Source organism: Enoplosus armatus, chromosome 15, assembly GCF_043641665.1.
Source record: "Enoplosus armatus isolate fEnoArm2 chromosome 15, fEnoArm2.hap1, whole genome shotgun sequence".
Classification (NCBI taxonomy): domain Eukaryota; kingdom Metazoa; phylum Chordata; class Actinopteri; order Centrarchiformes; family Enoplosidae; genus Enoplosus; species Enoplosus armatus.
The window spans coordinates 11,051,954-11,169,888 of NC_092194.1; the positions used below are offsets into that span (position 1 = coordinate 11,051,954).

The following is a 117,935-nucleotide window of genomic DNA, read 5'->3' on the forward strand; positions in this document are numbered from 1 at the left end:
TTCAACAAAGGGTAATAATGATGAAATGTCATCATTCTCCTCTTAAATAATTCTGGAAAATACTAAATGTGAATAATGCTAATGACCACCTGAGGTTGTAAACACATGTTGACTCACATAATGACTGCCTGTTTATAAAAATAAGCACGTAATTCTCCAGTATTATCTCACTCTTCATCCCCAGAGACAGATTCTTAGCATTTGTCGTTGATTAAATTAGGTGAAAAACTATTTGCCTTGTGCTCTTTTCTTAAGAAGCACTCTTTACAAAACAGTTTCATTTTACTTGATGAAAACACAGCTTTAGAGAACCGACAGGATGGCACAATCTGCTCTTTTAACATATTTCTTCTTTTAACATCATTTTCCCCCAAAAAACAGTTTTGCAATTCATTGCAGTCTTGATGATAGTATTCAACTGGGAGTCGTCCTGTTACAGTTGCATCATTTATAGTCACTTTTTGGAGTTCAATCCATTTATCCAGATAATTGTGATCTAACAACGTCTGGAGCTTATTATCTGCATGGTACTTTTGAATTTTGAATAACTCAATGGTATCTCCTCTTTCCAGATTCAACACCACAGGGGATTTTTGTCTGTGTTATTAGCCCTGATGCTTTATGAGCAGACAGGAATGGGTAGACACAATGTTTTTTGTCTTTTCTGTTTTGTTTTGTTTTTGGTATTTGACCTAACACTTTAGAGGCCCAATTTAGACCCACACTTTTAAATCATCATCTGTGCTTTTACTTTTGATTATATCACAGAAACAAAGGAGAATGGATACATTTTTGATGCCATTTAATTGTTATATCTGTGAAAAGTGTGACGCCTTGAAACTCATTCAGAGTCAGTGAAACCATTATTCTTTTTCTGTTCATGGCTTCAGTTTTTCTTTCTCTTCTCAGTATTGCCTCCGTGGGAAAAAGTGCACCTTGAAGTCAAACATCTCACAATTGTTTGCATGGCTTGCCAATGGTCAGCTTGATGTCATGTTTTATCTCTAAATGTTGCTCCTTAACTGTGTCTCTCTTGCCTATTTTTATCCATCTCTCTTTCTCGCTGTACTGTTTATGTTGACAAGAATAAAAAAAAACTTTAAACAATATCTGACCGGCTTTGCCTTGACCCATGGTCGCCCTTGAAAGTGAAAGCTGCACAGCTGGCTGCTCATCTGTCTGTTATCCTGCCGGCAGAGTGACGCCCCTGAGGCACAGCTTTGATCCGCTGTCTCTCGCTCTCTGGTCGTGGATACATCATTACACTCTAACTACACCTGAGCAACAGACTTTAGACTCCTATCCAGCAACTTTACTACAAGGACACAGGAGATGGAAAACAATAAAACACAAGAGATCAAAGAAAAAAAGACCCAAAAATGAGGTCTGTCCTGACAGCCTGCCAGAGAAATTCTGAAAGGAGGCAGACAGAGGAAATGAAACGTTTTGCAGGGGAATAGAAAAATATACAAAAGCGAGTTTGCACCTCTGAGGAAAAGTCGGACTGAGTGATCCTTTTCACACAACAGACCAGCAAGACATCTGACTCCTGAGATATTCGAGTAAATAACTCCTTATTCCCCACCATGTTGGAGGCTCAGACCAATCAATTTACACCTTAACCCAGTCAACCTTTAACGTTTCGTTTGATCTAAAAAAAACAAAAGGGTGCACATTACCATTTATGCCATTTCATTTCATACCTAAATTCAACAAACATGATTAATCTGACTTAAATGACTTTAAATGTTGGAGGTGAGTTTGTCTAGAAATATATCAATGCATGAAGTATGAACCAGTCGACACTGGTTTAAATAGAATGGCTCAAGTGATGTGTGTGTGTGTGTCTGTGTGATTTATAGTGTGTGCTGTCTGCACTAATGAGATTCAAACTCTGCTGATTAAGTGCAGATCAGAACCGTCTTTTTTTAACATTCATAGACACACATGGGGACTGAGATGTGCAAAATAAACACAAATGATTAGTTTGAGAGGAGTCATTGAAGCTGCATGCACACACACACACACACACACACACACACACACACACACACACACACTGTTGAAGCTGTTTGAGAGTGACTGCTGTTCAATCAACAATCAAAGAAAAATCCCATTTTCATTGCAGTCATACCTCCACAGTCATTAACTAAAAGCCTCGCTGGTTTCAGTATGAATTAGTAATGTTCACTGAAGTGACGCCAAATCAGTTTATGTAAGTCTCTGTTTCAGTCAGCCAGTATCTTCAATAACACTAAAAGCTAAAGTCAAATAAAAACCGGGGCCTGAACTGAAATCTAAGGATGTAATTTCGTCTGGTTTTTGTTACTGAAGACAGGAAACAGGGCAGCAAACTGAAAAGGTATACAGCATAGACACAGAAATAGTGTGTGACAGGACTTTTTGTACTTGGCATTTTTTAAGTTCTTTCAAGATAACAAAAGCGTTATCGTTTTTTGGGGGAACTTAGGAGAGGCTTCCTAGTAATTGGTAGAAATGATGGCATGAGTCTCCGTCAAAGGAAGCACTTTCTCTTAAAGACTAATGGCATCTGCATTTTGGCTGTGCACCCCTCTGTGCCATTTTGAAAGATGCTACGTGGCATTTGGCAGAGCTGTTAGAGGAGGGGAGAAGGGAACAGTTAACAGAGTCTGAGACAGCGATGTTTCTACTGTACAGCATCAAGCTGCACAAAGTATATATATAGCTGGCTTCCTAAAGTGATTGCTTTTCGTTTATGTATTTTTTTCACTATGCAAAAAGTACTAACAGAAACAAGCACCGACTGCTGGGTGCTGAGTGATGTTCATCGTGAATTCTGCCATTTTTGTTTTTAGCCTTTCAGCCTTTCAAAAGGCTCAAATAAGTCACAAAAAGGAGCCACATGTTCTATTATTTCATAATAAAATGAAAATAATATTAAAAAATAAGTACTTGTTTTTGTACCACCAGAAAATAGTAGGGAGGTGGGACATTAGGAAAAGATTGTGGTTTTGGATTAATATTAATACAGTGAACATGGTGTGTCTCATGCTTCAAGTCACAGTCAACTATTTTCAATATTCACCCTCGACCACAATCTTTCCCTAACTTTAAACAAGTGCTTTAAGTGCCTAAACATAAGCACAAAAAAGTTAATCATGCTTTAGTTGCTACCAGCAGAAAGGTATGGCTCAAGTGAATATTTTGCAGATATGTTCAAAATAAAACTTTTTTTCGGACAGCATTACATTTCTCTTACTGTAAAACATATTTGCTGTTGCAAATTAGTAGTATATAAATGTAATTTCAAGGCCACATGAAATGCTGGTATGAGGGAACTGTCCCTCACTTGCTGCTCAACTGGGCTGCATGCTGGACACGATTCAGGACCGGGGAGGGGGGGGGGTCTGATATAATGCTGTGAGTTTTGGCAAAGCTCACCCTGGGTTTTCTCCCCTCACTGGGATTGACTGCAGTAAGAGCCACTTACACAGGTCCAGCTTCAGAGGCTGCTAAAGCCAAAGAGGGGACACACCAAGAGAGTCACTCCTCCTGTCTCTCTCTTTTATAAAAGAAAATCTGGTGTTGCTGAAGATATGTGAAATAAGATATTCATCCAAGTGAGCTCATCATAATTTCTGTGTCCACATGACATGCCTCTTCGGGGAGTAAACACTTACTCCATTCATACAACATTAAGCTTGGTCAGATCTGGTAAGCAGAAAGCACAAATAAACATTTTCTTTTGGTAGAAGAATAAATTACAGACTGGAGGGGGATTTCAAAGTGAACAGAAGCTGACATTGTTAAGAATTCTACCTTTTTAATGTGCTGATAACTGTTTACACATATGTTTTACCGTTACTAGCTTGAACATGAAAAAGTTAGCAAAATTACATCATGTTTCACTGATCATTTTTGAAGAGAAAGGCTATAGTTTATTCTATTATTTTGGTTTATATAAACACTTAAACTAACACTATACAATATTCCATAATTGCAAACCCACTAACTGTTAAGAGAGCAGTTGCAGAGCCCAATTCTTGCCAAGTCCTGTTTTCTTGCTGCAGTGTAAATGAATGTAAATCAAATTCCTCAAGAGGATACTGACTGAAGCCGTTTTTCAAAGTGGATGTGAAAACACCTTTGGATGGGTGCATGGAATTGAGAGAGAGAGAGAAAGAGTTACTGTATATTTACAGGCACTCAAAGAGATTAAATCAAACTGCAACATGCTAAATACTTGACTACATACTCAACTGATGGTCCTTCGTAACAGCAGGACAGAGCAGCTACTTCATTTGACAAATGCTTTTTTTCAACGTGAGAGGAAAGGCCAAAAAGTTTAAAAGAAAAACCCTCACATTTTCGCAAACGTTTTTTGGCTGAGGTGGAAAAGTTGGTGTGTTGATAAAAGCAAAGTGCAATGGAAACAGACTCATTTGAATTCACATGAATTTATCACAACGTAGCTACATGATGCAGTGACTTAAACATCCATTCCAGAGACGAAAAATGGCGGCAGACGAAAACATCAGTTCTGTGTGGAGCGATGACTGTACCTTAACTCAAATTGATAAATTAAATAAATGCCATAATGTACATCATGTTTTCCACATTTCTTCCACCATTTGAGGTTTGACTGGCGCTCTTTTTAATTTCGTCTTCTGGTTTCGCCCTCTTCTTCTGCAGTGATTTAAAGGCACATGACTGGAGAATTAGCGCCACCTACTGTTTATCTCGATTAACCAACTAGCATACTAATATTAGCTTGACCATGGAAACGGGCATAAATTCGCTTTTTCTGATGCCAATTTTGTGAAAATTCAGTTGAAATTTGCCCAAATGTTGGATGGAAACCTGTCTTTTTTATTGTAAATTGATTCATTCAATCGTTTAAGTAATAAAGGATTGAAGAGGGAAAAGTTTTAGTGTGGTTAAACATTTCCTCCTGCTTTAGCAAAACACTAATTGAGGTAAAAGTGAATTTCTGTACTTACTTATCAAAACGACGATGGACAGATAGGTGTTGTGTTTTTTTATATAATCCATGGCTCCCTTTTCCCCCAGCAGATCCACAGAGAGTTCGTGTAGTTTTCTTGGCACCTTTACGTCCTCATGAATACGTTCACAGACAGGCTCGTGAAGCACACAGTCAACGGACACACACGCGCGCTCCTCCGGACAGTTGTTTCTCCAAGTTGCGCACTGTTACTCATTCCGGTGATGCTGATGCTGCTGCAGCTCCCAGTGACGACAGCCCTCCTCTCTCACCCTTTACTCTCCTTGCTCTCTCTCTCACTGTGTGTTAGTCACCAGTCATAAAGGCTCCTGGTCCTAAAGACATTCATTTTCTCAGGTTGCTGTCAGGGTGTGTTTTTATCTCCAGTTTTTGGTCTCAAAAGCGTTTTCTCTCTGTGCTCCAGGTGGTGACACCAGCTTGTCCATGAAAAATTAACATAAAGTTTAAATAATTGCAACCAAGAGTAGAGACCAAACAGAATTATTATACAGTGGTGGAAGAGATATATTCAGATCCTTTACTCAATTAAGCTTTTATCAGTTTTATTAAGCTGTGTTGTTTTATTCTATTTTTGTGGTACTCTTTTAAAACAACTACAAGGAGTTTTTAACTGGTAGTGAAACAGTCTCAATTGAATATTGACTATTTCTATATAGTCATTCTTAATACCTTATTCCCTGCAAAATCAGACAAAACGATTTACTACATGCAGACTGGAAGAGCCTATGTTGACATTTTCCCAGGCAAAGTTTTGCAGTGCGTAGTTTATTAGACAAATAAAAGGAAGCCAGAGGAGATTTTTCACGTTATATTTTGATGCTGGAGCAGGATCATCAAATAGAAAAGGGAAATAATTGACTGAAGAACAAAAAAAAAAAAGCTACAATGGACAGTGATCATTGCGGGATGTGAAAGGATTCAAAACCGATCCTGAATTGGCCCTCTTCCTCATGTAGTATGTTTATTTTATTTCTGAAATACATTTGCAAGACATGGTTTTACATCAGTATATGAATTTATGTTGGTGGCTAGTGTAGCTAACATTAGCTGCGTTTGTCGAGCAAAGAAGGAACAGCAAAACTTTCTGTGATTGTGTGTAGCAGGTTTTGATTGCCAAGACTAGGCTTTAGGTAACATTAGCCTGGCTAGGTCCGGCTTTGGTTGGTAGGTTCTAGGTAATCACTATGGTCACATTGATTGCATATTGTGTTTTTTTGTTGGGTTGTGTTGCGTCGTTCTTTCACTCACTTCCAAAACAAATGCACACGCTAGCCAGATCAAGATCTTTAAATATGAGGCAGTGAAACACTACCGCTTTTGTCCACAGGGGGCGCCAAAATCAACACAAAATGAAAGTTCCATGTAGTTGCTTTAACATGTGGGCAGGGACAACCGATGACAATTAGCCTTCAATAAATCCTTGTAACGTTCCGTTTTCTCTGAAACTAGAGAGCTTTGATTCATCTGTATGATCATTTTGAAGGATGGAGTTTGTGGTGCTGTTGAACTGTAATTTACCACCTTTTTTCTCAGAGTAAATCCAGTTTTTCTTTCCTGTAAATTCACAATTTTAATCTCGGAAATTTTGAGCATTTTCTCGGATTATAACCCCTTTACCCAGCTCCGTAATTGGTTTTTTTACTTACAATGGCCCTAATATGCCATCATAGTATTGCATCATACAGAGAGATGTTTCTGTTATTTCATCCATCCTGTTTATATCAATGAGGGTAGGCTAAATAACAGATTGTAGAACTGTATTAGACTGTATTAGTTGTAGCTTGGTGTACGAAATAAACTGGCAGGAGTGTATTACATTCTGGAGTTATTGTTATTATTAATGCATTGTATGTGCAAGCAACATTTTAATGGTGACGTAGTTTTAAGGCCTTTGTAAATGGGTTGTTGGGTATTATATAATGTTTAATTATGTATAATTCCCCCCTGGGGATCAATAAAGTATTTCTGATTCTGATTCTGATTCTGATTGGCTTATGTTTGGTATATACAATCTACACAGTAATTATAGCAGTCAAATTAATGAAGTAAAGTCAAAAAGTACAATATTTCTCTCTGAAATGTAGCATAAAACAGCATGAAACGGAAATACAGAAAGTAAAGTTCTTGAGTAACTTTCCACCAGTGCCCTTTCGTATGAACATTTTTATTTACAGGACTAAAAACTTTCCCTATCAAACTATGAAAAAAAAGCTTTTTTATAAGGTTACAGTCAGTTGCTGGTGTTCTGTACTGCAAACACAAAAGAAGACCTCATCAGGTTTTTTCCCGTTAATGTGCTGCCATGTGTTTCTAATTAACTGCTTAGACGCACATAAACACACATTGCCTCTGTGTTGAAGATGTTTCAAAGCAGACTATTGCAATACTTCACTTATGACAACTGGTGTTTTGAATAAAAGCAGAAATAAAGACATTGCAGTGATATCATGTATATGAATCACTGGGGAATGTGCAAAACCATGTGGATTTCTCTGATCTATATTTAGGCTCAGTTTGCACAGATGCAGATGTTCATGTGTATTTTAGATGTTTGTACAAAGATATGTTTTCATATGTGTTCATCTTTTATTGTTTTTAGTGAAAGCAAATAATACATTCAGAACTGAAGCTTGACGTGAAAGCTCACAGCCAAAGTTGTCGTATAACACACAAAAAAAATATGAATTTGTCTCTTTGTCTCTTACTGTTTTAAAGTATAAAGGTGGAAAGGCTCACAAATTGTCAAGTATTCGTTTTTGTTTTTATCTTCTCTATCAGCTATACAGAGAGCAGTGTTTGGCTTCAGCTGTTCGAGAAAAAAAACTGACCAAAAACAAGTTGACAAATGTGTGAAAACAAGTGATAATTGTACCATAGCTCTCTAAACATTATAGTTGAATACATTCTCTTTATTTCTGTTTTACAATTCACGCTAATCCATCTTTCTCAAGTATTTTTCTTTAGCATTTTTCTCTTAATCCAATGATTGCTTTACACGGACGCACCTTTGTGTTCTTCAAATACTGGTGCTTCAGTCACACGAGGCTTGCTTCATCAGCCCACTGAAAAGGACTTTTATGTTCATCTGTGAACCTGTCAATCAATGGCAGTTTGAAGAAAATGGTTTTCACCCCTCAGAGCACTTCACACCACAGATCTGCAGAGCAACAACAAACGTGAGGCTGGCTGGGGAGTGGGAGGAAAATAGCTTCAGGACAGAGCAACGTAGAAGAATTGGAGGAGACTAATAACACCGGGAGATATTGCTGAATTTGAAGGGTCAACCTCTCAAAGTCTTCAAGAGCCAATCTCATGGATCAGGGGAGATTTAACCAGGATACTGAGTGAGACCACAGGTGCTATAGGTTCATTCAAATACGCCTCTTTATTCACTTCACACAGAAACGTACTGCTGAATTACTAATGAGAATGTGTCACAAATACACGATCCAGGTGGAATGATAAGTACAGGAAGTGCACAGAAGATACAGCACCCATAAGGTCGCCATGTGCCTATTAAAAGGCTTTTAGGACTTTTTATGTAAAGATAAAATGGATTGCCTGCAGTCCAAGCTGACATCAGATGGCTTCTTGGTGACTCAGTCAACTAATGTTTATACCGAGAAGCACAGAGTTTCAAACGGCAAGATCTTTGTTGTGTATTTTCCACACTCTCACCTGGTCTGTCTTTCTTCTTGGTAAATTGTCAGCAAAAAATGACTGAAACTGTCTTTTAATAATTCAGTATTTTTCTCCAGAATCAGGGCACCAGACTAGATGAGGAGCATCCACAGATTCTCCTTCTCATTAGTCTTTGAAAGACAAAATGTTGTTGACCCTTCTGGCCATCTTCACCTGTGTTCATATACCTCTACAGGATAATGTGGCTGGTGCTCGAAATTGTGAGACAGGTGTATGTTTGAATTTGAGAATAGATTGTTGACAATGAACAAGCGTCCAGGGTTTTTCCTGCGTAGAGGATCTTTTGGCGCCCCCTAAAGAGGTTTTAGCCAGCACCAAGGGAAAATCACCAGCGCCAAAATGATGCCAACCATTGGCTAAATTCCTAAATAAAGTAAATGAAAGATAAGTGCTTCAGTGATTCCTACAGGCTTAATCTTTTCATTTACTCAAGCATAATAGACATTTGTGTTGCAGATGCATAGATTTTTGTCAAATAAGGTAACACAGACTCATACTATACGAAGACCGATCATGCTCACTGTTGTAGTCCGTGAATCAGAATCAGAATCAGAATCAGAAATACTTTATTGATCCCCGGGGGGAAATTGTACATTGAAATTAACATGCCATATGTGACATTAATACAATTAACTCTCTCTACAATATTAAGGAAATAATAACTGATATATTATATGTTTTTTAAGCTTTTGTGCAGTGCTTTTTTCTTTGTGTATCTTTTTTAGATTGTGTATCTTTAGACAGTTTATAGATATTTTAGTATATATTTATTGCCAATTTCATATATAGTTTTTTTTTATTATAATATTTGATTGTTTTTAGTTTTGTGATTAAAAGTGTTCTGTGTGAGAGCTTGCCCTTACAGGGACGAATGAAGTTGAATTTAATTTAATTGAGTAATAATCTTCAAACAATATCAAAAAACACTTTCATGATGTTATTTAAAGCCTTTGTTTTTAGTAAGGGTCCACTATCTGCAATCAACTCAAGAGGTGCACAAGCTAGTTTACGAAAGAAAACTGACATCTGGCTGTTTTATATATATTGTATGGATTTTTGGTGAAATAAAGTAAACTGAATTGAATTTTAATGTATCTCTACAAAGAAAATATTTATTTGCACCCTCTCTGCCATCATAAATGTGCATTTAGATTATTTATAATACACTACAATCTATACAATACTATATTTATTGGTTATATAAATTGTTATTCTTCTGGGGCTTTTTTTTGATTAATTAATGGCTGAGGAAAATAAAATATACCCAATTACACAATCCATCTACTGGTTATGATGGAGGACTTAGAAGTTGAAACCTATCAGACCGCAGAGTCCCTCTGCTAGTGTTTCCCTCTTTACATCCCTTTGGCACTAAGCAGACCACCAAACATGAGGATGTAACACGTGGACAGCTTTGGTCTTCCCACTGGTGATGTTGTCACCAGAGTTCAAAGTCAATTTCAAGTCTTCTGAGGTTGGTAGCAGATTTGCCAAGACACTTCAGGAATTGCTGCAAGGCTCTTAGCTCAACTTTCCTCTTTCAGTTTTCAGTTAGCACACTCTCAAAGAAGGCCCTGATGCAGCATTTCCCTCATGTACTCTGTGGGATCCTCCTGCCATCATTATTTTGTCAGGGGGGGCAGAATGTAAAAAGGGTTTCCACAGGTTGATCTGGCCACACTGGTTTCTACAGAGCTCAAACCTCAAACAGTGCAAACCACTGATTGTGACTGTCTGTCTCAAATTCTCCAGAGAGGTCTCCAAAACCAAACCAGCTGTCAAAGCCTCAGTCAAATCTGACCAACGAATCAACTCAAATTGCCCTTCTGCTGTCATACTGGAGAATTCCCCATGTTCAAATTACAAAACAGTCACAGCATCCAGTGTCTCCACATCCTTTTTATTTTTACATTTCAATCCAAAATAAACACCACTGGACATGTTCGCATGCTGTTACAGCTACACATTATGAGTTTCTTACAGGAGTGTTTTCTAACAAGGCTGTGAAAGCTGTCCAAAGCTAACACGCAAATCTGAAGGATCACACACAGATTCTAAGACAAACAAAAGAAAATGGCATCTGATTTTTCAAAAAAGGTGGTTTCTGCAGCAGTCCAAGAAGACAGACGTCAGCTGCATCTGAAAAAAGACACTAGAAACTAAACACATGCAGCAAATCAAAATTATGTTTCAACCTGTGGTTTTCTTCCCTCCACTTATGCCAAAAAAATGATAATTTCAGAGCTATATTTGGGGAGGGGAACGGCATATTGCGTCAGTGAAGCTGCAACCCTGCTGGGTGGACCATGTAACCACAAGTTACAATTAGACAAGATGCAGATGTGAATAAAAACACAAGTCAACATTTTCAAGTAGAGGTAACCAAAGACAGAACAGATTTGAGACGTTATCGTGTTTTCTTCTTCAGTTCCTTAATTTGATGTATTTGATGTATCTGCACAATCACAATTTGTTATGGGTAACGTATCACATGAACACCAGAGAGGTCAGGACTGAGGTGATCCTGTTTCCTGGCATCTGCACATTATAGAATCACGATTTGACGCAGTTCAAAATGTACAACCTTCTTGTTAGGGTTAAAGGTTTGTCTTGTTTTTGTGGTAACCTGGGAAACAGAGAAAACAGATCACTGTACTTCAGCATAGCTTCAAGAGCATACGATGGAATTTGTTTCTACTATAAAACATGAACTGTATCCTGATTCTGAGGTTTCAGTTTCAGCATCACACAAAACCAGGTAGTTTTAGGCCAGAATGCAGTGCAGCTCCAACTTGCAGGTTATTGCAGTAGTTCTTTACATCTATATGTTCTTTATAAGCTTTTGGGAAACACTGGTCAGGAGTAGAGAGGCCAGGAGGGGGTGAAGTAGATTACAACACTTTATCATAAACAGCTGGAATGCAATGAACATCACAAGCAGATGATATTTAATTGTGTAAGATTTTACAAGGGTGGACTTATACTGGAAAGTGTCAACTCCACTGATGAAACTGTATGATGTAATGCTAATAGTACCATGATACACAAGTGACCTCAAGTCAAAAGCAGCACGGCTTCTACAGAAGTGCCAGACAACAGAGGCTCACAATGTTCAGCTTGGGCTCAAAAAGTTAAAGCAGCTATATGTGTCATCTGTTTTCAGCGATAAGAACCCATTGTAAACTACCTGTCTGGCACAAAACAGCAAATAGACAAAGTTAGCAACAAGCTGGTGAACAGAGTGGAACATTTAGCAACAAAACCCCCCCCACAAGTATTTCCTTCTGGGGCTGGTCAAGACCAAAACAGAGCTAAAAGGAGAGTGAATACTGGAATTACAACAACTCCAAATGAATGCTAATGTTTGTGTTTCTAAACCAGAGCCTTATGGAGTGTCTTGACATTTTTATGTATGATAGAGTGCTTTGTAGGGTCTTCCTCCAGCATCGACTAGTGGACTTTTTTTTACACTGTGAGACACATCTGGGGTCTTCTGCTCAGGTCAGTGGAATTAGTTATTTCATGGCTCCATTGTGGGCATGTCATGGTGCTCCTCAAACATGTATTGACTGTACATAGTGGCCGCAGTCGTCCAGTTTAAGAGTACCTAGCTGTCGTCTCTCTCTCACCACGTTCCCCTGACCTTTGGTTGACTACGTATACCATCTCTCAGGATGATCTCAAATCTAATCATGTAATTCAATTAGAAGAACCTCATTACTTTGAATCGCCTGCAGAAGTAAGGCTTTGTCTCAGGTCTCATTACGTGACATTTCTTCTTCCGTGAACGGAGTCTGGTTTGTTGGCAGCAGGATGGCTGATGGAGAGAGAAGGCGGGGGGGGGGGCAAGCCCCACAATTCTTTCACCTTATTAGAGGAGTATGAACCATCAGACAGCTGCCAGGCATTTCATAACTTAAAATACAGAATTTGTAAAGGCTTCTTTTTGAATAATCTCTTTGAAGTGTTGAATGTTGAATTTCTGCTGAGACAGTGTCAGTGAAGGGTTGATTCAATTCTTTTTGACAATGCATTAAAATATGAAGTGTTGCTGTCTGTGTGTGTGTGTGTGTTCTTCTTTTGAGACAAAAGTTCCGTTACACCGGCTGAACATGTGGTTTCAAACTTTTTCTGAGTCTCATCTGATTAGCCTGAAGAACAATGATGAGACATGCTTTTCTTTTTATCCCTCTTAGCATTGTTTGGACGACATTTCTGGAAACATAACTTGAGACTGTTTGGGCATTTGAAGGAATGTTTCACCTGCCAAAAAAGAAACACACTGATTGAAACAGTCTTTTTTTTGTCTGCTTTCGTTTTGGCGTTGCTAATCCACATAATACAAAACTCATCATGAATATCATTCTTGACAGTTTATTTTTTGGCACATGTAATCTTATTTTTTATGCACACTGGAGGGAGGTCAGAATTCTGGGTCAATTGCACCTTTTGTGGAGCTGCTGGGGGTTTGATGTCTTGCTCGAGGACACTTTAGACATGGTTTTCTGAAGATGCAGCTCCTTGAACCTCTTGATGCTTTGATTGTGAATTTCCTACATTAAATCTGACTTGAGCGGTTCAGAAATGTGTTCCTGGGGTGTCGCAGTAGCTCACCTGGTAGAGTGAGTTGCCCTTTGCTGCATGTAATCCTTTATCTCTCTGCAGTTGTCACTATCCAATAATGGCAAAATGCCCGAAACAATGATCTAAAAAGAAAAAGAGATATTTTGTGCTGCTGATCATGTAGATTGCTTACACTATCTAACATCTAATATTTATGAAGTTATTTACATACTCAACAACATTCATGCAGTGAACACAGTTGCTCCAGAAAAGCTATGAACATAGGGAGTGTCCTAAATGCTCAAAATGTCAATGATAAATGTACTCCCTGTGTGCATATTTAGATCCAGATACTGCATTTGAACTTCTGTTCTGCTGTATATCTAAAGATGTACTAAAATGTAATGGAAGGTAAAATGCAGGGGCTGAAACTAATAGGCATGACCTTAAAATGTGCAGTTCTTTTTATTCGTTCTATTTATTTCTGCATGTGTTTCCTATTCTCTTACCACAATAATCCTTTTACAAGTTTAAGCCTAAGTTTAAGTCAAAGCATCTCTGAGTCCATCACTTTATAACTTTATTAGCTAACAGACAGATGTATTGACAGATGTTGTCATGCAGCGGTGAGCATGTTGTTTACCCTCACAGTCGGCAGGAAACGACTTGCTCTTGATGTCTAATCTAATAAATGTGAAATACGAAGCTGTCTGGGTCTGTCAGGACGTGTTTCCTCTATCTTTAGTGTGTTTGTCTGTGTGGAGAAGACAGTCTTATACGGGCCCATCAGGAAGTGTCTCCCCATTTATTGTGTCCCAGTTACTGTAAACAAGAGTTGTTTAAACTATTCCTCTGCAGAGGTTTGACATGAAAGTTTATGGACCAAAATGCAACTCTACAGTGGACAAATTAGATCTGATCTTTTCTTTCCTCCTCTTGCTCTCTGTCTCTCTTGCTGTCTCATTTGTCCAAACTGTTGGACGTGTTGACAGAACAGTTAATACCAAGCAGATCAGATTCCTTCTCTGTGCAGGTTTGCGCGGGAACCACATCTTAGGCAATAAATATCACATTTCCCAGTTGATTATGTGCACTTTAGCTCAAGGCCAGTTGATTTAAACTCTTGTGGGGACATGAAAGCAGGTTTATGAGTGTGCAAGAGAGAAGAAGAAGAAGAAGAGGAAGAGAGATTTTGTAAAGGCACGTCTTTTCTTTGCAATTTTCAGTAAAAAATTCTAAATTAGTGGTTCGTTTTGTTGATCTTGGCATGAGAGTAAAATCTCCGACTGCATTTAATTTCCTTCCTTCTGGCAGGAAATCAAAGCCTGAGGCAAATGTTTAAACTGTTGGATGCACAATGAGGTGATGCTCCCACAAACAGAAATTTCCTGAACAGTGCAAAAACTGGGGAAGAGCAGAGGAGAGAAGAGTAGAGGAAATTATGAAGAAATGAGTGACAGTAAGAAGAATTAGAAAAAAACAAAAAATATTGTCCTATATAAAAGAAGGCATTACAAATTGAAACATACAGGAGGGGTTATATTGTAATAAGCTCAATAACATTAGCTGAAATTGACATAAAGAAGAGCAGAGGGGGAAATCCAAAGAAAACTGAACTGAGACACAGAGAAAGAAGTGACATGTGGTAGCAAATCAAGAGATGATGTGAGAGTACAGAGGAAAAAAGGTAGATTTTGTCTGGAGTCTGGAGACAATTTCATAGAGAGCTGTGAGCCAGGAAGAGTGAAGGAGGAGCATCAGTGACAGAAAGGCTCTTTCTTCTCCACAGTCTGCGCAGCCTAAAGCAGTAGTTTGACAGATTGGGGCAATTTTTTGCACGTTTAAATGAGGTACAACACACACATTATTGAGCTTTAGAGGTGCTGGTAGACAGATTTTGTTACCTTTTGACAGAACTTGTCTTCAGTCTTTATGCTAAGCTCATCTCCTGGTTATAGCTTCAGAAGTCATTTTGGGAAATACGCCAATCTGCTTTAACCTGCTAAAACCTGGCATCCACATGCGTGGACATCACATTTTGGGTTGTCTATACCATAATACTTAATTCTGCTTATCTGGAAATTCAGTGTGTCCCCGTATGTGGACATCATTTTTCTCAAAAACTACATCATGTCAAAAGATGATGCTTAGGTTTTATACTTATCAGGTCCCAATAAGCCCAAATAGCAAAGAGAAATTAAAAATGCATACCAAACAAGAGCTTGGGTCTTAGGCGGTTAATGCTGAGAGTTAGATGAGAGGATTGATACCGCTCTCATTTCTCAGTTAAACTACAGCCAGGAGATGGTTAGCTTAGCTTAGCTTCGCCTACCAGCACCTCTAAAGGGTAGTGACAGAAAAACAAAGAAAGCAAATGAACATATTTCCTGAATGTTGAACTATTTCTTTGAAAGACACTTCTTGAAGTGTTTTTCACACGAACCACAACCGTCTGAGAAAGGTGAACAAGACCTTTGAGTTCAGCAGGGAATATTTTCTCAAGTCCTCCCAGCAGGTTGAATGTCAAAATACAAAACTGAGGAAAATATCATTTCCATAGAAGGAAGCCTCAATGTTACATCAGTCAGAAACACATTGATAGGCTTCTTTTTTGGGATCAGTTAAAAGACACATACTGTGTATTTGCAGAGACAGATGCAGTACTAGAGTTCAAAGGCATTTTCCTGTCCGCCGTCCTGCCAAAGGTTAATCTCAGCTCATCTCCATTTCTATTAGATATTACAGGAGGAGGTCTTGGCATGGAGCTGCGTAAAGTAATCCATCACTAAGCATGAAGGAGTGCAGTATACAGCATTAGAGTGTGTGTGTGTGTGTGTGTGTGTGTGTGTTTGTTATTACCTGTACTTAGACCACAGTTCTCAGCAGACCACATTGTCTTTCCCAGCATCCAATACAGACGTTCACATAATAACAGACACATGTAGGCACTGACTCTTGTGTTCACTGATAGCAGCATCTCTTCTCTTTCCATCAGATACCGTATGTCCACATACCATTTAAAATATTTATTGTGTCTTTTCATTTTCCAGTAATAACATTCCAGATACAGCAGTGCTGCCTCTGTCTGCAGAAATCTTTCTCTAATAATATTAAACATTTCCATCAGTTATTGTGTCATCAGGGGACTTGGTTGGCTGTCAGACTAACAGTATAGTAATAGTAACCACAGACACATGTTGATGCTGAATGTTCAAAACAAAAATAATCTTTTAGAACACACACACAAATATGCACATAATATCATGTACTTTACTCTGTTTTCAATGATTCTGGAAACACAGATTATACAGTATCACATGATCAAGCATCATCTGTATAAGGTTTGTGTGTCACTAATTGTTTAGGACCAAATGTGTCACTTTGTGAATTTTGAAAGTAATTTATTGACAATTACAACCTATAAAAAAGTTTGCATACACTGTCATAACAAGTAACACACACACACACACACACACACACACACACTGCAGGTACAGGTACGGGTCCCTGAGGTGCAGAAGGGCTCACTTTGGCTAAAGCCTGGTACCTGCAGCCATAGCAGCCTTGAACAAGGTGACTCGCTGAGGGAACTACAAGTTTTCTTTGGGGTTGTTTTGCCTGTCAATGTTGTGTGCTGTTTCGTATCAAGTGTTATGTTGATTTTCCCTGTGATGTACAGTGCTGTGAAAAATAATGTCCCCCCGTGGACAATAAAGTCTCACTAACTAACTAACTTTTATAAATTTGCTGCTCTCTAATTGTAAAATGTATTATTGACCCTTAAAGTATTAGTTGTTGTGCACGCTGATACTCTTTCTTTCTGAGAGTTAGATGAGAAGATTGATATACATCTCATATCTGAGCATTAAGTAAGCTAGAGCTGGAAGGCTATTAGCTTAGCTTAGCATAACAACTGGAAGCAGGGGCAAACAACTAGCCTGGCTCTGATCAAAGTTAAAAAATCCACCTACCAGAAGCTCTCAGTATTTAATGTTTTACATCTCATTAGTTTCATCCGCAGACAAACAGAAATGTAAAAACAACAATGTGTGGATTTATGGAGTTACAAGGTGTAACCAGGGGTTAAGATGGAATTTTCCCACAGGATTCTCCCTCTAGGAGGGTCCAGGGGCATGCTCCCCAGGAAGAAAGTATTGTACATTTTAAAGTTAAATGCACCAATCTGGTGCACTAGGAAAAACTCTGTGCTCTTGTAAAAAAGTGTGCGCTCTTGTAAACAATTTAATCATAAACACATTGTTTGCATAGATATAAATAGTATAGCACTGAAAAAAAAACTGTTGTGTGGGCCTCACCTCGGTCTCACCTTGTGTATAAATTGGAGACCGGACAATTCTTCAGTTATTTAAGGAACCAGTGAGGTCTACAGCTTAGATGGCTGCGCCTGTACTGGAGTTACAGTATGTAACTAACAATCTATATCATATAGGCTTTGCCAACTAAGGCTATCGCTAGTGGGATAAGGGACAGGATATCGTCTATGCCTCACTGGGTCCGCCCGGTAACACAAACACATTTACATTTCTAGCCAGGCAAGCTGTTTCAGACCTCTTTATTAAGCTTGGCCAATCACCTCAGGGCCCCAGCTCTGTACTCAAAACAGACATGGGCAGGGGCGTAGCACTAAATTCTGGACCCTGTACATAGTCATTCCCTATGGGCCCCTCCCCACATCCACAGCTATTCATTCTAGTATCTATGTTGGCCCTCCTCACATGAGGGCCTCGTACACTCTTACGCCCCTGGACATGAGAGGGGTGTTGATTTTCTCCTGTGACTCTTGGAAAGAAAATGAATTAACAGAATTCCAGACGTGTTAAACGATTCCTTTAAGCAGCAAACTGTGAAGCAAATTCTTTCTGTCAGATCCCTCCCACATCTGTTGGCCCTTCCAAAACCCAGTGACTCCTTTAACCAAGGACGCTGGTTCCAAATAGCCCTGTTTAATCTGAATGGATTTCATTTTTACGGTGCAGCTGAAACATTCCCCATTTTCAGACATTTTATTGACAAAACAATGGATCAATAAAGAAAATAATCAACAGATTAAACGACAATGAAAATAATTGCTAGCAGCCCTATTTTCCATTATCTCATTGATGATAATTCAGTCCATCTCTGTTTTTCACGCTCTGGCAAAACTCCAGGCTTTAACTCTGTTGCATTTGAAGTCAAGGATGCTCTGATCATTTATAGTCTCATGAGGGCAGAGCAGAGTGGAAAAACTGTATTTTGGCTCTTGCATGTTGAAAAAATGTTAGACCTCTGCTACATGTTGTATTTTGTGATGACAAGGCTTCCCTTGTTCAATTTTACTTTTCACTTCATGGTGACAAGTAAACCCGTCCTAATGAAGCCAAATGTTTCTGTTTCTGCACAGTAAATGCAACCCTTCAGTGTGCTCTGTGAACCTTATGATTGTAACAACACCCCCATGTGTAAAAGCCCTGAAGAGGAGAGTATTTGCATGAAAGATCACGCACACAAACTTTCCTCAGATCATGTGTGTAATGACTGCATTATCGAGATAACCACATACAATGAATACAAATGCCAAAGTGTCACAACATGTCTCTCAGTACACGCCGGGCTCAGCCTCTTCTACTGAGATCGGAAGCACAAAAGTGATATCATGGCCACTTCCATTGATGGAAATATATCTCAAGACTTATGACACTGCATTCTTAATCCTATATCTGTTGATTGTTACCATCCTGCCCCTGTGGAGCAAGTGGTCCGCTGCCTGTTTACGGTCATTGCCTTAAGCTGAGATGCCAAGAGGGATCGTTACTCTCCTCGACTCGAGAAGCCAGCACACCTTGTATTCCACAACGTGGGGAGCTTCTGGAGGTTTACCAACTTTCTCTGCACTCATTTTTTTATTGTGCTGGGATATTCATCTTAATCCTGGGTCTGGAGGTTGTCAGCAAATGTGAGATGACGGCGTCCAAAGCAATCCTGTTGCACATGGATCCACTGTTTCGAAAGACATGAATTACATTCCTTCCCTCGTGGAACGTGGAGCAGAAGGCAATTACATGATACACTCTGCAATTAATTTGGACGCAACACGTAGACTATTAACAAGTGGCCAGTATTGACTGCAAATACGCCTCACATCAATACACACTATAACAATAAAACAACAGAGAACTACAATGTTTAAGACTGCAAATCCTGCCTAGTACTCTGGGACACGCAAGTAAAAGGGGAGTTTTGGTGGAATCTTGAATATAAATAGACTGAACAACTTGAGCAATTGTTAAAATTCTCTCATTTTGATTACTCCAACTATGATTTATGTTAAGGAAGGCATTCAGTGTAAATAAACTGAACTCCCTAGAGATATGTTGGAGTGTGTCGAAGTTACTATCACACTTTCTCCTGAAATGTCCTTTGTTGTATTTGTACTGTACAGACCACCAACTGCAAGGGATGTTTTCTTTGATCATGTGTCTACATCAGGTGTGATGCTAAAGAAGTGCTCTTAATGGGCGATTTCAATCTTACTTGGTTAGACTCGACACATCAAGACGTCACTAATAGGTTTCAATTGACTCAAATGATAAAAGGTGCAATAAGAATCACAAAATCCTCTCAAACTTTGCTTTACCTAATTTCCACAAATAAAGCAGACTGTATATCAAAGACACTGACATAGCACTGCAAGAGGTTGATGTGGCCTGCTCATGGTTCGAATTACGGGGGGTCTGACCCCCAAAAGAGGTAAAAACAACAGGTCTAGGCATTTATATATAATACGATTTCAGACACCTCTAAAGTGGGCCGTAACATTTCTTAACCTTGACGTTAGTTGCCTGCCTCACTCCCATCATTGCAGTGACTCGCGTCCCCGATGAAGTCTATGCTTGCGTGCGTTGCGCAAGCCAATGGAGACGCTGTAGGTTAATGTAAGTAGCTAGCTATCCTGCTAGTTTAACACACTGTACTACTGAATTAGATTGTGTCAAATGTCTACCCTAACCCTCTACTTTGTTGGTTGACGATTGTCTTAATCGCTGTCACGCAATTAACTTCATTACTTCACAATACACGAACATACCATGTTACAGATAGTTTCTTGAGCACATATGTACATTCACCTAACACACTTGTAAACATCAACTGTTTTTATGGAGGGACTCGAACCTGAAAATTTGCATGAAAGATGCACGCACACAAACTTCCCTCAGATCTGACTGGAGGGAGGAAGCGAGGTGTCCCTGAACGTAGCTCAACAGCTCCACACTCCCCCTGCTGGGGCTCTCTGGTAGCTACTCCTTCGCTTACTACTGCTAACATAAGAAAATACAAAATACTGTACTTCAACTGCTGCAGTTGACAGAAACCTTATAACCATAAAATATGATATAACATGAAAATACTCAAATATCAGACGATGAAAATTACTAAATATGAGGACATTAAATGTCACTCTACTACTCGATCTGGGCACAATCCCCAGCTGGAGGGTTTCTAGCGTGAAACTAAAAGACTCAACACCTTGCACAGAGCCAGAGCCAGGTGTAAAATGGCCTTACACTCTTCCGATTCAGGTGTCATAAAAGAGAGAAAGTGACCTTTCCATTCCTGACACTCAGCAACAGCAGGAGAAGGAAAACAGGGCTCAGAGTTACTGTGTCTAACTGATTAGTGGGGCCTGGGTAGGGGCACGTATAGACTGCAGCCACAGTCCAAATCAGCAGCTTTACTGATCTCACACCAGGCTTCACTTCAGGCTCCAGGTGGCCCACTTTAACACAGCCTCAGATAAAGTAGACAGCAGGCTGACAGAGGACAATGTCCAAGAGATAATGAAGGAGCCGAAGAATAATGAGAGACAGACACAGAGGTGATGCAGACAGACTGGTGAGTGCTGTGTAACTCGAGTGTTTTGTTAATACTCTCCAAAGGGCCCATGTGCGATTCTCTTCAGTAATGTAAGAGCAGCTTCTGTCATCGGTGATGAATCTCCCAGTATAAACCAGTGGATAGCGATTCAGCCACAGCTGTATGTCCAAAGTGGTATTAAAATAGTGAGTTTTGACTCCCCACTGCCACATTAGTGATAGCAATAAACAATTAAAGAGGTGGCCCTGTAAAATACATCAAAAAAGGAAAAAATAGCAGTGTGAGACACAGTGATTTACTGCTGTGTAAAACTGCTGTGCTTACAGTGTAACTGAGTCACACAAAAAAAATCCACCACAAAGCATTGAATATTTATGATTTGCAGGTTAAGTCTAGACTCACTAAATTTGGTAGAAAAGTGTTTTAGAGTTGTCTAGGTTTTATGGTTATATTTTATCCTGCTTCACCTCAGTTCAAAAAATGTTCAACTGTAAACCACTTTATAAATGCTCGGTCAAAGAGACCAAAAGGCCATCTTTAACCTGATGGCGTACAGCTTCTGTACAATTATGAAAAAGCTTTTCATGGCAGGTTTAGTTTGGCATTTCCTGCTGATAAAGACAAATTAAGACAACAAGATGATTAAATACCGCTGAAACAATGGTTATATGTGAACTTGATCTTGGTCTAAACAAATCAGTTTAACCTTGACATCTTCTGACCTGCAAATCAAAACAATGAATGCTGACTGCAGTTTGTGTGAGGGTTTTATGTCTGGACACACTGTGTGCTCTGAAGTTGCATTTCACAAACAATATAATATATCATGAGATTTTTTGAAAAACATCAGGGAGAAGAGGTGCAGTGACATAATTACATCTGATGTGTTATTTATGATAGGATTCTATGGCATTTTATTACAATTAACAAATGACAAGGTAAATAAACACTTGTTATTGTTGAGGTTTTCTTTAGCTCCTGCTTTAGCCTCTCTGCAGACCTGAAACCAGTATTCCCAATTCACCAGACTCACAAACTGACAACGTGCTTCATGGTCAATAGGTAACCCACTGCTGTTCACAGCCAGCCTTTGAGATAATTGCCATAATTAAAAACAGGTCAAATAAGCTCACTGACCTGTTAGAGCGTCTGCAATTTGCAACAAACAGCTCCATTAAAACATCAATGGGAAGCCATGCAGGCGCTTCACTGTTTCATTAAGGCTATTCTAACCACACCAGTGTGGCTCTGGTTGTGCAAGACAAGCCACAATACCTTTCACAGAGAAAAGAAATATAATGTGTGAAAAACTCATATATAGTAATAAATAATTAAGGATCAGTGTTGTAAAGCCAGGATTGGAGGCATGTAAACATTTGAAATGAGCCAAATGTTAGCATGCTAACACACTAAACTAAAATGGTGAACATGGTAAATTATTGTGAGCATGTTAGCATAATGACATTAGCATTTAGCTCAAAGTACAGCCTCACAGAGCTGCTAGAGTGGCTGTAGACTCTTTTCTGTGAGTAATGATGAAAATTAATAATAACAATGATAATAATGAAAATATTTCAGTAGCAACTATTCAAATTCAACAAGCCAAAAAGGGAGAAATTAAAAGTGTGATTTTGTTTCAGAATAAGCCATTTCTGCAAAGAGATCACATGAAGGCGTCTCTTTTTAGAGAATGTAAAATGTCAGAGACAAGCTGCTGGTGGTGTGATGCAAAACAGACTCAAAATGAAAACCTTCAATAGAAAATGTGTCCACCATCAGTATCCCAACCGCTGCATTATAACAACATCAGAAACACAACTCTAGAGCTGCAATGTGAGTCTAATGTTTCCTCACAGGGGACGCAGATGATTTATCAGAAATCCTAAAACTGTAGTCACCCAATGAGTTTTAATGACTGAAAACAACCAGCTGAAAAGGAAAATATGTTAATAATTAGGCTACCGTTGTTAAAACTAACACAGAGTTCATAAACATATAAAGAGAGCATCAGAGTGTGACTGTGAAGAACATAGTGTTTGGATACTATTGGCCCTGAACAAAAATATATACCGCCAACAGCCGATTAGCTTAGCTTAGCACAAGACTAATGGTAGCCTAATAAAAAACACCTATCAGCAACGTTAAAGCTCATTAATTAACATATTATATCTTGTGGTTTCATGGGGGGTTAAGCTAAGCTGCTGGTGGTAGCTTCATATTTACCGTACAGACATGATAGTGGTATCAGTCTTCTCATATAACTCTCGACAAGAAAGCAAATAAGCAAATTGCCCAAAATGTCAAACTATGCATCACTTTTTTTTTTTTCCCCATAATTGCTCTCTTGGTAAAAATACATGTATATTATCTGAGAAAGCAGAATGACAGTATCCTACTTTCAGCAACAGGAGGGCCAGAAGAGTGCTGTGTAACTACTTCAGAAATGCTGCCTGTTTTCTATCCATTAAAGGAAGCGATGAGGTAATGGGAATGATAATGGTGGCTCTGAATGCAGGCGGAAAGAGTGACCTGTTTGCCCTTCACCTCGCCGACCTCTCACTCTTCTCCAGGATTTGGCTTTTGAACAGAGCAGAAGCAGCAAAAAATCTGATTTAAGTGATCAAACACGCTGCTGCTGATTCTCCTGAGTCAACGGTGTGTGTGTGTGTGTGTGTGTGTGTGTGTGTGAGAGAGAGGCCTGCTGGGCAAGTACTAATTCATGCTTCAAATCTGTGTTCAGCACAGCATATGGTTCGATCCTGTTGTATGTATTTAATACAAACATAGAGTGTTGTATTTGATCCCATGGATTTACTCTCCCTCTGTTCATACTGGCTCAATTAATCCCTCCAAATCAGCTGCATGGTAATCGTTTGTTTTGTTTTGAGCGGTTAGCTAAAGTTTTGTATTTGATGTGGTCTGTTTATGGCATTACCAAAGAGCAGATGCTGGGAATCTGAGGTCAAACTCATATGAATATTGTTTTTCACATTTGCAATCTGTCGTTGCATTTTTGTGTTATAATGAGCTTAAGGTCGAGCTTACAGGGACTTGAGGATAAAAAAAACTCAATGTTGTATCTATCATACTATACTTCGCTAACAAGCATCTTATTTGAATGATTATGTACAAATTGTATGGCTTTTTGCTCCAATGCAAATGTTGCTCCTCCATTGTTGCTTCTCAGGCTACCCCCTCTCTTATTTTCCATCATTTTAATCTGGTTTGCATTAATACCCACATGTGTTTGAACTCCAAATCAATATTTACTCATAAACAGCAAGCGGCAAGGATTAACAATTGCATACTTCAACTGTGTGTTACACAACTAACAAAGAACCTTTGATTGGAAATGAAGAAAACTGAAGCAGTAACAGAGAAGATTAAATTGTTCATCAGAGGCATTTGTGGCTCTGAGGAGGAATACATTGGAACAATTAGTTCCTAGTCGTTTTTGTGTTCCTCCATAGCCCTCTAAAGAGCTCAAATAATACACAAGCAATGTGCATCTGGACAACTTCAAATTAGCTGGGATACTCATCAATGTTTTCACATAAAGTACCTGTGGTTGGGAAATAACTGCCATGGAAGACAGGAAACATACTTGATTGGTAATACCACAATATACGACACACTCCAATCACTCATCCCGTCATATTTCAGTTTGCATTCCAGTTTTCATGGCTACATTAAAAACCTCCTGGGCTCAAGAGGAAATGCCACAACACTCTCTGAGCTGGAGCCAAGAAAGGCGACTAGAAACTGTTAAACTCAGGGCTTTCTCCGTATGTGCTGTACACATACAGCAAATTTTAGGGATAACCAACCTGAATTCAATCCCTCACAGGTTTCACCTCCCATGGATGCCACATTTACAGTATTTGCATCTCCATACAGAGGAGAGGAAATAAATCCCAGGAAATGTATACTGTGTCTACTGTAATCTGACAGGATGAGCTACAGTATATATACATCCAGCGTAGAGCATAGAGAAGCCTCACAGTGTCAGCTTCGTGTCAGGAGGTAGGGGGGAGGAAAAAGAGGATTTCAGTCCAAGAGGAAACAAAGACTCTCACCCAGCTCCTCTGAACCTGCGCTCAGAGGGATTTATTAAAATAATATATTTGGCTGTTCTTTTACATGGCCCTGGCAGTAATGCTTCAGCTGGTGTTATTAATGACTGTGCAACTCTCTAACGTGCATTTAACTGTGTATTGGAGGATGATGGATGAGTATGGTGATAAGTAAGCACGGTTATAGATACGTAGACATTCCTGTTGAAAAGAAAACAAGCCAAACTTTTTTGGACATGTGTCAGTTTGAACAATGTCAGCCAAATCTGTCACCCAATCAGTAGCTCTTCTTGACCTCAGATGACCTGGTATTTTAATATGCTTTAAGTCAAATTTAGTTCTATACATATCAAGTCTCTATGGACTTTTAAGGCCCACAACGAGGAGCCCGAGCTCTTTAAAAAGACAATGTAGGACAAAGGATTCAAAATATTCTGATATCAAACAAGAGTTAGCTAAATGCTAACCTCAGCTTGCTAACATGTCACAGCTAATATGCTGATGTTTAGCAGCTATAATGTTTACCATGATCATAAACACAAAGAGCTGAGGCTGATGGGAATGTCCTTCATGTTTTGCAGGTTTTTGGTCATAAACCAAAGTACTGGACACATTTAAGTGTTGACCTGATGCTGACGCTAGATGAAAAGTTAGGGGATCATCAAAGTTATTACAATTTATCCTGAGAAGAAAACAAATGTCTGTACCAAGGTTCATGGCAATCCAATATTTGTTGAGACATTTCACTCAAAAACAAAACGTGAACCTCATGTTGGCGCTAGAGGAGAAGTCAGGGGGTGACCCAAGTCATGATCCTCTGGGGACCATGAATGTCTAAATGTGTGTGGCAATCCGTGTAGTGGTTATTGAGATATTTCAGTGTGAACCAAAGTGGTGGACAGTGGTTAGAAAAGACGAGCAGTACTCTTAATGAAACAACTTAGGCGACATACTTTTGTGTTACCACCACAATCTCATAGACATGAACTGCCAGAAAGCACATCTTATGGCCGACAACATGGACGTCTGCACATATGGAATGTCAACACAGCAGCACACACAGGCACACACACACACACAAGTCACCAGAACTAATGTGGCTCGACCTGCCAGCTGGATGTGAGCGTGTAATGGAGAGAAAGCCAAAGCAGCAGGGGAGGAAGACCGCCAACTGCTGTGTACCCTGTCCAAGGCACATGTGTGTAATTCTGCATACTGTATCAATCTGAGCCTGAATAGTTTGAGATCTTCCAAATTGACACCAAATTAAATCAATCACATCAAACCACGTGAGAGGTAAATAGCAGGATCAGTGAGGAAGGAAGTTCAATTCCAGATTTCCCCGCTGTTGCAACAGCGTGAGCTGCCTGCAGCCTGCAGCAGCTGAGCTCGAGAGCAAAGCGTACGTAATCTGCAGTTGTTTAAGCAAACAGGGACATTATGCCTGTTTGTGCTGTCATACCTCCATACATATGCAATCCAAATGTGATAGATGAAGAAACGCAGGAGGTTTTGGCTGGTTATATATATTAAAGGGGCCAATTTAAGATTTGTTTAAGGGTCAAGGTTCAAATAAGGATTATTTTAGGGTATGAGTTAAAGCAGCCATAATAAATATCTTTATGTTAACAATAAATCACGACTACTTGTGTGTGAAAGGGACCACTCTTAGCAATGAACCTACAGAGGATTAACACCAGACTGCAGTTCCCCTTATAACTTCTTGTAGCAACTTTTAGGTTTTCTAACGCACAACTTTACTGTTCTGATTCAGTCTCACCGCTCTAAAAAGCTCTAAAACCCCACTGTGCACTATCTGCTTAGCACCAAACAGCACACAGACAAAGTTAGCAGCTAGCTGTTGAACATAGTGGAGCATTTAGCAGTTTAAGATCCAGATATCTGTGTCTGTGTTGTGTTTAGCTTGTTTAAGGTCAGCATGAGGGAGTTCAAGTCAGCACAGACGGTCTTAACAAGTACAGTGACTCTTGTGTCTTTAAAGGAGCATTCCACCAATTTTACGTATGAAGTTCAGTTTACTTGTCACGAGGAGAACTACTCAGCCTGTGAAAACAGCTGTATAATCTTCTGTGGTTTTCCAAAGTTTCAAAAAATAACCATAATGATGTCATCAGGATAACAGAAAAGCTGCGTTACAAACAGGACATGTGGAGTTTGAAAGAAGAGGCCATTTAGGAGGCAGATCGGGTCTACTTTTTTAGCTTGCATTAAGGATATTGTATGATGAGCGTTTTTGGCGCTTAACACATACTATGAAAATCCAGATATCGCGGCTTCTGCTGCAGGAAACACACAGATGCAACTAAGTTTCTCATGAGTTACACCTGGGTATGGCAGCTGTGAGAAAAACTCATCCAACTTGCGGTTGTGCTGATGTTGCGCTCCACATCTTTCTTGTGTTTGGGACCCACAACTCTGGATAGTCCACAGAAAAAAAAACAAGCCTCTGTCAACTGTGTCTTTTGGACACACACCGCCCAGGGCTTGACTGGGTCATGAACTGGGTCGACTAAATCCTAAAGTATGATCATCCTGCACACACTCACGATCAATATCTCTCTGTGTTTGAAAGTGTGTGTGTGTGTGCATCACATCACAGCAAGGGTGTTTAAGAGATAATGATTACAACAAAGCTCTTGTTCAAAGTGATCACTTCAGTATTGATGGTTTTAATGGGCTTATAAGTACACCCATACACCTACCACCCTTCACACACACACACACACACACACACACACACACACAGACACATACAGTGCTCTTAGGTCTAATTAATTTGTGTGTACTGACTCATTCACTCTGACCTGTTTTATCACAGCATTGCTGCTCTTATTGTAGGTTAATGGCTGTAATGGAAAAGCTTCATTTACATTTCCGCCTTTTCCATTGATGTGGATGTTAATGTGTTTTTAACACCCTTGTGGATCATGTAATTGGATGGCAATCATCAGCATTTGTCAGCTACAATAGATGTTTTACAATGAGCAATTTGATCATTACATTGTTTTCTATTTTAAGCACAACAGTCAAACAGACAAAAATGAAATGATAGACATCATACAACATAAAATAACCCTCCTTAATAGCAGTGTTTGCAGTACCAGATCCCATAATTAAGTTCCTACTGTCTTTTGTCTGCACCGTGTATTTTTGGAAAAGCAACAAGTCATTTGTCAAAAGTCTGAGAATCAAATCCTTTTCTATTTCTGTTTGAACATTCATTTGGTTTCACCTAAAACACCACAGAGGAAGAAGCTACAGCAGCTGTAACAACTCATTGTGGACATTTTGTTTATCTTGTTCGATAGTGTGAAAGGCTTCAATTTAGGTAAAGCAGTTTATTTACTCGCTTAGACGACACACGAGTGACGTTATCCACCTCCAATTAGCCACAGATATCAAATATGTTTTTTTTTTTTAAATTATGAGAACGACTGGCATATCACACACTATATTATTTCATCTGCCGACTGTCAACACCAACTAACCCAGACTGGAAAAGTATCGGTCCAACTTGGTCCCATCAGTGGTCACGCACCAAATCATATTTATACTCAACAGTCCTAATGTGTAGTCTTTTTTACTGGAGTTTATTATGTCTTAGTGGCTCATAAGAATTCAAAAGCTTATCTTGATTAAATTGATATATGAGCATTGGAAAGACGAAGCCTCTGCTCAGCTACGGGTCACTTGATTTTAACAATGAAGTATAAGTTGACGAATCATTGAGCACATGTGCACATTAAGATCATCCATGGGTGACAGTGTGAAATGAGTCTTACATTGTCCTCCTGTAGCTTTTAAAGGCTTGATGAAGCTTCATGTACGTGTGTGTACTGAATCCAAAGACAACTCTGTCAAGCCACCCTCATGAGCCCTGACAAGTAATGAATGAAAATCACGCAGAAATCACGCATCCACAATCTGCTTGGATTCCACCCAGTCCAACATGAGTATCATCAAAGAGAAAATAAAGGCATTTGTTGATGGAAGATTCAGCTCATCAACCTCATTCATGGCAGCGGCAGGCAGCTGTGTTCCCGTAGGCTACCTGTCCAGCACCAAGACCAGACAAAGTTAGCAACTAGCTGGTGAACAAGGAGCATGTAGCAGCTAAAGAGAAAGAAATTCCCCCTCAGGAGTTGGAGGAGACCAAAACAGAGCTAAAAGGAGAGAGAATATTGGACTGAAACACAACTCCAAATGAATGCTAATGTTGCTCCATGTATTCTGAAAGGAAATGTTTTGCTAAGATGGTCGCCATAACGACCTCATACACTGATAATATGTCAATGTTGCAGGTTGTTCCACTGGGCCAAAAAAACAACAGCCCAACAATAATTTATATTACTTTAAAAGTCAGACGTGGGAGGAAGATTTGGGTTATACAGGTTCTGAACAAACCCCCAAGTTAGCCAAACTTAAAGGTGAGAAGAAGACTGAAATTACACCCAAACTGTCTGTTTGTGCAGTTGTGAGTACACGGTTTTCCTTTGGAACAAGGAATTTTACCAACTTTTGGATTTACCTCCAAATAAAATAGTTCAGATATTCAGTTTGATTAAACTTGTTTACAAACAGTCTGACTGCTCAGGTTTAGCACTCTGTTATAGATGTGGGTGTTGTTTTTTGTTTTGTTTTGAGATCTCAGCAATTACTTGAACATGCATTTACATATCTTATGTAACAAGCTGTAAACACAACATTGACATATTAACATCTTATAAAGTTGTATTGGTTATTAAACGCTCCGTGGAGCTGAGTGGAACAGTAGAGTCGGGTAATAATTCCCTGTGGGTTTGTCACTATGAGCGACACCCTTCACACTACACAAAGTTATTTGAATATAAAAATCTGTTCCCCACAATAAACAATAGAAAATATGTTAAATATGTCATCCGTTATTTTCATTTATTTCCATTTGTTGAGGAAAACAAATGTTTTCCCAGGTGGCTTCGAGCCAAACAAAGAAAAGTAAAACTATATAATCACATAACTACAACATAAAAATAATAACAATAATTATAATAAACTTTATCTATATGTATATATATACAGCACCTTGCAAAACACAGTTACAATAAAAACAGAACAGTTTAAAAACACAAAGCGAGACAAACTAAAAGCCATGATAAATAATAAGAAGCTTTAAAAACTAGAGCTAGTACAGCCGTCCAGATTAGCCCTTAGTGCTTTAATGTGCTGATGGCTGGATGTTTTAAGATGGCTCTTGTGTCTGTCAGTTATCATTCAGGTTTATAGTCTACACCTGACAGGCAAATAAGGAACACCGAAGTTACACAACCCCGGACTTAAATCCAAATTGCTCCAGTAAAGTGGAATTTTTTTCTCTCTCAGCTTCTCCATCTGTTAGTGTTTTCACCGTCTTTCTCTTCTGCTCCCACACACACACCTACCCAAACACACACAGACATCACAGACAGCGGAAGTGAAGGAATCCCAGGTGGCTTCAAGCCAAAAAACTCATCTCTTTTAAAATGAGCTTCTCATCACTCGACGGGGCCTTTGAAAGAGTAATCTGGTGAATCCCACTTGCTGCCTTTCATGCCGGGACGCGCAGCCCCTTCAGCTTCACACGTCTCAGCCCGGCTCAAGAGGCACGGCCCTCATTAGCTGGGTGTTAAATATTTAATGCTCACTAAACTACAGAGAAAGCGAGAGACAGTGGACAAGAAAGAGACAGAAGACAAACCTGACACAAACACACAGTGGCAGAGAGTCTGTGTTGTGCTTTGATTGTCCCCAGCAGATGACGTAGTTCGAAGGTGTTGCTGCACACTATGTCAGCTTTACTGGGAAAATAAATCATTATAGATGTAAATAGACATTGATGAATATTTTCTGTCCTATTTCTTCCTGGTTTGTTTTATACTTTTTAATGAATGGCCCGGGGAGAACAGGCTATTGGCATTTTAGAAGTTTGTAACACACACACACACACACACACAGACACACACACACACACACTGATGAACACACTAGCTCCTCAACATTAACATTAATGTATTCAGTGTGTTCTATTTTTCTTTTTCAAACACTGAACTCAGTGAGGCTTGGTGGAAGGCACAAATCTGTATTCATTGATAAAGCGTTTGTGAGATGTGTTGTAATAAATGCAGTTAATCGACATACTACACACACAAATCAACTTGCATTAACAGAGTAAAATGCTTGCATGCTGAGCTTTTTATGAACTGCGTACACCACACATACCTCTTTAAAAAAAAGTTCCACACCAGCTGCTTTGTAAAGTCAGATTTGCATTTCTTGCCTCTTTGCTCTGTCTCTCTCTTCTTGTTTTTCAATCTGCCTGAAGAGTAGCTGTGGCCTGAAGGCAGGCTTTGTTAGCTGGGACATCGTGAGAGCATCACGTCCCCCCTCTAATATAATCAATTTCAGTGAATTACAACAGCGCCTAATGGCATTAGGACCTGGTGACACTCATTTAGTCCACTTATGTCCCTGCATGACTGAGACTTTGGGAAGTGGAGAGTGACAGCTGTCTAAACAGCATCTCTCCCTGGTGAGACAGGAGAACTACAATGAGGATTTTTCACACTGAAGGACTCCGGAGAACAAAAATCGTACTCCAAAGCTGCCAGATTCTTCAAAGAGGATCTCTCATCTTGACTTGAGGCACCATCTGAATCTTTAGCTACAATAATCTGTCTGAAGGGGGGTTTTAAGGAGTTTAAATGAGTTGAGCTCCATTTTGTCAAAATTTTACATATTTGTCCAAAATGCAAATCAAATCACAAACATCCAAGACAGAGGAATGCTCGTCCTTTGCCTCCATACTTGGATTATTAAAATTATTATTTTCACTATAAATCAGTCTGAGAGTTGACATATTCAGATAACTTTTTGTGTATGACCAACAGTCCAAAACCCAAATATATGTTTCACTAAAATGTCAGACAAGGAAACGCTGCAAATTGACCTTAAAGTAGCTGGAACCATCAAATGTTGGCATTTCAACTTGAACAAGACAAAGAATCAAATGAAGAGATACCTTCATGTAACCCACCTGTCGATTTCATGACATGGCAACTCACCACTACTACTTTTCATTTCCCTTTTTGGGTTGCTGTATTTGAATAATTACTACAGAAACATTGTTATCATAGCGGTTGTTTTTTTAGCCGCGCCAGCAGAATATCACCAGAGTAACTGCTAACTGTATTGCTGGCTGACTCTGCTTGGACTGGGAGCTCACAGCACCGAGGTGAGTGTTTGGAGTGGTCCAAACAGGAGCTTTGGACCACCAGGATGAGGAGGTTTTCAGGCCCGTGGTGGAGAGTGTCGCCAGAATGGACACCTCAACTAGAACACAGCCTCCAAGACTGATGGAGGCCAGTTTGACAATAGGGAATACGATAGGTGATTTTCAGCGGCTTCGACCAGGCCTTCGAGGACGCGGCGGAGGTGTGAAGAGGGAGAGGGGTCGACGGGGTCAGCCCCAGGGTGCCAAGAGCCAAACCCGGCAAGAAAACCATCTCAGTGTTGTTGGACTGAGGGCAGACTGGACGCTCCAGTGACTCACGATCACATCTTGAGGTAAATAGTGGTATTACGAGATGGGCCAGGGCTAGCTGGTTAGCATTCTAACTTTAGTAGATATCTCTGCCACACAATACACAGACGTCTTTGACATAACGTCAGAACTGTTATTTCTTCACATTCTGTTGATAGTATTAGTATTGTATTAAATATTAGACCGCTGTTGGTTGTGACCACAGCATGAGTGGGCACACCCTTATGGGGCTTTTTCCTATCTTTATTTAATTTGAGGCATGACTTATTGATTTCACGTTCAGATTTTGTAATGCTGTCCTTTTATTCCAAAAGTTGTAAAGAAAGCAATGGAAGTACGTTTAATAAAGCCGTGGAGGGTGGGAGTTGATGAACCTGGTTAAATAGTAACTACCCATACGGGACGCTCTAAGAAGTAAAACAAACGCATTGGTGCACTACACCTGGCATTGGTTTGGGATTTTTTTACAAAATGATTGCACAAAAGATCAGAGAGCAGAGCAGACACTTCATGAGCTCACATAAGCAGCCGGAGTGCGAGGAGAGGGTCCAAAGCTGGAGTGTAGGAAATCTGTGCTAGCAACAATATATGTGCAAGCATACAGTTTGAGCAGATGCAGAGCAAATCTACACGCAAGGAGCCCCTGCTTGCGTGTAGATTTGCTATTTGAGTGTGAGAGCAGGGATTTGAGGTAAAGTATTACAAAATCTGGACGTGAAATCAATAAGTCATGCTCTCAAATTGAAAAACCATGCTCAGAAGCAACTGTACCCAAAACTACAGTTAAATCAGGTTCCACAACCATGGATTACCAGAACCATCGGGAAAGCCATAAACACACGCATTGCAGCTGGCAACATGGACAATTATAAAGCAGCAGCCTACAGGAGCTGATAGTGGACTTTGGGAAGAAGCAGGGAAGGAACTGCACCCCCCTTAATATCAACGGGTCCTCGGTTGAGAGGGTGGACAGCTTCAAGTACATTGGTGTCCACACCACCAAGGGCCTAACATGGGCGCTGCATACTGACTCAATAGTGAGAAAAGCAAGGCAGAGACTGTTTGACCTCAGATGCTTGAGGAAAGTCCAGGTATCCCCTAAAATACTGAGGAATCATCTCTCCTTTCTGAAGCATCTGCAGACTGGACCGGACCAACCCACTAACTGTTCCTATGGATCACTAAACAATTTATTTGAACCAAGAAATAAAGGGAGCCAAAAAGATCACCATCATCATAATTATTGGCAAGCAGAAGCCAAATCAACTAATTTCATCATTTATTCATACCTGAGTTGGGTCTCTGTCACAGTCTGATACAGAGCGCTTGATCTTAGTATGTTAAACAAAGCGTGCGTGGCCGTCACACCTTTGAAGATGCTCTGCTCGTGACTCTGTAACTAATGAGATTGAGCTTCACATTAGAAGAGTTGTTATTCATCTTCAGAACTCACTTCTTTTGACGTCAAAAGCGAAATGAATACAGTGAATGATGATGATACTGATTTCAAGGGTGTCATAATTTATAGACATACACGCATAGATGTATTATTGTTATACTTACGCAGCTGAGTCATTTAGTAAGCAACACATTGGTCATTAATAATAGACACACTCTTTGTCCGACGTATTTATTGTTAATCACGAGAACAGCTCAAATACATGTTTTTTATTACCACAGAGACCTCGTTAGCCACTTTCTTGAACATTGGACGTCAAACTGTTTTTAATCACACCGATATATTTGATGAAGCAGTGGACAGTTTTCTTTGAATCAGCATGTTCGTGGACGAGCTCCTCTGGAAGCAGCCCTGGTGTATAAAATGATTGGACTTCTCTCATGCTGACTTTACATCTCTCATTAAAGGAATTCATTAAAGGACAGCAGCAGACTGGGGCGATAAATGACAAATCTGTGATGAATAGTTTTCTATTCTATTATTTTGTACCTTTTGTTCTGAAAATATAATTATTGTATCATGTTTGTATTAATTTCATATTTATACTTAATATTGTCAGATATCCACCAATGTGGTAACAAAAGTCTGTTTACACAATGGTGTGTTCATGGACTTTAGGTGTGCATTTGTTAATAGACCATTTCATATACTGACAGCGAGGGAAGCGCGCTATATGTGTACAAAGTTCATACAGTGATGTAGGTTGAAATCAATATCACATTACTGATATCAATTCTGTATATATCACAATATGGCAATGTGCAGTGGTGGAAGAAGTACTCATATATTTTACATAAATAAAAGTAGCAATACCACAGTGTAGAAATACTTTGTTACTATACTAGTACAAAAGCATTACCACCAAAAGTAATGAGTAAAAACTCATTATGCAGAATGGACTATTTACATTATATTATTTGATTATAATTATTCATCACTTTAATGTTGCAGCTGGTAAAATTAGCCCTAATTTTAATTATTTTATACACTGCTAGCTTGTGACTTTCCCCCTTCATCTTATCTTAACTTGTAATAACACCTATTTTATTTGTTGATTACATTTTGTATTATTTATTTGAATCTGCACAGTAACTAAAGTTATCAAATAAATATAGTGGAATAAAAAGTACAATGCTTCCTTGTAATTGTAGTGTAATTTCTAGGAGTAGAAATATGAAGTAGCAGATGGAAATACTCATTTACCGCTTGAGTAATTGTACTTAGTTACATTCCACCACTGGCAATGTAAAATAATACAGTCAAACTGATGTTCAACACAGTTTACTGTGTTTTACTGTTCAGCATCCCAAGGGACCAAAGTCCTCACACAGTATGACTAAAACAAAAACACAATAACAACAATAACATGATGTCATCACAATATGACTTTGAAAGTCAGTAAATAAAAAAGCTTCACACTGATGATGAAATATGTAACTGCCATGTACATAAAACAAGTCCAGACCAGCCCACACATTTAAATGGGCATTATTAGCCTCACCTAATTAGAATAAGATGAATTTTAACGGCCCATTTAACAGCCCACATCCTGGTTTTCAGGCCCACAGAGTAGACGGCAGCTAGAGAACCATAACAGTTTTGAGCTTCTCCTTCACTGTAGAGACCAGAAGACCAGAAGGGAGTGAGGGCTCGATGAGTGAGAGAATAAGTACAGTGGAAATCTGTCTTTTGGTCCATAGTTACCTCTTCCATCTTGTCTGTATAGCACGGTCTATAGCTTCAGGCATGTATGGTGGCTCAATCCATCATTGTTCCTCAAGAGTTTTCCACCAACTATCCACTATGTCATTCCTGAATTGTCCATTGTCAGTTCTGAGCTCTACAGGGATTCCCACATTACAGCAGTGCAGGACTGATCCCAGAGTAACAACACACTGCTGGCGGTGGCCGCCATACTGGCTTGACTATCATGTACCGCAGACAGGCAGTGAATGCACCACCACCACCAGATAGGGCTCTCCTGTCTTACCTGTCACCTCCATGGGTCACATCCATGCAAATAGACAGTAAACGCGTCAGGGCAGTTCTCAACTTCTCCACCCCTTTACGTTTTGACAACATACCTACGTGAAAACCTGCCTCTGCAAGGACCACACTCTTTGAGAATCAGAATCAGGTTTATTGTCAAGTAGGTTTACGCATACAAGTAAAGTAAGTAGAAATTATAAAGAAAGATAAAGAAAGTACCATAAGTCAAGTAGCATAAATAGAAAACAGAAAATTGACAATAAGATATGAAAATGTGTTATATAAAATATGTACAGTATGATTTTGCATTGATCATCCACTGAATTTCCTCGGCAGTGTGGTGCACCACCTGGATTCAATCTACAGAGCTGACCATGTCTGTAGGTGTTGCCTGGATTATCCAAAATGAGGGGGTAAACTGTTTCAAATTAGATTTTACGATCTCTTTATTGGCTCTGATTTTCATGCCTGAGAAGCATTTTAAAGCTTTTATTAGAGGTTTAAATAGCCAGGATATTGAAATTTCTCTCAAAGCAGAAATAAAAACTAAGCCTCCACTAATCATTCTCTTTATTTAAGGGTTTAATCTCAGAGGTATTTATTGAATTTCCTCTTAACTTCCTGTGTTAAAGAGGCTAAGGAAAACAGGGTGAACCAGAGGAGATTAGTTTTCAGCAGTGGGATGTTTAAGTGTTGAAATACTATTCTCCAGTGTTCAATATTCAATCCAAAAAATCCCAAAAAGCTTTATTGGCTGGCAGGAGATTAAAACATCAGTGAGACTCCTCAGATTGGAGACAAACAGGCACTGTAGGGTTTTGCATTGCTGGCTACAGGAGGCGTACTTGAGCTTTTGTGGGAAAGATATGCAGGCTGAAAGATCCTCGAGGGTAAAGATGGAGGTGGAAAGGAAGAAAGGCACATAGAAAGGAACTTAAGACTGCAAGAAGAAACTGAAAGAGTTGATAAGGAGGACAGACGAGGACAGAGAGAAGTGGGGGGAGGAGATGAACAGTTAAGTGTTATTATGTCAGTAATACGTTTGTGTATCTTAATACACATAAGGAGGCAGATTAATTAAACTATATAAATGGTTCAACATTTTGGGAAATATGCTAATTCGATACTACTCTCGTCTTTAAATATAATATGAAGCTTCTTAGCTGGTTAGCTTAGCTTAGCATAAAGACTGGAAACAGCTAGCCTCGCTCTGTCCAAAAGTATCACAACTTGTCATTCTTACATTTTGTTATCTTCAGACAGAGCTAGGCTAGTGGTTTCCCCCTGTTTCCAGTCTTAGTGCTAAGTTAAGTTAACTGGCTCCATATTCACAGAACAGCAAGAAAATGAATGAGCCTATATCCCAAAATGTCGAACTATTCCTTTAATGCTTAAGTTTACAGTTACAAGAATTAACTTTTGATTTTGCAATCCAACACACCAAACACTTAATCTCCTCTACTGCTTCTATAGAAAATAATGTGCCCCAAGGCATGTTATCTTTCAACAATTATAGATTATATACTTGTATATTATATAAGATCCCGCTGGGCTGGATTGTTATGGCAGCAACTGTATGTCCATGAAAACATGATGTTTTTTCTACAGTGGAAAAGCTCAAAAGAGGCTTGAACCAGAACAAATAAGAATTATTGTCCCCAAAACCTTTATCAAACCTTTTTACTGCTGGTATATGTAATCATATTGGAAACATTTATGTTTATCATTAAATATTTAATATCTAAAATATTTTTTTTGGTCTTACGGTAAAACACAAGTAGTTGCAGTGTAGTTTCCTTGTAGATAATTTACTTTTGATTCACATTCGCAGTCAATTTTATGATTATGTTAAGTATGGCTGTTTCCAGATTCCTAACAATTCTGCACATTTCTCCATGAATGAGACCAAATACAGACCAGATGTGGAGCGAACCATGTGACCAGTGTTAGTACCCACAGGAGGTGTCATTGTTTTTCACCAGATAATTACATACCAAGGAATTTCACTGGGAAACAAGAATCTAGAGCAGCTGATAAGTCAATAGACCTTTTGTTAAAGAGGAAGAGAGAGAGAGAAAAACAAAGGAATGATTAAACAACATGACATGAAGCCGTCTGGTGCCAGCCCATGTTCTGATATCACATGTGAGAACATGATGAAACTGAAAAAATGAAAACACATCAGTTTAATCAGAAGCAGAAATTCACCTCGACAACCATATTATTGCTTAATGGATGTATGAGAATGTTTCATAAGGAGTTAATGTTTGCGGTTGTGAGGATGAGGTGGGGCCTTTAAAGTATCACATTACTATTATTTTATACGTAGTGCAAGAAGGAATTTTATAGCTTCCTGGAGTATGAAGGAGTTTGGTGTTTAACTAAAAAACATCCTGCTCACTTTGACAAAGATGGACTACACCTGTTTCAGGAATCAAAACACCAGGTAAATGACTGTATGAACACAATCTGAAGATGCATGATAAATAGTCTGTTATGAGTCTGATCTCAATCAAAAACATCTCTCAATTTGAAGCAGTCAAGGTTCAACATGTTAACAAGTGAAAGTTATTGCCCAGAAACTGTTTTCTGAGTATTTTCCGAGTTATTATCATTATTATCTTTAGAAGCAGCGACATAACATTTAATGGGTGAAACACTCCACATAATTGTTCTTGGAGAGCGCTTCCTCTAGCCCAGCAGCAACACGCTTTGGTTCAATTTGTACCAACTGTGGAGTTTTTTTTTTACTTTGGATTCAGTCCCTGTTGGGGAATTAGACAAAGCTGTGTATTTCAGGCAGATATGCTGCCCTGTTGCAGAAAGGGTCATTATCAAAGGAACAAGAAAAAAAAGCACATTTTCAAGTGTATGTGGTCCCTCTGAGGCTGTATACTGCCAGTCACCATGAGCATGAGAAGCACAGACGGTTAAAAGACGGTTAGATGGATGGATTTACTGAAAATCAAAGGTTTGTGTGACGTGTGTTGGAATTTTTAGGTTTATAAATGATTCAAATCACCAAAACCTGACATACAAAGTTTTTTTGGTAAACGTTTCTATGTTAACGCTTTCGGAATATTTACAATGTGCAAAAGTAGTACGCAAGTTATATCTTGAAAAAAAAAAAGCCAAATCTATCTAAATATTAACCAGAAAGACGTTTAACTACATCAGTATGTGATAAGTTGTTAATGTTATGCAGTGGGACTCGATCCAGTCCCACAACTTGTTATCTAACTGAGCACATACAAGCACATGCACAGAAAGCACACCGGCCCCCTTATGGGCATTTTCCAAATCTGATTAAACACTGGAAAGAGTTAGAGAGCTTCAATGGAAATTAAATAGGGTCTTTGTCTGTGAAGGACTTCAGAGTGAGTGTTATTGATCAGTGACACTGAGGGAACAATGCACTCTGCATATGTCAATAGTCCCCAAGAGACAAACTCTGGACGGGTTTTTAACCTCATTTAAATTTGTTAAAACCCGCTGAAAACAACATGCTTGCTGCACTGTTTTGATCAAATTGTGTGCGTTTGCATCCGTGCTGTGGTTGTCAATAAAAAACAGGCTGTACAAACTCAGCTAAGTGCTGAGACACAGTGATTAAAGAATAACAACATTAAGGTTACACATAATTGAAATCATGTTTTATTCACAAAAAAAGACCATTTAAGGCACTTGTAAAGTAGGACATTTGTCTTTACTCTGAGATGCCAAGAATCGTTCTGGTCTGTTTTCCAAACTCATCAGACACACAATAACTGGCAAAGTGCTGGTGTCGCAAGGAAAAACATTGGATTCCTCCTGTCTGCTTAAAGGAAAGTTTGTGGGACCTTTGCCCCACTGCATCTGCACTTAATTTGTAGCATTTGTATTTATCCTTTGGGTTGAGTTTACTGGTTGTGTTTCAGTTCAGACAGGTTCAAGTAAAAAAAATTAGATTAAACAGAGTTTCAGATAGTTTCCACTGACGCCTGGAAAATATTGTCTTACACTGAAAACAACCTTTATTATGCTCAAAGCATGTTCAAATAAGTGTTAAATATTATTTATAAATGCATTGAGTGGTTGGCCAAATCTACCTCAGGCTGGGTTCTTGTGTTCTTGTAACCATGTTGGCTCTTGTTGTCTCGATGAGACACCTTTAGTATTGAAATGAATATCTCACTTTGTCTCCCACCGCCAGCCTTTCCTCCTCAGCATCTTCTACTCGTGCTCTAGTCTCTACTTTGATTTGCTCTCAGTCCCATTCTGTCCCTCCTCGGTATCTTGTGTTTTTGGCGCACTAGTTTTTTTTTTACAAATGTTTCCACTCCTGGCTGACTTCAGTCTCCTTTGTCATTGCTGCTGTCCTGCAGTTTCAGGACACTTTCCAAACGTTTCGCCCTAATGGGAGGCAACTGATCAAACACATCGAAGCCCAACTCTGAGTGCTGTTGTGGCAGACGGAAGAGCAGCAAGTGGTTCCTCAACACCTGGAAAAAAGACAAAGAGAGTGAGAAGGAGGTGAGAAGAGCAGCAGAGGTGGTGTAAACCAGTGATTCTAGACCAAGGGTACTTCTGCGGCTGCCAGGGGGTTTGTGGAAACATTGTGGAGTAGCTCAACTCCGGTATAAAGAAATATTTGATTGACATAATGAGTCAGCTATAACATCAGAGCACCATGTGTTGCAATTGAAAGTGCATGAAAATTAGTTAGCAAGCAAGACGAGAGGTCTAAACCAAGCCCTCAGGAAGTGCGCCGGGCTTTGAAGCCAATTTGACATAGTGGCCAAACTGTGTAATTACAACTTCCGGGTCCGTCACGTGATGTATGCTGGCCCCAAAAGACTTTTTCCCATTGGCTTACATTATGAGAGAGACATCTGTAAATCAGCAGATAATTTTTTTGGTGTACATCAACTTCCCAGTACAAATACTTAAATAGCCCTTATGTAAATCATTATGTCCTAAAACTTGTAAAAGTTATTTTCCTCCTCCATTCATGTGAGCACCCAAGACCGAGAGGTTTGGAGGCGGGGTTAAAGGAAAAGCTAGCGCGCTTTCTCTATGGGCCGCACAATATGGATGCTATGCAGAAGATCCAGCAATCTTATACTTGGAAGTGGAACTTTTTTGGCTTCATGCGCCACTGAGCAACTTTCATAACAATGAACGGGACCCCACCTCCGACACTGTATCCAATTCTCTTTATACATCCATGGTCTAAACAGTTAGCTAAAAGTAAAAGAAAAGGGACTGAAATAGAGAGCTACAAGTAATGGATAAACAATTTAGATAGTTAAAAGTATTGAGTAAATAGTTAATATAGATACAGTAAAGTAATGGATTATCAGTTGAATTAGTTAAAAAGCTTAAAAGGTAATGGATAAATTGTTGAACTAGCTAAAGTAATATATACATGCTAATAACTAATAAATGATACAAGGATATTTCTGAAATTACAGAAAATCTAAGACAACAAGGTGTTAAAAGACATTATAGAGACAGACTGGTTTGTCAGACGAATGTGGAAAGATTGTGGAGAAAAGATTATCAGTTAGTTCTGTGAGAAGTGAGGTGAAGAGTTGGTACGATCAATAAACACCTTGCAGCGCATAAAAGATCAGAGAGAGAGAGAGAGAGAGAGAGAGAGGGAGTGCAAGTACCTCATCAGTCAGGTAGTAGATTTTCCTCAGCATACTGTGTCGAGCTGCTTCAACCTCCTGGAAAAGAACGAGGGGATTACAGATCAAAGGCCCCATTGATGTACTGAACTGATGCACTTAACCTCTTGGTGTTCACTACAAAACTCACCACCTGCATGCGTGAATGTTTTCAGCGCCACAACTCTGAGGTTGGATGTTAACCACCAAACCAGTTAAAAGTTAAAGTCACATACCATGACTTTTATCAATATTTATGGACAGGAAGGAGCTAAGTTGGATGTGTGAGAGGCTTTTCCTTTCACAGTTAATCAATAACATGAGGACTGGTTTTGTTGACTCATAAAATCTTCCAAGATTTTGCATCCAATGAGCTCATATCTGGCGCAGGAAAATGAGCATAAATCCCTGTAAACTCACTGAGTACTTCTCACAAATCCAGCCATCTATTCAGTGCAGCTGCAGCACCTTCTGGATTTGCTAAATCATTACATATGTGGCAGCTTGCCTTAGGTTTCACTGTGGCTGATTAAAAAAGCCACAAAGCTCAATTTTAACATGAATACATAATCAGAAAACTCAGTGAAAGCTGAATCTGTTTTTAAGCCTTTGGGGAGCTGTTTTCATAAATCAGGAAAAGACTTCTAGTGGTGACAGATATCACATATTCTCCATCACTCTCCTTTACAGACCTGCAGAGACTGTATGTGTGTGTGTGTGTGTGTGTGTGTGTGTGCCATGAAGTGCTGTACCTGTGCTGCAGCGTCCTGAGAGAAGATGAAGGAGTTGACGTGAGACAAGGCAACCACATATAAGATGGGACACCAGCGGGGCTTAAGGGTCCCCGTTACCAAAGAGCGGAAGTAGAGACAGAGGAGAGGGAGGGAGTCTTCAGGCGGGGAGGTGAACCGTTCGATAGGGATGGAAAGCTTCAAATGAAGAGACAGAGAGATAATAAGGGAATCCAAATCATGTGTTATATGATCATAGCATATTTGTGTTATAAAAGAGACAGAAAATCAATTGTAAAATCAGGCACATTTACACATGAAAACTACAAATGGAGCCCCTTGGTAGACTTCACATCTGACAGGAGAGCACATGAGGCTGGGGAGGCTGGGGAGACTGGCCCGACCCCTCCCACCCCGGACACAAACTATTTCAGACACTCCCCCTTCGGCAGGAGGCTGAGGTCCATCAGGACCAAAACCTCGCGGCACAAGAGGTTTCTTCCCATCTGCAGGTGGCCTCATCAAAAAGGCCACCACTGACACTCACGCTATACCCCCGCTCGCCCCTACACATTACATTAACGCAAAGAGTACACACCTGATTTGGATAAACGCACATCTGGATTACAATCTTGCACATTGCAAATAATCTTATACTTCATACGTTTGCACACTCCCATGTCAATATGTTGCAGATCCCTGCGCAAACTGTACAGCTCTTTCATTTAAATATATATATAAATAAATATATATTTCATATATTATATTATTATATATATAATATTTTTTCACATTTTATTGTCAATTTTATATTTATGCTTCTTGACTTGCAGTACTTTCTTTATATTTTCTACTTACTATGTTTACCTACTACTGCAATAAACTTGATTCCGATTGGTTACGTCATCAGTTCAACTTTTGCTGCATGTCAAGTCCCTCTCTCTACCCCCATTTCCTGTCTGCCTCTTCTGTCTCACTGTCCACTAAAGGTGAAAATGCAACAAATGACAATAAAAAGCAGTAACATCCTCATCATCACCTGTTCCAGAGTGACTCCCAGTGACCTCAGCATCCCCACATGTTCTCCAAACACCGCCAGCTTCATGGTGGCACTGTACCTCCTCTGCAGGGGTAAGAGGACCCAGCAGCCGAACAGCCGGTCTCCAAAGGACACTGCTTCGTACTGGGTCAAAAGAGCAGAGTACAAGTCCTGGAAAGAGGCTAGACCTGGAGGGGGGGCGTTCAGGTCTAAAGAGTCCAGCTTGGATCGGCTGTAAATGAAAGAGATTCGGTTTAACTGCAGCACAGCCACCTTTCTCTGTGCTTAATTTAGATTTTTGCACTGTGAGACCAAAGATATTTAACATTTTCAGACCTGGTCAGTAGTCTGCACAGACCCCAGGTCAGTTTCTGAACAGGTCTCTCCAGGAACAAGTCACTGGAACACAGGAACACACAGGACAGGCGGGCGAGCTTGGCAACAGGAAGGATCACCTACAACACAACAAAATGTTCAGGTTAGTTACAACAACAAATATAATGAAAGGTGCCTGACAGAGACGCACTAGAAGAGGATCAATATTAATGACTAGATTATAATATTAGTTAAAATAGAGAGTGTTTTGTTGTTTTTGGTGAGGGCTCGTCAGGCTTTGGGTGGGGGAGTTTTTTCTTATCCAAATCGAGGGTCTGAGGATAGAAGGTGTTGTATGCTGTACAGACTGTAAAGCCCTTTGATGCACCTCTGTGCTATACAAATAAAATTGACCTGACTTGTTCAAGTACCTTTAGCGCTTCCTCCCTCCAGACCTCCAGCAGCAGCAGCCACTGCAGACAGTGGGTCACCGCCTGCAGAGCCCCCTGTGGGAGCTCCTCCACCGCCAACCCCCCACCGTCACACACCCCTGTTCGCTCATACAGGCTGACGAGTGGGAGGAAAGACCAATCAGATGGCACGGTGGGACCAGTGAGCTCTGGGAGGAGATGGGAGTTGATCCAGGGGTTGCGGCCGAGCAGAGAGTCTCGTGACGTCAGCACAGACGGCTCCAGGTGGGCCAGGTGGGTGAGGAAACAGCCTCGTATGGATGGCAGCTGGATGCAGGCTTCTCTGAGGAGAGCTCCGACAGTCTGGAGGGAGGGAGAGGTATGGTGTTGGAGTTTCAGCTCTCCCAGCTCCACAGCCTCAGGTCCTCCACTGTGGCCCTCTCTGGAAAGCAAACAAATAAACATAAACTGATACTGTAACAAAGAGGAAGCAAAGAATGTAGAACATCACTTGTGGTGGAAATGGGTCATCAGCTAATTTTATCCAATTCCAAAGAAATGTTGAATCAAATATAATTTGAGAAATTAGATTAAAATCATCTGCCCCGTTTCTTAAAAGCACTAATCTAAACGATTATTTAGAAGAATTATTTAGATTATTTAGGTCGTTCATTCCTACAGCTATAAGACTGTTTAACTGCACATAAATCTGCACAATTTGTACATACTTTATATTTTTCCGTGTATATATTTATTTTTGTCCCCCATATTTTTTATATCTGTATTTATTATTTGTATATTGTTTTTTCTTTTTAAAAAATACTTCTAATTCTTATTGACACAGTGCTGTCTGCTGTGTGTTTCTGCACCTTTCTGTCTTTGCTGCTGTGACGTGTAAATTTCCCCGCTGTGGGATTAATAAAAGTCTAAGTCTAAAGTCTGAAAGAATGTAATATATGCAAGCAACAAAACAAAAGTCAAATAAACATTTCAGCATCTTTAGGTTGATTGTGTTGCCAATCAATCCTAAAGTAAATGAATTAAAGTTCATGTAAACCTACGATATAAAGTCCTTGCTGAAGATGATGGTGGACAGCAGTTCATGTGCCAGGTATTCACTGCCTGGTAACAACCATGGCAGAAGAACCAGCGCCACCTGGTGGTACAGTGAAGCATGCTTGGCCACTTGTGGCTCAATGGGAACCTGGAGGGGAAAACATTGGTTAGGTGGTGATGATGATGATGACACGTTTAGCAGCCAAGAAGACACATGAGGATGAAGAAATAAATCAGTTTATCTCTGATGAAAACCTGAATTTACACACTCTCCAAAGATCATACTGGAAGGAAATCACACTGACAATGCACCTACTGATTCTCTCTTTTATGAAAGTCTATGAATGATCTGGTTTTAAAAATACAATAAACTACATAACAGGATGTGTTGTCAGGCATTTCTATCAGTTGGGAGCAGAAGATAACGTTGTTGAATGAAACAAAGCCTAAACGGCACGTTTCAGCCCAACAGAATATTGTTTATGGGGGTTTGATTGAAGTGGGAGCCTACCAGTCTGTGTGCCAGCCGGAGCAGCAGGTAGAGGAGGTGGTGTTCGTGACAGAGAAGCCAGGCTCTGGTGTGAGACAGGGTGGGCGTAGACTGACTGCAACTTCGCAGGTAACCAATCACAGGTTCTGACAGGAGGAGACCAGTGAACTAGAGAGTTGGAAAGAAAGTCAAACACAGGAAAGGGAAAAACTGAGATAAAACATACAGGGTTTTGTTTATGTCATCAAAAGACGGCAGCAAAATATATCTTCCTCTGTGACAAACCAACATCTTTGGCTGAAGGTGTGCTTAAATATAATCTAATGAAAAACCCTGCAGACACTGTGTTCCCGTCTGTCTTCGTCCTCGCATGATATAAAATACTCCCTAAAAGTATTTTAACTCTTCAGTAAGACCTACCTTGCAACTGAGACCTTTGTGGATGCCTGTGATTGTTTCCAGGAGGAGCCCCAGGCCTGTGAGAAGAGGGAAAGGGGAGCTGGGAACAACAAGACCCGGACGGTCCCTCCATCCTGGGCAGGCCAAACCAGGGAGGCTGGGGGTGATCTCTGGGCCCAGGTGACTAGACTGGACATTACACACTACTGAGGAAGGCCTGGTGTAAAGAAAAATTAATAATAGAAAAAGTTGTCAACAAATTAATTGTTTTTAGACTGTGCTGTTAAAAATGAAATTGATAAAAAGGTTAAGGCAACTGCCATCAGTTTTCATTATTTAGACATTCATTTTATAATCTGACAATATGACTAGGAATAACAACAAGAACTACAATGACTAAATTGGTCTCATTGTAATTTAGACTTACTTGAGGTTCTTTATCAGGCCTTGAACCACATGATGGGACAGCAGAGGGAGGAGAACCTCAGACGTCAGCAGCTCCAGCTCCTGAAGCGTCTCTACTGGCTTGAAACAATTCTGAGGAAGAGATTCACATTGTAGTAACTTTAAGCTCAACAATTTGTTATGTAGGTTGTGGATTTATAGCTTGGTAAAGCACAGACATTTAAGAGATAACAATGGATTTGTTATAAATGGTATAACTTGATTTGTACTAACTGCTAATGTTTGCAAGTTCCAAAAAAATGACACAGGTAAGAAGCACACGACAGGAAGCAGTACCTGTCTGGAGAGCTGGTGGTAGTAAGCTCCCAGGTAGGCCAGGTAAGCTGGTATCACGGCCAGGCTGCACTCTTTCTGAACTGGATTATCAAGGCTCTTCACAAAGCCCTTCAAATGTCCCAGCAGGGAAGCCTGCAACCCTGTGACATGACCCCAAGACACTGGAGGAGGAGGAGGGCACTCTTCTCCCTGAGAGCTATAGTAAAAACAGAGAAGATTACATGTAGATTTTAAAAAAAAAGGATTTAAGTGCGTTAATGTGCATGCATGGTCTCATAAAACCACATTAATCCTCATCTGTACCTGACCATGCCAGCCTGTAGCTCCTGATGGCAGCCGGCAGTGTATGTAACCTGTGTGAGCAGAGAAAGCAGAGCCAGGACCCGCTGGAGCTGCAGAGGCAACAGAGGATCTGAGGCGTCCAGGACTCTGTGAACTGACTGTAAGGTCTTCGCTAAGCCTGGATACAGGTCTCTGTGGGAATATGATGACAGTATGGCAATAAAAGACATGCAAGACAAGTGATAGAAGAGCAGAGGCGAGGATTAGACTGCATTTTTTTGCGCGCTTGCTCAGGAATCTTTCTGCTGCTGGTGGTCAGCTTGAATGTGTTAACTTACATGTATAATTTGCAGGCCTGACCGTAGCCGGCTGCTACAGCGCACAGCCTGTAGGCCTCAGTGGTGATCCAGAGGGCCTTGGTCGGTTCCAGCAGCAGCTCACTGGGCTCAGCACTCAGCAGACAAGACAGACGCTCCCTCACTCCAAGAGAGTTTAACTGGGGAGAGCAGAGAGAAAGATGCACTACTGATGCTTATACATGTGGAAAGAATTCAGATGAAACATTGGAATGAGTAGCCGCAGACATTGGATCTCAGACCTACTATGCACAACAAAGGACTTAAACATCAATAAAGAAAGGTGTCACACACCACTGGATACTTTCATGTATGCTAAGCAGCATCAGTATAGACACAGTTCTTCCCCAACAGATTCCACAGCAGCACCTACCAGTCTGGCACAGGCATGTCTGCCAGAGGTAGACAATACTCTCAACAGCTTCATGGCGCTGGCCAGTGGGAGTCCATACACAGACTGAGGAAGGGGTGAAGATGACGCTGTCCAGGAAGTGGGAAGGAACTCTGACAACACCGTCTCCATCAAGCGAGGACAGTCAAGCACCTGAGAGTGAAATATATAAAGACAATAATAATAAATTGTACTGCATCATGGCAGAAAAACAGAATCAAGGAGATACTGTGTCTGGATATAGTTCAGTGATTAAGTGAGTTGTAGCTGTTATTGTTGCTACCTGGGTGGCAGATGACGAGGAGTGCCTAGCGATACGAGTCAGGATCTCCAGGACGTCCTGGACCACTCGAGGAGAAGGTCGGACCACCTCAAGGATGTAACGTAGCCTGGGGAGCAGTTTCATCTTCAACAGACCCTGAAACACAAAGAGAGAGCCAACAATAATCTTTAACCTTCATCTAGAGTTTCTTAATTACTGTAAATTTAAAATGTATCTTTGGAACAAACAGAAAAATGAATTCTGCTTATTTACCTTGACAACATCCTGTCTGGCTACGTCATGATCAGTCTTCCTCTCTTCCTTCTCTTTAGCTGTCTCCCTCATATTTTCGGGCAGCCCCTCGTCCTCCTCATCCTCCTCCTGCTGAGCAGATGGCAGCAGAGGGAAGGAGGCCAGGCCGCGGAACCAGGAGAAGGTGCAGTCCAAACACTCCTGAGAGGGCAAACAAATTGGATATGAAGCAGAGGGACTAGACATCGGATTGAGATACCACCAGAATCACGTCATAACCAAACTTGAATGGGTCTTTAAAGATGAAATGACACCATTTCCACATATTTCTTTGTAATTAAAAAAGACTGAAGGTTTTAATGACACACTAATGCGTCAAGCTGTCTTACTTCATCCTCCGCACACACAAGGAGAGCTTTAAGTGCCTGCACAGCTGCAGACATCACTCCCTCCACGCCGTCGTCCAACGCAAAGCGGAGCAGGAAGAGCAGGCCGGCGTCGAGCAGAGTGGAAACCACGCTGCCTTTCAGAACAGACAGGTACTCTCCAGCACGAGCCTACAGGGAGAGAGATGCAGCCACGTGAGTGACTACAGACATGTGCCTCTGCAGACCTGCGTGACATACAGTATGTGTTTGTTTGTGTACCTTTGAGAGGATGTTGGCCAGAGTGCTGAGGGCCAGACTCCTCTGCTGGATGATCTGACTCCGAGACAGCAGGAAGAGTTCCTGCAGGGAGTAACCTGCCCGCTGGAGAGAAATCCTCAATGTCAAGAATAAAATCAGAACTAACAAAATGAGCCACTGTAATGACTTTAAAAAAACTATAGGTAACATGTGAAGCTGTCTTGCTAACATCAGAATCTAACTTTGTAGTTGGCTGGTACTGTCATTATCATAAACTTGATTTGTTAGTATATATATTATATTATTATATATATTTATCAAAGCCTTAAACCACATTACAGACACAAAGGGAAACATTCAATAATATTAATAAGAGGAGACTTTTTGACTTATTGCCTGCTGACCTCTGGCTCCTCTCCGTGGTGGTGCAGGCCTAAGTGGGTGGGAAGATCCTCAGTAGGTGGAATCAAGGTCCCCGCAAAGTCAAACCGAGCCTGCATGGCCTATCAGGACACAGAACCACAGAATGAGTTGGCTCACACATTGTTTCAACTCTCACTAAGGCTTGAATGCAGAAGAAAAAAAGTACTAAAATGCAAGATTTTAGTTGAAGTGAATGAAAATGGCATGCTTCTTTTTGTTCTACTGGTATTGTAAAAAATATCTTCCTACCGTCTTGGTTCCTTTCCTTCTAGGTGCAGGCAAGTCTCTCATCCACTCCAGCTTCTCTGGCTCCAGCTTATTCATGTGGACCCACTCCTTCTGAGGCTTCACCGGCAGGTCCTCCTCTGAATTCACACACACAGGAGGGCAAAAGTACAATTAGTAACGAGGTATGACTTCTTGTGCTAATGCTGACAAACTGCTGACAAAATAATCCACAATTGCAGTGATTGATCCTCCGGAGCCCTTTGATGAAGCCACAGTACCATGTTTTTAGTAGGAGTGTGGATTCTTCTATTTTCCAGTTTAAAAATTAAAAATCGCTTGAACAAAGACACATTATTAGAATATTACAAAAACTTACTGCTACACATATCAGCGACAAAGCTCAGTGTGGGGTCCTTACAGATCAATACAGACAAAATACTATAGGACACTATACAAAAGATTGCACAAACCATCTGGAAAGCATGTGCTTCTGCTTATATGACAGAAAATATGACACCCTAGTCACCTGGAGGCAAGGTGTTGCACCCTCTGCACCTACTTCCCACTGCTATGGTTCAAGATGCTCTGTTAGAAGCTGAATATTTATTCTAAACCCAAAACAAGTATGTGTTGTTTTCTCTAAAAGGGAAGGTAGAGGAGGCAATAAATCATCTTTGGCCAGAGGAGACAGAATGACAGAAACAGCTCTGTTCATTGCGTTTCTTGGGAAAGCAGAATGGTATAAATAACGTGCATGATCCATCGTCACATGATCCATTAGCAACACTTTCATCAGGGCCGGGAGTATTCTTTGAATGATCTGCAGCAACTTAATTGCAGAGAGTGGCTACTTCTGGCTCAGCCTGGCCTCACTGCTAATCACACAAAGTGAAGCCGACGATCAGCTTAATGTCTGGATTTTAGCCATGCAGCAGAAGCATCCCACATTAGTTATACAATTAGAGAGTGGACGCTTAGGAGAGTGAGGAGAGGGAGAGCAGAGAGAGTAAAGAGGAGAGCAGAGAGGAAAATGTTCAGGTGATGGAGATAAAGGCAGAGAAAGCTGGTAGTGGACGAACTCTGCCTCATTTACATTTAGAGATTCTCCCCCAACATGTACCACTGATCGAATATTTGACAGTCTCAGCAACAAGGCTACAATTTTAGCAGGCCTAAGGACGCAAGAAGTAATGTCAGATGATATAGTACAGTCATCCACATAACTTAAATGCTGCTGATTTATTCGTATCTCCAGCAGCAGCAGCAGCAGCAGCAGCAGAAGAGACCAGGAACAACTGACAACACAGAAGTGATAAACAGGGTTTATTTTAAACCCATCATACCCGTCACAGTATGCGGCAGTTGCTCCTCCTCCTCTCCTTCCATCTCTACTTCTTGGGGTTTCTGAAACAGCACAGCAGCACTAGAGGAGCCTGGCTCTCTGCTCACATTTTCAAGAGGAAAGTTTTCCTTGCTGCCTTTGCCCTGGGGGTGTTTGGATGGGGAGGCAGAGGACGGGACGCTCTGGGCTTTGTGAGATCTAACGAACTCCACCAGTCTAGGATCTGGGAAGCAGAAATAATCGTATTATATGCAGTGGTACAAACAAAACAGAAAAAAAAAAAGGTTTTGACGTACTTTACTAGCGAGGATACAAACTCAACACATATCATGTCTTCATATGAACATATATCATATACTAATTAACTATCATGTGGGAAACGTCATTGCCTACCAAGCTGAGATAAGAGTTTCTGCTGCTCCCGTAGCATCTCAGACTTAGACATTCCCTGGAGCTTAGCCTGGTTCTCCCTGTGGATCCTTAAGGCCTCTCCTGAGCTACCTGGACCCTCAATCCCCTGACCGGACACCAGCCTGGGACCTGAGACTGCAGCTGGCTCTGGTGAGAGGAGAGGAGCGAGCAGACAAAGAGAAAGGGAAAGAAAAAATAAATCATTCTTTACGAATTCTGACATGTGTGTTACATTTAGAATAATATAGCTCCAGCCTACTTACGATCATCTGCAGCATCACACTGATCTGTATCCATACTGGTCTCAGGAGGCAGGTTCTGCTCAGTGCGTTCAGGTGTCTGAGCAGCCTCAGGTGCGCAGTGTAAAGGTGTCTTTCCCTCCTTACGTCTCTGAGCTGCAATCTGACGTGAGAAAATACTCTTCTTCCCACCAGCTGTAGACGGCGGCACCTGGTCATAAGGACGAATGAAATTAGATAAAGACGCAAACTAATATCAATTTACCCATCTACAAATTATTGTAACGACACAATGTTTGAGTATAAACAAGCAGCTTGCTAATATGTGATTCTATACATAAAGAGAAGTTATTTTTCCTCATTGTGAATGGCCAGAGTTTGATGCCATTTTTTAACTCTAAAATCACACCATTTATGAAGAACGGATATTGATGTGTTTTTACCTGACTGCTGGTTTCTGAGCGGTGCAATACTTTGGGGAAAGCCATGCCTGTAAACACTGGTAGAGATACTAGAGTAGAGCTGGTATCTCTCTCCTTAAAACAAAGAATAATAATGTTACAGATCCATTGAAAACCCAACTACATCTGTGTATTGTGTCAAGCTCAACATGATACCAGCAAATGTGGATAAACACATGGATAGACAAAATAAGCTATTTGGTTCACTACACAGTCACTGATTCATGCTTTGCATTTTCATTCTTGATGCAGCATTAAGTTAAGTTTTACAACAGGCACTTACAACGATTCGGGAGAGAACAGCACTGACGTGAGTGTCATGTTTGTCCAGCCTCTCCTCAGCATCCTCAGCCTCGAAAGTGACACGGCTGGCTTTAAAGCGAGATTTCTTAGGAGGTGCTGGCGTCAGAGACGGGAGCTGGTCTGGAAGATCTAGAGGAAAACAAAAGTTTGACGTTTAGGTTTGAAGTTTGCGTATTAAATAATCTTACTATATACGGTCCATTGTTAGCCGTTACATATACCTTAAAAATATAACATACTTAAGAGTGTAACTTATGTCTGTGAAGTACCATCTTAGCCTCATGTTGAGCCTGGATAAACCCCCAAAATGTGTCACTGAGTAAAAATTCTCAAAAATAAAAAGGAGGAAAAAAAAGATATCTTTTACCTTCTATGGTGACAACATCCCTCTGTCTCCCGTCAGTCTCCCCGTTGAGTACCCCTCCTTCTCCTCCAGCCTCGCCTCTCCTCTTGTCAGGTCTGCGGACCACATTGGCAGCAGATGGGGCACCAGAGGTCAGGAACTGCTCCTGCTCTCTCAGGAGGTCTGCCTCAGAGTCAGTTGGCTTGGGACGCCGCAACATCCCTCTATCGGACACAAAAGATTATATTAAATTAAATACATTGCCACTGGTGTGTCTAATTCTGTTTCCCTATCCCTTTGTGTCTCTCCATACTTCAACCTGAACCCAACACCTAACCTCAGCCCTAACGCTACTTGATGGGGAAACATGATGATTATGATCATTCAAGGGGCCCAAAGCTGTTGGGGGCCTACAAATATATAGTTACGCCCCTGTAAAGGATGACATTTTAACTGAATTGAAACTCATTCAAGCTCTGGTTCATCATACCGTGCTTAGCTGACAGCTATATCTGATTTGTATTTTCTTAAATAAATACTGTGAACATAATGTCTCATCTGCTTCCGAGTAGAGGCTGAACTTGGTAAGTGTGGCTAATGTTAAGGCTAACTAACGTTATCAAGGAGTGAAAGAAAGGATATAAAGCGACAAACATAAAAACATTAACCGAACCTAGTAATAAATTACCCATATCTAACATCAGCTATATATTGCTTTTTCGTTTTCACGTGTAGTTAAGTTTACGTCCGACACGCACAGGGGATGAATTTAACGTGCAGTTCACGTTAGCTTAACGCTAGCTTGATATCTCAAACCTCACTCGGTTGAAGCTAAAATTATTCAACACGATACCAAACAGTGTGACCACAATGTGGCTGTCTTTGTTGTTTTATAATGTTTCACATTTGTGTTAGCTAACCTTCAGTTAAGTGCTGGATCCGTACACAACACTTCGGAGGACCACACGGAAGAATTTGAATGTGACACCAAACTCCACCTTCAAAATAAAAGCGACCAGGCAGCGTAAAGAGAAACGAACGCGACTACTTCCCCCCCTTCTCTCAAAAAACGATTAGGTAATTTTGAGGCTTAGAAGGCGTACACCATTTAGCTGAGTTGTTGGCGGCTATTTTAATGCATCCTTGCTGATTTATATCGTGTGACGCTCAGGGTTTACCACATATCTAAGCTAGATCTCGCGCTATCCTTCCTCCCTCCTCCAGGACACTGGGCAGCACATCTGGATAAACATAGTGCTGAGATGTTTTTTTATGATACATGTTTTTATTAGGTGATTCAAACTGTCTACCACTGGCCACTGATAACAAGCCTCGCTGACTGCATCATGGTCAACCTCTGCTGCCTTTGCTGCGGTGAAATCCCTCAACCCCGCCCCCCTCCGTCCGGCCAGTCGGGACCACCGCGGGATCCCCGCTCCGTGCAGCAGCAGCAGCCTGCTGGCTCCGGCCCAGACGGCGTGGGGCTGAAGGGGGGAGCAAAGCCAGTGAATAAAAAAGAGTGAGTTTATAATCTCTCTCTGACATGCGAAAAGTGCAGCATGCTCTCTTCCGATCTGGACTCTGCGGAGGACACGGCGGCCAGCGCTCCCAATGATGCTGAGGGAGAGGAGCAGGAGGAGGAGGAGGAGGAGGAGGAAGAGGGCTCACCGGCTGAGAGTGATGTCCCGGAGGAGGTAGGTGTGGACATGCCAGCCATTCAGTATCATATTTTTTAACCTAAACAAAATAAACCTTAAAATCATGAAAAAAAACATTAGCTGGTAATAGTTCTGATCAATTAATTACTTTCAGAAAAGAAAAGAAATGCCAACAAGTCTGAACCAGAAACCTTCTTGTCGTGCTATACAAATTAGCTAAGATGCAAGTTTCCCAAGCTTATTTTATTTAAGTAATTTAGATTTAAAATGCGTGCATTTTGATTTCTGTGGCTCACTGGAAAGTAAATCCTATATTGACATCCTCTCTCCCCAACTGCTTCCACCTGCAGCCAAACTGCCTCTCTGTCTTCTTGCTGAAATGTCAGAATAGTCCATTTCACATAGTGGCAGCAGAATCCAGTGATGTGGAAAGATACTCTCACTGACAAACTCATGCATTTAGTTTGACCATGATTTCAAGCGTTGACCAGTCCTCTATGTGTACGTGTCTGTGTTTGCTCCACCACCATGCCCTCTGTCTTTACTGCTATGGAGTAATTACTGTGATTCCATCTGGGGGATTGGCTGTGTGCAGCCAGCCATGGACAGATAGTAAAAGTGCTGGAGTTGTCTTACCTCAGATCCATTGTCCATGTAACTGCTCAGTCCTATTTGATACCGTAGAGTACAATTTATGTCTTTCTTTTTTTTTTTTTTTTACAAACGTCCTATTTATCTTCAGCCTACAGATTTAGTTTAGCTGCTTGAAAACTCTTTCTAAGGATGTATTGTCATCCCATCTGAGTCAGGGCTTATATTTTTTAAATTGGTGTAACATTGGCTTGATTTAGAAGATATTTTACATAGAAGAAGTATTTAAATGGGGAATTTGCACGTCTGACGTATTATTAGAGTATAAAAACACAATACAAAGAAATCCTCCCCCGAATGTTTTTCAGGTAAATGAGTACAAACTATACATAGTCTGTAATGTCTGCAGTTAGGAGGCATGCGCTACTGAAAAGCCTGTCCTCTCTGGTACACTAGAAATTGAATCCCTGTTTGCTCCATGAATAACTGAGGTGGAACCAGCAAAGTGACATCCCCACCCCTGTGTCAGTGCAGTAATGGATGGGCTGCTTGTCAACATAAATCCTTTCACTCCATAAAACACCAGAGGTAGTCTCCAAGAGCCCAGGATCTCATGGGGATGGGCGTCACCACAAGAACCAGACAAAAAAATATTAGAAAGTCATTCAGAAATCTTGATAAATGTGACTGACAAGATAAAATTAATTTTTAAATGTGTGAAACTCCACTGCACTCCTTGCAGATGCATGCATTAAATGTTGCTGGTTTAATCTCTTTATGCATAAAGGGTTATGCTCGGCCGTCTTTTACTGTTAGTGTTACTGATGAAGGAGCTTCAGGCCAGTGTCTCTGCTGAATGGGACGATTCGACTTGTGGTCAGTATTGCAAATGTGAGCACTTTCTGTTTGTCTGCCCTGAGCTAACCACCCAATACTCAGCAGATAAGTGTAGAGCAGAGGTTTGTGTGTGTGTGTGTGTGTGTGTGTGTGTTTAAGCAGTGCTTGGAGAAGTATTCAGATTTCTTTCTTTGGTGAAATTAACAATGTCACAATTTAAAAATACTGCATTACAAGTGAAAGTCCTACATTAAAATAGTTACTTAAGTAAAAATACTAACATACTATCAACATGTTACAGTATCACACGTAAAAGTACTACTTATGCAGCAGAATGGCCCTTGTCAGTGTTATATTATTATATATGTTATATCATGTTATTATTATTACTGATGTGTTAACATGAGCAGCATTTTATTGTTGCATCTGGTCCAGGTGGAGCTAATATGAACTATTTTACGTACTGTTGGATAGTTTAATCAACTAATTAACCAATCAATGTGTCATATTTTAGCCGCTGTTGATACTGTTTGTAATTCATTATTAATTACAGTAACCTGTAACGCGGCTGTTAAAAAGTACAATATTACCATCTGAAATGTAGTGGAGTAGAAGTATGAAGTAGCATAAACTGGAAATAGTTCTTCAAAATGTTACTTAACTACTGCACTTGAGGAAATGTACGTAGTTATACTGGACCACTGTTGAATGCATGCATGAGGTTAAGTGTGTCATGTTGCACCTGACAATTATTTCATTATCGATTTATCATTTGATTATTGTTTTGATTACTTATTAAACTATAAAATGTCAGGAAGTAGTGAAAGTTCCCAGAGCCCGAGGTGACATCTTCAAATTGCTTGTCAGTCCATAGCTCAGAGGTATTTAATTTAAAAAACATATATAACAGAAGCACTAAATCCTTACATTTCAGAAACTGGACCTGAAAATATTTGGTGTTTTTCACTGAAAAATAACTTAAACGTTTAATGGGTTTTTATGTAATTTTCTGCACTTTTGCTGTGGCTAGAGCGTCATCTCTTCTCTAAAGCTTAGCTTAATTTCAAGCCACACAGTTTGAACACTGACTAATAATGTGGCCTACTGATATTATTGGTCAATATTAATTTATCACCTGTGTCGGCCAGTGCAGTGAGTAACAAGACATTGCAGTACAGAAATGCCAAAAATATGTTTGACGACAAGTTCATTTTGCACCAATAAAATGTCCTGCCCAGTGCACAGTATTTACACTGTAAGATTTTCTGCTCTCAAATATCAGTGCTGGTATCTGCCTCAAACATCGGTCGGGCTCTATTTGATTTGACGACTTAACTAGCGAGTACATTTGCCCTCATGCAATATAAATGAAATTAATTTCAGAGATAGATGTGTGAAAACACTTCACTTAATATTTTTGTCCGTCAGCTGCTTTGACTCACAGCCTCCCAGGGACACATATACGTGGTTTAATTGAATTCCACGGCGCTTCCTTTAGTTTGATTTACTTTGTGCTTAGGTATGGAAAAGCTTGGCAATTTATAGTGCGGCCATGTTCATTTGCATTTCTGCTGCAAGTCATAATGTCACCGCCACGTTTCAGGGGGCTCATTGCTTTAAGTGCCTTTTCCTCATTACTCTCTCTCTCTCCTTCTTTCTTTCTTATGTCTCTCTCTCTCTCTCTCTCTCTCTCTCTCTCTCTGCAGCAGCATCCAGTGAAGCAGTCCCTGGGTGCTTGTGTCTGCCGGGAGTCCCATTGGCGCTGCCTGCTGCTCTCTCTGCTCATGTACAGCTGCCTGGGCGCGGTGGCCTGGTGCCAGCTGACCCGGGTCACCAAGATCAGCTTCAACCCGGCTCTCACCTCCTCCTTCACGGCCTCCTTCACCTCCTCCCTGCGGGGGTCCTCCGGGATGGGCGTCGGGGGACACTCAATGATCTACCACGACAGCCCCTGCTCTGACGGCTACATCTACATCCCTCTGGCCTTCCTTCTCATGCTCTACGTCTTGTACATGGTGGAGTGCTGGCACTGCAGAGCCAGGAGTGAGCTGCAGTGCAAAGCAGATGTGGACAGCGTGTACGAGCGCGTGCTGCGGATGCAACAGGCCCAACCCTGCATATGGTGGAAGGCCATCAGCTACCATTTTGTCCGACGTACTCGGCAAGTCACGCGATACCGCAACGGGGATGCCTACACGACCACGCAGGTGTACCATGAGAGAGTGAACACCCATGTGGCTGAGGGGGAGTTCGACTACAGCCACTGTGGGATGAAAGACGTATCACGTGACCTCAGAGGCTTGGAGGGACATCCGGCGACTCGCCTGCGCTTCACCAAATGTTTCAGCTTCACCGAGGCTGGGCCAGAAAACGATTATCTCAACCAGAGAGCCAGGTTCTTCTCTGAGATTGAGGGTTTGGACGATTACATGGAGGCCAGGGAGGGGATGCAGCTGAAGAATGTGGACTTCAGAGAAAACCTGATAGCCTACGTAGACCCAGATAGGATGCCTTGGTACACGTCCCAGGTTGCCTTCTGGCTGGCAGCTCTGCTGATGTTGTCCTGGCCTCTGAGAGTGCTGATAGAGTACCGCACTGCTTATGTGCACTACCGCATAGAGAAACTATTTGGGTTAGAGTACAGCCACAGCAGCCCCTCTCCTCTAGATGAAGACAGGCCTCTAGGGAATCGCACTGGTTGTGTTATTCCAAGAGTAGACACACTGGACAGCACTGAAATGGAGTGGCACATACGCTGCAACCGCCAGGTGATTCCCAGCTACTCCGAGGCAATGCTGATAAACATGAGCACGGCAGACTCTAACTCACTACAAGAGACTGAATGCACCTCGTCCTCAAACTGCTTCCTCCTGGACAGCAGCCAGACTGCTCAGAGCTACGGCGCTTTGCAAAGCCAGGACGGCAGCGAGCAGCGCAGCGAGCCGAACGGACGAGGAGATGATCGAGGAGGCAGGAGGAGGACCGTCACCAGCTCTAGCTGTTCCTCCATCTTCTCCTGCCGCGGAGCGCTGTTCCACTCCCACCTCTCCTCAGACACGTCCCGCTTCTCTCTCTGCCGCATGTACGGCTCCCACCGCACCGTGGCTCTGTTTAGGAGCCACAGCAGCAGCCTGACGGACCCCTGCTGCGTGGACGAGCAGTGCTGCCGGTCCGACTCAAGCCAGCTGGCGCTCAGTGAGAGTCCGCCAACTTATACAGACGCCCGCTTCTTCCCAGTTCTCATCGTGCATCGGTCTGAGGGCTGTGGCAGCGAGGACGGGAGGGAAGTGAGGCGTTATTATATACGAAGGGGGTCCTCCTGTGTGGAGACAGCTCTGTGAAGGGAATGAAGAGACCTACTGATAAGTCAAGATGGATTCAAATCAGTAACAATGGATGGTGTTTATTAGGGTCTATGGAGAAAATTCCACTGTAAATGTGAAGTAAAAGAAGCTTAAATACAGACTTTCTATTTTTTAAAAGGTCAAAGAGTACTCAACAGCACATGTCCATATTATTACAGTTAAATTGTCTGTATGAAAACAGCTGCAGGTGTGGGACAGGCAGTGTGTAGTGTCTCTAAATGCATTGGCACTTTCTCTTGGCCATGTCAGTCTGTCAGTTACCGGAGAGACAACAAGAATAACTGTCAGATATGATTAAATGGTGCATTCATGCCACTGATACATGAAAACTGCACAACCTCAGCATCCTACTCTTCATCAAAATTCCTATTTTTCAGACATCGGAGGAAACAAAACTTCACCAGTTCTTACTTTGACCTTGTATGTGTTATTGTGTGTGTGTGTGTGGGGGGGGGGGACTTACTAAAAGTGTGCCACTTAGAGGAATGTGTAAGAATAATACAAGAAAGTTGCATGTTATTACCAAAGGTATTGTCTTTTAGTTGATTCATAGACAGCAAGGTGAAACCAAAGACGTCAGTATCCTGGGTTTGTGTTTCTTTTTCCCAAAGAATTTTATTAAACACTACAAAGCATCTATTGATGAGGGGTATGCTGGGTGGAGAACATGAATGTCAAAATGTAAGAAATAAAAATAGTCCTGAAGGATTATTATTGCATAACAGCGCTTAACAAATCAATCACAAGACTTGTGAGGTTTATGAATCAGTTTACTTGTACCCTGTACAATTGAAGTGGAAATGCATAAGAACAGTATAAGGAGCCATCCAACAGGGTGGGGGGTTGTGGGGTTTTATTCTTTTAAATGAGTTCATTAAATCATACAATGAATCATATCACTGTGGCACTTTTTTTAAAAAATTTAAGGTCACAAACAAATGTACAGTTCCTCTTGTGTGTGTGTTAATATAGAAGACGAGAAAGAGAGATCAGACTCACAGCTCACTGGTACCTCTGCCGTCCTCAAGTACAACTACAGATGAAGAAACAGTGTGGCTGGATTCAGGTTTGACATTGCGGTTGCAAGACAGAAGGTAGTTGGTACAAATAAACCCATTTATGAAAACAAAAGCCTAAATTCAGCTTGTTATTTGAACTGGGGTGCCACTTCTGGCAAAATACACAAGGTAGATAAAGAAATAGAGCAGAAGAATAACAACAATATAGTGTCTTTGCTATTTCTCTCATCCTGTGATCATATAGGTAAGGCAGTTTGTCATGATACTCTGGGGCCAGATAGTTTGTTGTTTTACATATCAGAGCATGGACCTCCATTTTAAACTTTATGGCTGATTTCCATGCCATGACCACAGGAATGATGAATGTCAATGTGATGGGGAGAGATAAATAAAAGCATCACCAGTGGTGGAAGAAGTATTTAGATCTCTTACTTTGATAAAAGCTATACTACAAAAATACTCCATTATAAGTAAATATCTTCCCCCCCAAACTTAAGTAAACGTACAGAACTATTACCAAAGTAATTGCAGAATGTTATAATATTATACAATATATTACTTTACTAGATTATTAATAATTAATTATCAATGTGGAGCCAATTTTGTTGCAACTCTATAACAATGCATCCTGTTCATAAGATGTGACGTGAATCTGCAAAGTAACTAGTAACTACAACTGTCAAATAAATGTAGTAAAATAAAAAGTATATTTCCCTAGTATGGTTTTTGGGGAAGTCTTTCTTTCTGCTGACCACTAGGTGCCACAATTGCTGAGGACTATTTTATTTATTTTTATATTTTCATTATAATTTTTCACGGGTACATTCAACAGTTCACTCAATTAATTAATAAAAAGTTTACTAACCCATCTACAGGGTGAGCCAAACCTTGGAAACAGTAGTTTGATAAAAACAACAATGGTACACTTACTTTTGTTTTCAAGGAGTTTCTGCTCAGTTGTCATGGAGATAACTTCAGTGGCGCAAAATTGGATAAAGACGACCATGGGATGCTGTTGAAAGTAAATAGGTTGCTTAATGATTTTCAGCTAGTACGGTGGGTAGAAGTGTTTGTTCTTAAATACAATGTAATATTACTGCAGTGAAGATTACAGAATCACATTAAAATATTATTTTATCATCGATTATAATTTGTTTCAGACAAACGACCACAGAACTGCGTCACTTTAAACAGTAGTTAGACACCATACAGACGGCGGTCTGTTGTCCCGCTCCTGCTCAGTGTGCGCACGGGCTGAGTTTTCACTAGCGCTTCACTGACGTCACTTCCCGAGCGCGCGGGGTAATCGTGCTAACGGCTGCTAACCAGCCGACTGACAGCCGAAAACTATCCAGGACGCTTACAGTTTGTCAAGATACTGTCAAGCTAACCGCAGTTGCCCAGCAGAGGCTGAGTCTACCGGCTGTAGAGTGTCTGAGACAGCCGCTCAGATGCAGTTGCTGCTCCGTAGAGACGCTGCTCTGTTGTTGACATCCATAACGAGCGCGGATGTGTGTTGCGGCACTACTTACTAGCTAGCCTTACTTTTTTTTCGCGGAAGTTTTCTCTCTGGTATGCATTCAGACCCTTAGTCCTCTCTGAACCGGCGTTAAGCCGGACTTCTGTCGTTACAATTTGGCTGCGATGAAGCTGCAGTGTGATGTCGAGGTGGTGAATCGGATGCTCCCCTCGTTTGGTATGAAAAGTCGGGGGAAGGGGACGAGAGCGGTGCTCTCCATCGGAAAACATTTGGACAAGACGAGTCAACGCAGCAACATCTACATGATGATCTGCACATCCAAAGACAGAGCAGGCTCAAAGTACAAGGTCAGGGCCTGTTGTTATTGTTGCTTTGTCTGTCCTCTACTGTACTAACTACTGTACTGCTGTTGGTTGTTAAAGCTGGAGTTGCTTTCCTTCAGAGTGTGGCCTCCAAATTAGCCTGATTGCGAAATACCTGTAATTATATAGGGTTTCAATTAAGTTGATTTAATTCAAATTTAGTTCAGGGTATTTTAAGTCACTCAGAGAGTAATTCAAAGCCAGCTAAAGTCTGAAAACAGTAGAGTATCAAACCATACCCATCATACACAGACACAAGAACAGTAGGTTAAACAATGGCTGCATATTAAATATAACGTGAAATCTAGTTCCTAAAACAGGCAGGTGTATTGGACAGTCTATAGTGTATTAAATGACAGTTTCTGTTACATTTATTGTCCACAAGTCGATAAATGTTTGTCATATTGAGGATCTGTTTATCTTTCAGACACCCACCCATCCATCCAGGCAGCAGACTGGAGCCTATCCCAGCATGCATTTGTGCCAGACTGTCTTTTTTTAAATGGAAAGATTAACTTGAATAAACCCTTTGGTTGACTTTAAGAGCAATGTTTGTATTTACAAAGACGTAAGAAGGATAAGGAAAGTCAAGAAGCATTAAGTCATGAAACCTTTCCATATTGTTACTGACCTGCTGGATCAGACGTTTACACGTTAACATCAACTCAAGAGAACTAATATATCCCTTTCCCTCTTTCCTTGGTGTTATATGTTTGTAGTGCTGTATGATTTATGTTTGAGTTAATGTACTAGTGTTGTGACTGTTCTTTGTACAGTTTGATGCACAATATGCTTCATTGTCCTCTTAACAGCATGGACAGTAGACGCTGCTTTGAATGTATAGGTCACATTGTGACAAAGCATTTTTACATGCTACAGTCCTCTCAGCAGACAGAAAATGAGTGCTCATGTTATTTGTTTGTCCTGTCTACACTTGTTGAGACAGTGAATCGCTCTTGGTCGAATGATGACGCATACCCGCCTCAGTGTTGTGAAATGTATTTTTCCATCACTGACATTTGCCAACTTTCTCTTTCAGCTAAAAGACAACATAGAGAAGTTCTTCACTTGGTTTGTGGAGGAAGGCAAGGCCACTGTGAGACTGAAGGAACCTTCAGTTGACATTTGTTTGAGCAAGGTACGACGTCCAACATGGTACAGTTTGAGTATAAAGGTGTTCATAATAATGACTGGGTGTTTTTTTTTCCCACAAGATCTTCAGGTTTATGATGAAGTAACTTCATTATTATTTCCTTGAAAAAATGTGTCACATGAGACTCAGAAACGAGAGTCAAGCTGTATCCTCATTGATCAGCCAGACAGACTCATACTGTTGTTGTGACTGCAGCTGATGCCCGAACAGACACCATAACAGCCTCATTGTTTCCAGCTGCTGTAAAGCCCTCCTGGCTGTGTTGAGGCTGTGGTGACCTTTCACCTAAATTCTAACAGTTCAGCCCGTCCCGTTGACAGAAATGCACTCGCACACCCACAAACAGACCGACACTACGTTAGGCTGGGAAAACAGAAGCTCCCAAATTGTGAAAAATGGAAACCTACAGGGCCACAGTTTTATAAATGCCATGATACAATCACCAGAAACTACGGTCTAAAAATGTACCATAAATTTAAATGAACACCTCAATGTGTCTTTGGGTGATTTTTGATTGTACAGGTATTCACAAAATTGCGTCTAATCCCTGTACTTTACATCCTGAGTCACTCACATTTATATTCCCAGCAGCACAAAGTTCATCGTGTTCATTCAAAGGAAGTGTGTCAAGATATTCGAGGCCAGTGAATTTAGGTTAGATATTTCAAGGAACCCGGTCATACGCAACCACCTGAGAATATACTGTTCTTCTGCTGGTTCTGTTACCTATTAATCTATTCATCCACCTGTAACTTTATTTTATTGATTTGTAGGCTGATGCCAATAGCTTAAAGAACTTCCTCTCAGCCGCTCGTTTGGCAGACAGAGGAAGTGACACGAGCAGCCTTCCTCTCTCCACACTCACTCCGGTTCGTGCCAGAGACGTCGAGCAACCCAAGAAGAAGCTCACCATCGTCTCCAAGAAGGACTACCCCCTCACCTCCAGCTTCCCCTACACTCTGGAGCAGCTGCAGGTCTCCTACTGCAAGCTGTCGCGGGTGGACATGCGGATGCTCTCCCTTAAAGGTAGAGTGAGTCAATGAGGCTGAATACTGAAAGTAATATTTTGGGCTTTTGGCATTATGGAAAATGTAGGATCTTTTTCTTTTTTTGGACCGTCCTTTTTCAAATTTCTTTCTTTATGGGAGTTCAACACTAAATAGCTGGAGTACTCCTTTTAAGTGGTGGTATTTTTCTTTTTTTGTTTTTGCAGCTCTCCGCAAGCTAGACCTCAGCAACAACCACATCAAGAAACTCCCTGCCACTATCGGTGACCTCAGCTCTCTCTCTGAGCTCGTCCTCCATAACAACCACCTGGAAGCCTTCAGCGAGGCCCTCTGCCTGTCCACCCTGCAGCGGACCCTACAGCTCCTGGACCTCAGCCAGAATCGACTGCAGTCCCTCCCCGCTCAGTTCTGCCAGCTGAGAGAACTGGTGAACCTCAAACTGGACGACAATGAGCTTGTTTGTTTGCCGTTCCACGTCGGCCGACTCTCGAAGCTGAGGTTCCTGTCAGCGGCGCATAACCAGCTGGCTGTGTTGCCCGGTGACTTCCGTAAGCTGAGTCTAGAGAACCTGGACTTGTTTGGAAATCCATTTATCCAACCTAACCCTCTGGATCACACAATGAAACTCACATTCCCCCTTTCGCTTCAAGAGATGGCTTCCAGAGCTGTGGCCAACCTCAGGTTAGAACTAAACTCAGTGTATCTTACTGGATTTCCACCGTGGTTCAAGTTCTTACAGCAAACTCCTAATTGTATTCTTTCTCCTTTACCTCACAGGATACCGTACGGACCTCAACTCATCCCTGCCCACTTGTGTCGGGACCTCGAAGTAGCCAAGACCTGCGACTGCGGCAGCGTCTGTATCAGTTTCTACATCAAGACGGCGGTCAGCATGAACCTGCACCAAGTCTCTCACACGGTGGTCCTGGTGGACGACATGGGGGGCACAGATGCTCCGGTGCAGCAGCACTTCTGCTCCCTCTCCTGCTACTCTGAATTTTTAGACAACTCCCTCCAGAGAGGAATCAGATGAGGAAGAACAAACTCTGTATTTTGCAATAGTTTGCGAGCTATGAGACACTGCAGGAGGGTTTCTGACGAGACAACAACAAGAGGAATCTGCAGTGGTAGATATCTCAGTGCTCCACGCCTTTGAATGAAAGGAGAACATTGACTCTGTTAAGCTTTGTTTTTAAAAGTGCTTCAAGCTGCCTGTTTTACACTTACATTCAAATTCTAATGCACTTCCCACACATCAAAAATGGACTAAGAGCATGAACACCTTTTGTACCTGCTCCATCTGTAACTGAGTGGCACTGACTTTATGTAACTCGCAGCATACAGTGTCCTACGTTGTCTTTTCTGCCTCTTAGCTGCAGGTTCCCCTATTGACCTGCTTCTACTCAGCAGGGGAATAAAGAAATTAGATGAATTAGAGTTTTTCTCAGCACACAGTGCCTCAGGGTCCATGAGCGTTGGCTAAGGGGAGCTGGTTTTTACCATGCTAATGACCCACAATTTTTATATACATGTGAAAAATCCAATAAATAAATAAAAGTTTTCATTATGTTGCCCTAAGTAGTTTATTGTGGGACATTGATATTATTTATGCATCATTTTTGTTATGTATTTGAATTAAGTGACAGAAGAGAAAATATGAACATTTTAATATTACTGGACAGACTTTTCAACTGATATAACACTGCTGTAATACAAGAACCCCCCCCCCACACACACACACACACACACACACACACAGTACTCAGTCCAGCTCATACATCAGGGAGTTTTGAAAGATGAACCCAGCAGATGTGGAATGATCGCTGATGACCTTTTCGTTTCCATCTTTATCAATTTCCCTGAATAACGCAGGCGGTGGCTTGTTGTTGTGCTCCGGCAGGTCATCTTCCTCCCTCGCCTCCGGCTGTCCTGAGCCTGCGCCGAGATCCTCAGGGAAGAGGGTGACCCTGTCACCTGAACCTCCTCTGCTCAACTTGGTCGCTTCATCTGTTGCAGGCGTCTTGCTGGACTCGTCAGTCCTCTGGGAAATGCAGCAATCCTTTGTGTTGTTCTGACTTTGAGTGAAGGCTGGGGTGGAAGACACAGTAGTCTGGGATTCCTCACTGGATCCGTGATGTAGAAATGCAGTTTCTGTTTCCACCTGGAACGGAAAAATACAAGTTAACAGCAGCTTTGTTTAATCACACGCACTGTGTCAAACTTAATCTCACCTTCGGGTTTCCATCTAGAGACTCTTTGGTCTCTCCAGTCTCCCCTTTAATGTCTGAAGTCTTCATTTTGGGTGTTGACTCCAAACAAGAGTTCAGAGTTACTTCTCCCTCTTCTCCTTTGTAACTTGAATATTCTGCAGTGATTAAAACAGGCTGGTTTTCTGTTTCAGGTGGAGCCACACATGAGGTTTTTTTCTCTGCAGAAACTTCAATGCATTGGTCAACAGTGTCACACCAAAAACTTGTTTCACCAGAATCCTTTTGCTCTGCTGCTCTGTCACATTCATCTTTACTTATTCCCGTATCTTCATGTTGCTGCCTTTCCTGGGGGTTAAGTGTTCCAACTTCTTTCTTATTTTCCTGCTTCTGCTCCTTTAATTTTTCCTCCACACTTTTTTGGCCTTTTCTTATCTGCTTTTTCCATTTTGCCTCCTCCTCACCAATTTCCTGTTCTTCACTATTTTCCCCTTCCCTCTCCTGCTTTCTCCCTTTTTCCTTCTCACTCACTACCCTTTCCTGTCCCACTATACCTTTGTGGCCTTCCCCCATCTGCTCCTCTTCTTTCTCTTGACCTCTTTCTTCCTCTTCTTCACCGTTCTCTACCAGTGTCTTATGCCTCAAATCCTCCTCGACAATGTCTCTTTCCTCCTCACTTTTCTGGCCTTCCCTCTCCTCCTCCAATTTATCCTCTTCCACCTCACTCGTCTCCTCCTGCCTCTCACAATCACTAACACTCATCTGAGGAGGTCCTACAGCAAAATCAAAAGCTTCATTAGAAGGAAGAACAGGCAGTGTGACTGTAAGCTGTCCTTTCTGTTTGTTGAACTTGGCCTCCCCTTGATCTTCGTCCACAGGGTAGGCTAAGGGCAGCTCCAGTCTGTAGGCTGGTTTCTTGGTCTCCAGCAGCAGCCCTCCCTCTTTTACCTCAAGGCTGGCGTCTGCGACTGCCTTGAGAAGTGGCACGTCGATGGTAACCACTATCTCCTTAGGCCTGGGGCTTTGGGCTGAGTCTCTAGAACACCTGAAGTCCTGTAGATCAATAAAAGATCTATATTTTACTGTGTAGTTTGGCTTGGTTGGCCCTTCGGCTTTCTGAGGCTGGACCTGGATACTTTCAGGTTTCACATTGCTGCTGTTTTTTGTTGCAGGTGATCTTGTAGGCCTGGTTTGCGAGGATGTGCTTCTGTCATCTTGGTATAAGAATGCAAGAGGGTCAGGCTTCTCTGAGGGCTCCTTGGTTTTAAATCCAGGTATGGGTTTTCGGATGACACAAGGCTGCAGGGTGCCTTTGTATTTTGTACTCATCTCTCTCACATTGTTTTTATCCAGAGTCACTTTAAAAGTACTCTGGATTCCCTGTATGGCTGTGCTGTCCACCATATCCATGAATCTCTTGTTCTTGCTTGCAATGTGGAGAGTGTCGGGGTGGAAGATAACATCATAGACCATGATTTTGTTCCCCTTTGGATCTCTGTCTTCCCTCCCTGGGTGCAGACTGTGAGGCAGGGACCAGCACTGTCCTCTGCGGCCTTCCTCCGACACCCCCCATTTACTTCCAGGTTTTCCAATTTTGTCATTGGAACAGATATTGATAAAACACTTCTGCTTGCCGTTCACACTCGTCCTGAGAGCCCTAAATGGTTCCGGGTGGATAAATTCAACCGTGTTTCCCCTCTCCTGCTCCAAAAGTTTGATCTCCTCTTCATACCTTTTCTTATTCTCGGGATCTGCTAATTCTTGGGCGTAATCGCGCAGCATTTCTCTGAATTTCTCGTCTTTGAAAGCTTTTGTCAGCCTGTCGATTTCGTCCACTGTCATGTGTAGTTCCTCCAGTTTGTCTCCAACCTCCATGCTGATGATTATAAGGAGAAATATAGAGGCGGATGAAGTTAGCGGACGCAACCTGCCACACAACTTTCGTGAGCTAAACGTCCAAAAAAGGTTGGTCAGAAGCCAAGTTAGTTAAATTTAAACAGTGTTAAAGATGTCCTCGCCGAAGAATATGCAGAATTTGGTGTCGTTTTATGTCCATTTACAAGTGTTTTAGCTGTTTTAAGACCTCCAATTGTCAGCAAACCGTCCTAGTTGTGTTGATGTAACCATAGCAACAGCACGAGGCTCATTGGTGCAACAAGGAAACACTTCCCTCAGAAACATTGTTTTGATTAATAAATTAAACGAGTTTACGAAATAAATATAAAAATGTTTATCATTTAGGTTAACCAGAAGAAAATAAAATGATGGAGGGTAAAAACACACACCTGCAGTGGCTTAATTGATAACATTTTTTGGCAAGTACGTTTTTTGGCTGTGTGAATTGTAAGACCTTATATGTACAGGTGTTTGCCTTTCTAAATAGGCCATTTTCAGAGCAGACATTTTGACATGTTGGAAAACCGCGGGTGTTACAAAAGATGCTGTTGTTACAATCAAGTAATCCAGAAAAAATGACTGTGACAGTGAGGCAGCATACATAGTACCAGGATCCTGAAACTGAAGCAACTTAATGTCATTCATCCACGATTTATTTTATTATTTACACCTGCTTTTACTACTGTGACCTGTGGAAAAGACCCATCCAATGTCCAATCTAATGGATTTGCCACAGTTTATCTCAAAGACAATCAAAGCAAACATAATGTTATTATTTATTTAATTAATTCATACTCTCCATTGTTTAAGTATCCTTAAATGTATCTCCTTGATTAATACCATGAATGAGTTTTTAATGAAGGATAATGCAAAACTGGGCATTATTTTTTGAGACCACACTAGACAGCCCCTACATTAATTTTGGGTTGCTTATTTATTAGTGTAATTAAAGTCAAGGACAGAGGAACTAACTTTAAAATTAGATTTATGTTAATGGACTTTGGATAAATATAATTGGTCTTTTGACATTAGAAACACAAGAAAACACATGAATAAAATGAGTGACATTAACTCTTACTTTACACAATGGCATTTTTAATGACAGAAATTGAACTGTGATTTTATTTATCTTTTCAGTTCATATGCCTTTTAATGCATATGATATTATTACAAAATTATATTTAGTATATAAGTATATTTTGTACTGCAAACAAAATTTTCTTGCAGGTGAATAAGTTTAATAACAAGTAATATTGGCAAAGGACATACAAAAATGTACACAACCAAGGACCATTTTTTGGCGTGTGTAAATAATGAAATGACATGAATCCACCAGCAGATGTCGCTGTACACCAGAGCTCAGGTGGCACACAGCCAGTGTGTATGTCGGTCAGTAAGGCAAAGGGGCGGGTATGCGGGGAAGAGAAGTGATTGGTCGCACCCCCAACAGTTCATATTTCTCACTGTCTGATTGGAAGGGGTGCGCTGTTACTAGGTGTGGGACCACTGCTTATAAATGTGTGGGTGACAGAGAGAGAGAGGATGGAGGCAGCACCGAGTATCACTCTTTCTCCAGCAGCATCTTAATGGTTCCCTTTTTATTATTTACTTGATAAAATTTCCACTTGCATCATCCCGATTTCTCCAGTTTTCTCACACTCTGTTTAATTTATATGACCAGGGATTGTCTAGACTTTAAGAACAACTCTCTCCCGTCATTTGCCATTTGTAACCACTGACCACAAGAACAGGAGGTGTTTAGATTAGAAATTTTTGAATGAATAAAAGTCAGTGGTGTGTTATGCAAGAATCAAACAGCCCCCTCCGCCTCCTGGGTCTCATGTGAAAGACCAAGGCACACACAACACAAGGCAAACAAGTCTCTGTCTGTTTTGTCTGCAGCAACTCATCAAGCACTCTGGCTCTGAGCTAATGAACAGGACACCATGTCCCCAGATGGTCTCACCAAAGGAGCTTTTATAACACCAAAAAAAATTCATTCGCCAGAAGACCAAAAGAGGGCGTGGTGATGGTGGTGGGTGGGTGGGGGAGTCACAGTGTGACGCACGCAGGATGTGGGAAGGCACCACTCACAGCATTTCTGCATGAGACAGCCGGGAAAGATTGCTGACTATGCCGAGATCCCACACTTTTTCCAGGATTAGATATCAGAAAGGTCACAAAATGCACAAATAATGACTCATTTAATCTTGTGTTTATTACAAATATGTATTAAATAATATGAAAAGTTAGACAGGGAGATATAATCATAGTACTGATGATTAATATTCATATTTACATGGTTTTTCATGTTAACATTTTCCCCAAATATGACATAGTATTTCATAGTACAACAAACAATACATTCACATAGACATATACACATATATATATATATATATATATATATATATGTATATATAAAAAGTTTGTTGATCAAAAGTGTTGCAGGAGGGGTGGAGAAGGTGAAATGTATAAGACAAACTTCATACAAAGGCTTTGGCGAGAGTGCATACGTTATCAATGATATCAAAGTAAACAAAAAGAAACCTATAGAGAAAAATACACGTACAAATGAGCAGTAAAGAGGAAAAAACGAGTCCAGTGCATGTTTTTTCTTTCATTCCCATGAGTAAAATAGCAGCAGCCTTGTGTGCTTGGCTGCTCCCTGTGGCATCTTGGGAGTGGCTAAGATGGCAGCAGTGTTCATTGTCTACTTTGAGCCGGCAGGCACCAGCATGCTCAGTGTGGCAAGGCCAGGTTTTGAGGGAGGTGTTTTGCCAGCAGCCATTTTGTTCAGGCTCCGAACATCGGCCTGCCAGGAGGGAATTTTCTTTGTGGTCATGTGGCGGCGGGCGTGTTTGGTGAGGTGATCGCTGCGCATGAATCGCCGGTCACACACGGGACACACAAATTTCTTCTCACCAGTGTGTGTTCGCCTGTGGCGCGAGAGCTCGTCGGAGCGGGCGAACCTCTTATCACAGCCGTCCCAGCTGCAGCTGAAAGGCTTCTCACCTTAGAGAGAGAAACAGGAAGAGTAAGGAGTCAACAAGTGAGTCACATTGCAGTCATAAAAAAAAAACCTCACACGACACCATGCCGTGTCCGAGATATAACAATGAGCTCACTCTCTTCCCATCAAGAACAACAAGGTCAGGAATGTTTTACAAACAGGATGCAACACTCATCTGTGGTCACATTTTATTCCACATCCTCACGATTATCACCCAAACCAAACACTTCCATATGCAGTAAACCCTCACCTGTGTGTGTTCTTAGGTGAGCCTTGAGGTGTGAGCTCTTAAAATACGTCTTCCTGCAGCCTGGGAAGTTGCAGACATAGTTTCTCCTGCGGGAGAAGTCCATCTTTGTGGCTGGTGTGCCGCTGCTGGGTCCCGTTGGCACATACACAGGGGCCGGGGCCAGAGGTAGCAGCTTGGTGTTGCCCAGGGTCATGACAGTCTGAGGGCAGTGAGGGGCCTGAGAGACGGAGGACTGAGGGAGGACCAGCATCACAGTGCCCTGGGGCACCGCTGAGCCCACAATGAGAGACTGCTGGACAGGGGCGGCATTAGCTGAGGTGGGCTGGGGGAGGATGGATGCGGTGGCGGTCCGAATCCCATTACTGGACGTCTGAACTGCACTGGGGATGAAGGCTGAAATTATACCTGATTGGCTGCTGACAGGGAACATCTGGCAGATGATTTGAGGGCTGGTGACTGAAGGCGGGGACAGGGTTCTTGGAACAGGGGGAGTGGGTGGGCTGTTTTGCAGTTGGGTTTTGACAGGAGTTGGGGTGGGGGCACTGTCCAAACAGGGATTTGAGGGTCTGGCTTGCTGCTGTGTTTTTGAGGGGGGTTTTAATGTGGGTGTGAGAGGAGCAGGAGGAGACGGAGGTGTGCTTATCTGCTCAGTCTCTGTAATGCGCTGTTGCTGCTGGTAGACCATTGCAGCCGTTACGGTGTCTCTAGTTTTCTCTGGATTGGGGGCCACTGGAATGTGGTGTTGGCAGGGGGTGCTGTCTGCAGTGTGGCGGATGACGCTGGTCGCCATGGCTCTGCAGGGCTGTGGCAGAGGGGGAAGGGAGGGGGTCTTTTCTGCGATGGGTGCCAGAACAGGGTGATGAAGACCGGACCCACAGTATTGTGAGGACACAGCCAGGCCAGAGCTTGACTGGAGCGCAGTGCTGGAAGTCTCAACAAAGCTGGGGCTGTGGGGGGGGGTCATACACTGGGAAGAGAAGGAAGAGCAGAACATTAGAAGAATTAACTGCAATAACATGGAGCGTTTCTCTAGTTTTACGAGGGATAGTGTTTGCAGAGATAAGCATCACAGGTGGAAAGCAGAATAATGATGACTCTGAGCTATAAACTGTGATTTTTATGACCCTGCCTCTGAGAGCAGGAACTCTGTCTGAAGGTCAAGCCACTTTACTGTATCAAGGCTTTTCTTGCTGCAGCACCTCTCACCTGTCGGAAACCATGGTCGGCAGTTATCTTCACACATCGAAAGGCCACAAGGTTTAATGCAAACCTCGACTCTCGGGAATATGTTTACTAATCAAACATCTGTTATCTCAATGGTTTCATGGCTCTGTGTGATTTCAGTGCCTGATCCTAGCACGTTTGACCTGTACAGCACGATAAGTCACTTACCAGGGAGGAGAGGGACACGAAGTCCTTTGGGGGCTCTGGAAGTTCTGTCGGCAAGAGAGAGTCGCAGGAGTCTGAAGCCGGGGTGAGGGGTCGGGGCTTGCAGGGGTTTGGCCTGTTGCTGCCGAGGAAGTGGCTCTGGCCCCAAGAACTCATGCACACCAGCGCTTCAGCCGCCTCCAGGTCCGTATACTCCAGGCCACAGGTTCCACTAGAGACAGACTGCTCGCTGTCATGCCTCCTTCGCTTCACATAGGACCCACAATGATCCATGTACTCAGTCTGAAAGGAACATTAAATAAACTTCAGACAAAGGGAGCAAACTGAAAGTACTTCAGTGTTGCCACATCACTGGGCTATCGTGGTTATTTCCAACTGCATGACACGCTGTGTTGATTCAGCTTTTACTCAAATCTGATCATCTCACACATGCAAACAAAGGGAAGCTTTCTGTTCTATTAACCAGAATGGGAAATAAAAAAATCAATTTCCTGTTATCCTCTGCTCTGTCACTGTTCCTAAAATCTAAAGTTCCCGGACAAACTGCACAATACTGCCAATAAGAGAGGAGGGGTGTTGGTGACTACACCCCAGCCCAGCATGCACTGCCTTTGGCTCAGAGCCAGGACGCCTCCCATTGCCAAATATAGACCAAACAGTGACGTGCTGCCGAGATGAGCCATGTGAAATCCCCATAAAGCGGGTTTGCATCAGGAAGTGGGTTTATTACGTTACAACTTTATAAAACATTTTAACAGTAAACAAAGCATATTACTGATCCTCCACAGAAACTACATGAAACAATTTGTCGACATTGACAGGCTTCCGTACATGCTTAAATTACATTTCTATTTGAGATTATAACGTACATATATTGCCTTTTACAGACTGAATAACAAGCAAAACCTAAATAAATCTGTAATAAAAAAAAGTTTTGCATTTTGAGTTAATATAGTTGATTTGGCATCACCGGGACGCTGACGTGACACAAAATGATATTGACAAAATTGTACATAAATGTTGAATTTAGCTGATGACTTGGCTTGAGTAGTGAAATATCAAATCACTCAGTAAACAAGTGAATGTTACTTGACAGGAAAAGAAATAAGCTGAAGAAACAGTTAAAAAAAAACTATCTTACCCCGTTTGAGTCCATCTCTGTAAATTTTCGCGATGGCATTGGAGAGTAAAATATCTAAGTATCACTTTTTTGTTGTCAAAGCCAGTGTAGAACAAAGAGACGCAGGTTGCCAGTGATGCTGCCTGTACTTGGGTAGGGTTGAGGTCGTTTTTTTACTCTGACTGGCTCCCTTTTCTCTCAGCTGTGTGTGTAAAACATGGGGAGGCGAAAAAAAAAGAAAAACAAAACTCACAACACGCACCGGCGGGTGGCAACACTCGGCCAATCACAATGGAGTGTGTGCGGAGCTTGGGCCAATGGGAGAGCAGAGAGCGCGTGGACAGTGCGTGCTCGCTGGACGGTTGGAGGAAATAGGGTGCGTGGCCGTTGGTGGGCGTGGCCGTGAGAGTCAGCAGTGTCAGGGTAAACCCGATGAACTGCCATCCGCTAAAGTAGGCGAAAGGTCGATCCAGTCTATGCTGTGTTCACGGGGTGTGGGAATAACCTGCTGGAAACTACCTGACGGCTCGTTGCAACATTTTATAAGTCATCCAAAAAAGAAAATTATTTTATAACTGTACCATGCAGCATTGTAAATCAACTTTATAAATATATTTTGATAAAGATAAATTGCAATTATAGCCAAAGTGAAAGGCCTATGCATCAGCTAAGTGACAAAGAATCTAAACCAAATCTCTTTTTCTATACATAAGGCAAATTAATAATAACAGAGATATGGTCTGCTTTATTGTAGTTTCTGAAATTTCAAGGTTGAGACTATATTATATTGAGATGAGGGTACGCCTATTGATTTTATTCTTCAGAGCTTTTTGTGTCTTCTCAAATGTGGATTACAACTATATACGCTGCTAAATGTTTTGATTTGATTTGGCAGGACAGACTATCTACATTTTCTATGGGTATACAATTTATAGTGCCATTTTAGATCAAATGTTATCTAAAACGTCACAAATGTTCAATATCTTTTTTGATTATTTGTTCTATGAACACCAAGGATTGCAATTTTACATATATGGTGTATATATGGGTTTATGTGTAATTTCTTCTCCAGCTGCACAGTCTGTGAAGTTGCACTGTATTCTTTTAGATTTTTGAATAAAAAGAAGAATATAATTATTTATGGCCAACGGTCCAGGTAAAGTCAAAATGCAAAGGTTTAACTTTAGATGACTACAGGGGATAGTGTTTTGAAGAAGTGAGTTGAGTTTATAGTTTACACTTTGCAGCAACTCTCAAGGAAATATTAGGTCGCCTATGGTGACATTATCAACTTAAACTAAACTATACTTGATAATGTTTTACTCTATCAGAAATGGACATATTCCCCTTGACTTCCTTGAATTCCTTGCTGAAAATTGAAAAGATCCATCCAAAGAAACCTTGATCTTTCAAGCTCTATTGTCAACTTGAAGCGAGGGGGCCTAGAGGAGGATCATTTGTACCACGTTTCCCACAATCCTTGAATGCAACACCAGTGACAGATGAAGCGCAGGTTTCTGTCTTGTTTTTTGGAGCTTGTTTGTGCAGCTTTTTCACAGAAAAAACAGAAAAACAAGTGTTTAACTGTCATCACATGTCATAACACAAAGTCCTAAAAAGCTACAAAGTGAGTAAAAATGTTTTGTTTTACTCATTTTATCATTGTAGTCATTGTAACTATGTTACCAGTATAATCATTTATCAGTATCCCCTCAAAAACAGATATTTCAATATTTTTTTATATTGTTTTGTGGGTTCACAATAAATCAGGTCACTTATGAGAGGCCATCTATTAAACTCTATAAATAATACATAAGTTAGGCACCAATGAAAGTGGTGTACCCCACTCTTGGTCATGATCTTGACACTTGTTTTGACTGTGGGTGTAGCCACTATTTAAGGAATTCTGGGGTGGAGACAACCTCAGTGCCCCGTTTATATCCATATGGACCATGTTAGATTTTTTGATTTATATTGTCATTGTTGCATTTGCAGACAAATTACTAAAAGGCATTCAAGTCTGCAGATGCACTGCACTGAACCTCGCCCTGGGTGCAGAGAAAAGGATATTGTGCTTTGTTCACCTGATACTAAATATATGCTTTAAACTTTATTTAAATGTTAATGTATGTTGGGCTGCTTTTCCTGTGGCCTGTTGTCTGACAATTTCTATGAGATCATTCCCAAAAGTACATGTCAGAGAATTCAAACTGGTCTTGACCTACATTATGCTGTTACATCACCAGCTGCATTTGGACAAAGAAGGAATATGTCAGACGTCCCAATGAACTTGTGAACTTGAACTTGCTATAATATGAAAAAGGCACCAGTTTAATGATTTCAGAAATATTACCGTTTCAGTATAACCAGGATGCTTTGGTAAAAACAGTGGTAGGCCTATTGTCATTTTCATGAGCGTCAGACACGTGATATTTCATATTCTGTGTATCTTTCCTGCTTATATGCAAACAAACTTCATACCTTGTATGAAATTGGTAAATTGGAGTTAGTTTGCAGCTTGCCTGCAGCAGAAGGGAGTGTAGCAGGTGTGTTGGCCCAGCCTGGCAGCGCCTGGCTGCTATTGAAGGCCGTGCCTCAGTATGACTCACATAAGCATGACCTCAGGGAGCAATGAGGGCTTGGAGCTGTGGTAGTAAAGCTCCAGTGCCAGCAGTTAGCAAGAAGAGAGGGGAAGAGGGAGGAGTTATGGGGAAAACGAGTTCAACACAGGCATGACAGGCAGCCCGGGCCCAAGTACAGCAGCCTGTTTGTGATATAAGTGGGGCAGGCCGCTTCAACTTAGCTGGGGAATCTGGAAGAAAGGTTACGATGGCCCTATCTGGGCCTCCACATGCATACCTCCCCTCTCCAGCCAACTCCCCCAACTCAGGAACTCCAGGAGCAGACTCAAAATGGGAGGAGTTGCCCCAGCAGGGTTAAATATACCACCCAGGGGCTATATTTCACTAACAGCCCTGGAGCTCTGACAGGCAGCGACAGGCAGTGTCAATGACAAGAGTGTTACTTCCACAGGAAGTACATTCACTCAAAATGTAAAATGTTTTGAGATAACAGGTTTGACCAATCATCAACACATTGCTTATTATAATGTTTTGTTATTGATATGAATTTGAAAATATCCTTCAGATTGCTGAGAGGAGTAACATGAGGTCTTGAGTTGTTCATAAATTCCCATTGTTTCAAATTGTTCTACGTTCACATAAGAGCACATGTTCATAGCCTCAATTAATTTTGGACCACCTAAACTCACATTGAAGACTACAAATGTATGACGTTTTTGCAAAGATAGATGATAAAAATGGTTTTCAGGATTTATCCTGTTATTCATTTGTTAAGACAGCATACAGGAGAGAAACAAATGAAAAGCTTAGTGCAACAAAAGAAGGAATTCTTTGGTGTTGTGAAATACCTTCACTCTTGTCAACGAGTTTACATTTTTGTGTTTTAATGGAATGCAGAGCCAAAATGGATTTTGCAGATTATTGTTGAAGATGGTGCAGTCCATTTCTCTTATGCTTCTGAATGACTAGTTTTTTTGTTATTACTTTAAATGGTATGGTGATAATATTTTAAATTACAGAAATGAATGCTTATGTCATATAAATACCCAGAATGCTTTGTGAGCCCAGTTGAACTTGTGGAAAACACTGTCAGTCAGTTGCTCCTCCCCACCATCACTGCAAGCTGGCATCTGGGTGAAAGGACACAGCAAGTAAAGATACCCTAGGCTGTGTGGAAAACCTCTAAAAAAAGCATCCTCCATCTTTCCTTCCTGCTTTATGGCCCTCTGCTTGTTGCCCTCTTGATTGCTTTTTCAATTTCAGATAATATAGATAATAATTTCAGATGCAAATACTGGACTTGGACAGAAAAGAATAGAAAGATTCTTACTGCACCCTGTGTTTAAGTGTGATGGAGAAGCACATTATGGAAAAAAGACAATGTTTTATAGTTTTTTAAAATTTTATAGTAAAGGCATGTATGAATACCACCAAGTAACACAACAAGAAAAATAAGAGGGATAAAGAGGTAAATGTTGGACTTTTAGATCCATAATAACACACAATTCAATTACATACAAAACATTCAGATAATGTTGAAAAGGCTATGTGGAGAAATTTGATGGTCTTGTGGTCTTAAACAATCAGTGGAAGTATAGACTTTCATCAAGGATTGATAGATCCTATTGTAATTTTAATTTTGCAGCGAGCAATCCCTGTAATACTGAAGTAGGTCGATTTATAAAGAGCCTCAGATTATTAAACATGGACAATCTTCGGCATGGTTTCTGTCAAAGTACACTGAAAGTGGCATATTTACATGAAACACTGTCTCAGTACTATGAACTGCCATTGACCCCAGTGGTACGAAAGCACAACCACTCTGGCAGAGGGTTAGGGTAGGTTTGTATTTTTTACGTCTATTATGTGTGAAATTGAATTCAAAATATTCCTGATCACTTATTGCTGGAAAGAAGCAAACACAGAGATTTTTCATCAATGAAATAACTAAAATTTGTGTGTGCGTGTGTGTTATAGGTAGTAAATATTGCCTAACAACAAACCACACATGACCCGACGTTTGAGCCATCTCTTATAGTCAACGTTGCACTGAAAGATGCTTTGTGTACCACACAACACACGTGGCCCCACCCTCCCTGCTCCTACACATTACAATGGAGGGACAACAGGAATTCCTCTACAAGCACCTGGCTCCTGATTGGTCGGAATGAGATTCTAAAGCCAATCTGTTGCTAAGAGACATTGACTCTTGTGCTGTCTGTTGTCCTGGCAACATGAGGCAGGAGGCAGGTTTGAGGGCTCCCTGGAGGAGCTCCCCTGGAGGAGCTCCCCTGGAGACGGTCTGAGCATGTGTGGTGCCTAATAATGACGGCTTGGAAATCTGTGATATTATTAAATAACACACTTTGAATACTTTTCTGTCTGGTTGTCTAGGGAAAATGTTATTCTTCTGCAATGGCTCGCCATACAATGATCTAATGTGGCAAATTCACTTCACGTCTTAAATCGTTTCGTTAATTCCATCAGACAAAATATACATCTGCTATTGTGAAGCTCATTTTGTTGTATTGAGCAGAAAATGACACATATACTAAATATAAAACAATTTTTGTCAGAATCAACCAGAGTTTAGTATTTATAATATAATATTTTGTCAGCATCTGACAGCAGAGGGAAACACAACCAAAATCAAACTATATTTTATATTTATATTTTATTTTTATTTTTCTGTTTTTTGATTTAGATTTATTTTTTTTTTAGGGTTTTTTTATGTTACAATTTGTAATATGGGAAGAAACCGGAGCACCCGGAGTAAACCCCTGCCAACACGGGGAGTATAGAAGCACCAAACAGCAAAGCTTGAGGCTGGAAATCCAACACTGACCATTTCTGTGATGCCACAGTGTTAACCACTGAGCCGCCGTGTTGCCCTGGACGTTTCTCACAGCGGGCATTTTGACTCAAATGAGTCCTAAATGGAACACATAACTGCTATTATATGTCAAAATGCCCGCTGTGAGAAAGGTCTATTAATGGCATTCATCTTGAAGGAAGGACGTTTTCTAGTAACATCACTACCCTCCACCTGATCTGACCTACTACAAGTCAGGTGAGATGGAAGGTGTGACGGTTTGTGAACCCACTAAATTGTTTCCTTAAAGATGAATGCAGTATGCTTCGAGATGTTAAAAGAAGCAGGAGGCAGTGAAAAGGGGGAGATGGTCATTTAGTCATCGCAGCTGCTCATGAAGCACCGCTTGAAGGGCTTGGTTACAATTCTTCTCACTGCTGAAAGGAACCTGGCAACTGCGGACTTCTTTGGGGGAGAGTCAAGGTCAGAATTCAGATGGATTTTCAGATACTTCACAACAGCATCATCAAAAGATGTATTGTTTGATGCCATTGCCACCTCCAGTATCTTTTTAGGAGAGCTAATCTCCTGGAGAAGGTCTTTAATCACGGCTTTCGTGAGGTTTGTCATGCAGTCCTCACTTTTTCTTGCAAGAGAGCCAGTGATGTCGATCTCATCCCGCACCTTGTTTGACAGACGCTTGATGATGCCACTGAAGTCTACCGTCAGCGTGGATATTCTGGTTTTCAGAGGGGCCTTTTTGATGAGCCTACCGAGCAGAGAAGTGATGAAGGTTTCGGTCATACTCTCTGTTACAAGACATCTGGTGTCAATTGGCCCTGCTGAGACTCTCCCACCTGACTTTTCAGAGCCTGACACCTGACTGTGGGAAGGCGCTGGCCAACAGGCGTAGGAGACCAATGTATGCACAGGGGTTACTTCAGAAGATATGTCCTCTGGACCCACCTTTGCGACATTGCGTCTGATCAAATGCCGACTATCAACATGGAACCTGAGATTCAAGTCATCGCTATGATCACAATCATCATCACTGCAGAAGAATGCACATACTGCAGAATCATTTGCAGGTGATACCGGTCTTGAATAAGTGGGTGTTGTAGTCTGCCTGTCTCCGTCTTCAGCGGAATCCTGTGCAATGACGTTGACTTCTTCTGGTGGGGTCAGCATTGTTGTGATTAGGTCTTCGATGTCAGCTAGTGCACCAGAAACTTTCTCGCTGTGACTTGTTTTATTTGATGGCTTCTTCTCCATCCAGAGTTGCACCTGCTGCAGGAATTTTCCCACTGCGTCCTCTGTGATGACGTACAAAACTTCAGGAGATTGAAGGACCTCAGTAGTATCCACCTTCATCCCGAGCTGAGAGATGACAGAGTCCGAGAGACTTCTTCCCATTGAGACCAAGGGAATCTGATATGTCTGGCTACCCATCAGATGACCGTACACTTTATCGGTCAGTTCCTTGGAAAACCTCCGGATCTCGCCACTGGACATGATGTCTTCCCGTATTTTGCTGGATTGTGCTGCAGGTTTCTCTGGCAGGTTTAATTTATTAAACAAGCTGTCAACATCCTTTTTGATGGAATCAAAATCTAGTGGAGAAGACACTTTTCTCACACTGATCATTGTCGTCTTGCTGGTTGGACTGCTAGCTTCAGGTTTGGGACTTGGAGAATCTGGAATAGCTCCTGGTAAAATGTCTAAGTCATCCTCTTCTACCTCTGCTATGGTTTTAAGCTGAGGGGACCCTGAATCCAGTTTGAGACCCACAAGGTAGTCTGGGTCATAATGCCTGAACCTGTACTTCAGGTGTCCTATCATTTTTTTAAACTGTCTTCCGGCAAACTTGAGAAATTGGAAATCGATAACTACTTGGCGGCGCTTTTCTACAGGAGATGTGGACGATACGGCCATAAAGTCTACCACCTTAGAAAGTATTTTGTCCATGTTAAAATGAGGTAGCATTGTGAAACGCTTCTCACTGCTTCCGACTACACCTCCAGAGTCAGGATAATGCAGATCATTGATTATAGCTTCGACAATTTCAGACGCTGCACACTGAGCATTCAGTGATGTGCTGGCAGACGGGAGAGTATTTTTCGCCTCTTCTGCCTCTTCTGCGATGTCTGATGTCTCACCGGACCATGTGACGAGGATGTCGGTCACAGCTTTAGTCGCTGAGGGGACAGAGATCTCAGATTTTACACTCTGAGATGATTTACACCTCTCTGGTCCTTCTGTTTCCTCGATCTGTACTATAGCTTCAGAGCTTTCGAGTGTAGCAAGCTCTGTGCTTTTTGGCCGCCAACACAGTCCCAGGCACCTGGAGTTCAGCTTTCTCAAATGTCCTTTCAGACATTCGATAACATGAATAACCATGCGATGAAGAGACGCTGTGTCGGACACGGAGCTAGGGACAAAAACTGCAGGCTCTTCCGGCAAATCAGTGCTGCTGATGGCCACAGAGGCAACAGAGGAAACCTTCTGTGAAACTTCCCTCTCAACCAGTTCGGCCAGCTTTTCTGCACTTGGACATTTGTTCTCTGGGACGTGAAGAGCCACAGCAAAGCTACTGGAGAGGGCGCCTCCAAGTTGAGCTTTTAAGTTCTTCACAGCTGTACTTATATCAGCCTGACATGAACTTTCGCACAAGTGGTCCCTAAACACTGGGATGATATTTCTCAGGACAGCAGCAGAGAGTGACTGTATGATTTCTCTTAACATATCAGCCAGTGTAGCTTCTGTCTCTGAGTCCCAAGTCCCTGCAGCCAACATGCTCCACTGTGCTGCAGAGATTCTATCAAAGTGTTTATTTACGATGGGCAGAAGAGCCTCTGGTGTGATGAGGATAGTGTTGTCCATCTGGGATTCGGTTTGGTCAATTTTGGATAATTCTTTGTTCAAAAGGCTGCTTAGCTTTTTGTCTGCTTTAGTTTGTTTGAAACGTACTGGAAATTATTCAGTAATGTGTAGATTCTCACTATGGTCTGTGTAGATTCTCACTATGGTTTCTGACTGTGGTCTGGAAGTCACTTGTCTAGAGTAAAAACTAAATACTGAAGTCCACCACCTTATATACGCATCCAGGATTGTATGACGTCACACGGAATTTAGATCAAAGCACGTGTCAAAGAGAACACGCATCACAGCCACTTAAATGACTGATTGTCTCGCACACGCACGGACGGGTGACGGACGTGCGCGCGCATACTTACACGGACACGCGCGCGCATGCTTACACGGATACGCGCGCGCATGCTCACACGCACTGACATTTAATGAGCCACCAATTAATCATTCGCGAACCAGCATCGATCATCAAACAGTCAAAACAAAGACGCCAACAAACAAAAAAAGTTTTCTTTTCTTGGCAAATATGTGGAAATAAATTGGAAATAAATTCTCAAAATAAATCGAAGTGAATTGATCTCATGTGATCACTTATTATATTCATATTCCAAAATTAATAGAGTGTGAATTAAGGTATTTTCTTGTATCAGCATGCCTCTGGGCCTCTCCTCATAGGTGCCAGTACTGCCTATATAACGGTTACAGTATCATAATAATTTTATTGGAAATACAAAATTAGACTGGTAGCCAATGTTGTCACATCAATATCCCTGGCATAAATGAATTAAATGCTTTTAACGGAAGGCGGTACAGTTTGCGGACGACCTCACATGACGCACTGGCATTACTATAAACTCGAGACCCACACAGGAGTTGGAGTACTGGCTCATGATTTCGGTATCAAGAAGTGACCAGTGTCCAGTTTTCTGCTTTTTTTTTTACCAGACAAAATATAACCGACATTTTCTCGATCATTGTTTATTTCAGCGTATTTTGAAGTTGACAAGGACACATTTATACAAAAGTACGGAGCACAATACGGATCTTACAACTTGTACGCACAGGATATGAATCTTGTGCGCCAAAAATCATATTTCGCGACTTCAGGGTCTCTGTATTAATATCGTTTGTATTTTAGTCCCATTGTTATATAGAAATGTGTATCCCCTAATTGTAAGGTTGGATATATATTTATGTACAGTCTTGATAATAACAGAAAAAGGTTTGCACTGGTCTGTGTGACCAAATGGAATTTATTAAAGGCTAATTAGTCAAGAGTTATTGTTCTGAATTAAAAAAAAAAAATCATATATTGTAGGTTGTCATGGTCTGCCTACTGTACATGGAAAAGAGCATTAATGGATTCTTAGGTTCTTCTGTATTTAAGAGTCTGTCTTTAATAGTTTTTAACAGTAATTTGATCAATTCATTCTGTAATGCAGAAACTGATTAGAATATTACGTTTGGATCAATTCAATGGCAAATGCAGGTCTGATTGCTTGTAAACCTCATTGTGTTTATTCAGTGGGTTGTGACTGCTAAATGACAGTGGTCTCCACTCCACATCATATTCATGTAACTTCTCATTGCACTAGCAGTCTTTCAAAGTTCTACATAGTGCAAGCTGGAAGAACAGTAAAAGGTCATAGTTTAACTGTGTGGGTACAGTAGGTGTGTGAAATGATCATAGATGCTATTTTCAGTACCTACAGACTGAATCACAGAGGCACATATAAAAAGACATTTCATCCTGTTATGTCACCAAGTCCACACATGGCGAGTGAATAACTTCACAGCAGATTTTTTGCTTTGAAGAGTGGTTCTATAAAAGAATGGCATGAATCATAGAAAGACACACTGGAACATCCTGACTCAAACAGTGAGGACAATACAAACTTTTTTTTTTATCCCTGTTGAAAAGAATTTTAAGTTGCAAGTCTGTTTTGCTATATTTGCAAATAAAATTTAAAAAAAGAAAGCATACAACATTTTGCGATGGAGTGGATGATATGATTCCTGGAGATATATTAGAGAATTATTTGAGTACTTCTGTATATGACTTTGAATAAGACATTATCATTAAACTGCACGTGCAAATGTGTATCTGGACTCCAGCCTGATACCAGATATGGAACAGCATGTATCTCAGAGGTAACTTGAGAAGAATTACAGTGCTAAAGGAGGAATGTGTTTAGTTTTCTCAAAGTGCACAACTAGAGCTGCAACTGGAGCTGTACTTGGGATGTTTGAACAGCATCAAAGTAGGTCACTCGTGGTCTGGTCTGCCAAGGGTGCACTATGCTGTCATAAGTGTGCAATTTGACAGGCCAGAACGCAAAGTGGTGCAGGATTTAACCTCAGAAAAGTCACAGATGTCAAGCTCTCAACTGCAGTTAGATTAAATATGACTGAATATACTGTGGCTCTGTCCATCTAACAAAACAGTCTCAATACCATGCCAGTTTCTTTAGAGAAGTAGTTTTACAGTGATGTAGACTGGATGTCATGGTACACAGTCAGTGCAAAAACAGGTAACATCTATACAAAAACATAATTTAGCAGCAGTTAAAATGGTGAATCAACTTCATTTGAATCATTTACATTTCGCAACTCTACTCCAGCTACATATGTGACATGACACAGTGAATCAACTGTGGCCAGTTTATGAAAGCTGAATTCTCAGTGTTGTGTTAGTTGGTGTTGGTTTTTCCTGCAGAAAATTAAAAGATGCCAAGATCACTGAATGGCACAAGAAGGCCACGTTTCGTCAAAACACCCACAGATGAAAACAATCTCTGGGAAACACATCAGATTGTGATTTCTTATCATAATAAAAATCTTGTCCAAAAAAGTCTTGAAAAACATCAGACAAGTCCTCTCATACCATAAAAATACCATCACTCATGACACCAAGTTTTGTATTGGTGTCATGACTACACACTACACACACTACACACACACACACACACACACACACACACACACACACACAAATGTGTCCAGACAAACAAGCAAGCAAGCGGACAGATCAGCAGAGATTCAATGTTTGGCCTATACCCAAATTATTCCTTCACAATCACCACTCACTCAGTTGGAATCATTCAATTTCTGCCCAATTCCACTTTTTAAATGTAACATTTGAAAATATTGGTGATACATATGTTGGAGAAAAAAGAAAGACCATATAATTTTTTAGTAGTACAGTTTTGAGCCCGGACAGTTTCCTGAACTCACTCAGAGTCATCCATACAGAGGACAGATGCTGCATCTTGACACCAACTGTGGGTTTAAACGAGGACATCTCAGGAATAAACCAAAGAACAGAAAAAGAGAGACAGACCAGATGGCCTCGCACTTAAGGGCAACAGGGCAGCATGGCAACGTTGGCGTGGCTAGCTGGTTAAATTATAACTACATGAGCCTTCAGGCCTTTCTGTACCTGCACACCTGAGCCTTTAGAGACTGTCATCTTTTATGATGCTGCCTGCACAGCTATCAGACTGCTTTTGCAGCCCCATGTGCTGTAGGTGGTGCCATAATGAGTCCAACATCTGACAATTATGATAAACACATGAAATATACTCGTGCTTGTCACACTGTAACTATCACGTCATAGAAGACTAAATGAGAGGAATGTGATTTGTCAGCCTTGTTTTTCTTGAACAAACTGTAAAATGTGAACAGTTTAGAGCTACAAGTAATCAAAATGTAAGTGTATCATATATAATATGAAAAAGCATATTAGAAATCACATTTATGCTAATGGGTTATTTCACACAATTGTGGTGGACTGTAGAGGGCGCTAGCAGCACTGTGAGGTTGTGCTCATAGGCACACCTGTGTTTTGAGCAAAATGCTAACATCAGAATGCTAACATACTTACATTGAGTACTAACATGCTGATGTTTAATGTTTACCATGTATGCCAGTTAGTTCAGTGTGTTAGCCTGCTAACGTGCAAATTAGCACTAAACACAAAGTACAGCCGAGACTGATGGGGGTGTCATTAGTTTTGCAGGTATTTGGTCTCAAAACATACCCATGACCTGATGATGGTGCTGAATGAAAATCTAAGGCATCACTAACATGAACATGAATATCTGTACCAAACTTCATGGCCATCCATCCAATAGTTGTTGAGATATCTCACTCAAAACCACAAATGTGAAGCTCATGGTGGCCCTAGAAGAAAAGTCAGGGATCACCAAAGTCATTAGGATTCATCTTCTGGGCACCATAAATGTCTGTATCAACATTTCACAGCAATCCAGTTAATAGGTAATATTTCAGTCTGGACCAAAGTGGTGGAGTGGAGTACTGTCCTAAAGAGAAATTCAAACAGCCGACAGCTTGAGATACAAATGAGAGCCTACTTTAATCAAAGGGTGCACGTAGAAATGTGTGGCCAGGTTTCCGACAGAGCAGCTACTCTGCACCAGGCTGGCCTGTCATGCCTGTTTCCTGTCCACAGGGTTAGGGTTGATGCCCAGACATCTGTTCCTGTGGACAGACAGAAAACACTGGCACAGGGCAGTTGATCTCTGCTACAACTCAACACATTAACCACAGACAGACCTACTATTACTTAATTACAGTAATCCATTTCATACCCAGAGATTACAAATCTATTGTCATAAGGAACGTTTGTAATATGTAGGCTGTGTTTGGAAAAGGAATAAAAAAGGTCCAATGCTATGAGAGAACATGAGAAAGAAAAAGTCAACTACAGCAGCTACTGGAGAGCCTTTATTGGGCACTTTGTGCTTCAAATCTTTTACAAAAAAAAACAATTAAAAACATGTTAATAACTTTTTGTCCCTTGACATGTAATGTTAGAATAACTTCATATAAAAAGGAAAAAGCATTATATTATGAGGAATAATAGAAATTTGGATATATATAGTAAAAAAAAACAAAAAAACAATGACCCACATCCGTTCTCTTAATAAATATATACACAATAAGTACTGAGATACAAAAGGAGGGATCATATAGATCCTTTTTTTTTCCAGTGGCTATATACAACAATATTTTCATTTTAAAAACCAGTTTTATCAGTTAATATGTATTATATACTGTTGTTATGGCAATAGAGGAGAGGTTTTTTTTCTCTGAATGTGTCGGAACCTAAATATCATATTGCACTTCCACAACAGCCTGCGAGGACTGTACTAGACGTTCATTGACCTATTTCATCAACATTCAGAAAACTACTCTACAGGGGAAGGGTAGCTGTGTTTTAGCATTATTATCAATATATTTAGTAACTATTTAATACTTACAAAGAGGCCATTATTCTAATTGATCTGAGGAAAAACATCTTTTAAGCCATTTCACTCACAAACAATGTGTATCTAATACCAAAAAACACAACATTTACAATATTCTACACTAATTGTATGATGGTTGAAGAAGGTTTTACACACTAAATACTGCCATGTTGTTTAGTATTAATACACTGAACCACTGGGGCTCCATCAACAATTTGTTGTCTTCATTTTGTGCGCTAAATACCCAACTTTACAGATTGTAATCATCAGTGCTATGGCTTTGGGAAGGGAAAGACGAGCCGTTTCTCCTTTTAAAATTCAAAACATATGAGAAACACTGCTTGCATAGCATGAGGTATAGCAGCACCACAAACGTTCTGCACAGAAATGTACAAAAGTAGGCACTAATGTTTGAGGTGCAACTTACTGAATACAAAATAAAAAAGGTGTCATAATAATCAAACCTGTCCTCACTTGTTGATTCTTATGCACAGAAAGGTTTTAAAATTAATCAATCTATAACTTACATATCTAATCAACATGGCGGCCTATTAAGAGCTATGGCTTTTTAAATACCTCTTGTGGGACTCTGTGTTTTAAAATTGGTTTGAGGTCAATACAGCACAAAGACAACATGATTTAAGTTTCAGATCAAGTCCATAATCGCTGCGTAGCTACACGTGTAAACCACTACTCCTGACGGCTCCGTGTCATTCGTCCTCCATCCCTGTGTTCTGGGTGATGTCACCTCCTCCTGTCCAATCAGATTTCAGTGAGGGTGAGTTTGTACATGCCGCCCAACTCCTCCATGGTGATCTGGAAGGTGTCTTCATTGGAGTAGTGTTTGATGATGTTGTCGTCCATGTGGACTAGAATCCTATTATGGAGACAGATATGGGTGTTAGTGGCCCGTTTATTTCATCCTCATCCCAAAAAACTTATTTGGAAATAAACTGAACACACAAAGAAACTGAGAATTCAATGTTCTGTACACATGTGTAAAATCATTCTACAATAATCATTTTATCTTTTACTTTTAAAGCAATACTTTGACATTGCTTTAAAAAGGGAAACATGACACTTGTTCATACTCTTGAAAATGTAGATACAGCCAGCAGCCATTTAGCTTAGCTTAGTTTAGCATAAAGACTAAAAATCCAGGGAAACTAGCCAGCATGGCTCAGTCGTACAGTAAGAAAATCTACCTACCAGCACCTTTAAAGCTCATTAATTAACACATTATATCTCGTTATTTTTTATAATTTTTATAAAAACCGAAGGTGAGGTTGTGGTTTAGGGGTCTTATGTGCAGGACTATTTCTTAGTCAGGCATAGTAACTTCCTGGAGTCTTGTTGGCACAGTGATGTGTGAATTACTGAGCTTTAGAGATGCTGGTAAGTGGATTCTTTTTTTACCTTTGAACAGAGCCAGGCTAGCGGTTTTCCACTGTTTCTAGGCTTTGTGCCAGGCTAAGCTAACCGGCTGCAGCTACATTTTTATCATACAGATGTTAGAGTGGTATAAATCTCCTCAACATTGATTCATCATACCACAGCAAATGCAAATTGCACAATTTAATTTATCTTCAACGTCCCAATTATGTTTATGTCAATCAAGCCTGTGTGGGTCTGTTCCTACAGCTCATGATTGGCTGATGTGCATCACAGCAGCAGCTAATTTGATTGGTAATGCTCAATTAACTCACAAATTAGCAACTAAACACCTATTAGAAAGATGTTTGAAAGTTTAAATTATGCAAAAATGTCTAATTAAAAGGTTTTGTTTGGTGTAAGTGTGAAGCAGTGCTGTGTTATGTTTGGTGTTTGACCTCCCTGTAACAGGGATATGACAAATCAACCAATCGTAAATCTGGGTTTGATTGACACTCTCATTATTTGCATTTTGAAGGAGACCTCAATTAAGCTTTATTTGCCTATAAGAGGTACAACAATTTGAGCAAGCCCCTGAGGAAAGTCAGGTTTGGTCCTTCACAGAGTTTCATGTAATGTAATGTAATGTAATGTAATGTAGTGTTGTGTTGTGTTGTGTTGTGTTGCGTAGTGTAGGAGTATGTTACTGACTCATACTCACCCTTTCTTGCACTTCTTATAGACCTTTCCAACCTTATCCAAAGGTAATTCATACTTCTCTGAAATCTGGTTGAGAAATAAAATACAAATCAATGTGAAATTAATGAAACATAAAAGCTTGAACAAAGATCATCCTTTACAGACACCTGGATGGCCTGTTATAGTTCTCCATAATTACTGTACATGACCTTTGTACTCTGCCTGTCATGTTAAACTCGATGACCCCTTAAGTAACCATACACCTGCCTCTTTCTATTCTTCTATTTCCTTTTGCATTTCACACACACCATTTTCCCACATTCTTCTTCCTTCTCCCCAGGACGCCTCCACTTCCTTTTCCACAACTGTTTTTTCCCCCCATCCCTCCCCTCCATTAGCCCCATTTGGCCCCCTCTCTTGACTTTATCAACCTCTCTCCTCTCTCTCCTCTCTCTCCTCTCTCTCCTCTCTCTCCTCTCTCTCAAATCCACTCCTTGTTCTTATTCTTCTCTACATTTTTCCTGGGTCAGTGTCCTGTCACAGTTCATTTAGCGTGCCATAGTTGCTTAGACACACAAGAGCGTGCTGGGTCTTAAGCTGCAGTGTGCACGGCAGAGACCACCAACATGAAACAGAAAAAGTGCAATAGTAGCCACTGCCAGCACAATGAACTGAGGACAACTTACAGCTTCCACCAGGCCTTTCAGCGTGGGATTCTTCAGCATGAGGGCATCAAACACCTCCTCCGTCTCCTTGCGCACGTACAGCAGGACTGTGTGGTGAAAAGAGGGAGGAAAAAAAGGGATGGGAAGGCGTCAAGGCAAAGTACGTATGTTCATGGATTGGACACAGAAACAGACCCAAATCTGGCCTCAGACAAAAGTCACTGGCAGGCGTGTATTTGCGTCAGGCTGAACAGCTTGACTGCTGGTTTTGGTTGGCGTGTGTGGGTTTGAGGATTTGTGGCTTTTACAGCATCCGCGTCTCGATTTTCGAAGTAGTGAAGCTCAAGCACATGCATGCACATGTTAAATCCATCAGTGAATTTGCAGATAGATACTATATAACACTGCAGGCCTGCTTGGGCACTCATCCAGACTCAAAGAAGTGGCGCTGGGCCCAGAAAAAGCACACCTAGAAAGCACACTCATCATATATGGTTGGAGAGAGAGAGAGACACACACACACACACACACACACACACACACAAACAGAAGGACAGACCCACCTCTCATTCACAACACTCAGTCTTCTCAAATTAGATCATGCTCTAAATAGATTTTCTCGTATTGTTTTCCAACCTGTTGCAGGAACTTGTGATATTTGCGGCCTCTAAATACAACGGATACTTCTTCTGTTTTCTTCCATTTAAAGACGTAACTACGCGCACAGGACTTTTCACAGTGGGGTGAGTGACTGTATGGTGGTCTTTTGTTTCATAATGCTACTGTATATATAGGCCACAGTCCTGCTCATTGTGGTCTGGAGCTGCCATGGCTAACTTTGATGGACGTCATTTCGTCACTTATAGGACGTCACAAGGAGGCTGTTCAAGACATGATTGGCAGTTCTCTCATTCACTCAGACGTCAACACGATCCCTTCCAAACCATCGCAAGGCTGCCAGTTCTCTAACTGGAAAAACATGACAGCTGTTGTGGAAAGATTATAAAACTTCACTTAAACCTTTGACATTTAAGGTGACAAATCGGCCATGTTTGTTTTGCTGAATCATGCTTCATTTTACACCTACTTCAAATATTTCCTAGATTCTGATTCAAGTTGCAGCATCGTCTAAACCAGTAGTTACCCTCATTTTATGCTTGTGACCCCTTAAAATAAAGTCATGTCTACTTGTGACCGCTCATCACAGTTAATGGCCTTATAGTGTGACATAAGTTGTGAGCAGTTCAAAGACCACCAAAGAGTGATTTTAGCTTCTGAGATTGTTCATTTGAAGGACTTTTAGAGGCCTGAGGAGGTGAAAGCACAAGAAATCTGAAAAAAATATATACATTATTTTGTGCAACAGGAATATCTGGTGACGCTTTCTGAGACCCCCTTGAAACCTCACTACAGGAGTATTCATGCAGAATGTGTGTGAAATGGGTTTTAAACGATCAAGGTAAAGCCCAACTGTTTTCAACGTTCCTCTTCCAACACATATTTAACAGCATCTGTTTACATATTGTAGTATTGAAAAAAAAGCTTGTTTCATACCTATGAATAGGATATGGGGTAAAGGGCACAGGCTTGTCGTGCATGTGTGTGTGCACGTAGCGGTATTTTGTCGGGTCAGTGGAGGCCTCGGGGCACGTGTGTGTGTTTTGAAAGACCTGGAATGATCACATGGCCCAGAGAGTGTGTGCGGGTTGTCCTCAGGGGCCACACACACACACACACACACGCACACATGCACACATACACGCACGCACACACACACACACACACACACACACACGCACACATGCACACATACACGCACGCACACACACACACGTCGTACCTTTCTTCGGTTCCTCCACTCGCACCATCTTGTTTGGGGGTGAACTGAACTCATCATCACTGAAGGGTAGTCTCTTCATGCCCGAGCTGCTGTGGACACACACACATAAATCACTGCTTAAATGCCTGTAACAACCAGCTAACAGGCTATAAAACACACAAGTATCCACACAAAGCCCACGGCCATTTCTTAGAAACACCGTATGTATCCCTGTATGCCTTTTACTGGGAAGGTGCAAAGGTTGTCTCGGTTCAAAACGACTAAAAAGCAAGTGTGAAAAGAGCAAGTGTGAAATCGAGGCTTCCTTAAACTCACCTTTCCTCTCCATCTTCTGTCTGGAAAGGCTGCAGAAGACACAGAAATGGAGAAATTAACTCATATGGAAGATAAAAGTAAAAAAAAACAACCAATCATATATAGTATCAGAGACGGCTTTAAACAGCTGACAAAATCAGCTATAAATGTCTAAGAATTGGGTGCCCAATTTTATGGAAATAAATTACATTAAATATGATTTTAATGTATATTCTGCAATGAAAGTGCACTGCTGCAGTTCTAACTCATGCATGTCGGCGGCTAAATCAGTCAACCAGGTCAAAGGCAAAGTCAACAGCCAAGTCCAAAAGGTTTCCTATGTTAACCCATTTATTCTTCCTTTATCACTGAGAAACGAGCCTTGTTAACAAAAACTGGCTACTCAGCCTTCCAGTTTTATATGTGTACAGTTACAGCTGAAGAAACAGCAGGTGCAGGTCTAGACCCTGACATGAGTTCACGGAATCATTTTCAGGGGTCACAAGGTCATTTATATGGTAGGAAAAACATGTTTTTTGAGATTTGACAAGTTGATCTAATCCGTTTTTCCTCCAACTTGAGTTAGTAGATAAGTAGATAACACTAATAAGCCTCTTGGTTTTTAAACACATAGGGACAACTATTTATTTCAATTCGCTGCGCTGCATATCAGTTTCTACCACATCCTCTTTTTAGGTAAAGCAAGGCAATTCAAAGTGCTTTACATACAAATGCAACAGAATGACACAATAAAAAAACAATAAAAAGCAAAATAAACTCAATTAAAGTAGAATAAAATGAGACTTCAAAGGTTCTGTGTAAAATTAGATAAATGAAATAAACAAATGGAGTTATGGTGCAGTCACACTGCAGTAATAAGTTGCTTTGTAGAGGCTGTGTTCATTTACACAGTAAATCACAAAGTGCATGAAACCCCTTCAATCAATTCATTATTTTAAATAATGCATGAGATCAATCAATAACATGTTTAAATTCTTGGAAAGCTGCCTTTTTTTGGGGTGGCTTTTGCCCTGCAACTGTATTGATCACAGGCATTGCTGTTAATAGAATTCTATTCTGAGAGGGTCAGTAAACCCAGAGTTAATCAGAAACTGATAGCAGCTCAGTCAGGTTCAATGTCATTGGCATCACCAAAAATAACCTGCTGTCCCTCCCTCAGCCTCGCTGGAAGCAAAGTAAACTTAGTGACAGAGACAGAAAGGGAGAAAGAGTACTTTTTATTGTCACTTGTACTCAGCTGGGACTGTTCATGATCTGACCAACAGGGGGCACTCAAAGATCACATGCAGTCACCTTTCTCAATGCATAAGAATCATTTCATGTTGCTCATCGTACATGTCACGAAAAACAAAAGTGCCTGAAATTACCCCAAAGAGCAATGTGTGCAAGCCACGTGAACATGCACACACACACACCTCTGCAAGTGTCATGTGACGAGTTCGTCCTGACTGGAAGAAGCAAAGCTCAGAGTCCAGTCACAGAGAAGAGGGCTGCTGCTGGTCAGCACTGATAAAAGCCTTACAAACTGCATGCATGCTTAAAGCGTGCAGTTAAAGTCCTCCAAATCTATCTCTTTATTTCCCTCTGAGCATAGGCACATTAATTTGGCAGCACAGGTAGTATCTTCTGAACCCCACAGTTTGTTTTGAGTCACTGGTAAATGATTCATCCTGTGAGTAAGCAGTCTGAAATACAGCCATCAGTATATAGGACTCCTATCAGAGCTGGAAACTAGAACTCTCTGTTCCTGCCAACTAGCAAGCAAGCAGGTCACCTCGACCCAGCTGGCTGATGAGTGGGTGGAAGCTGAACACAACAAACTGTTTATGGACCACCTAAGATGCTACGAATGCTACATAAATGTAGCAAAAACAAATGTCCAAGGTCAGAAATGAAAAAAACAAGATATCCTATCCTAAACAGCACTGCTGGTATTAAGAGTTTTGTGTCTGTGATTGGCACTCACATGGCGTTGGAAGGAAGAGAAGTGAATGTCAGGAATGAAAAGGACGGGCTGGGTCTCGAAGTCGGTCATCATCTTGAAGATGGTCACGTCGTTGCGTTTCTGGAGGATGGGCACTTTGACATCCACAACTGTGGAGGAAATGACACAACAGGCAGCAGTTTAATAAGAAGGGCATCTTTAAAAGTCTTTAAATGGCCACTTGAGGGCAGCACAACAAGCTGTAAATAAAGTTGTTACAGCAAACATGTCACCAAACACTAACACAGGGCACAGTTATTTAGAGTCGTGTTTCTGGGCACATGGCAAATGTTAGTCCAATAGTCACTCTATTTTTAGCTTTGTTTTATCTATCTATCTATACATCTGGCTCTTAAGCTGCTAAATACTCCACTATGTTCACCAGCTAGATGCTAACTTTTCCTGTCTGCTTCTTTGGTGCTGGGCAGAACCAAAATCGTAAAGTTGTGGGCAATGAAACCAAAAACAATTAGGCATAACGAGCTAAAACGCTCCGTAGAGCTGAGAGGAACTGCAAAGTCGGGTGATATTTCTCTGTGTCCTCCTTCATGTTACACACATTTAATTTGACTCATTGTTTCAAGTGATTAGATCATCTTATAACTCTGATATAGCTGATTTGGGATGAGAAAGAGGAACTTGTCTGAACTTGTCTTCTTGACTTTGACGTTGTTTTGTTATGAAGTGTAACAGATTGTAACACTATACACTTAAACTCTGGGATTATAAATCAACAGTAGTTTTAGCCCCCTGCTTGTGCTTATTATATAAGGTTTAAGCACTCCTGAGTCACTCACAGGCCAGGCCAGGGTTGAGCTCGGCGACCTTGCCTTTCCGGCGGGACTGCTTCCTCTCCTCGTCTCGGATCTTCCTCTCAGCCCCCTTGTCACAGAAGACTTTGATCTGGCAGTAGGCGCGGTGGATGGGCTTGTTGCTGCGGTTGTTGTAGCTGTACGTGTCGATCTGCAGGTTCAGAGGAAGACCCTTCACGCCCTTCTGAGAGGAGAAGTCTGTGCTCAGACAGTTGACGGAGATGAAGATCTGCAGAGAGAGAAGACGGGACAAATGAGACAAAGATGGGGACAGTTGTGTTTAAAGCAAAGGGAAAATGTCCAACTACACTTGTTAAAAGTTGGACAAATTAAACATGAAAACAAGCTTTGTCAATTAAATTCAACAGCAACTTTAGTGGTAATCTTTATTTATGCTTCACTTTGCATCATTGTGAAACTCTGAAGGCCTTTCTCACAGTTCAGTCCTCACACTACATTCAGTGTTCTGTGTTGCCCTCTATTGGTCGACTCCAGTAATCACAGGTTCACTTTTTTTTTTTATGTGGAGATGCTCCTTTGTCCTCCTGGTGCTTGTATTGAAAACAGCTTTTCATTATGTCAACAAAACACACTATCATAACAGAGTACTTGGAAACACCTGATAGAAAGGATGTAAGGGGCAAGAAGCAGATATCACTGATATTATAAATATCATACAAAGGCAACAAAAATGTATCTGTGTGAATGTACTGTATGTGTGCATAAGTCCAGTGCATTTAAAAGCCTCTGGAGTCTGTCTGTTCATCTGTGAATACGAAAAGAAAAAGAAAATTTGGTTTTGAAAGAAGGTTTTAAAATTTACAATGGTAATGAAAAATGCACAAAAACGTTGGGATAAAATCACTATGTGTAAACAGACAGTATTATAGCTCTATTTTTTACACTTTTCTGCTGTATTTGAGTGTATGAATCTTTGTATCTTTTACAACCTCCAAGTGTTCTATAATAATATCTTGAGTGATCATCACTGAAGATTAGTACATTTTTAGAAGCGTCTGGGTGACTTGTACTTTGGGTTTCTGGCAGTTTTATACTTATACTAAAATGATAAGTCAAACTTATACCTGAGTCTCTCACAGATAGAGCAGAATGTGATAACACCAGTAAATTGCCCCAGAGCAGGTAAACATAAGGGAGGGGCTGCCTTTTGCAAATACACTGCAAATACATATATGCTGCAGGGCAATCACCCCGGAGGCAAGCCACACATACACACACACACACACACCTGCTCACACACACATGTATCTCTATCTGTCATCAAACAGATCGATGAGATCAATCACCATTGATGAGATGCTCAAACAACATGACAGGGCGGCGCTTCCAGAAAATGCACACACACACACAGTGAGGTAATGAACACACACAAGGATGAACATCCTATGGACACAGGCCTCGAGTCATGAGACAGTTAGACCCACATCCTGGTGTGTGTGTGTGTGTGTGTGTGTGTGCGTGTGTTTGTGTGTGTGGATGAGGTTACAGAGAGCAAGACGCTGGAGATGAGCCACGGTGCCATGTTGTGTCTTTGTTAGCCGCTCAGTTGTCCTCCATCTGAGGCTGACCGTGGATCAGTGCCAGAGAGCGACACGAGGGTCGACAGCAAACTAAAAGATCAAGAGTGGAAGAGAGCACAGGAGCTCCTCCTTTCTGTCCCCTCTCCTACCCGTTGAACAGGATTTTATTTGTTAACGGTCCGATCCAATCCCCCCCCCCCCCCCGCTGAGTTTCCTCATTCCTGCGCTCTTTGTTGCTCCTGTCTGGCGTGCAGAAATACCTTAACGCGCAGCATCAATGGGGGTGACAGGCAGGTTGGACCAGTCAAGAACGTATATGCACAGAGCAGGAAGACTCATACAAGCGCACACACACACACCTCCATGTCTCTACGCAACGAGACTAAACACACAAGAGGAGGTGACAGCATCGTCACTCTTCTATTTAATCCCCTATTTTCTTTAACGACTGTTTTGGAGGATCATAATGAACAAAACGACAGATGATCACCAACAAAGGGGTGTCAACACCTGAAACCTCAATTCTGGTCTGACCTTAAAAAGTAGCAGTAGTCTATTTTTGGTTTTAAGTGTGTTAATGTGGAAAGTTCAAGGCTTATATTAAGAGTTCAAGAGGTATATGGAAACAGTTGTGATCCTGTGGACCAAACGCTGTTCTTGTTCTTGCATGAACACTGAAGGGCAAACAGCAGGTTTTGTACAAGCACATCCTAATTGTGTGTGTGTGTGTGTGTGTGTGTGTACTTGTCTCTTTCATTGTCTTACTTTGGCCTCGTCGTTGGTGTCCCAGGTGAAGGAAATGGCGTTATAGGAAATCTCTTCAATGTTGCCGATGGTGTTGAAGCTCTCCTTGTAGTCGGCTGTGACAACAAACAAGAGTTTAGTTACTAATTTGGTCGTAGATTGAGATGCACAACTGAACCAACCAGGCTGGTGTAAAAGAGCAAAATATAGTCTGCCAAAAAATCTACAAAGAAAACATTACTTTTATTTACTAAGTTCCTGTGTGACATGCTGAGGTTTTAAAAAGGGTGCAGAATTAATCCCTCACCAACCAAACTGAACTGTCACAACCAAATAACAGACCTTTTCCTGTCAGTTACCGCTAAGCTGCCCTTTCAACCCGCCACTTAACTATGCAGACACGGGAGGATTAACCAGGATGAATCATTGAAATCATCGCATCGGCAGGTCTAAGACATTACACTTATCATGTGTTATATTTATTATATGACGATGAATAACAAACAGACTTCTTACCAATGTCCAGGCACCTCTGTTTGGCGGTGTGCTGTCTGGAGTGCCAGTACTTCCAGTGCTTCAGCTGATCATCTCTGCACTTCTCCTCTCCAAACACCACCATGACTACGCTCTGGCAGTGGATAAGACACACAGTGACAACTTAATATGTTATAATGACACTCAGCATGTGATTGCTGTCTATACTCCTAAACTGTTACTTGTTCCAGGTTTATCTTTCCTTCTTACCCTGACTTTGGTGATGGGTTGCTGCATGCCTTTGTTGTCAATCTCCCTGAGGGTGATCGGGTAAAACTGGCCCTTGTTGAGGTACGTCATCGTCCCGTCACCTGTCTTCTGACGCAGAGACTTGGACGCCTCAAGAGTGTACTCGAAATTATTCCTAAAAATACAGCAGAATCAAGTAAACGTCAAGTGTCTCTTTTCTGTAAAAGTGGATAACAAAGCAATAACGCAATTCAAAAACATGGTAAAGCACAATGCGGCACGCTTCATTTAGCCACCGCAGCTAAATCATGACCTAAAAATCAGTGTGTTGTCAGATGACGTCCGTGTGTGCAGACTCTTGTCTTTCACACAGAGGGGGAGTCTGGTGTCTCCCCTGTGACTGCCATGAATGAGGCCATTCTGCGGTGTTGTGTCAAAAGCTGAATGGTGGTGGAAGTCAGACGGTGGGCCGGTGGCAGCGCGACTTACCCCGGCACGGTGTCAAACTGAGGGTACTCCTCAGGCGTCATGGAGGCCATACGTAACTGGAGATCCCCTGGGAAGGAAAACACCTGCGGCACACAAAGACAACGGACAAAGTGTGAAGCAAGGCGCAGCAAAAAGAGGATGTTAAACAGCTACTTTGCTTTGATTATAAATGATTTGTTTTAGTAGCCTTTTCCCATAATTCAGAGGGATAATAGGATTTTAATTTAGTGCCCCTCAGGGATTTTTCTCTCTTTCTTCCACCACTTTGTGTAGATTTTATTAATTTCCCCATCATCCCTATTTCTTTGAGTTCAAATGGCTCTTCCTTCGTGTTGCTAACCCCCCTCCTGTACAGGGGTTTTGTTGGGTTACTCTTTTCTAAGGTAATTCCCCTCCAGGTTAAATAGAGAAAGAGGACAGAGAAAGGGCTTTGGCTATTGTAGGAGAAAAGTACAGCACTTTATTGTGTTGGTGAGACAATGGCATAATAACACACTGGCCGCTATTTTGGCATGTTCAAATAAAACCAGGGAGGGCTGAGCCCACCGCTGGCTCCATGGGATCAGGTGAATATCCTATTGTCTGATGGGAGAGATCTGAGAGAGGAGAGGAGAGGAAAGCGAAGGAGAGGAAGGGGGGGGGGGTTATAGGGAGAGCATTAACGGGGCTTTAGAAAGAGGGGGGATCGAAACACACACCTCCTGGGAACCATCCTTGAAACTCTCGGAGAAAGTGGAGTCGGGGGGTGTGCGGGACTGGGTGCTGGGGCTGAATTGGACCGTGTTGTGGGTGAGCTGGCGGTCAAAGACGCCCACATGGCCGTCAGTTTCGGCACAGTTGTTTGGTATGGTCACAGAGAAGCCGTGGGTGGGCACCTCTGTCTTGACGGGCAGGTAGTTTGGCACGGCGGCGATGGAGACTGTCACGGTCGTGTCTGAAGAGACAAAATCAGCAAACTGACGATCAGGTTTTCTGTTTATGAGGTGCTCTTGTCTGCTTATGTTACTGAATGTGAACAGACCTGGTGAGGGGAAACTGGCCCTCTTGTCCTGGGCCAGCTGAAGAATATTGAAGGGCCCCTTGAGGACCTGGATCCTGCTCTCCATACCGGTTTCCTGAAGTGGAGCTATGGAGTGTCCGGCCTGGATCTGGTGTCTACAACAAAGAAAAACACCATATATGAAGTACTGGATTTAAAGTGTTGTCTGACATATTGTTTTTCATCATAATCATGATGATATTCATCTATAAAGATCTTCAGTTTTAACTTGTACTTTTGTCTGTATATGTGTTCATGTGCTTTGTGTTTTTTATTTTATGTTTCACTGCTGCGCAACCAATTGCCCTTTGGGGATAAGTGAATCATCAGTCATTGATTGATTACCCTGAGATATGTAGGCAATAACCTTGGATTCAGGCTCTACACGCCGTTTAAAAAGGAATTAAACACGCTCAAGCTAATTCTTTTTCTCTCCTTTGAGGTTTCAAAGCTTTTATTAATCACTTTTGTGTCGTTTGGATGTGTGACTGTCAGTGAGATTCCCTGTTTAAATAAAGTCAGTATAACCTTGTGAACCTTGTGTTTTAACTTCAACTGAAGAATAAATCTAATGGGTTGGACTCCTAAATTGTGCTAAAACAACCCTCAAGGTGATTCTCCAAAGATGAGCATGTGTGTTGTAAATAGATTTCTAATAAATGAGCTGCACTCAGCTCCCATGTATAAAGATGCAAATGCACACACACAATCTCTCCATTCCCTTCATGCCGTGGTTCCCCTCTGTTGTGCTTTTATTTTTAAAAGGGGGGTGGCATTAGGTGAGGGCTGCTGCTGCTGCTGCTTACCTTTTGTTGGGATCCACATCACAGACCAGTGCTTCTGGCTTGCTCTGGGGTATTGTTCTCTTTTCCCTGGGCACCTGTATGGGAGGGTAAACACAGCCGCTCAGCATCTGACCACATCACATCCAACAACCCGGGTCACCCTGCTGTCTATATGGGCAACTGGATCAGTTACATGACATAGGCTCTGCCTCGCAGATGTTGCTTTATGGTCGGATGTCAGCATAGAGAAAGATCATACATGTAAAGCCTGTAAGGATTTGGTGGCTAATCCCCTGCCAGTCATTTCTGAGGTTTTTCCTGATACCTTATAGTAGTCGTAGAGCAGGCCCAGAGCCGCAGCGCTGTCCTCGTCTCCATTTATGCTCATCATGGCCTTGGTGGCGGCCGTCAGCGGGTTCTCCAGAAATGATTTCCAGGCTTCATCTTCTGTGGTGAAGGAGCGACGCTGGCCGGCATAACCCGGCTCGTTCTGGAGAACCAGGACCGCACGCTTACTGAAGGGAAGACAGAGTTTCATGAGTTACTGTGTACAAGCTGATTTCTAAGATTAATGATTCATGCTTTTTTTATGCAGAGATCTGCTTATGTGATTTAATTTTAAAACTCTTTATCACATGATGCTTCAAAAAAATCAATAATTGAAGCCACTGCTTCAACTATACTGTATGGTGCCCTCTTATATAGACTCTAGGATTATTATCTCCCTCTATGGACTTCGTCTTCTTCACCGACGAGTTCACAAAGTCAAGACCTACAATCACGGCCTGGTTCAAAACAGACAAACTGGTTGTAAGAGTGAGAGATCAACCATGTAGATGTTCTTTATCTGCGAGACCTGTTGTTCAAGCTTTTCAACGATTGTGCAACAAATCTCAGCCATCGAACCGCCAGAAAAAAAAGATGCTCCACAGGCTCATCCGGTGTAACGACTCTGGTTCGGGGATCACTCATTGGCTGAGGAGGTGACCGCAAGTGACGCGTCCGACCCGGCTACATTCCTGCTACTGTTTTCGTAAGAGAACCTGTTTGTAAAAAATAATCAGGAGTGTTTTATGCACAGTCACTGCCTGCGTCTTTCCCCTCCTCCTCCTCCTCTTCCATCTTGTGAGGCCTTCAGAGTCGTTGCTTTGTACACAGGACTGAGTTGGACCAATAAGAATACACCAGCATGTATTTTTATCTTAATGTCTTAATGTGTTAATTTAAGCTCACTGGAATGAAAATACAGCACTCAGTTTCAACTAGTGAGACAATATTGAAATATTTCAAACTGAACTTGCCTATTTACAGTAAATTTGAATGTTTGCTCAGCTTATATTTACTTAGACGTGCGACAAGAACAAAGTAAAGTCATCAGTCCAGCTCTTGTTATTAAAGTTTCATTTACATCATCAACTTTTACTTGTCAAACTTTGGAAACTACACACATCTCCAATCACCCTGCCACCAAATCCATCAGCCACAACAAAGTAATTATGATAACGTGTAAACGGTCTGGTTCAGTTTCCATGTTGAGTATCTACAACAAATGCAGCTTGTTTTTTTTAACCTCTCAATGGTCGAAGCAAAGTGATAATTAGTAATCCTATATCTAATTGTGCTGTTCATAAAAGGCAACCTGATAAGATCCATTATTTACTGGCAATAAAAAGGAAATGTAATCCATTACTGAAACAAAAGAGAAAAAAAGAGTCTGATTGTTTTTCACACATATTAAAATGAGATTCCACTTGTAGGGAAATAAAGTCAGTGTTGCAGCATGAATTCACAGACATCTGTCACTTTTTATGTACAAGAGCATGAAAAAAACTAACATTATTTTTTTTCTGTGTGAACATTTAAAGAAGTGTGCATGAAGCCTCCAATTTTTGACACCCAGCATTTGAGTCATGAAGAGTAAAAACTCTAACCCCATGTAGCCCTGTGCTTGCTTACATTGGCTGTGTAAGTAGTCGGGCCAACGCCTAACAGGTGTACAGTTTCACTCCCCTAAAAAGTCTCATGTCGTTGTCCTCAAAACAAAACACACACACAGAATATAAACTAAGCATTTATACCAACATGAAATAAACGCATCTTTTTTTAATGTTTTTTTTTTAGAGCTGTTGATCAAAAAAACCATCAGCAGAGGCAGTTGTCTTCTTCTTTCTGACAGCTCCCTGCTTGAGATCCACGTTTATTCCTGAACAAACATCATTATGACTATCCACATAGCCCAACTGCTGAAGCTTAGAGCAAAATCAAACACTAAACCGCCCATCGCTATCACGGGACGGCTTCTTTTTTTTCTGTTTCTAACAGGCGCCTCTGCTCGCACGACAGGTGGAGATACACCTGTACAGGCTGGAACATGACAGGTGAACCAAGCGGAGTCACACCATGGGAAACTATGAGATATGATCACCTTGGCAGCCAGTCTTAAGAGCAAACTCACCCTTTAAAAAAGAAGCAATAAAGATCCTACATACTAACGCTTCAATGTGAGACAAATATCAGAAGGACTGTTTAAATATCAGACAGCAGCTGCAGGTCAGAGGTGGACCCGCAGTGACACCCCGGCTCAGAAATCCGTCTCTGCCATAAACTCACAAAAGGTGCAAAAATAGTGCAAAACTCCAAGCAACATTTAGAGTCACTATTAAAAGCGTATAGAGTCAACCTGCCCTGTTGTGCAGGCTAAAGAGTGGAGAGTCAGGACAACTTACTTGTCATGCTCCTGTGACATCTCGGTCGGTCGAACTGGACTTTCTAGTTGGTACTGAAAATCCGATCCGTCTTCTTTACCGTAGAAAACTGCGCCGCTAACGCTGGATGAGGGCCGCGGCAACAAACAAGGTGTCCCCTACTGAGAGAACGGGTTTTGTCGGCTTTTCTCGCTTTTTGGGGGCAATGCTGAGAAATCGAGGCCGGTTTTACCTGTGACAGGCCAGCGGATTGGATTACAGGTGTACTAGGGGGGCGGGGCCACACTGTCAATTACCCTCTCTGAGGTTGTGATTGGCTCACCTGGTGGACTAACCAGGAGCTGGAGAGAGGACTCATGGTGAACCAGTAGAAGGGCAGAGTTTAATAGCTGTGATTTTATCACGGTGGGTTTGTTATTGGGGGAAATAATAATAATAATAATAATAATATATATATATATATACGCAAATACTTGACTCATTAAAAAAAAAACTATCAAATAAAGGTGATGAAAGGGTTAAAGGTAAACAATCGTGATAAAAGAAGGAAAAGGATAAGACTCAGAAGGATAAGAAAAATAAAAACTAAGGATGCACCAGTATTACAACTGATGCCCTTTTCTAAGACACTGGAGAGAGAAAAGGACTGGAGGAGCAAGAAAGACAGTTTTGTGCATGATCACTGCAGCAGATAATAGTTTGTGTTTAGTAAGAATACTTTCTGTTTTGTAATTTGTATGTATGGACTGATGGTTGTCCTCCAACTAGAATAAGATAAAATAAAAAGGTTAAAGAAAAATGTGTATCTGCAGATATCAAGAACTGATCTGATATCAGTGCTCTCTTTTGTAAAATCTGTATACCTCACTGTGTGGAACTTATTGCAATCATTTTAATATAAGTTAACATTGCTGTTACACCAAAAATCTGAATCAGTTTATAAGGACATTGTCTTTAAATGATAGATTGAAACAGGTTTTACTTGCTGTAATAACTCCTCTAGTTCATATAGGCCATGAAATCCCTTTCTAACAGGCTTCCAATGTAAAAGGTAGAGGACAAAATCCACAGTCCTGCAAAAATATATTCTAAAGTTTATGTAAAGCAAATATCAGGCTTCAGCAGTCTGACTTAGACACATCTAAGTATACTAAGTACTAAGTACTACAAAATTCCAAGAAAGACTTGAAAAATTAAGAACATATTCTTTAATATGGATCGGCTCTGTCATGGCTGATACTCAATCCACTTAAAAAGGTCAGTATCAGCTCCGATATCAATTGGATCAGTGCACCACTACTCAAAATATGCAACTTTCTGAGCAATGCCATGCATATGTTATATACTGTTGCAGAGATGTATATTGTTTGTGGTGTAAACAGTGATTTTATAGGGACCTTGTTTCAATTAATTGTGAGGAAAAATGGAAATTTGAACACCTAATTCAACAACAACTGGGCAAACTACATCTCCTGATGAAGGTCCTGTGATATGGTTGAAAGCTCCACAACGGAGAGTTTCCACTAATTGGACCAGTTTCAAAACATGTTGTAGGATCACCTCTTTTTTCATGAGAATCACAAACACCCAAGCTACTTTTTAAAAGTTTTTTATCTGTACACACTAAAAGGCCCCGGATCTGTCCGTTTACGCCTTTGAGCATTCTGTGAGACTGATAATTTGGGGAAATCTATTTCAATAAATAAAATAATAGGATAAAGTAAAGTAAAATAAAATAAAAGTTAAAGTAGGTAAATTGAGTTTAGGTGAGGGTTTTCTTTCCTCCATCATATCCCTGGAAGTGCCCAAACCCTGAAATCTTGTTGATGATGATGACCATGCATGCAAACAAAAAATGTAATGTAACATTTTGCTCCATATGGGAGTCAGTTGTCCATTCTGCTCAACGTTAAGTAAGACTTTCTCACGCTTTATGAAGAAATACTCCCAGCTGTAACTGGATGAGAGGTGGGAGAGTTGTTTGCACTTTCCTGGAGGACAGATTAACATCAGCCTGCACAGCTGCAGGTAAAAAGCAGGCAAATTAGCCCAGAAACCTCCAGAGTCAAGTGTGCAAATGAAATGAGGAATTAGCACGCAACCCCAAATCAAGTGGGGGGGGGGGGGGGGCACTCAACGGTCCACAATCTAAAACATCCTCCAGCATTAAACAGGAGCAAAGTACTGTCAATTGGGCTCCATAAAAATAGAGTTTTTTTGTAGAAGTCTGGTATAGAAAATTAAAACAATTAGTTTGACATTAGACAATATTAAATAACCTTTATCTGTCATATATTTTGAGCTGCGCTGACATGCTGTATATTTGCATTGCCTCTACTCTTTATAATCCTCTACAACTAGCTGTGGGCCGATTGTGATAAAACAAACATAAATGTACAATAAAACCTTAAAACCCCAAAACAGGAGATAAAAAGAAACCCGCTGAGTGAAAACAAACAGCTTTGTCAGAGACAGAGGGGGCTTAAAAGATGTTATCAGCGATATTCAAAGTTTCTCCCTACTGAGGCAGAAACTAACAGTAATTCCCCCTCCCCCTCCTCCCCTGACTTACTGTCTTTCTCTGACACACATACACATCAACTCACACACAGACACAACCTCCTGCTCCTGGATCCTGGTTTACTGTTTATTTATCCCAGTGGAAGGACACCTGCTTCTCCTGGAGCTTGTTTGTGTTTGCACTGAGGACATGGGATAATGCAGTGAGGGAGGGGATACGAGGATGTGTGTGTGTGTGTGTGTCTGTGTGTGTGTGTGTGTGTGTGTGTGTGTGTGTGTGTGTGTCTGTGTGTGTGAGGGGAGGCTGAGAATATGTGTTTGGGCTGCTGATGGTGGGTCTGACTAGATGCTGACTCATCAGAGAGCAGAGAGGACAAATCATGGGGGGAAAACAGACAAAAGACGGATCAAAGCGTGGGATCAAACCTGAGAAAAGACCTGCAGAGTTACTCTCGGGAAGTGGAAGATACAGTTGATTTGGACAGATAATGAGTAAAAGTATGAATACAACAATGCAAAGATACAAGTAAAAGTCCTGCATTCAAAGAATACATCAATCAATTACATCAATTGTAGCATTTTACTGTTGTAGCTGGTCGAGATGGAGATAGTTTTAACAACTTTATATACTTTATTTACAGTTAGATGTTTCTTTCAGTGGTTCTCAGTATATTGAAGCACAGTGATGCAGGAGAGTGTTTTGTTTTGGTGCTGCTGTGCACCACAGCATCTGGGTCAGTATCTCAGGGTCAGCCCTGGAGTGGTTCCTACCTCTCTCATAGGGGTTTTTCAACTTTGCATCCTCATCTGTGTCTCTATCCTGTGGTGTGCCCCAAGGCTCACAGATAGTAAGATGTTTTACAGACATATCTCATCAAGAAAAACAAGAAAACTTTATTGATATAGCACATGAGGACAAGAGGTCTGATAGATTCATGTTGGCTTAGCAGGCTTGGAGGCTGATAATTCTCCACAACTCAATGCTGATAAAAAACAGATCTGTGCCCCTGCCAGTCCCGTCCCTGAGGTGCAGGAAAACCTCTGTATCTTAGCTAGGCATCCCTGGATCGTTTACAAGTGGTCCGGAGTGCTGTTGCAAGGCTTTTGACCAGGTCCCCATAAAAATCCAGCCTTCACCAGTAGGTCTCTAAGATTCTCTGATCAGGTTTTACTGTTTTTTCCTCGATCCAGACTCGAAGTCTTGGCATGTGGACACCTTTTACAAGCTCAAGACCCATCGGTTTATTTTTATCTCTATCTTATTACTTTTATATTGTGTCTTTCTTTAGTTGTGAAACACGTTGTGACGTCTGATCTAGAAAGCTGTTCGCTCACTTACTTACAAAAACAGGAGTAAAAACTCTGAGAAACACCCCAAAAAAGATAGAAGATTAAGTTTAATAATTCCTGTCTTGAAGAGAGAAGAGCATCTTGATATCCATCCTTGATATCTTTTGTTTCAAAGCAAAAGAAGAGCTCATTCAGAAAGCTTTTTTCTTTTAAGTCAGCTCTCCAACAGGAGGGATCCCACACCCAGGCCTGGCTTGCTGTAGTTACTGGTGTTGAACAGCCCAAGGCAAAGAGATGATCTCATGACTGTTTGGAGGAGACATAGAGACACAAACATACAGTGAGAAATGAAAAGGCGCTGCAATGAACAAGTGGACACCTAAATGTGTGATTTGTAATGGATGCACATGGAGCCCATCCCAACTGTTTCCAACGACTCAAACCCTCCAGGACGCATTGTGTCATCTTTGTCAATTTGCTTAGTAGGACCCTCCCCCCCTTTCTTCAGTCCTCTCTCCCATCCCTGTTTCCCACCTCCCTCATCCTAGAAGACAGTTGGTTTTTAACGCCGTCCCGCCTCACTCCAGGCATCTAACCAGGATGAAAATAAGATGCAAATCCGTCCCCACTTTTCCAGCGTGTAAGCACTTGCCTGAGCCGAGAGGGCTTGTAACTGTATTGAGGTCTGTTTGAGTCACACTGGACCACTGTCAGCTCTGGGGTTTTGAAGTCTGGGAGCTCACGGTGAAGCTGGCTGTTGTTGGGTAAACAGCGGAAGAGCCTATATGAACAATGAAACAGTGTCGTAATGTGTTTGAAGATCATTATCATGTTGTTGGTCGTTGTCTCTCTGAATGTTAACGGACACGTTGAGGTTTTATGTGATGTGAGCTCTGTAGGAATATCATTTACATCTTCTCTACTCTACCTTAATGACAGATGAGGCTAATCACAAATATTATCTTATTGACATTGTGGGATTGTCCTTGCTCCCGAGTAACTGATCACTTGTGGTTTTCTTTTGCAATTACAGCCCCATCAGTTGGGACGTTCTCACTCTGTCATTCTCCGATGAATTATTGATTTAAAGGTTTTAATCTGAGGCTTATTTCCGTGTTACAGGGTTGAGTCCATGCAGCTCGATGGTCGTGATGTTTCTCAGTGTTTTGCTGAGGCCGGGGTTAGATGGTATCACACTGATGACAGTAAAAACAGTCACAGACACTGAGGGCACGGCAGACCCGCATGCTGCTCTGCAACTCCTGCGACACACACACACACACACACACACACACACACACACACACTGAGAAGGAAACAGGTCAGTACATTTTCCAGGTGTTATGGGATTCTGGGATTCTTAATGGAGTGTTTGTGTGCGCGCGTGTTTTGCTTCACAACACTGGTGATGTTTTAGCTCTGAGCTCAGTTCTGTCTGATTAAAGGGACCGTTATTATTCACAGAAAGAAACTGAAACGATTGGTCGGTCGATAATTAATTGATTGTTTTTTTCTAGCAAAAACACAAAACATTCTCTCATTTCAACTTCTTCGTTGTGAGGATCTTTTTTTCTGTCACTGTAAATTGAATATATTTGGACTGTAGGTTGAGCAAAACAAGCAATTTAAAGACTTTTTCTCTATTTTATGGATCAAATAAATACCTGATCAACTGAGAAAAGAATCTGCAGATTAAAAACATTATTGTTAGTTGCAGTCCTAATTAAGTTTCATCATGGGCCTAACATAGATGATCAATTAGTTCAATCAGATCAATATGCTTTTACTGTAAAATCCCTTCAATTCATCTTATTTTAATTATAGTTCAAAGAAAATGTCAAACCACCAAAACTGTGTTGAAAAACAAAAGTGAAAAAAAATGTTGTAAAGTGCAAATACAATAGGTACTAAATGATTTTCACTCTTACAGGGAAATTTCTCTTTGGACAATGAGCAGCAGTACCAAAGATATAAAAACACCACAGGAAAACAGGGAATAAAACTGATAAAACACCTCATAGCGTTTGTCGTTACAGTTTAAATAAGTAAATACAACAAGTGCAAGATGCTGCGTGGGCAGATAATAAAAATTACAGGCAGGATTGCAACAGGATAAAAAGAAAAAGGCTAATCGTTGGTTACGTTTTTTGGAAATGTTTATTATCAGTCTTACCACTAAACATTTACATGCAATCATTCATCACACATCTCTGAACAGCATATAAGCAGCAGAATGAGGCAAAACCCTCAGCTCCTGATTTCTTTCCCTACATTTTTTTATCACCTGATCTTACACTACATAATGTTTTCATGGCGGCCAGATTTCTTCATAAACACTGGGTTTGCCTCTCAAAGTGTATGTTGTTTTTCCAGTCCCATAAAATGTGCCATATTTTTAAACCCAGGACTAATATTTGATGGGAACTTTGCCTGCAATACTCTCTATCAATAAGCTTACACTATTTTTGTTCTTAAATAAGTGAAATAAAAACAGGTTCTTCAGGTTCTGATTAGATATTTGCAATCAGTATTTCAGTTGGTCAGGATTTACTGTGTGTGGGGTCTGCTCTGATTTTCATGGTTCATATATTTTGAGAAGAGAGGGGGGGCTCTTCTGTTGGCACAAATAAGTAATAAACATACACAAACACAAACAATCTAATATAATCTAGTTGTTTTGGTAACTGCAGCAACTCGGACACAATGCAGATTACAGATATTTTACATACTCTCAATCCCTGGTAATTCCTTCTTGATGAAGCTTTTAAAATCACTTTAAAAGCTTCATTTACCTAACGATTCATTCAGAGGTGAGATGATGATCTGCAAACACTCAGTAACCTGAGCAGTGTGTTGTGGAGCTCTACAGCCCCAGACATTTTCATGGGTGCATGTTGCAGGCAGGATATACCCAAATTACACTCAAAACATGTTCTACTGTGAATTAAAGGGAAATCAATTTGTGTGCATCCATTATCTTCTCAATTCACCTTCCTCTCAGCTCCTGTACCTGAGTCTCTATTTTGATATAAATTCAATCCCATAAAAAGTGACACATCTTACAAACTGTTTTGTATTTATGGTCAGCTACAAGTGTGAGGTTTTTATAAGGCCGGCTGAGTGTGAGGAATGCAGGCAAACAGAACGCACGGCATTCCTGCGTGATCACGGACGCTTTCAACGCGCTATTTTAAGACTCACATCCATGGGAAATTTTGTCACTGTCATTTGAAGTACACTTAGAGACATGTATTTCATGAGCGGAGCAGACATAAGTCATGAGATACGTAGACAGAGAGCTTTAAATTTAGAGCTTTAAATTTACACGCAGAAAAAATAAACAAGGTCACTCTTATCAGTTTGGATCATGATCTCCTCTTTTAGATACTATCAGATGCAAAATCATTGTGCTGTTGTTAGACTCTGCACTCATCTGAGTGTTTTAGTGAAGAGGTGAGTGAGTGTGATTGTGTAAATCACTCTCTGCTGCTGTAAGATCCTCATCAGACAAGATGAGAGTCCTCATCAGAGTCTGGATCTGCTTGATTTGCTGGATGTTTACAACCTTTACAAGATCAATTTTGCAGTCCCCCTGAGTTGATAAAGCACCCAAGGTTCAGTATAATCAAACAAAATCCTCTTTTTTCTTTTCTTCATAATCGTTCAACCTTTTACTCATCATGATCTTGTGACTTACAGGCACCTTCAGAAACACACAGACAACAATGTGCATGCTGTTTACAATGAATAGAGTGATGGAGGTTCATGGACGGGACGGGTGAGGTGACTTGTGACTGAAGGCGGTTATTGTTGAAGAAAGCGTGGGAGACTGCCAAACAAGCTCCACCACTTGTTGCTTGGTTCACCCTCCCATTCTGCCCAGTCCAGTTTGGTTTCTGTCGTGATTGATTCACACTCACCCGCATGAGCAGCAATCACCGCCTCCTCACTTTTTATTAAAAGAAGTAGTCAGATCTTTTATTTAAGTAAAAGCAGCAATACTGCAAAGTAGAAAAATGTTTTTACGGAGTTTGTAACAGAGTATACTTTGTTGCAAGTCCTGTATTCTTTATTTTGCTGCTTACACGTGTAATACTTAAAGTATCAAAAAGAAAAAACGGCTTGTAAGTAGCATTTTAATTTTATAACTGGTCAAGATGGAAGTGATTTCAGCTTTTTTTTTTAATTAGAGCCAAAGGTCGTATTTGTCACATGCACAAACAAGATGAGGAGTGAAATGCAGTGTGGGTACTCTTCAGACTGGGGTGAGGAATAAAAGGATGGAAAAATAAACATTTATCAATATATATAAAGATACATATGTCACCATTTTAAACTAAACTATTTTATGCCTGTCTATCTCAAATACGCCCCAACTTTAGCCACTTTCAAATCTAAATTACAACCAGTTGTTCTTCTGTGCCTTCGATTGGCTGGTTTCTCTGCTGCACTGTTGCACTTGTTTGATGCAACTTTACAACTTATTACTGCACTGTAACTGTATTTTATTTCATCTTATGAATTTGTTTGTTTTTAGATTTCAGTGTGTACTGTCTTAGTTGATAGTTTTAGTTTTTATTGCTTATCATTTTGAATGTATTCTGCATTCTCCGTTTGCCCATGTGAGGCACTTTGAGTTGCCTCTGTGTTTGAAATGTGCTATATGAATAAAGCCGCCTTGCCTATGGAACAAAACTACAGAATAAAATGTTGTAAATGCTCAGCTTCAAATATGCAAACATGTAGGGCAATGCAAAGGATTCTCTGAGGACAATGTGTCGAGGCATTTGTAGAGTCAATGCATCACATTTTACACTCATTAGAGGTTTTTAAAAGCTGAATCTGCAAAGTAATTAGTTGCTTAAGCTGTTAAATGAACAAGGAGGAGTAAAAAGTACATTTGCCACATTTAAACTGTAATGACGTGGAAGAAGACAGTAGCATAAAGTGGAAATATTCTGGTAGAGTAAGAGTACCTGATAGCAGTATTTAAGTACAGTTCTTGAGTGATTATACTTTAATTTCAACCACTGTATGGACTATTCAGCACACTGCAGTAATACTGCAATGCTGTTTCACCCCAGAGAGAAGCTGTTTGAAGAATTTGCCTTTTTTTTTTCCAGCCATCAGAAGGTAAAGAGGAGAAAGAACAAATCTGTCAGCAGCTGAGAGAGAAGAGTTTAGAAACATTTGCTGTGGGACTTGTCACCTTCATGTATTCGGTCATATGTACGTTCACTCTCACGCGAACACACTCGGAGATGCACCGCTCAGCAGTGAGGAATCCTTCCTGAACAGATTTGCCGTCCAACCTGAAATGTGCCTCAAAGAGGAAGCAGGAAACAAAAGGCAGCATCTCTAATGTTTCTGGAAAATGTACTTAGTGCTAAAACAACAGGTTGACATTTACAGTCATTTTGATTTTGATGGATGTTTTCCTGAAACTGCGGCGTAACCTCTCTTAGATAAATTGTCTTTTTTTACTTTCACGACCGTCAACATAGCACGATGAAACCACTCCCTGATGCATGAACGCCACATATCATCAGTAATGTTTAAGTTCACAGAGGGGACTTTGTACAGACATGATGCAGTTCCTTTTCCCGCCTGTTGGCAGAGATGTTGCAACACTGCTCAAAGTGTCATCAGGCCGTCTTTCTGTTTCACTGTTTCCCCCTAAACAAATCCTTCAGAGGATACGACAGCACAACCAGACCTTTGTAAGGAGGAAGTAAACTGCCATTTTAATTCAGTTCAATCCTACTTTGTCTTTAAGATTATATGTGGTTGTTTTAACAGTTTTATGTTGTTTTTATCTGTGATTTTATCTGTTGTTATTTATTTCTCATGTTTTGGTGATCTGTGCTGGTTGATTAGAATGGGAACATTGTAATTTTGGATGAATCGATTAAACCTTGAAAGGTCTTTTATTTTGTAATTATTAGAGTATCTATAGGCACCATAACCCTATTTTCACACAGCAAGGAGAGTTACACAAAAAGAGTTAAAATCAAACCACTTTTTCTTCACAGAGTTCACAGTATTCAAAAAGATGAGAGCAGAGCAGTGAAGAGCAAGTGATATAGGAGAAGTTTCACTCAGGGTTTATCAATTTCATTTATCACAACACATGAACATGCTCTCACACATGCACACACATGCACGCACACACACAGACACACACAGACAGACACACACACACACACACACACACACACAGAGTCTCAGATTTGATTTCTCTTTGGCGATACAGTCAGCAGGATCTCAGACGACATGTATAAACCTGCACGAGTTTCTGTTGTCTTCAAGCCAACCGTTGCTGCTTGGCGATTACTGCAATCTTCATATTGTGAAGGAGCTGCTGCAGTGAAACCCATTTGTCCTCTCCACCTGTTTAACCTGTAACATACAGGGAAGCGGCGAATGTGGTTGCACTAACACTAAGGAGACCCTGCCACGTCCTGCACATGCACTATTGAACTAGAGGGTTGAGGGAAATCCTTGAGAAATTCAGAGGAGCATCTGTTTTCACAGTCAGATTTATTTTGAGTAAGTCAGGTGTGGAGGATCCCTGCGTTGATGAAAAGTAAAACGTGAACTGACAAAAAAAGATGTTGAGGGCAAGTGACATAACAAAAAAGTCAAGCCCCGACAGAGTGCAGGAGAAAACAGAGGAGTTTCACTTGAACCAGGGCCAAACCTCTGAGCCTCAGGAGGAGGGTGAGAAACAGGTAAGAGTGTGACGATACTCCTTAAGACATTAAGTTTATAAGAATTAAGTTGATTAGTGGAAGACAATAAAGGACAAGTGTAGGAAAGTTCCTGATCAGCACGGTCAAGCGGAATAACAGTATGTTTCACTCAGTATATTTAAATTGGACTCCTTTTAGATCAAATACATTAATAAAGATTCCAGTACTGCAACACTGTATTATATGGTATCATGGAGAGATGCTTGTTGAGAGGATTTCTTGTTGGGAAATAAAACTGTCACACTTTATTTTACAGGTCCATCATTTCAAAATAAATTTGTAGGAAGTTTCCAAGAAAGAAATGCAGCATGTAATCTACAGGTGAAGTAGAGAAAATGTTAAACTGGTCTTTTAGCTAGAGATGGGGTAGTTGGGTCGAGTTTATAAACTGTTGTGCAAATGCTCCCTTTAAATAAATCTAGCAGAAAATGCAATTAAACAGGTAATTAAATAGATAATATGTGGGGGGAAAAAACATGTTGAGATGTTTGGGGGTGGGGACTGGCTGACATGATTTTGACATTGCAAATATTATTAATTGTAAAATATTGATCTCCAACCAAATTTTACTTGATAAATTCAGGTTTTTGTAATCTTTACAATCCATGTAGCTGATAAACGGTTTGATTGCATCAGTAAAATGTCTCCAATCTTGACTTTCTTCTATCTGTCTCAACATCGCGTGTTAATGTGTGAAACCGCTGCTAAAACAACTTCTTTACATGGACACCTTTTGTTAACTGATCCACAGACCAGTCAAACCAGCAACACCTCCGTCCTTGGTCCATCCCGGGGTGGAGCAGAGAAATCACTGCTTTTGGCAAGTTGGGTTAGGCTAACCGTCACCTTTGAATTTTGTTGTTATGCGGGTCAGGGTTTCACTCTGTTAGCACAGATTTGGTACATGCATGTATACACAGACGCACAACTGCATGTTCTCACAGAAGATCTTAAGAGTTTGACACATATTCATGTTGAATATTCTTGTTTTTATTCACTTTTGTGTCTTTTGAACATTCATGTTTGTTAGTTGTTGACTTTCATGAAGTCATAAACATAAACTGGACTGGATTGGATTTATCACCAGGGCATTTTAAATGAGCTCTTAAACAGCTAGGCAATACATGCACAGCAAAGTCAGTAGAACCAAGAGACCTTGGTCTCTTAGGATCCACCAGGTCACCAGATCATGTGGATGTTTAGGCTTGGTCACAGTTGCCATCAAGGGCACTGAGGTCATATCCTCATATTCTGGGGGAAGTGGGAGGTTTAGAAACCTGTTACCATGTGGACATTTTAGTGGAAATACACCAGGATCATGGTCACTAACTACATAAACTTCATGTAAAAAGTAGGCCCCCTGCGCTTGAATGTGAAAAAGGTCACATATTTGATTAATAAAATAAAATTGGCATTGCATGATGCGTGTCAGCCTATACAACTGCTTTCTTCACATGCATATGCTTGCACATTTTCCAACATTTACATGAAGTCACTTTTTAATACAAATGTGTCTGGAGATGATCAAATAGTGTCATTTTTACTATCCAACCAGATCATCCAGGATTTACTGGAGCCCAGACCGAGGTGATATGGCAGACTCTCAGTAATCATGCAGCACAGTTTGGATTTACAAGAATACAGTGCATTACAGTGGTCAAAACAAGGTGTTGGTGTTGGAAAGATAAGAAGAGGTGCAGTTTTGCAATGTTTCTTATTGGAAATCACAAGACTGAATGATGAAGTCAACTGGAATTCAGAGGTGATTAAGTTGAATGCACAGTGAAGGCACAAACGTCTATTAGACTGTTCAATAAAGGGAAGAAGAGATAGAGTAAGCTACTGGGAAGTGTTATGATGTACATCTCTGAGCCAAGTGACATTTCAGAGTCAGCTGATCTTCAGAAGCATGATCACTCCCCTCTCTACGTCCAAAACGTCAGCAGCGCCACATTTGTCGGTGCAGCAGTGCAAGCTAAAGGCCAGGAGAGGGCAGTGTATGATAACATTTATGTGAAATCAACATTCGGTAATCAAACCCCCTCCTGTCGCTCAGTTTTAAGAGAAACAGGTTGTATAACAACAAGCTTTTTCAAACATTTGTTCCAACACGCCTTCTGTTCTGTACTGCCTTCAGGCAAGACACTGAGCGTCTCACACACACACACATACACATCTGCACTGTCACATACAACACACAACTTCACACAACTAAAGAGGGCTTTATACGCTCTCAGCCATTTCTGACCCCTCTATTTTCATGCAAATATCTTCCTGTAGGACAGTGTATAGAAGCTCTTGTCTATGGAAATTAGTGGCGGGCTGTAACTGACGCTGCAGATAAAAGACAATGTTTGATATGAGGCCTCTCAGCTTGGAGGCCTCTTATGGGGATAATACACTGCTTTTTCACTCACTCACACACTCACTCACACACAGACACACACACACACACACACACACACACGCATGCATGCAGAGCTGCACTGTGTTTGACTCTTTGTCTCGTTCCTCTCTGCTCTCCTGTCTCCTGCTCATGAATATTTCAGTTTTCATTCCCCTGTTGAGTTTTGCTTCTCTCTCTAACCCCTCCCCTCTTTCATCTTCTTCTCTCCCACCTTCCTTTATCCTGCCGAGTGTGAGGAGGGGGTTCGGTATTGATCTGTTTGTGTCCCTGTCAGAGCAAAAAAAAAAAGAAGAGGATTTATTATCACAGATTACACCCATGAACAGGACTGCAAAGGAGCAGCAGAGTAATGAGCTGCCTAAAACACCCAGGGGTGATCACTTGATTCATCATCCATGTCCTGGTTCATGTTTTTCCCTTTTTTAGTCTGTAACCTGAACCCTCCCTCTGGTATCTGCCACAGTTAACGATCTAATAGAGAAGAAAACCACTTCCAGACATGTAAGAACAAACATGACAGACAGATCGATTAGACAAAAGGGGGAGAGAAAGCGGATGGACAGATAGTCCGCTCCACGCAGGAGAGGAAACAGGAAACAGGACAGCAAGGCGGGAAGTGCAGATACAACATCATCCCTCCCCTGCTGTTCCCCCTCCTCCTCCTCCTCCTCCTCCTCACCACACACTCACACACAGATGTTCCCATGTACTTCCCCTCCCTCCCAATCCTCTGCACTTGTAAAACGTTGGCGTGCTGCTGGTAACCATGGAAACCGCTGCGTGCAGGGCCCCGCTCGAAATGTATTCAGAAGAATCACGGTGTGGAAAAAAAGGGGGGGGGGGCATCCCTCCCACTAGAGGAAAAGAGGACCGCATTCATCACCATGACGAGGGCAGCGCTGGGTGTTAATGTGGTCAACTTCGCTGCGCACACTACAAGTTGAGTCCAAGAATAAACATCTCGTCCTGTTTCTTTTGTTCTGACAGCGTACATGGATGGATTATAAACACAATCAGAGTGACACGTTTTCAAGAGAGACAATGGCTTGAACAGCAAGAAGGATGTGAACATTTTGAATGGATCCACTCACATGTACACATGCCTACAGTATATACTCACACTCTCACACTCACATTTGTCCTTCCAGTGTAACAATGTTTATCTGTATTGTCTCTGTTAAATAAACAAACAAGTAAAACCAATAAATAGAATAACTTCTCATGATAATAATAACTTACTTACTCCTACTTTCTCATCTGTCTTTTTCTCCTTCTCCATGTAGAAATCCTTGAATGAATTCACAGATTTTATCCCCTCACTATTTTACAAAGATATTATTATTAAGACCATAGATTTTAATGAGACTGCAAAACAGTTATTGGAA

General features: G+C 41.1%; 6 protein-coding genes across 8 annotated transcripts; 2 read left to right on the forward strand and 4 right to left on the reverse strand.

The window, feature by feature from the left end:
* Positions 1 to 39,880: 39,880 nt before the first annotated feature.
* On the reverse strand, positions 39,881 to 53,219 carry rpap1 (RNA polymerase II associated protein 1). The gene is made up of 26 exons (XM_070920091.1): positions 53,015 to 53,219; positions 52,628 to 52,776; positions 52,327 to 52,419; positions 51,908 to 52,094; positions 51,627 to 51,791; positions 51,235 to 51,456; positions 49,913 to 50,028; positions 49,645 to 49,743; positions 49,262 to 49,363; positions 49,004 to 49,171; positions 48,636 to 48,815; positions 48,384 to 48,518; positions 48,083 to 48,253; positions 47,692 to 47,849; positions 47,375 to 47,545; positions 47,072 to 47,267; positions 46,758 to 46,867; positions 46,352 to 46,547; positions 45,953 to 46,099; positions 45,447 to 45,589; positions 44,407 to 44,827; positions 43,997 to 44,115; positions 43,661 to 43,892; positions 42,643 to 42,819; positions 41,894 to 41,950; positions 39,881 to 40,720 (listed from the first exon to the last, which is right to left on the reverse strand). Exons 1-26 carry the CDS (start codon positions 53,208 to 53,210, stop codon positions 40,571 to 40,573), a joined length of 4,260 nt encoding a protein of 1,419 aa, XP_070776192.1. The 5' UTR covers positions 53,211 to 53,219; the 3' UTR covers positions 39,881 to 40,570.
* Positions 53,220 to 54,549: 1,330 nt separating this feature from the next.
* On the forward strand, positions 54,550 to 59,417 carry LOC139298017 (transmembrane protein 151B). Its single transcript, XM_070920835.1, has 2 exons — positions 54,550 to 54,684; positions 57,783 to 59,417. Exons 1-2 carry the CDS (start codon positions 54,550 to 54,552, stop codon positions 59,415 to 59,417), a joined length of 1,770 nt encoding a protein of 589 aa, XP_070776936.1.
* Positions 59,418 to 61,875: 2,458 nt separating this feature from the next.
* On the forward strand, positions 61,876 to 66,024 carry lrr1 (leucine rich repeat protein 1). Of its 2 annotated transcripts, XM_070920382.1 has the most exons (5): positions 61,876 to 62,287; positions 63,342 to 63,440; positions 64,229 to 64,481; positions 64,669 to 65,143; positions 65,240 to 66,024. In XM_070920382.1, exons 1-5 carry the CDS (start codon positions 62,105 to 62,107, stop codon positions 65,493 to 65,495), a joined length of 1,266 nt encoding a protein of 421 aa, XP_070776483.1. In that variant the 5' UTR covers positions 61,876 to 62,104; the 3' UTR covers positions 65,496 to 66,024. The 2 variants fall into 2 exon arrangements, with proteins under 2 accessions (XP_070776483.1, XP_070776484.1); XM_070920383.1 differs by lacking the exon at positions 63,342 to 63,440.
* A 200-nt stretch (positions 66,025 to 66,224) lies between these two features.
* On the reverse strand, positions 66,225 to 68,544 carry dnaaf2 (dynein axonemal assembly factor 2). Its single transcript, XM_070920381.1, has 2 exons — positions 66,694 to 68,544; positions 66,225 to 66,623 (listed from the first exon to the last, which is right to left on the reverse strand). The coding sequence occupies exons 1-2, from the start codon at positions 68,542 to 68,544 to the stop codon at positions 66,225 to 66,227; spliced, it is 2,250 nt and encodes a 749-aa protein (XP_070776482.1).
* A 2,229-nt stretch (positions 68,545 to 70,773) lies between these two features.
* Positions 70,774 to 74,521, reverse strand: LOC139297407 (Krueppel-like factor 11). Its single transcript, XM_070920056.1, has 4 exons — positions 74,359 to 74,521; positions 73,221 to 73,499; positions 71,829 to 72,795; positions 70,774 to 71,580 (listed from the first exon to the last, which is right to left on the reverse strand). The coding sequence occupies exons 1-4, from the start codon at positions 74,395 to 74,397 to the stop codon at positions 71,279 to 71,281; spliced, it is 1,587 nt and encodes a 528-aa protein (XP_070776157.1). The 5' UTR covers positions 74,398 to 74,521; the 3' UTR covers positions 70,774 to 71,278.
* Positions 74,522 to 87,341: 12,820 nt separating this feature from the next.
* Positions 87,342 to 103,757, reverse strand: grhl1 (grainyhead-like transcription factor 1). Of its 2 annotated transcripts, none has more exons than XM_070920013.1 (16): positions 103,603 to 103,757; positions 101,202 to 101,391; positions 100,898 to 100,971; positions 100,074 to 100,207; positions 99,751 to 99,986; positions 99,053 to 99,135; positions 98,585 to 98,738; positions 98,357 to 98,468; positions 97,862 to 97,956; positions 95,541 to 95,784; positions 94,726 to 94,853; positions 92,760 to 92,788; positions 92,445 to 92,530; positions 90,626 to 90,711; positions 89,962 to 90,026; positions 87,342 to 88,746 (listed from the first exon to the last, which is right to left on the reverse strand). In XM_070920013.1, the coding sequence occupies exons 1-16, from the start codon at positions 103,620 to 103,622 to the stop codon at positions 88,632 to 88,634; spliced, it is 1,851 nt and encodes a 616-aa protein (XP_070776114.1). In that variant the 5' UTR covers positions 103,623 to 103,757; the 3' UTR covers positions 87,342 to 88,631. The 2 variants fall into 2 exon arrangements, with proteins under 2 accessions (XP_070776114.1, XP_070776113.1); XM_070920012.1 differs by having other exon boundaries at positions 92,445 to 92,533.
* Between the last annotated feature and the right edge of the window lie 14,178 nt (positions 103,758 to 117,935).

What these genes read in the sequence shown, in the direction of transcription:
- LOC139297407 (XM_070920056.1), bottom strand. Translation starts at nt 74,397, where the DNA reads ATGCCATCGCGAAAATTTACAGAGATGGACTCAAACGGG. An exon ending in CAGAGATGGACTCAAACGGG is followed by an intron (nt 73,500 to 74,358) that starts GTAAGATAGTTT and finishes TGTTCCTTTCAG; the next exon opens with ACTGAGTACATGGATCATTG. An exon ending in TCACCTAAGAACACACACAG is followed by an intron (nt 71,581 to 71,828) that starts GTGAGGGTTTAC and finishes TCTCTCTCTAAG; the next exon opens with GTGAGAAGCCTTTCAGCTGC.
- dnaaf2 (XM_070920381.1), bottom strand. Translation starts at nt 68,544, where the DNA reads ATGGAGGTTGGAGACAAACTGGAGGAACTACACATGACAGTGGACGAA. An exon ending in CTCTAGATGGAAACCCGAAG is followed by an intron (nt 66,624 to 66,693) that starts GTGAGATTAAGT and finishes TTTCCGTTCCAG; the next exon opens with GTGGAAACAGAAACTGCATT.
- rpap1 (XM_070920091.1), bottom strand. Translation starts at nt 53,210, where the DNA reads ATGTTGCGGCGTCCCAAGCCAACTGACTCTGAGGCAGACCTCCTGAGA. An exon ending in CCAGACAGGATGTTGTCAAG is followed by an intron (nt 48,519 to 48,635) that starts GTAAATAAGCAG and finishes TTTGTGTTTCAG; the next exon opens with GGTCTGTTGAAGATGAAACT. An exon ending in CTCAGGACGCTGCAGCACAG is followed by an intron (nt 41,951 to 42,642) that starts GTACAGCACTTC and finishes GTTCTTTTCCAG; the next exon opens with GAGGTTGAAGCAGCTCGACA.
- grhl1 (XM_070920012.1), bottom strand. Translation starts at nt 103,622, where the DNA reads ATGTCACAGGAGCATGACAA. An exon ending in TCAAGGATGGTTCCCAGGAG is followed by an intron (nt 99,136 to 99,750) that starts GTGTGTGTTTCG and finishes TGTGTGCCGCAG; the next exon opens with GTGTTTTCCTTCCCAGGGGA. An exon ending in TATAAGAAGTGCAAGAAAGG is followed by an intron (nt 88,747 to 89,961) that starts GTGAGTATGAGT and finishes TCTCCATAATAG; the next exon opens with GATTCTAGTCCACATGGACG.
- LOC139298017 (XM_070920835.1), top strand. Translation starts at nt 54,550, where the DNA reads ATGCTCTCTTCCGATCTGGACTCTGCGGAGGACACGGCGGCCAGCGCT. An exon ending in AGAGTGATGTCCCGGAGGAG is followed by an intron (nt 54,685 to 57,782) that starts GTAGGTGTGGAC and finishes CTCTCTCTGCAG; the next exon opens with CAGCATCCAGTGAAGCAGTC.
- lrr1 (XM_070920382.1), top strand. Translation starts at nt 62,105, where the DNA reads ATGAAGCTGCAGTGTGATGTCGAGGTGGTGAATCGGATGCTCCCCTCG. An exon ending in GAGCAGGCTCAAAGTACAAG is followed by an intron (nt 62,288 to 63,341) that starts GTCAGGGCCTGT and finishes TTTCTCTTTCAG; the next exon opens with CTAAAAGACAACATAGAGAA. An exon ending in AGAGCTGTGGCCAACCTCAG is followed by an intron (nt 65,144 to 65,239) that starts GTTAGAACTAAA and finishes TTTACCTCACAG; the next exon opens with GATACCGTACGGACCTCAAC.